The sequence below is a fragment of the Ursus arctos genome, unplaced genomic scaffold (genome assembly GCF_023065955.2).
Source record: "Ursus arctos isolate Adak ecotype North America unplaced genomic scaffold, UrsArc2.0 scaffold_23, whole genome shotgun sequence".
In the NCBI taxonomy this organism is placed as follows: domain Eukaryota; kingdom Metazoa; phylum Chordata; class Mammalia; order Carnivora; family Ursidae; genus Ursus; species Ursus arctos.
In genome coordinates, this window is record NW_026622908.1 from 43,543,832 (window position 1) to 43,647,517 (window position 103,686).

Here is a 103,686-nt window from a genome sequence, read left to right on the forward strand (position 1 = left end):
ACCACGGTCCTCCCTAGCCCCACCTCCAGGCCCCATGCGGCGTCTTTGCAGGTCGGCAAAGAGCCCCCATCGCAGCCCCACCCAGGGCTCCCACAGCGCGGGACTTGCCAGCCCATGCCCACCTCCCACGCGCTCCCCAGTGTCAGCTTGGCATCTGCAGGTGAGAGCTCTGGCGGGGCGATGGGAGGCTGAGCTAGTGGTGGCTACTGGACTCCAGTGGGAAGACCCCGCGGCAGGTCCAGAGCCCTCCTGCTGGGTCTGGGCTGCAGGGAGTGCACGAAGTTCTTGCCTTGTAAGAGCTGAGGCTCCCAGCACTGACTATCACCCTGGTTGGGAACCCTTCGGAAGCTTTTTAAAATATACAGTTCCCAGGTCAGACTCTTCAACAAGTGGTGCCGGGAAACCTGAATAACCACACTCAGAAAAATGAAATTGGACCCCCATCTTATACCCTCACAAAATTTAATTTGAAACGGATCAAAGGCTTAAACGTGAGACCTGATCCGGTAAAACTAGAAGAAAACAGGGAAGAAGCTCCTTAGCATTGGTCTTGGAAAGATCCTTTGAATATGACACCAAAAGCACGGACAACACACACACACACAAAATCAGCAGGTGGGACGACATCAAACTTAAAAGCTTCTGCACTGGCAAAGAAACCGTCAAAATAAAAGGCAGTCTACAGAATGGGAGAGAATATTTGTAAACCACGTATCAGGTAAGGGGTTCCAAAATCGATAAAGAATTCATACAACTCAACAACAAAAAAACAAGCACTCTGATTTTAAAACGGGCAGAAGAACTAACTAGACATTTTTTTCCCCAAAGAAGACATCCCAGTGGCCAACCGATCCATGAAGGGGTGCATAGCATCACTAATCAGAGACAAGCAAATAAAAACCACACCTGGAAAAGTGGCTATGAATCCAGAACACAACCGATAACAGGTGTTGGCGAGGATGTGGAGAAAAAGGGACCCCGTGCACTCTTGGTGAGATGATAAACTGGGCCGGCCATTTTGGAGACTAGTCTGGGGCTTCCTCAGAAAACTCACAGTAGAGCTGCCATATGATCTGGCAGTCCCACTTCTGACTCTTCCCCTCCTGGTTTGCTGTGATTGAGTGGTCTCTTCCCCCACCCTACCCCACCCCACCCTACCCCACCCCATCCCTGGCAGATGCTCACCACGTACCCCTCACGCAGAAGACTGTGCCAGCACTTAGTGAATGGGTGGGTAAGTGAGTGAATGGGTGACATACACCCGCCTCAAAAGGGTTGCTGGGAAGGCAGGGGGCTGGGGGTGTGGAGGGCGTGGATCTGCAGAGGCTTCCGGCTGCTGTTTTCTCCAGACCACGCCCAGGTGCAGATGTGGGGCTAGCAGACAGGTGGAATGGTGCCCGAGGTGCCCAGAAGTAGGAGCTACAAAAGCTGCGGGAGGGAGGGGGGCCCGAGGTCTAGGGGCAGGAAGAGACAGGACAGCAGGGAGGCAGTGGATGCCGGGAGGCTGGGAGGCCAGGAGGCCAGGAGGCTGTGGTCAGAGAATGGACGCTGGGGTTCATTACCTTGGGGGATGATCAAGTCCCAGGTGTGCTGGTGGCGCAGGGTGGGAAGGGATGAAGAGGTCCAGGAGGTCATGGGGCTGGTTGGGGGGGGCCTTTGATGCCCCCAGGAGGATGCAGTCCTGCAGAATTCGGTGGCTGAGCAGGAGACGTGGCCGGGAGGAGGGAAGATGGCTGCATGAGGTGGGCGGTATGGCCTCAGGGAGTGAGCTCAGTGGAGCAGGGAATAGGAGGCGGGGGTCCCGAGGCTCTGCAGGAGAGTAAGGAGGATGCCAAGAATGAGCCCTTTCCCCTTCTAAAACCATCTTGCGTCTGGGTAGACACTAGCATCTGTGGTCTATAAAACCCTTTTTCCCTTGAGGCCCTCTAAGCCAAGTGCACTGGGCTGGCAGCCACGTCTCCTCCAGCACCCGTGACCAAGAACCCAGGACAAGCCAGGGAGAAAGAGGTTGGGGAAGGGCCCTCTCTCCCTGGAGCAGCATCCCCAGGGCATCCCCCCAGCTGGGTATCCGGTCTTCTCTGGCATTAGTGTGGGAAACCCCAGCACCTCGCCTTGCACAGACCCTGCTACTCCCCACGTACAAAACAGCAGTAAGCGGAAAAGGACTTCCACTGGCTAAAAACGGGGCGGTGGGGGCCGGAGGAACGGAAGCCTCGTGGATGCCGGAGCACACCTTTGGGGCGCGAGAGAGGAGGTACCCCAGGCCAGACGGTTGTTATGGAGAGAGATAAGACGGGAAGTGTTCAGCTGTCCCTACATCAGGAAGAGGGCAGGCCCACAAAAGTCTTATGAACGGAGAGAGGGAAGGTGGGTGACTTCGGAAGGGACCAGGAAGCTCTGAGATGCGGCCTCTTGAAACTGGGGCCCAAGAGCCCACGTCTGTCATGGGCCCGTGAGGCAGGGGGAGCAGCTCACAGACAGTGTGAGGCATTTCCACGCCCTGAGTGGGTGTGTGTGGTCCAAAGGTAAAGGTCCCTAAGGTGGGCTTCTCCGCTCAGGGGGAGAGGGGCAAGGTTCACTGAATAGCCAATGTCTCAGGCCAACTCAGAACTCTCTGGGTTTCTTTCTTTCTTTTTTTTTTTTTAATCTCCCACCAGAAGGTCCCCAAGAGGAAATCAAGCAGTGTGTTTTAAGAAACAACCAGAAAGCAAAGAGAAGGTAACAGGGGAGCAGACACGTTGTTCCAGGAAGCCCATGGTCTGCGCTCCATAAGGAAAATACCAGCACCCATCTGTCCCAGAACCTTCCATGGTGTGACACGTGGTCTTGCCCAGCAGCTCTGTGGCCGCTTCTTAGATTCTGACTTCCATGAGAGTGCAGGCTTTCTCTGGGTCACAGTTCAGACCTATAGAGGAGGTTACTGTACAGTTTAGGGGCCCAGAATTATTTAATTAAATTCCTTGTCAGGACGCCTGGGTAGCTCAGTCAGTTAAGGGTCTGACTCTTGATTTAGGCTCAGGTCATGATCTCGAGGTCGTGAGATCGAGCCCTGCATGGGGTGCCAAGCTGGGTGTGGGGTCTGCTTGAGATCCTCTCTCTCTCTCTGCCCCTCCCCGCGCCCCACCCCCTCTACTTGCACTCACACATGCGCTCTCTCTCGTAAAAAAAAAAAAAAGTCCTTGTTACACATGGACTCCTTCTGTGGTCTGGGTGACTTTTAATTTACTTTTATTATTTTTTAAAGATGTATTTATTTGAGAGAGAGAAAGAGCACGAGCAGGAGGGGCAGAGGGAGAGGGAGAGAGGATCCCAAGCAGACTCCGCACTGAGTGGAGAGCCCGATGCGGGGCTCACGACCTCAAGACCAAGACCCAAGCTGAAACCAAGAGTCGGATGCTCAACCGACTGAGCCACCCGGGCGCCCTGGTGACTTTTAACTTTAAATTGCTTTACTAAGATCAATTCATTTCAGAACATTTTTAGGGGGAGGTCCTGGTAGCTTGGTTTAAAACCTGATATTATGGCGCCCAGTGCTTAATGATACTATTCTAACCTTATTAAAAGCAAAAAGGAAATATATTTACATTTAAATGAGAAAAAAATATCATTTCCTTTAAAAAAAAAAAATAAAGACACGAAAAACACACGTACAAATGTCCCAAGTTGAGTAATGAGTAACTCTGGTCTTGTTAGCATTCCCGCATGGGGACGCCAGAGGAAGTGGTTAGCAGGCCCTTGGGGCACCAGGGCTCCCCAAATCTGCTCATGCCCAGACACTAGCAGCAAAACCACGTCTGGCTCAGCAGACTGGGCAAACTGCTCCTGGACACAAGAGCTTTCAACTACTGGAGCCAGAGGCTCCCTGCTTAGATTCGGGTGCTGGCAGAGGATTGGGGGGTGGAGAGAAGGAGGCACGCGGGCAGCAGCTTGGCTCTGCCAGGATCCCAGAGCCCCGATCGTGGGCCAGCATTTCCTGGGTCCCTCTGACCCTCTGGGGGCTGATGACACCACTTCCTCCCTTCGACCCTCAGGCCTGGGACTGCCTCCAAGGCGGGCATGGGGGGACCCGGATGAACGCCACCACCATGGCCTACAGGACCGAGAACTGAGTGAGGGCAGCACACCCCTCCCACCCCCATCCAGGCCTCACGGCACTCACTCACTGTCGAGTCCCCAGGGAGGAGTAGCCATATCCCCCCACCCCCCGCAACAGTTTTCGAATTATTTTCTCTCTAATAGGTTTGATTTTTTGTTCTCATGATGATATACTAGGATGTTCTTTACAGAAAAGCAATCAGGAGAAAGAAATATTGCTCCCAATTTGGATGCCGCGAATCATCTCCAGGGGTGTGTGGGGCAACCGAAGCGCGACTCCACACTGCGTCCCAGAGAGGGCCTCCCTGGGCCACTCATTCACCTGACGCCGCTTCCCCGGCATGGAGTTGACTCTTTGCCATTTTTTAAACTAAAAGCCTTGGGGATGACACTCACCACAGGCTGTTGGGAGGTCCCCAAGCGGAGTTGTGCCAAGAACCCGGCCGGTGCCTGGCAGAGCAAATGCCCAAGAAACAGTGCCTGCTGCTTTCAGCCGAGTGATGAGGCTCCCGGGAGTGAGGGTGACCCCGTGGGCTCCTAAGCCAGGGCTCAGGGTGCCCCGGAAACACTGTGGGCCTGGCTGGGCTAGAATCCCCCTCTGTCACTCTTCCTGTGTGTGCCTGCCCCGGTCACTGCGCGTCTCTGAGCTGTTGTCTCTCCCGCGAGCTGGGACCGCAGTGTCTGAGACTTCCATGAGGATCTGTGTGGAGCGCCTGGCGCGGTGCTTAGCACACCCTGGGTGCTTAGTCGAGGTGCGCTGAGTACGTGCCGGCCGTGCCCCGAGTGCCAGCGGCCTCGAACTGTGTGCCTACGGTGGGTCCTGCTGGTCTCTGAGGGGAGACTGGAGGCGGTGAGGGGGAGAAGAGCTGGGTGGGCTCGCCTCTTAGGCAAGAGACAAGGAAGAAAGCTGGGGGCAGGGCCTCGGGGACAAGGCCAGGGTGGCCACTCCCTCGGGAGGGCAGGAAAAGGGCAGAAAGGCATACATGCCTATTGAGCACCTACTGTATACCGGATGATTCCAAATGCACTCCTATTTCTCCTTTGCGGCAGCCTGTGAGAAGGCAGAGTCAGCCCCGTTTCACAAGGGGGGAAGTGAAGAAGACCAGGAGAGGGGCCACGACCTGCTCAAGGCCTCTTGGCAGGTGGGCGGAGGGGCCTGGTTTGAGGCTCTGTCAGCAGGCAAGGTGGTGAGATGGTCCTGGCAGGTCTGAGGCCCCGTGAGCCAGGCTCACCAGCTATCTGAGGGAGGGAAGAAATGAACGAATGAGTGAATTAATGAGCCTGCCTGATGCCATAACCCATGACCAGCCCACCCTCCCCCACCTCTCTACCCTGGAGAAGGAGGCAGAAGGTGACGGTAATGGTCAGTTCATCCCAACTTCCAAACTAAAACCCGGAGGACTTGCCAAAGCACAGGGCTGAGGCAAATGTGGGGGAGCGAGGCCTCTGTGTCCCCTCTTTTAACCTCTGTGCTCCCCCAAAGTGCACCCCACCTGGCCGACCTGGGTCCTTGGCAGAACCCGTCACCCATCAGTGCCGGCTCTAAGTGTGCCTCCCGGTGGTACCCCACACAGACCTCTCCCCACTTATCTTGAGCTCTCTACAACAGGGACATGAGTTCCAGACCACACTGAGCCCCTGGACCTTCGAGGATCAATAGAGGCCTCCAACCCGGAGAGGGGGAGAGTAACTATTCCTCCCCAAGGGGCAATGCCCCCTCAGGCTGGGGGAGCTTCACTGCCAGGCCAGGTTAGGACCCCTTTGCCAGGAGGCCAGGCCTCCTTGGAGATGTCCCAGGCTGTTCCCGAATTCATGACAAGTTCCCGGGTGGTCCTGCAAGGTGATTCTTGGCCAGGAAGGGTCCCTTCAGGATCTCGAAACACCCATCTCACCCACCACTACCTCCCCAGGTGGGTCCCTGATTTGCTGTGTAGCCTTAGACCAGCGGCTGCCCCTCTCTGGGCCTGGTTCCTGATTAAGGGCTGTCAGACTCAGCCCCAGCCCAGCCCCGCCTGGTGCCGGCTCTGCCACTGCCGTTGCCTGGCTCAGCTCCAGACAGCAGGGCAGGGCTGTCACATGCTGAGCCACGTGACAGGCAGCGGCTGGGGGCTCCATCCCACGCAGAGGACGGGGGCCTCTGCAGCCCCTTCCCCTGTCCCAGCTGGCTGAAGCCTCCAGGGCAACCAGAGCCGGTGTGGGCCCGGAGACCTCTCCTGCCCCCCAGGTAGGCAGGGGGAGCCAGGCGGGCCGGGGCGGTGAGAAGCATCTTCCAGGTGCCGGGTCGGCCCAGAGGCCCCAGGCCAGGATACCAGGCAGACACCCAGGGCACCAAGACAGAAGGGCAGTGGCGGGCCCAGGGTGGCAGGTGCGGGGCGATGGTACAAAGGATGCTCCTGCCCCCACACCTGTAACCTAATCACCCGCCTGTCTGACACCAGCAGCTGCGCGGGAACCATCCCCCTTTGTGCTGGCTCTGACAGGTGTGCCTGGGGTGGGGGCGGCGGGAGGACAGAGGACAGGCCCCCTTGGCACAGCTCAGACACCGGAGGAGTAAGACCATAGGAACCGCCATGGTGACACTTGTGACAGCTGTCCTAGAGGGCAGAGGGTGGGGCGCTGCCCTGGGAGGTGGGAGGGACCTCTGGGGATGGACATGGCCCCTCCGCTCCTGAGCGACAATCTTCCAGTGTGGGTCCCAGCCCTGCCGTTCATGCCCTGTGTGGCCAAGTCCGGTCCGCTCTCTGGGGCTGTTTTCTCGTTGGGAGATGTCAGGTTCCAGGGTGACATGTTCTGAGAGGGGTGCTGGATGAGGTGGCACTGGACACGGATGCGGGGAGAGCTAGGGAACGGGGTCGGTGCGCGTGGGCCCTGACGCTGTCCTTCTGCTGTCTTTGGATCTGATCCCTTCATTTTGTGTCTGGAAAACCAAGGCTCACGGGGGCGGGAGGGGTGCGGTGGGATGGGGACAGGGCTTTCCCCGCTATTCCAGGCTACCTGAACCCACCCTCACCTTAGTTCCCAGGACCACTGCCGCGGGCTCTCCTCCTCCTCCAGCTGCGCCTGGGTCTGGTGAGACCTTGGGCTGGACCCCTCCGCTCAGAGCTCCCTGAAGACCTGCTGTGTGGCCCTGGACTCGTGCTGGCCTTCTCTGGGCCCGGGCTCCTTCTCTGTGGTCCAGGAGAAGATCCAGAGGCCCCTGAGAGAGGTACTGAAGTCTCCGCCTGCAGCTTCCAGCCGGCCCAGCGCCGAGGTCAGGCGCCCGGCCAGGGCAGCCCCGCCCCAGGGGCCCGCCCAGCCTTGGACGTTTCATAACGACTCCTACCGCGACAGGGCAGCAGGGCAGAGCAGGGACCGCCAGCAGGAAGGGCAGCTTGGCAGGGCCTCAGGTACGCTGTCCCGGGGAGGCGGGGATACAGCAGACAGCAGTCAGGGCCCGGGACCTGGCTGGTGGGCTTGCTCGGGGACACCAGGCTGAGGGCTGCCTGGCCGCTGGTGGCCGCTCACACAGGCTGGCTTTGTCTTTGCGGAGCTCCTCTGCCTGCTGGGGAGAAAAGGGAAGGAGGAAGGCGCTTCCCTCTGCCCGGACCTAAGAGCCGGAGAGGGAGGGGCTGAGAGGCTCTGGGGCTCCTGAGGCTGGTGGCCGGCAGCCACCCTCATTTTGTCTGAGCTGGGCCGCCGTCTTCCTCTCACTGGGGTTACAGCACATCTTTTCGGGGACTGAGGGCCCCAGCTCTGGACCCGGCTGCCCCAGGAGGGAATGCACCCCCATCCCTGGCGGGGGCTGGGGGGTGGGGCAAGCATCCATCTGGCAAGGCATAGTTTCTGGGCACTGCTGGGCGAGCCCGGTGCTGGGACCGGGGTACCCATGACTCTGGGACGTCCCATTCTTGGGAGCAGGCTCTGCCAGGGTCCGGGAAGGAGGGACTAGCCAGACTGCCCTGCCTGGAGGAGGCACTGATCGTCAGAGGGACTCAGCATTGGGGGACTCTCTGTGGGGTGGGGCCGGTGTTGGCTCAGCCCACAGTCCAAGGGTTGATCCCCAGTTCCCCAGCCCCCATTGTAGGGAGGGGACTCTGCCAGAGCTTCTGGAGAGCCCCTGAAAAGCCAGGTTCAGGTTCCAGGGGGAGAACAGATTGGAGACCCTGGGGTATCAGGACCTGTGGGGTCATCAAGGCCGGCCCTGTGCCCTCCACCCCTGACAGCCTGATTGAGGTCCCCCAGACCCTCAGAGCCCCATGTTTGTCTCGTCACCCTGGCCAGCTCCATATCCCTGCCCCCACGTGGGTCTCGGGCTGATGTCCTTGCCTCCCTGGTGCCCACGCTGGGCTCTACCCCAGGGTCTCCTCCCTGAAGCCCCCTTGGCGCAGCTGTCTTTTGCGGTCTGTCTGAATAATGCTCCTTCAGGGCCATCGTCACCAAGCACTCACAGGGCTCAGGCCGTAAGGGCTCAGGCCGCACACAGCCCTGCGCACCTGACTTCTCCCAGCAGCGCCCTGCGGCAGCCACAGGCACCATCCCCACTTCCCAGATGGGGAAGGGGAGCCACAGGGGAGCTGAGCAACCCGCCCAAGGACTCCTAGCTCACAAACAGGGCTGCCGGGATTCGCCCCCAGATCACTGGGCCCTGACACTGTAGCAAAAGGGGGCTTTTAGGGAGGTGCCTGGGGGACTCAGTTAAGCATCCAATTCTTGATCTCAGCGCGGGTCCTGATCTCAGGGTTGTGAGTTCAAGCCCCACGCTGGGCTCCACGCTGGATATGGAGCCTACTTTTAAAAAAGGTGGCGGGGGGGGTTCTCTTAGGAAGCGTCCGGGACAGCTCAGGAAGCCGAGACGGAGAGAAGGACAGAGTGTGCGGAGGCTGGGTGGGGAGAAGGGCAGGGCCTGTGGCCCGGAGAGCTCATCAGCAGGACTGGCCCCCGTGCAAGGCTGGGGTCAGGGTAGCAGATTCCCAGTGATGCTCTGGAGCCAGCCGACCTGCGTGCCCAGCTGACTCACCCCTCCCTGACGCCATGCGGCCTGTCTGGGCCTCGGCTGCCCCCAGGGGCGCCGTGCGGACACCCACGCTGGCCACGTCAGGTGCCTGCGGGCACATGCGGCCAGCACCTGCTCGTTATGATGATTCGAGTCCCCAGGGCCAGGCCTTGAGGGGATGTGGCCTGTCCTCCCCTGGCCTCCAAGCCAAGGGAAAGAGGCCTGTCCCTTGTCTTCTTCTGCTGACTTAGCAACTCCCCCAAGTGCAGCAGGTGGTTGAAGCTGGGGCCCCCTAAGCAGGCGGGGGACCCCTGGGCCCGCCAGCCCCTGGGACCTCAGCACTCAGCCCGAGGAGGGCACGAGGGGAAGCAGGGTGGAATAGTGAGGAGACAGAGGCAGAGAGCAGGGTACAACCAGCAAGGGCACCGCCCGAGTCCAGCCACGCGCCCCGGCCCACAGGCCCTGTGTCTGCAGCTCGGGCCAGCCCCAGAGGTGTCCTCTCTCCCCAGGGGTCAGGCTGCCACATAGGGGGATGAAGAGTGGGGGGTGGGCAGCCCTCTGTTCCTCCGGATTCCTCTGCATCCCGATTTCCAATGTAGAGAAGCTGGGTGGTCTGGGGCCACCTCCTTGCCCTCTCTGTGCCGAGGTGTCCCTCTCCTTTCGGGGACAAGACGGTGCCCTCGGCAGGCTGTCATGGTGGTCAAACGAGTCACGCAGGCACAGGAAGTGTCACTCCACATCCTTACGGGCTTCCACAGTATCACACATAGGTCGGGGGTGCGGGGTCGGGGGGTGGAGGTGGGCTCAAAGACCCCAGCCCAGGCCGATCCAGGAAGCCCCTCATCTGTGTGTCCTTTGTGAGGTCACAGGCCCAGGCTTCCCCAGATCCCAGGCAGGAGGTGGCCTGGGCTCCTGGGCTCCTGGGCACACCTGGGCGGTGCCCAGCTTCCCATCCCCTAACGGGCACCCCTTGTCCCTCAGTGACCAACCTGGGGGGGGCAATATTGGGTGAGTTGGCCTCAGTGTTGCCAGGAGAGGCTGCTGGAATGTTCCGTCCAGACCTGCACCCCCACAGACCTCCCTGTTCCCCTCGCCCAGAGGTGTGCCATTCCAGTTACGTGCCTTACATATTTGTGGGTTCTGCACACATAGCTTATGAAAGGGCAGAGAACCCTGGGGAGGCAGGTGAGGTGGGTGTGCTTTGCTCTCAGCGTCCGTCGGCAGGGGTCCGGAGGTGCCGGGAAGACAGAACAAGGAGTGGCAGCGGGTGGAGAGAAAGAAAGACTTGTTAGGTCCTCAGTGATCGTAACCGCAGCTGACCTTTCTCGGGCCCGTGGCATGTGCACAGCGGCCAACACTTTAGGGGGCCTTACGTCATTTACTTTTCAGGACCATGGCAAGCGCTATTATCATCCCCACATTACAGACAAGGAAATTGAGGCAGAGAGATGAGTGGCCTGCCCAAGGTCATAAGACCAGTAGGAAGCCGAGCTGGGAGACAAGCCCAGATGGCAGCTCTGGGGGCCAGTAGGGCTCTCGGCTCCGAGCTCTCCACTGGCCAGCGCCCCTTCCTCCAAGAAGGAGGGTGGGGTCTGGGGGCAAGGCTGGGGCCGAGAGGGGCTCTGAGAATGTCCCCTTTCTGCTACACTGGCACCCTCTCTGGAGGCCCCCAGGCAAGTGCTCAGTTTCTCCTGACCAGAGCAGGAGGCCTGTGGGGTCAGCCTGGCCCCCATCATGCCCAGGAATCCAGCCAGGCCCTCAGCACAGAGTGCCCTTCTGGCCAGACCATCCTATTGGCAGAAGCAGGCTCAGCTCTCAGGGCCATGGATCACTCCAGAAATCTGAGGGCCGTGGGGTAGCCACTTAACAACAGCTGGTAGCCTTGGCCGCGCTGATGCCCGGCCCTGGGCTCAGAACTGGACAGCATGGTCTCATCTTTGAAAAACAGCCTGTCAGCTGGTGGGCGCTATCTTACCCCCCTGACAGATAAGGGGATTGAGCCACTGAGACCGAACTCAAGTAGGTAGGCAAAGAGGGGCCAGTAGGAGAGAGGATGAAACCTGCTCCCCGTGTGAGGGAATAATCAGGGTGGGCTGCCTAGGGGAGGCGTTCACCAAGTTGAGGCCTGAAGGGAAGGGAGTCAGAGAGGGCAGGAGGAAAGGGTCCCCACGGGTCCTTGGCACCAGGCCAAGAAGCAAGTACGTCACACTGCTCCTCTGATGAGCTTCAAGTAAACAGGCGGGGGCCCGGGGGAATGTGGGGGCCCCACCCGGATCTCCTGCCCTGCCCCCCACTGTTCCCTGCTCCTCCAACACTGGGGCTGGTGACAGCGACGTAGACAGCGGAGGCCACCGCCCAGGTCACCCAGCTCCCTGAGCCGCCACCAGCCAGCCCGGCTTCCCCAGGCCGTGCCCCCGGGACAGGGGCAGGAGGCACAGTGTATTCTGTGTCTGGATTGTCCCCGGGGGGGCCACGGTGGCCGTTGGAGGACTGTCCTCTACTAATCAAACTCTTCCTGGGTACTCCACGCAGGCCTGGCAGGGAGGAGGGCTGCCCCATCTCCAGGAGGAGCACCCTAGTGGGACGGGCGCCATGGCTTGGGGCTAATTTCTGTGTGGTAGGAAGAAGCGAGGTCCCCTGGCTGCCTGCCTACCCTTAGGGGCTGCGGGGTAGCTGTTCCCGAGCCCGTGCCCTGTCTTGCGCCCCCTTCAAGGTCCAGGGCTCTCCTGCCCACCGGCCAAGGGGAAGGGGCTGTGGGTCCGTGTGGGGAGGGGGGAGGGGGCAGCCCCGGCCCTCTGGGGTTACCGTGAGTCCTTGTAGGAGCGTCGGGGAGCCCATGGAGGTACAGCCAGGGGCGCGGGGAGACTGCCCGTGAAGGTGGGGAGCCCCAGCCCACACCGCCCCCTCCCTGCAGGATGGACCCCTTCTCGGACACCCTGCGGCGGCTGCGGGAGGCCTTCAGCTCGGGGCGGACCAGACCTGCCGAGTTCCGGGCCATGCAGCTCAAGGGCCTGAGGCGCTTCCTGCAGGAGAACAAGCAGCTTCTGCAGGAGGCGCTGGCGCAGGACTTGCACAAGGTGGGCGGGGGGGGGGGGGGGGGGGCTGGGGGGGCTGGGGAAGCGGGGCGGGGCGCGGGGGGGGGGTGGACCCCACGCAGGATGGGGACTGCAGCATCCTCCCTGAGGGGGGACGAAGCACCCAGCAAACCCCACCCCTTCCCTGTGCCCTGACCGCCTCCTGGGCACACGTCCATCCACGCCCTTCTCATCCGCTCCGCAGCATTTTACTGAGCACCTGCCATGTGCCGGGTCTACTGTTCTAGGCTCTGGGGATACGACAGAAAGTAAAACAAAGTCCCTGTGCCCAGGGAGCTGCCTTCTGGAGAGAGGCATGCCACAACAATAAAGAGCTAATTGTATAACACGCTGAATGGTTTCAAGGGCCACGGAGAGACACTTCCAGTGTGAAAGGGGCAAGAGGGAGGACCAGGTGCAGGTTTTGTATGTGGTAGGCAGGGGCGGTTTCTCTGAGGAGATGGCATTTGAGCAGAGACCTGCAGGAGGGAGAACATTGGAGGAAATGGCAGGGGGCACAGCATGTGCAAAGGCCCTGAGGCAAGCGGCCTTTGTGCTTGAGGAGCAGCAGAGAGGCCAGCATACCTGCAGGGGAGTGAGAGACGCAGAGATATACACAAGATGAGGTCCAGGGAGGCAGGTCACGCCATGTAGCGCCTCGTAGGCCATGGATGAATTCAGTTTCACTAAGAAAAGTTTTCGTCGTCATTGGCCTCTCTCCAAGCCCACAGGCCTGAGGGCTCGGCTCCTCCCAATTCCAGCAGCAGCCACGGCAATGCATTTGCTTACAGGCAGCCTCCCACCCCCTCAGCCGACAGGGCCCCACTGCTTGGCTGCTCCTGCCCCAGGACAGCTGTCCAGGGGGTTCTTCTCTGGACAAAATGTCCTCTGCACTTGCCACCAAGGCCACAGTGTCCAGACCCACCCCCTGTGTTCCACCGGCCCCTGAACACCTGAAACTCCTCAGGGCCAGGCCTATGGCTCTTTGCCAACTGGTGAGGTCTCGCCCTTCCAAGGGGCCTGCTGGCCCCACCCACGTCACGATAGACACCCTGGTGCCAGCTAGGGGTCCCTCAGTAGCTTCCTTGGGACCCTCCTGTCTCACAGGCACCCCGCCAAGTGTCTGCCCTGTCCCCAGAGCAGCCAAGGACTTTGAGACCAGTGCCTCACGGCATCCAGGGTCATCCCTTGGGGACAGCAAATTATGGCCACAAGAACTTATCTTGAGGGTGTAGCTTCCCGGTGATGCCTGCGCCATCTCTCGGTGTCCCCAGACCTGCTCTTAACCATGATGCCCCGGGACTGTAGACAGGTGAGGCCCAGGCTTCCTCATCAGCTGTTTCTGGAATCATCTGTTTTCGCCCTTATGAAACCAGAGTGCTCTGCTCGACAGTCCTCACCCATGCTGCCTGCTGCCATCACCTTACCCGCTCTGCTCCTTGCTAACCAGGAACACAGCAAGCCTGCACCCACCTCAGAGCCTTTGCACACACTATGCCCTTTGCCTGGAATATTCTGCCTCCAGGTATCCATGGGCTCCCTTCCTCCTGATCCTTGCTGCTCAGAAGTCACCTCATCCCAAAGGCCGCCACTGATAATCTTGTATAAAGCAAAGCAAACACACACACGCATACACAGGCGCACACACTCATGCATTCATGCACGCACACACACGCATGCACACACATGTGCGCACGCACACACTCCAGCAGTCTCTGTCTCCCTCCCCCTGTGTCACTCTGGTGACTGTCCCCCCACGACGTCAGCTCTGCGGGGCAGGCTCTCCGTGCTCTCGGTCACGGCTGCATTCCCGGCACAGGAAGGGCTCCTGAGCACTGGAAGCACTCACTGAACAAGGAGTGAATGAATGAAGGAGCAACTAAGATGTCACATGCCCCCCGGGGCCCCCCAGCCCGAACCCTGCCCCTGTCTCCCCCCTGCAGTCGACCTTCGAGGCGGAGGTGTCTGAGATCAGAATCAGCCAGAACGAGATTGACTTGGCCCTCAGGAACCTGAGGTCCTGGATGAAGGATGAGAAAGTGCCCAAGAACCTGGTGAGCAGGCCCCGGGGGAGGGTGGGGGGGTGAGGGCGCGCGGGCGCCCCGCCAGGTGCGAGTGGCGCGGAGGGGCTGGGAGTCTCGAGGCCCCACCACTCACCACCACGCTGGCCCCGGGCCCAGGCCACACAGCTGGACTCAGCCTTCATCCGGAAGGAGCCCTTCGGCCTGGTGCTCATCATCGCCCCCTGGAACTACCCCCTGAACCTGACCCTGGTGCCCCTAGTGGGCGCCCTTGCTGCAGGTGAGAGCGGTTCCCACCCACCCGCTGCCCGCTGCCCCCGCTCGGGCCTCCTGGTGGCCCACAGAGCCAGTGAGCCGGGAGCTGGCAACGGGTGGCTAAGAAAAGCTGGTTCCCCCGCCTGGCCCACCATCTCTGGTCCACCATCCCTGGCCCACCATCCCTGGGCGGTGGGGCCCTGGGCCTGTCAGTCACCTCTCTGAGACAGATTTTCACCTGGGAGAAGAGTGAGGATGGCACCTGCCCTGCAGGTGTAAGGACTGAATGGAGATGGGAGGGGACACCCCTCTCCCAAAGCTCCCCCTGCCCTGCCCCGCCCTGCCATGCCCTGCAGGGAACTGCGTGGTGCTGAAGCCCTCGGAGTTCAGCAGGAGCACGGAAAAGATCCTGGCCGAGGTGCTGCCCCGATACCTGGACCAGGTGAGCAGGGCATGGAGTGGGCCGAGCTGAGCAGGGTCCCCTCGGGAGGGACCCGAGTTCCAACCTCAATCCTGCCTCCTCTGGGTTGTGTGGTCATGGCCAGGTCACTGCCCCCTCCGCCTCCTTCCCTCTGAGTGAAACAGAGGGGCGGTGATCACAGCTGTGCTCTGAGGAGCGTGTCCCCGGGGACTCCCATCTGCCTTCTGGTCAGCCCTGACCACGCTGGCCTCCACTCCCCCCAACCCCAGCCCTTTGGGCTGCTTCTGCTGGGGATCCTGGGCAGCTCCCTGCTCCCCCCTTGTTCCCATCTGGCCCATCTAGAGCCCTGGAAACTGTGGGTCAGGCCAGGCAAGGGGGGGGGCAGTCCCACACACGCAGGCAGCCCTGTGAGTTCCCCAGGCTGGGGTCCCAGAGGGTGCCGTCTGCCACTCCGCCTTGCAGAGCTGCTTTGCCGTGGTGCTGGGAGGGCCCCAGGAGACCGGGCAGCTGCTGGAGCACAAGTTCGACTACATCTTCTTCACGGGTGAGGCTGGGGTGCCTGCTGTGGGCGGGGCTTGCAGGGCTCAGCATGGGGGCTGGTCGAGCCCAGCCACCCCCTCAGGGGTCTTGTCCCCAACCCTGAGAGAGGCCGCAGGGACCCAGGCACACAGACAGCCAGGAAGGAGCCAGACTGGCTCCAGGACAAGCTTGCTCTGTGCTCCTAGAGCCGGTCAGCAACCCTGACCCCTAGGACCCTCTGGTGGCCCCTTCACTGGTCACAGTCTCATGGATGACAGCATCTGCCCGTGCCAAGTTCCCATGGTGCCAGGTGCCCCTGGGACCTTATGTGCCACCCACTGGCCTCGGGACCTTATACATGACCCCACTGACCCAGGGGCCTTGTGGAGAGCTGGACAGATGAGGGATTGGAGGCCAAGGTAACAACAGAGCCGTGGCACCCAGCCAGGGTCACTCCAGGGACCAGGATTGGGGAAGGCTGGATTTTCCTCCCAGGCCCTCAGTTAGAATTGTTCTCCGAGGTCATCTGCCATCTCTCTGGCATGTGCCCATGAGGCCCAGACACCTGGCTTCAAGTGACCAGAGGGCGTTTCTGTAAGGGCGAAGGAGCAGGGAGGCCGGGAGCCGTGGTACCTGGCCGAGGTTCTGGAGGACAGAGAAAGCAGACGGGGCAGACAGCAGCTTCTGAGCCTTCCTGCTCCCTGGCCTCGTGCCTTGCGCACCTTGTCCGCGTCAGAGCAGGGGCAGTGCTGTCTCTGCCTTTCCTGCCCAGAGCCTCCACGAGCCCGGGACAGGGCCCACGGGCCCCCACCTTGGCCGACAGGGAGCCCGCTCTAGAAGCAGGTGGGCAGAGTCCTCAGCTGGTCCTGCAGGTTCCTGGTGGCTGGAGGAGCATAAGCGGACCCAGGGAGGGGGCGGCCCACCTTCCACCATCCCACCCGGCAGCTCAGTGGGCTTTGGGCCTTGGACCCCCGTGACTGGAGCCAGGAACCTGGGCAGCCTGCGCAGAGGTCGGCAGACTGACCGGAACCTACTCTCCCACTAGCTCCTGACTTCTCCAGGCCTCTCCTTATCTGACGACAGTCACAGGTCTGTCTTGAGGGCATGTGAGCTCGTGGAAGCCTTTGTCACAGCACCTGGCCTGGGGAAGCATCCCTTCACTTGCTCACTGTTTTCTGAGAGAACACGCCCTGTCCAGACACCATCCAAGCCTTGGGATAAAGCGAGGGCTAAGGAGACAAAGTCTCCCACCCTGGAGGAGCTCACATTATAATGAGGGGACAGGGGACAGAGAGTGGAGAATAGCACGGGAATGGTGGGGCCCTTGGAAGGGACTCTGGCAGGGAGGCATGGCAGGCTTCAACAGACAAGGAGGGCTCGCAGGAAGGCCTCACAGACAAGGAGATGTTCTGAAAGACAGGAGGACCTGAGGGAGGAATGGACAGGTGAGGAGACGTGGGTGGGCCTGGAGTGGGGTGGGGTGGGGGGAAGGGCAGGGAAGCTGGAGGAGGCGAGAGCAGGGACATCAGGCTCCCAGGCTGTGGTGGCCAGAGAGGGCCATCCCAGCAGAAATGGCAGTGCGGGACCCTGGGCCAGGCATGGGCAGGAACATCTTAAGATACGGGGGACTTTAGGTGGGGGGAAGAGGGATGGAGGGGACTGTGAGACCCTGGAGATCAACCTAGAGCAGAGGTGGAGACAAGCAGGTGGCCCCTTGAGCCAAGGGTCAGGAGCAGAGGGAAGGGTAGGTGGAGAGGGCGGCAGGGCTGCTAGGTTAGGTCAGAGAGACCCAAATGGCAGCCCCTGGAGCTGGACTCTGGCCTTGGACCAGAGCAGTTTCAGCTGATTCTGGAGAAGACTGGAGAGGTGGGGAGGGGTGCAGAGTGGCATGCCAGCAGGAGTCATGGGCAGGGGGAGGCTGGGATCAGAAGCAGGGCAAGGGGTTCCTGGATTTCTAACGAGGCAGGTCAGGAGAGGGAGCCAGGGGCCTGGCTTGCTGCTGAGTGCAGACCACTACATAGCCAGGTGCAGACCCTTACATAGACCCCGCATTGTTGGGGCTGGTCTGGTGGAGGCCGTGAGCAAGGTCCTGGGGCAGAGACTGGCAGGGGAGGGCCAGGGGAGGGCTAGCACCCTCCAACTCCACCACCTCTCTAGAGAGGACAGGCCAGAGAGTGAAAACCCCTCGAGGGGTCCCAGCACCCAGGCTGAGGCCATCCCACCTGGCTGAGGTGACTGAGGGTCACCCCCTGGTTTCTTTTCACGACCAGGGAACCCCCGAGTGGGCAGGATCGTCATGGCTGCCGCTGCCAAGCACCTGACACCCGTCACGCTGGAGCTGGGGGGCAAGAACCCCTGCTACGTGGACGACGACTGCGACCCCCAGACCGTGGCCAACCGCGTGGCCTGGTTCCGCTACTTCAACAGCGGCCAGACCTGCGTGGCCCCCGACTACGTGCTGTGCAGCCCGGACACGCAGGAGCGGCTGCTGCCCGCCCTGCAGAGCGCCATCACCCGCTTCTACGGCGAAGACCCCCAGAGCTCCCCGAGCCTGGGCCGCATCATCAGCGAGAAGCACTTCCAGCGGCTGCGGGGCCTGCTGGGCTGTGGCCGCGTGGCCATCGGCGGCCAGAGCGACGAGAGCGAGCGCTACATCGGTGAGTCGGCCCTGCCGCTGCCGCCGCCGCCGCCACCGGGGCCTCCCGGGCCGCCCTGCGAAGGCCCTTCCAGGACGTGGGCCCGGCCCGCCTGGTCCGCGAGCCTGGGCCTCGAGCCTGGGCCGCGAGCCTGGGCCCAGCACCCGGCGCCTCCTCGCCCCGCCCCTGGGACCTCGCCGCCCCGCCCCGCCCCGCCCCGCGGCTCCCTGAGCGGCACCACCCAGCTCAGCCTGGGCCCCCGCCTCCCTGACCTCTGCTCCACCTCAGCCCACATCGGGGCTGGAGAACCCCTCACCGTCCTTCCTAGGGGGCCGCGGGGCCGCTCTCTTCCCCAGAAGGCCCCTGAGCCCTGCCCGAGCCCCCGTCCCAGGGCTGAGCCGTCCCCTGTGCCCGCAGCCCCCACTGTGCTGGTGGACGTGCGGGAGACGGAGCTGGTGATGCAGGAGGAGATCTTCGGCCCCATCCTGCCCATCGTGAACGTGAGGAGCCTGGACGAGGCCATCGACTTCATCAACCGTCGGGAGAAGCCCCTGGCCCTGTATGCCTTCTCCAACAGCAACCAGGTGGGGGGGCTGGGGCAGGGCTGAGTGGGGGCTGGACAGAGGTGGGGGCAGGGGCCAGCAGTGGATGGTGGAGTAGTGACAGCAGAAGGGGAGGTGGCTCCAGGACTGGTGTAGACCAAGGGGCCTGGAGAGAGGGTTGGGGGTCCTGCTTCTCTGGACTAGTCACAGGAATTCTGGGATGGGGGCACTCTTGGTTCTGTCACTGTCCTTTCTCCCTGAAGCAGCCGGGCCTCCTCTGTCCTCCAACCTAAGCCACAGTCTCCAGGGTTCATGTCCCTGCTCCAGCAGCAGCCCCCTCCCCCATCTTCGTCACCATCTCGGCTGGTGGTCAAATGTCCCCTTCCGGTGCCTGGCTCGTAGAAGGCACACACAGAACAGAGTGGAATGACCAGGGGAGAATAAAGGGCCAGAACACGCAGGAGGGACAATGAATCCCAGCCCCCTGCCCTGCTCAGGCCCTGGGGCATCCTGGGAGCCTCAAGGGCACAGGGCAGGCAGCGACAGCGCAGGGCACACCTTCCTCTCCCACCCAGCTCTCATGAGATCCCTCGCAGATTGGAAAAAGTGTGGGTTTGTTTTTAAGATTTTATGTATTTATTTGAAGAGACAGAGAGCATGAGCAAGGGGGAGGGGCAGAGAGAGAGGGAGAGGCAGACTCCCCGCTGAGCAGGGAGTACGATGCGGGACTCAATCCCAGGACCCTGGGATCATGACCTGAGCCGAAGGCAGACGCTTCACCGACTGAGCCACCCAGGCATCCAGGCAGTATGTTTTTAAGAAACTTTTTATTTTGGAATAATTTTAGCTTTACAGAAGACAAAGATAGTCCAGGGAGTCCCAATATACCCCGATACCAGCTTCCCCCATTCAAGGGCCCTTTTGTCCCTCAAAACTAAGAAACAGTGGTTGGTCCATTACTGTTAACGACGACACTCCACATTTGAGTTGGATTTTGCATTTTTCTTTCAGCCCCAGGAGCCCAGCTAGGGCCCCAAATTGCATTTAGCTGTCATGGCTCCTCTGGGCTGTGACCACCTCTCAGCTTGGGGGTGCTGACAGGGTCCCTTGCAGAATGTCCCCAACCTCAGTGGTCTGCTATTTGTCTCGTGAAAGAATACCACGGAGGCGAGGGCTGGCCTCGACCTCCTCTCAGCGATGGAGATCCACACATCACTGCTGAGGCCGAGGCCCTGCCTGCCAGGGGTGTCACCGCAAGACCTTCCTCTTCTATGGGAGCAAGTCGCTAAGTCCAGCCCACCTTCCGTGGAAGGGGCGTGACTGAGCGCCACCTGCCGAAGAAGGGGGACACCTACTTAGGTCCCCTGGAATCTGTAAGAAAGATTTGGCTCTTGAGTCAGTTCTATCAGCACGGACCCGAGTGCATCTGCTTGCTTCTCCGGGTTACAACGCAGCAGCGCCTTGTGTCCTTGCTCAGGTTGTCGCTCTTTGGGCGCTGGGGGCTGCTGTGTCCCTCGGCAGCCCCCCCATCCTTTTGTTTTCCAAACCACTTCTTTCCTTTCAGGGTTCACGAGATGCTTCGGCTCATCCCGTGTTTCCCTGGCCCAGCCCGAGTCAGCCGTTCCTCCAGGGAACCTTGTTCTATCTGGATAATATTAACTTCAGAAACTTTGCAACCTGGGTTTTTTGGAAGGGGGTCATCTGGCATTGTGACTTCCAAGCTTTTCTGAATGCCCAGCACTGACTGGCCCGGGGACACACAAAGTCACACCTATGACACATGGCCACCCCCGAGAAACACGGTGACACTCCTGCTCCCTCTTCTGTCACTGTTATTACCGGCCTCCATGTGACTTCTGAGCCCCCTGACGGGCGGTTCCCTCTACCCACGTGCAGACAGGCCCGTTAGCTCAGGATCACATGTCGTACCCAAATATAGCGGAGGTTTCTGGCAATGACTACCGAGTGTTTACTCATCTTTCCCCCTCTCATTCTTCCAATAAACCTGTAGGTTAAAGAGAAAAGGTCTTCTTTAAGTCAAGCAAGGGCCACATTCATGTTTCTAAAATACAAATCTGGCTGCATCACCCCATCTAAATGCCGTCCCTGGGCCACACACCTGGGTCTCTGCACGTGCCCTTCACTCTGCCTGGGGGGCCCCCTTCCCCTGAGAGGCGGCAGGCACATCACATCCCTCCCCTGGGTCGCTTCCCTGACTACCTGGCATTTCACCCTGAACTCTTCAGGTCCCCAGGCGACCGCTGGGCTTCCTGCGTCCCTCTTGGCCCTGAGTCTGTGTCCCCAGCACCCCGCACGGGCCACGCTCGAGCAGCTGCTCGGGAAACACCAGGAAAGACGTCCGGAGTTGGGGGATCAGTGGCAGGCTGCTACACCACACCCCCCACCTGTGACACCAGTCCTGCAGCTCCCAGGGCGGCTGGACTCTTCCTGGGGCCCCGCGGGCTGGCTGGCTGGCCTCCTGCTGCCCGGCCACAAGGCCTCATGGCTGCTCTCTCCCCTGCCAAACAGGTGGTCAAGCGAGTGCTGGCCCAGACCAGCAGCGGGGGCTTCTGCGGGAACGACGGTTTCATGCACATGACCCTTGCCAGCCTGCCTTTCGGAGGAGTGGGTAGGTGCCGGCAGAACCCTGCCTTGTCTCGCTGTTACTGGCCTGAGGGCACCCCAACACCTCCATCCCGCAGAAACCTTCCAGACCTGTCCCTGCGTGTGCACGTGGAGGTGGACCCACAGGGATGCCATTTGGGGTTTTTGGCACCACTGTGGTCCCTGTCCCTGGGCGGCCACTGCTTTTCTCACCAAAGGCACGGCCTCGAGTCTGCCCACCAGCGCACACGGGGCGGCCTCACGTGCTCCCTTTACTCCAGGGGGAGGCTACGAACTGCCCCTGGAACCCTTCCTGTGTCCCCTCAGTCCAGCACTTGGTGTGTGACCCCCCCACCCCCAGGAGACAGGGGCTGTTCCCGGCCCAAGGGAAGCCAGGGGAGTGGAGATTTCTGGCCCCAGCAGCCTCCATGACCACTGCCGAGTCCTGGCCTCCGAGGCAGGAAACCTCAGGGCTGGTCCCCGTGAGCCCAATGGCTGTGTGATCTGGGGTAGCCACGTCCCTCTCTGATCCCGCCTCCTCCTCAGTGGCATGGGAGAGTCAGAGACTGGCGCATGTCCACACTAGGCACCTGGGCCACTGTCCAGCAGGGCCTGGCAAATTGTCCGGGTGGGTCTGGATACTCCCTGGGGGCAGCTGATGCCACAGGAGCACATGGCACGCTGAGAGTGGACATTCAGGCTCTGTGGGCCCCCAGGACTGGGCCCCACTGCTGGCCTCTTACTGGAGCCCCAACCTAGCCCACCTGACTGCCTGTCTCCAGTCCCGGCTCCGCTTCTCCAGGGAAGTGCGGCAGTCTGTCTGGGGGCAAATCCCATCCTGCTACTCCCCACAGGACTGAGCAAGGCCCTGACTCACCACTTCCTGAGACCCGGCCCTTCCTGGTCTGGCCATGGTGTCCTGCTCCCACCTCCTCTCCCTGCTCCCCTGCAGGGCACCCACCTCCAAGGCTCTCTGAGTTGTCCCCTAAGCCTGGGTCCCCCTTGCCCCCACCCACCCTCGTCCTCTGGTCAACTCTACATCCCTTGGGCCTCACTCCCTCCAGGAAGCCCTCCCTCATTACCCTCAATTCCACCCATCATGGATCCCCTGGACTTGCAGTGCCAAAGCCTGGTCTTCGACGGCCTCCCTACCTAGACACTTTGGACTCAACACAGCACATACTGTGTCCATGGGTCTGAACACCCACCCAAAGCCCACAGCTCTAGGATTGTCGTCCGATGTCACAGAGAAGACCATGGTGAAGTCAACTGCTAAGGTCACAGATCTAATTCAGGGCTGGGATTCAACTCTGAGCAGTCATTCCAGAATCCACACTCTTGACCTGTCTTGCCCCAGCACCTGGCGTCTCCAACAATTACCGAGTTGTTGCTGGTGCAGACTCGGGGCTAAGCCCTTTACCCACACTGCCTCATGATTAGCCCATTTTACAGATGGGGAAACTGAGGTCCTACTGTGTGTGACCGGCAGAGCCCAGGTCTGTCCGACACCCTCCTGGCTGGCCACCGCGGGGCTGACTGCCGTGTGCCACGCTGTCATACAGGTGCCAGCGGCATGGGCAGCTACCACGGCAAGTTCTCCTTCGACACCTTCTCCCACCACCGTGCCTGCCTGCTGCGCCGCCCCGGGCTGGAGAAGATCTACTCCATCCGCTACCCGCCCTACTCGCCTCGCAACCTGAGGCTGCTGCTGGTGGCCATGGAGGCCCGAAGCTGCAGCTGCACCCTGCTCTGAGCCCGGCGCACGCCCGTGAGTCTGCTGGCCCTGCCGCCTGCAGCTAGTGCCGATGTGGCATGGGGCTCACGCACGAGGAGGAAAAGACCACAGCCCAGACCAGTGCCTGCCCTCCTCCCTCCTGGGTCTTCTCTCTGTGAGCCCTCAGCCTCCTCACTCAGCTGCCCCCCCAATTAGGACAGGGCAAGGTGAGGGAGCATGGGAGGCAACGCGGTACCCTGGCAGAGGCCGGCAGATGTGGACACCTCTGAGCCATCCCCCTTCCCATGGAGGATGCAGAAGGGGCCCTGGCATCCGGTCCAGGTCACGCCGTAGACCTGCAGTGGCCTAGGCCCTGGGCAGAAATCCCTGCCCTCCCTGAGCTTGTTTCCCTATCTGTACAGCGGAGGCGGTCACAATCAGCACCTCCAGGGATCACTGCGACGATTACATTCTGGAGTTTAATAATAAATAGATTGTTGATCCCAAGCTCCAGGCACCCTGTCTCCTCCTTTGGGTGGGGTCAGTCTGTCCCCCCTCAGGCCTCTCAGGAGGTCCCTCATCCACTCAGCCACCAGATTAAACCCCTAGGGCCCCTGGCTCAACATCCCCTTCTCACCTCCCAAGTCCCGTCTTTGGGCAAGTCCTGATGGTCCTGTAAGGCTGCAGAACATGCAATCCACACACTGGTCACCATGCCCAGGGCCATCTGTCACCTCCCCTTTCCGCACAGGCCTAACGTCAGTGCACCCACTGATCTTCCCAAAGCTACTGCACCGTGCCACCCCTCAGCCTGAGCCTGAGTGGCTCCCTGTGGCTAGCAAGTCAGGACCCACAGAGTTCTTTGGGGTGGGGGGGGCTCTGCCACGATCCTGTGTCCCCACACTTGGCCAGTCGTCCTTCTCAAGAGGACCTCTAAACACATGCTAGACATGTCTGCCCTTGACCTGCCCTACGCCTCCTCGAAGTCAGCTTGGACATCACATCATCCATGACGCCTTGCAAGAGCACCTCCCACTTCCCCGCCCACCACCAACATACAGCTGGCCCCAAGGGCCTTCTCCGTGCCTGCAACCTCCGGGGTCCCTCTGCCGCACAATCAATCCACTGGGAGGAAACAGTTTGGTGGCTGTTGAGGGACAGGGATCCCGAGTCACACACATCGAGGTGGGACTCGGGCGGCCGCACTTTTCAGCTCTAACGCTTGGGCAAAGTTCCTAAACAAATCCGTGCCTCAGTTTCCCCATCAGGAAAGCGAGAATAATCCTCCACACAGGGCTTCTGGGTAAAGTTTTAGCACCGAGCAGGCACGGCTCCCGCGGAATCACCGCCGGCCGCAATTCTCAGACCCGTTGACACAAACACCCCGCAGCGACCCACCAGCTCTTCTCCAACCCAGGGCGCCAGGTCTGACCCGGAGCCCCTTCCTAAGCCACGCCCCGGACGTCCCTCCTGAAGTGGTGCGGGAGTCGTCGCTTATTGGCCTCTTCAATCCAACATGGCGGCGCCCAGCGCAACTTCAAGAGTCGGCTCTCCTCTAGCCAATCAAAGGAAAGATGCTTCTGGATCCCCGCCTCTTTCCGCGGCGCCACTGGCCAATCAGGACACACCGTAAAAGATGAGCGCGGAAAAGGTGAAACTAGCCGGCCCAATGGTAGCGTCTCAGAGTGTAGGCTCCGCCTCTCGGCGGACAGGCCGTTCGGCAAGGGAAGGAGCGACAGCGCTTCAAGGTAGGTGTTCGGGTTCAGCTGTTAAAAGGCCTGGACGGTGTGGCGTCGGGGGCGAGTGTTGTGCTCTCGTCGGCCCCGCCGGCTCTGCGGCCGGGCTTCATCTCGGCCTGCTCAGGGCCGGCGGTCCAGGTGTCCTTCAGCGCGCAGCGGGCGGACCCGGGAACCGGCATCGCCAAGGCGCATGCCCCGCCCGCGTCCGTGGGGTCGGAGGTCATGGGGAAGGTCGGGGACGGTGTCAGGCTGGCGGGCTCCTGGCGCTGGAGTCAGCGGTCAGAGGGGATGGGCCCGCGGGAAGACACAGGTCACGGAGGGTCACTTTTGACCTTCGGCTAGCTGCCAGGCTCTGGACTTGTACAACCCCCTTCGTTCTCATGACCCCCATTTCACGGATGAGAAAACGTGCCAGATGACCTCACCCACCCAAGGTCACTTGGCAGGCTGGGAGACCGTTCCAGAAGGACCTTCATGGTGGGAAAAGGAATTTGATCTCGAGGGTTATTTAAGCCTTTAAAGGATTTCCAATGAGGGTGGACTGTGGATGTAAAGGGAGAAGTCTGGCCTGGGTTCACGCACTGGTCCCATCCCCCCACCCCCCCAGTGTGTGACTTTGGGCAAGTCACTTAACGTGGCCGAGCTTCAGCTTCTCATCTGTGCCTCCTGTGGGGTCCTTGGAAGGACCAAGTGACAGTGTGTGTGACCCGTAGCACAGTGCCTGACACAGTGAGCTTTCAATCCTGGTGGCTGGTGGCAATGTTATTTGGGTCAGATCTGGGGAGGATGAACAGGGGAGGGGAGAGAGAGGAGACAGGAGCACTGGTCCAGGGAGAGAGGAGGGATGGCTTTTAAAGATTTCTTCGAAGGTGAGATCGATAGGACGTGGGGTCCACAGACACTCCCTACCTCTTAACCCAGCCGAGCTGGGTCAGGTTTGAAAGACTGGGAGGTGCCACACCTGGGAGCAGGGAGGCCTTTTGTGCCTCTGTCGGGAATGGGGGTAAATCGGAGACCAGGTGACACAGTGGCACTGAGGACGGGCTCCTGCAGTACCAGAGTTCCTATGGGGACAGGTCTGGGACCCACCTGCGCCTGCCTCCCATTTCACGCCTGCAGATGCGCTGCCTGACTACGTCTACACTGCTTCGGGCCCTGGCCCAGGCTGCACGTGCAGGTAGGACCGAGGGAGCCTTTCCCAGGGTGTGGGGGAGCCCAGTCTCCCGACGCGAGGCTGCAGCCGCGTACCGTAATCCCTCTCGTTCCAGGGCATCCCACCGGCCGGAGCCTCCACAGCAGCACAGTTGCAGCGACCTACAGTGAGTCCTGGGGCACCTTAAGCCTCGGGCTTTCCTGATCATGAACCTGCCAGAGGCAGGGGTGGAGGCCTAGGTTCTAGTCCCAGCTTTGCCTGACGTTCCCCCTCTCTGAGCCTCTGTTTCTACTCTGTAAGGATGATCAAGACTGAATATGATTCATGGGGGCAGGGTCTGTCAGTGAGGGGGTGGGGAGCCTTCCCTGTGGCCACATGCTGAGCTCGGAGCTCCCCTGCGTGGGACAGGGAGGGAGCTGGCAGGTGTGAGGCTCGGCTGGCCGTCCTCTTCGCCAGGACCTCACCGCCCAAGCCCTTTCCCAACCTCCTCAACTCCTGGGCACGGACGGCTGACCAGACCCAGGGAGAAGTGGGCAAGGACTGCCCAGAGCCAGAGACAGGCCTTGCAGGGTGCTTGCTGAGGCTGGAAGGTTTGACGAACCAACAAGCCCTTGGGGGGGGGGGGGGAGCAGCTGGAAGGAAGATGAGGCCTTATCTCCCTGAGTTGGATTCCTAGGGGACATGGGCACATGAGAAGCCCTGCCACGGCCCCCTCTGCCCACCTCCCCTGCAGAGTTCGTGAACATGCGGGAACCTACGATGGACATGAAGTCGGTGACCGACCGGGCTGCTCAGACCCTGCTGTGGACTGAGCTCATCCGAGGTGGGCCCTGGGGGAAGGGGCCAGGCAGGATGGGGGTGGGCCAAGTTGGTTAGGGAGGAGGGGCCCCCACCCATTGTGCACCTGCTGCCCCCAGGCCTGGGCATGACCCTAAGCTACCTGTTCCGGGAGCCTGCCACCATCAACTACCCATTCGAGAAGGGCCCACTGAGCCCTCGCTTTCGGGGAGAGCATGCGCTGCGTCGCTATCCATCAGGAGAGGAGCGCTGCATTGCCTGTAAGCTTTGTGAGGCCGTCTGCCCCGCTCAGGTGAGCCCCTGCTGACCGCCCCCCCGGCTCCTGCTGTTCAAGGGCGAGGCTGCAGCCTTGGACCCGAACTCTGGTCCCCCTGCTGGGTATGTGTCCCCAGGAAAGCCCCTTTCCCTCTCTGAGCTTTGTTGCCAGGCCAGTTCCTCAGTGAGTCCTCAGAGGAAGGCTTGAAGCCCTGAGCAGGCCACAGGACACCTGTGGGTCCTGCCCTCGGGGATCTGGTCAGGGGCGTGAAACCTGGGCTTGTGAGCCGCAGAGCGGTCCCTGGAAGTCTCCACTTTTGCCTGAATGCAGCAGCGGGTTTAGGATCTCTGCGTGTGTGCCTGTCACCAGACCCAAGGACACACATACCGCAGCTGAGGCCCTCACTGCTCCCGGTTGCTGGTCCTTTGAGCCCCCAGCATTAGTTCTGTCGGAGGGCCCTACACGGACCACCCGGAGTCCAGGCTGGTTAGTGTGGAAACCGGGTGCCTGTGTGCCACAGTCGGTTAAGTGTGTCCGACTCTTGGTTTCGGCTCAGGTCGTGATCTCAGGGTCGTGAGATCGAGTCCCACATTGGGCTCAGCGCTGAGTATGGAGTCTGCTTGGATTCTCTCTTTCCCTCTGCCCCTTCCCCCTGCCCCCTGCACGCGCTCCATCTCTCTCTCAAATAAGTAAATAAATCTTTAAAAAAAAAAAAAAAAAAAGAAAGATCCAGGTGAGGCTCTTGGACAGAGCCTCGGGTGTCCCCAGCAGGAGCCCCAGTTGGCACTGTGGTCACTCACCGTCCACACAGTGACCGCCCCCTCCCAGCGGCTGCTCCAGGCCATGAGCTGTGGCCTTGATGTCTCTGACTCTGGAGCACAAGAAGAGGTAATGGCCTCCAGGCCGTGAGCACCGTGGACGGACCAGGCGCTGTTCCAGCTCATGACTGATTTCTGCAACAACTCTAGGACCCAGAGGTTATTACCCCATTTTTATAGATGAGGAAACTGAGGCACAAAGAAACAAGGCTACCAGCCTCAGGCCCCACCGAATGGTGAGCATTACACTCCAGGGGACACACGAGGGCCTTTGGCAAACCTCCTTTGAACGTCCTTCCAGCCGAGGGAGGCTCCAGGCCTTCTTGCTGCTGGCAGAAGGCCATACCCGGAAACAGCGTTAAGGACCTACCTCCGAGACTGGGCTTTGCCCCTCGCTTGCTGTGTGGCTTTGGGAAGCCTCTCAATTTCTCTGAGCCTCAATTTTCTCATCCACGAAAGGGGGATAATGAGCGAAATGGGAAGGTTGTTCAGTATACAACCACCAGCCGTCGAGCAAGTCCTGGGAACCCCCCCCCGCCGGGCCACAGGTGCTGCAGTGAACATAGCAGGCTACGGCCCTCCCCTTGTGAGACCTAGTCTCCCAGGCGGGAGATGCCGGCGGTTAGCAAAAATGTCAGCTAGGGCAGCGGGACAGGGGCCTTTCGGCAGAGCCATCGAGAAGGGCACGTGAGGCTGAGAGTGGGTGGCAGGTCCGCTCTGCGGTCCCAGAGTGAGCCCCCAGGAGGGGGCAGACATGAGCAGTCGGGCGCCCGGTACCCCTCTCCAGGCCATCACCATCGAGGCCGAGCCGCGGGCCGATGGCAGCCGCCGGACCACCCGCTATGACATCGACATGACCAAGTGCATCTACTGCGGCTTCTGCCAGGAGGCCTGCCCCGTGGACGCCATTGTCGAGGTGAGCGGGCCTGGGGTGCGGAGGGGCGGCGGGCAGAGGCTGTCCGGACGGGCCTAACCCGGCCGCACCTGCACCCGCCCACAGGGCCCCAACTTCGAGTTCTCCACCGAGACGCACGAGGAGCTCCTGTACAACAAGGAGAAGCTGCTCAGCAACGGGGACAAGTGGGAGGCGGAGATCGCCGCCAACATCCAGGCCGACTACCTGTACCGCTGACGCCCCCCCCCCCCCCCGGCAGGCCCGCAGCCCCTGCCGCCCAATAAAACGGCTCTGCCTCCCGCACCGCCTCTGTCGTGACTCCGGCGGGCCGGGCTGGGCGGGCCCTTCAGGGGAGCTAGTGGAGGTGACTCGGCCTCCCCGTGGGACCCTGGGGGCCATGGCTGGGCCCCGGTGCACAGCAGCCCTGCCGCACACACCTCACCCTGGGCATATTCCTCAGGGCTTCGTCTCAGGCCTGCTGTTGCCATGATCCTGGATGTCCAAAGGGTGGGGCCTGGGCCCGCCCTCCGGAGGGCCACGCAGCGCCACGGCCCTAAGGACGTCGAGTCTGCCGAGGCCTCAGGTGAAGTCCATTGGAGTGGCAGAACCTCAGAAGGGCCGGGGTGGCCTTGTTGGGGGCAGGGAGAGGCCTGCTCTAGGGCAAGTCACGAGGAGGTGACACAGGCCCTGCTGCCCCTGAGCTGGCCTTGCCTCATCTCTAGCCACATCCCGTTTCTGCCCCAAGTTCCCCAGACCAGGCTGCGGGCTTGGCTGCTGCCGCCCAGAACTTCCAGCTTCGTAATCCCGGCAGCGGTGGGGTTGCCTGCGGGGCCACGTCCTTGCCCAGGATGGGACGGCCAAAACCAGCCCCCTTGGACTCGGTGCCCGGCACCGGGAAGGGCTTTATCCTATCCCCAGCTGTGGGTACGCTCGCTCAGAGAAGGGAAGGGACTTGCTCGGAATCACACAGCATGAGTCGGATGAAAACACAAGCTCAGGTCAGAGATCTGGGCCCCGCCCTCCTCTTCCATCATTTTCAAAAGTACTCTTCACAAAACACTAACCTCCCATATTGCTTTGTCGAAGGGAAAGAGAGGAGGGTGGTGTGGACCAGTCAGTGTGGGAAATGTGCCAAATGCCCTCTTTCCTCTGGGATAGGCACTGCATGTGAGCACATTCAAGGCTCTGAGAAGGCCTGTAGCAAAGAACCTCGCCTTCCCCCACCTCATTCCCTTTGTTCATGACTGCTGACACCTGGGCCATCTCCTGGTGCTGAAGTGGTCCAGGCCCTTCCTGGGCCCCCACGGCCTAAGGAACAAGGCGCAGAAGCGAGACGTGAGTGCAGGACCCGAAGGGAAGAGCAGAGCCTAGGAAGTGTCCATGTGTCCAGCCCCTTGCAGGCCTAGTGGGAGGCAGGAGCCCTGCAGTAATGAGACAGGCTTGCAAATCCTAAATCACCCGTCATTGCACTTTTCCCAGGTAGAACCAGTAGTAGATAATTGTCATGGAGCGTGCATTTGTCACGGATAAATACAACATGTTTGTTGAAGATGGGTCAGACTATCCAGCTCCTGACTTCTTACCCTTTCTGACTTGCCCCAAACTGTGTGTGTGTTTCAGGAGCACACCTCTAATGCCATTTTGTAGCAGTGGGGTTCCAGTTTCCCCCACACCAGGAAGTATTGACCTGAGGTCCCTACTGGTGCTCAGTTCTGCTGTGTTGAGGGCCCCCCCCCCCCCGGGAAACAGACCTATGATGCCCCAGAACTGGGTCCCCCCCACACACACCTTTTCTGAGGATGTTGACCTAGGCTGTCACTGTCCACCCCTGCTCTGGGGCTCCGTTTGCCTACAGCTCCCTTACCCCTCAGAGGACCTTGCTATGTGAGGTTCAAGGATCACCAGAGCTGAGAGGCCCCTTGTCCCTCCTGTCCCCGGTGGGTATGGTCCTGGCTTGTCCAAAGTGCAGGCAGCTGGACATCCGTGAGCCTCGGTTCAGGGTGCTGGGACATGACCAACCGAGGGGAGCTAATTAGCAAAGTCACTGGGACACCCCCAGCCACGGGCAGACAACAACTACCACTGTGTGCCCGGCCCCGAGTGGAACATCACAACCATGGCCCAGCCCTCAGTGTCCTGCTGCTGTTGAGGAAAAAGGCTCAGAGAGGGGCAGCACCCACCCAAGGGCACGGAGCACTGGGCCTGGAGCCTAGGCCCCTATCCTGGGGGGTCAGAGGGAGGGTGTAAGGACCGGGTACAAATGCGGCCTCAGGAAAGGGGTCCCAGAGGTGGGGGAGCGGGCTGGGGACACGCGGCTTTTGGATCCCAAGCCTCAGTGTTTTGAGGTTCCATCAGCCATAGGCCCAGTGAGGCCTCTAGGTGCTGGGGGGTCCAAACCCCGTGCCCCGGACGCCTCCCCGCATCTGCATGCCGGCCACGTAGGCGTGCGCGGTGGGCGCTGCTCCGTGTCTCCGCTCGGGTCTCCCGGCGGCCCCGCCCCCCGTCCCCAGGGGTCCCCAGCCTCCCTCGAGGAAGCGAGGGCGGTGCCGGCCGCTCGCCGCACTCCGGTGCCCCTCCCCACCAAGCCCGGACGGGACGGGGCGGGGCTTCCGTGGTCCCGCCCCTTGCGGCCCCGCCCGCCGGGGAAAGTGAGTTGCGTGGGCGCCGCGGCCCGGAGCGCAGAGCCGGGAGCCAGAGCTGAGCAGCGCCGCGTGCGGCAGACCCGGGGGTGAGTGTGCCCCAGCCGGGGTCTGCAGAGCCCCCCCGCCCCCTGGCTCCGTCTGCCACCCTCCCTTCGCCCTGCCCCAGGAAGGGGGTCCTGGAACCCCCACCCAGCTGGGTCAGTGGATGCGACCCAGTCTGCCGGCCCGGCCCGCCGGGTATCGGGCCTTGGTGGGGGCCACAGTGGGGACGACGAGGAGGAGGAGGTGGGGAAAGGGAAGAGGAAGAGGAGGACAGAGAGTTAACAGCTGCTAACTACTGGGCCCAACTCTGCCCGTCCTGGAGGTGCTCTGGTGGCGCTCAGGGCTTTCTCTGTGGCATCTTCCTCGGAGGGAGGGACCCATTCTACAGATGAGCAAATTGAGGCCCACCCAGCTAGGAAGAGGCAGAGCTAGAGGCAGGTGGGGTGACTCCAACTCCAGAGCCTACCAGTCTGGAATAGGGGAAGCAGCAGGCCCTCTCCTCCAGCTCAGCGCTATCATGTGGGTCAGGGGCTCGGGGGAGAGATCTGGGGGGTTCCTGAAGGAGTTGCCTTATCCTCAGCCCCTGAGGGACCAGGAGGAGATGGGAATAGAGTTAGGAGGGGGCTGCAGTCTGGACCCTGAAGGCCACAGGACCGAGGAACCTTCATTTGCTCCATTAAAAGGAGTGCGGTGGCCCCTGGCTTGCATCGCGGCCAGGGAGGATGGGGGGTAAGGGGTGAGCCAGTGCAGTCCTCAAATGTGGGGGAGGGGTCTGACCAGGTCCCTGTGCACCCCACCCACCCAACCCAAGGGAATTCCCGCCCAAGGGACTTGCCCAGGCCGAGGCCCTGTGAGTGAGAGGTGCCAGGCTGGATTTGGCACAGCCTGGGGCGGTGGCACCCCCTGGGTCCCCAGACCTGGTTCCCAGAACCGGCTCATCTGTGCAGCCCAGCCTTTCAGGGTGCCCTGGGCAGAGAACTGCCCTCCCCTGAGCCCATATTATGCACTGACTGGGACTTCCAGACCCGCAGCTCCAGCGCCTGGCTCCGGCCTGACTTAGCCACCTGCTGACCACCTGATCCCAGACCTCACTCTCCAAGTGCACTGACCCGTCCGCGAAGCTCTAAAACAAGGTTATAGGGTCCTCTTCCCCCAGGATTGCTGATAGGGTTCAGCGAGGTAGTGTGGGTGTAGGGGACATGGAGGCTCTGTTTTTGTCATCTCTCCACTCAGGGCCTGTCTCTCCTGGGGGTGGCCAACTCCCATTTACCCAAAGAGGAAGTGGAAGCCCAGAGAAGGTGAGAGACTCCCCCAAGGACACACAGCCAGTGACAGCTAGAGCCACGCTCTGGAGCCTGGTCCCTGGCCCTTGGGGATGGAACCTAGCCCCTCCTGCCCACCGCGGGGCCCAGGGCTGCTATAGTCTCAGGCTGCCTCCCGGCCTTCTCTCCTCTTCCAGGCTGGGGCCGGGGCTGCATTCCCTATTTAGACTGAAGGAAACCAGGCCCAGGGGAGGAAGTGACCAGCTGGGCAGGCCCCCGCTGGCCCAGACAGCAGGCGGGGCACTTTGGCGCCAAGTGTTCACCCTCAGCTGGGACCTCACCCGTGCCTGTCCCCTTCCCTGACACTTTGAGAGCTAAGGAAACTGAGTCCCACAGGGGGGAAGTAGCTGGCCCTGGGCCCCGAGAGCAGTGGTCGTGGAGTCCTGGCTCATGGCTGGGGCATCTGCAGGGCCTCCCCCACGGCGTCTGGGCAGGGCCCCGCCAGGCTGTCCTGCCCATGTCAGCTTCCACAGTTTCGCTTTCGAGGGTTTCGACACCTGGAAGGCTGTTTCCGCCCCTATTTGGACATCGGCCACCAAGCGGTCCAAGCCTCTGGGGAAGGTCCCCCGCCCTCAGGCCTCTTTGCCCTCAGTGAGGGCACCAGGGGACCCGGTGGGGGCTCCCACCCCCTCAGCACACACAGACACCCCAGGGAGGGAGGGGGGGCTTCAGCTGCCAGGGGGTTGTGGGGGGGTGGACAGCCCCAACCTCAGCCCTGGCTCTCTTGTCACGGAGGCTCCTTGGTGTAGAAGGACAAGGGTTCGTGGCCAGCCGAGGGCTGTGGCAGTTAGGAGGCTGGCTGGAGGTGACCCTTGGCCTGGGGCCCCAAGGATGAGTAGGATCTAGGGTGAGGGCAGGTCACAGAGGAGGGACGGTGGGAGCAGAGGGCATGTGTGAGAAGAGCCAGTGCCACCAGGGCTCGGGGTGGGTGCCTGGGACAGGGCAGAGCCAGCTGGGAAAGAGCTTGGGGGGGGGGGCGGTGGGTCAGGCCGTGAGGTCAGCCAGGGCGGGGTCTGCTCCCAGTTGCACCGCTTACTTCCTGTGCGACCTCGGCACCCCTTTGAGGCTTCCCGGGCCTCAGTTTCCCCATCTGTCGCACGGGGTTGGTAGCAAGACCTTCCATGGATTATGTGAGCTGAGGTGGACAGAATTCCTGCTCGATGGGGAGCCATCTGGCCCGCCCGACTGAGCCTTCCCCCGGCCCGGCCCGCAGGACCATGGGCTCCATGTTCCGGAGCGAGGAGGTGGCGCTGGTGCAGCTCTTCCTGCCCACGTCTGCCGCCTACACCTGTGTGAGCCAGCTGGGCGAGCTGGGTCTCGTGGAGTTCAGAGACGTGAGTGGGGCCGGACAGGCGTGGGAGGGGGCCTCGTCCTCACCCCGAGATGGTATGCTGCCTCCCCCCAGAATGGCCCCTGCTTGAATCCTGGCTGCTCTCTGAAAGGCCAGCCTTATGGCTGAGGCCACCTTGCCTCCTGGCCCCGTCACACCCTCCCCAGAGCACGCAAAGCCTGGTCTCTGTCCAGCTGGGCATCTGGAGGGTCATGGGGTGTTCGGCATCTTTCTCTGGGGAGGCAGCTATGGCCTGCAGAGAGCCAAGCCTGGACCCTGGGTGGGACCTCCCTGCCCCCGCCCAGAAGTCTGACCCCTCTGTGCGGCAACCACAGCTCAATGCCTCGGTGAGCGCCTTCCAGAGACGCTTCGTGGGGGACGTTCGGCGCTGCGAAGAGCTGGAGAAAACCTTCAGTGAGTTGGCCTCAGGCCCACATCCCAGGCAGGCTTCCTGGAGGAGGTGCCAGCCTGAGAGGAGGAGTCTTGGTCCCCCAGGTGGAAGACAGAGAAGGGAGGTCCAAGCCAGGCCCTGCAGAGCCAGGACAGGGCAGCTGGGGATGCTCTTGAGAATGGGGCTCACTTGGAAGAGGCCTCAAATATTGCATGAAGACTTAGGAATTCATCCAGTGGACACTGGGAGGCACTGTGGTTTCTAAGCAGGGGAGAGGCATGCACAGAGCTTTCTCTGCTACAGATGGCCTGCGGTGGGCAGAGGCCGGTGTACAGGGTCAGTGCCCCAAGGAGCCGCTTCTTCGACCCAGGCAAGAGGGACCCTGGCCCTGGACTCTGGCAGCCCCTCCCAGGAGGAGCCTATGAGAGGGGAGAACAGAGCACATTCGTTTAATGGTGTGTTAGCTTGACGGATAGCTTTTAAGGCATCGCGCTCTTGTCCCAGGCCCCCCAGGGCTTGGGCCAACCTGCCTGGACACCACTGTGGGACCCAGGGCCCGGGCAGGGCAGTGGCCAAGGGAGAGCGGGGGGGGGGGAAAGCTCAAGAGGAGAGCAGACCTTTGGGGATATAGGTTTGGCCTGGGGTTTTTCCAGGGGTCTTGGACTCAGTGAATCAATTAGCTGGTGGTCAGTTGAGTTTGGGGCAGCGTTTGGGACCCCCTAGACCTTAGGCGGCCCTTGGCTAACAGAGGCCATGAGCTGGCGTGGGCCCCCCGCATGGCTTCCCCTGACGCCCATCGCTCTGCCCCCAGCATTCCTGCAGGAGGAGGTGCGGCGGGCTGGGCTGGCGCTGCACCCACCCGAGGGGAGGCTGCTGGCACCCCCACCCCGTGACCTGCTGCGCATCCAGGAGGAGACAGATCGCCTGGCCCGGGAGCTCCGGGATGTGCGGGGCAACCAGCAGTCCCTGCGGGCCCAGCTGCACCAGCTGCAGCTGCACTCGGCCGTTCTGGGCCGGGGCCACCGCCTCCCGGTCAGCGCCAGTCCCGGGCAGGGGGGAGGGGGGAGGCGGGGGGCGCCAGGCCCTATGTGGGCGCGGGGCTCACGGTGCCTCTTGGCCCCCAGTTGGCAGCCACCCCCACAGATGGGCTCTTGGAAAGAACCCCCCTGCTCCAGCCCCCGGGGGGGCCCCACCAGGACCTGAGAGTCAAGTAAGTAAGGGGCGCATCCGGCTCTTTCCTGACAGCCGGAGGCCCTGACAACCTCCTCGTTCAGGGCTCGCCTCCTCCACCCTCAGACTGCCCGCAGCCTCCTCCTTCAGGCCCAGAATTTCCGGGGCTCGCGGGGGTTTCTCCTCCTCTGGGCCGGCCTCGAGCTCCGGCCCCTCCCCGGGAGCAGGCCGCGTGCCTGCTGGACGGTCCTGAGCCGCCCGGCCTGGCAGCTTCGTGGCAGGTGCCGTGGAGCCCGCCAAGGCCGCCGCCCTGGAACGCCTGCTCTGGAGGGCCTGCCGCGGCTTCCTTATCGCCAGCTTCAGGGAGACGGAGCAGCCGCTGGAGGACCCCGTGACGGTGGGGGCTGGGGGGGCCCAAGGGGGGTGTGGCGTCCCGGGCTGGGGGGGCCGGGACTCCAGGTAAAGCGGGCCCCTCTCCTTCAGGGTGAGCCTGCCACGTGGATGATCTTCCTCATCTCCTACTGGGGCGAGCAGATAGGGCAGAAGATCCGGAAGATCACGGACTGGTGAGCTCCGTGGGGCTGCCCCCACGTGTCACTGCCCCGTCCCCCGCCCTGCCCCGGAAGCTCCCTTTCGACTCAGCCTCTGTCCAGCCAGAGCTCCCCCCGCCCAGGCCGCTCCCCTCACGCCACCCCTCCTGCCTGCCAGCTTCCACTGCCACGTCTTCCCGTTCGTGGAGCAGGAGGACGGCCGCCTGGGGACCCTGCAGCAGCTGCAGCAGCAGAGCCAGGAGCTGCAGGAGGTGGGCGCTCGCACAGCCCCAATGCCCTGCCGCCCCCGCCCCGTCGGCCCGGCCGCCTCCCTCACCGCCTGCTCTGGCCTCAGGTCCTGGGGGAGACGGAGCGCTTCCTGAGCCAGGTGCTGGGCCGGGTGCAGCGGCTGCTGCCGCCCTGGCGGGTGCAGATCCACAAGATGAAGGCCGTGTACCTGGTCCTCAACCAGTGCAGCGTGAGCGCCACGCACAAGTGCCTCATTGCCGAGGGCTGGTGCGCCGCGAGTGACCTGCCCGCCCTGCAGCAGGTGCTGCAGGACAGCTCGGTGAGTGGGGCTGGGGTGGGGGGTCTCCTGCCCTCCACTTCTCCCAGGCAGGTGCCAGCTCCCACCTCCCAACACACTTCCTGTTCCCAATACCGGGCCTTGGCCAGGGCTCCCCCTGCTTAGGGGAGTCTGCCCCGAGGTCCCTGGCCCAGGCGCTCCCCGTCCTGATGTCGGAAGCCCAGGGAGGGGCCAGAGCACCCGGGAGGCTGGCTCAGCAGGCACTGGCCCCCTCGAGGGAGCCTCGGGCTACTCATCTGTGAAATGGGTGTGATGACCCACCGGGGTCCCTGTAGCTGCTGGTGCCTAGTAGGTGCTCACAGGTGGCAGCGGGGCTCCCTCTCCTGGGCCACCTAGATAAGCAGCAGGCTCCGATTTCCCAAGCGATTTCTGGTCCAGCTGATCTCGGGCTCTCCCTAAATCACCCCGAATTGGGGCAGGTGGGATGGTGGTCCTATTTCACAGAGAGGGGAGGGGCTATCCTAGATGTCCCGGGCTCCTGCCCGGTGAGCCCCACATCTCCGGCTGGGCCTGGCTTGGGGGGTGTCAAAGGGTCTCTGAAGGCCCCCCTGCCATCAGTGTCATCTGTCTGTCTGCCCCTCGGGTGCCCCAGAGCGAGGCCGGTGTGAGCGCCGTGGTTCACCGCATCCCCTGCCGGGACATGCCCCCCACACTCATCCGCACCAACCGCTTCACAGCCAGCTTCCAAGGCATCGTGGACGCCTATGGCGTGGGCCGCTACCAGGAGGTCAACCCCGGTGAGAGCCGTGGAGCCCCCAGCCCAGGAGGGCGGCATCTGCGCACTGGGCCTGTCCTGCCCCGTTAAGATGAGAAGCGCACTCCCACCATGCTGGGGGGCGGGGGAGGCAGTGTGCAAGCTTTGTGTTTACCCCCAGCAGCATCCCCCTTCCCAGTTAGGCTCACAGGGGATCCAGCATGGGGTCGTGCAAAGAACAGTAGGAATGGCTCAGGTCTGAGGTCTGACTTGCTCACCCCGGCCCATTTCTTAGTTTCCCTGAGCCTCCGTTTCCACATCTGTTCGATGGGAATAAGAGTGGGGCCCTCAGAGCAGGCCGGGGAGGTGGGCAGATGCGGATCGGCAGTGCACAAGGCCAGAGTCAGCCTGCTGAGCTCTTCGGCGGCCGCACTGTGTTTTTAAGAAGTTTGACTTGGGTGCTGTTGGGTTTTCCCAGAAGCGGACCCGGGGGGCTAGTGGGGGGGGCGCTCTGGCACAAGTGGCCTGTGAAGAGAGGTGCTGCTGTGAGAAACCAGTCAGGGAAGCAGCTGAGGGGTGGGGAGTTGGGGAGCAGGCAGGGCGCTGCTGTCACCTGCCCGGTTCTGCTCCCTCCAGACGTGGCTCTCCGTGTGGCAGGCGGCACCAGGTGGTCCGTGGCCCAGAGCCTGCCCCCCGCATGTCACTGGGTGGGGACCACAGTGGGTCTCAGCCCAAAGAATGGGTGTGGGAGATGAGCCGTGCTGGGGCATTTTTTGGAGGGGACACGGTCACAGGCCAGGGAGGGTCTGGCCTCAGCCGGTGGGCTAGAGCGCGGGGCAGGCAGGACACAAGTCTGGCACGTGAGGCGGAGTGAACGATGACCAGGGTCCCGTGCAGTCCTTTGGGGCTGCCATGCCTGCCGGGTCAGCATGCAGCGCTTGACCCGGGGCCCCCATCCCTTTCACATGCTCGTGGTTCCTCTGTGCTGGCAGAGGCCGGTGCAGTTAGGACAGACAGACCTGGTCACCAGACAGCTGCGGTCGACGACCAGCTCCCAGCCCTCGGAGCGTTACCTTGGGGCGGGTAGACGCGGCCGCGGCTTCTGTAACGAAGCACCACAGATGGGGGCGCTTCCCCGGAGTTTCTCGGCTCCTGGGCTGGAGGCCGGAAGTCCGAGGGGAGGGACGACTCAGCTCGGAACAGGGGCGTGCCCTGAAGTCCTGTAACACCCATTAGGGATTCATCAGGAGGTGAAGTGACCGACTCGGCCTCCTGGAACTTGCCCGGTGCCAGTCAGGACGGCCGCGGGCTGTCTGTGCTTTCTGAGCTTCTGCTCACAGCTCTTGTAATCACCCTGGCGGGAAATGGTTTACCGTCTACCGCCAGTACCGCCCCTGGATAGACTCATTGATAGGAGCCCTACGAAGTGTGGTCTTGCGGTCTCCAGTTTACAGGTGGGGAAACAGAGGGTCAGAGAGGCTAAGTCACCAGCCCGTGGTCACACAGCCAGGAAGCGGCGGGCCCTGGAATGCAGACACACGGTCGGGTGGCCGCTGGTGCACAGAGGCCCACGTGCCCCTGGGGGCCCTGGCTCACCGCCGGGCCCCTCTGCCCGCAGCTCCCTACACCATCATCACCTTCCCCTTCCTCTTTGCCGTGATGTTCGGCGACGTGGGCCACGGGCTGCTCATGTTCCTCTTCGCCCTGGCCATGGTGCTCGCGGAGAACCGGCCGGCCGTGAAGACGGCGCAGAACGAGGTGAGGGCGGGTGAGGGGTCGTCGGGGGGGGGGGGGGGGCCAGGCCACGCCTCACGACGCCCCCGTCCCCAGATCTGGCGGACCTTCTTCGGTGGCCGCTACCTGCTGCTACTCATGGGGCTGTTCTCCGTCTACACCGGCTTCATCTACAACGAGTGCTTCAGCCGCGCCACGACCATCTTCCCCTCGGGCTGGAGCGTGGCGGCCATGGCCACCCAGTCCGGCTGGAGGTGAGGCCCGGCCTTGGCCCCGCGGGCCCCGCCCCCGGTAGCCCCTGACCACCCGCCCTTGTTGCCACAGCGATGCGTTCCTGGCGGAGCACCCGCTGCTCACCCTGGACCCCGCAGTCAGCGGTGTCTTCCTGGGACCCTACCCCTTCGGCATTGACCCCGTGAGTCCCGGCCACCTGCTGTGGAGGGTGTGGGCAGGTGGGCGGACTGGGCCGGGGCTCCTGCACTAACCCTGCCCTGACCTTGACCCTGACGTTAACCCTCGCCCTCGCCCCTCCTTCCACCACATTCACCGAGCCCCTCCCGAGGGCCCGGCCTGGTGCCGGGTGCAGGAGGTGCGGGGTTCCGGAAGGACGAGGGGCCCACCTGCTGGGCCCACACAGCGGCCACTTCAAAGAGGAGAGAAGCGTGTGGCAGCGAGGGCAGCACTGGCTTGCTCGGAGCCGGCCATGCCGGGCACCGTTCTGCGCTTTCCGCGCGACGCGACGTGGTATACAGTCCTCGCGACAGTCCCGTGAGGTCCGCGTCAGCACTGCTCCCGTTTCACCGATGAGGACACAGAGGCACAGGAGAGCACGCGGGCAGTGTCCCCCTCGCTGGGAAGAGCTGGGGTTTGGGCCCGGGCTGGCGTGCCTGGCCGTGCGCCGCACCCTTCCCTCTGCTGCCCCGCCGTGGGCCGACGGGTGGCAGACCGTCTGGGGGCAGAGGGGCTGCCGAGAGTGACCTGGGCAGGGAGGCCCCTGCGTGACGCCCCTGCCTCCTGCCACCCCAGGTCTGGAGCCTGGCCGTCAACCACCTGAGCTTCCTCAACTCCTTCAAGATGAAGATGTCCGTCATCCTTGGGGTCACCCACATGACCTTCGGGGTGGTCCTGGGAGTCTTCAACCACGTGTGAGGGCCCGGGCTCCGGCGGGGGGGGGGGGGGCACCGGGACAGGCAGGGCCAGGGGGCGGCTGGTGCGTGGTCCGATGACCCCGGCCTTCCCCCCCCACAGGCACTTCGGCCAGTGGCACCGGCTGCTCCTGGAGACCCTGCCCGAGCTGACCTTCCTCCTGGGGCTGTTCGGCTACCTCGTCTTCCTGGTCGTCTACAAGTGGCTGTTCATCGCCGCCGCCGCGCCGGCGCCCAGCATCCTCATCCACTTCATCAACATGTTCCTCTTCTCCCGCAGCCCCACCAACCCGCTGCTCTTCCCCGGGCAGGTAGGCGGGGGCCGCGGGGGCACCTCGCCGCTCTGTGCGGCGGGGGCAGGCCTGGGGCTGTGAGCCGGGGAGGTCGAGGGACGCTGGTGCTGCGGGTGCCGGCAGCTGCTTCTCCCCAGGATTCCTGACAGCGCGGCGTCCCTGCTTAGCGGGGGGCCCTGGGGTGGAGTGGGCTGCAGGCTCTGGGCCCCCGAGCTGGGCGCGTGGCTCGCCGAGGGCACCCTGACTCAGGCTCCCTTGCCCCCTTCCGCAGGAGGTGGTGCAGTCCGCACTGGTGGTCGTGGCCCTGGCCGCGGTGCCCGTCCTGCTGCTCGGCACGCCCTTGTTCCTACGCTGGCAGCACCGCCGCCGCTCGCCGAGGCCCGCTGGCCGCCAGCTGGTAGAGACTCGGGGGGCGGGGGGGCATGAGGGCTGAGGGGGGGTTTGACCCCACCCTTGCTGCCTCTCGGCCTCCTGCGTGGCGGGGGCCTGCTGATGCTGCCTGCTCCCCACCCCCAGGATGAGGACAAGTCCGGGATTCTGGACTCCTCCGACGCCTCCGTGGCTGGCTGGGGCTCTGATGAGGAGAAAGCAGGGTGCCCGGGGGACCAAGAGGAGGCCGAGGTGGGTGTGGTCTTCCCGAGGGTGTGAGTGGGCGATGGTGGCTGCCAGCCCGGCTGGTCCCTCACTGCCCCGCATCCCCCAGTTTGTCCTGTCCGAGGTGCTCATGCACCAGGCCATCCACACCATTGAGTTCTGCCTGGGCTGCATCTCCAACACGGCCTCCTACCTGCGCCTCTGGGCCCTGAGCTTGGCCCACGCCCGTGAGTGACCTGGGCCCAGGGGGCGGGCTGGCCATGGGTCAGGTCCTGGTTACTTCGGACGCTCGCAGCTGCTGGCTGCGTGGCCTGGGCAGGTCCTTCCCTGGGCCTCAACGTCCCCTCTGCAGAGTGAGGCTGTCGGAGGAGGTTCCCCCACAGGAAGGGGGGCTTCGGGCTGCCACAGGGGCTGCTGGCCGGACACCCCCTCGGCCCTGGGCTCCACTGCTGTCTCCCTGACCCCCAGAGCTGTCGGAGGTCCTGTGGGCCATGGTGATGCGTGAGGGCCTGCGCATGGGCCGTGAGCTGGGCGTGGCGGCCGTGGTGCTGGTCCCCATCTTCGCCGCCTTTGCCGTGCTGACCGTGGCCATCCTATTGGTGATGGAGGGGCTCTCGGCCTTCCTGCACGCACTGCGGTTGCACTGGTGAGCGGCCCGCCTGGCTGGCCCCGGGCAGCATGAGGGGCGGGGGGCCTGCCCCTCACCAGCTCTCCCCTTGTCGCCCCCAGGGTGGAGTTCCAGAACAAGTTCTACTTGGGCAGCGGCTATAAGCTGAGCCCCTTCACCTTCGCTGAGGAGGAGGACTAGCGCCCACCTGTGGCCATACTCCGGTCCCTGCCCTTACCTACGGAGACGAGAAATAAAGATGGACTAGGAATTGTGTCTTGGTCCTGTCTGCAGTGCCAGGGGCTGGAGAGCCTGGGTGGCAGGGCCTGGGCTCTGGGCATGGACTGGTCCCACCCCACGAGACTCTAGGTGTCACGGACTCCGTGCCTGGCTATATTATGCTCTCTTATCTGTCCATGCAGCTGAGTTTGGTGTAGGGTGCAGTGGGATGGGAGGCCCTGGTCTAGGACTTGGGGCCTTGAGAAGTTGGGGAGAGGCCCCATGAGCACACCTGCAGTAATCCCAGAGTCTTGGCCTGAAGTGGGGACAGAACTAGGACCAAGGAGGGATGTTTCTAGCACATTCTAGCTCGGAATGAGCGTCTTCCCAGGCTGAGCTGAGGGAGGGGTGGTGGTGGTGGTGGTGGTGAGCGCCCCATCCTTGGGGATGTACAAACTGGTCTGACTCTGGGTCACCAGAGACGCACACACACTACCACTCTCCACCCCACCCTCCGCACAGAGAAGGGCAGAGGCTGTCCAGGCAGCCCGAGCATTGTCTGGGGCCCGGAGGGTCAGGAAAAGGGCTGCGCTGGACTCCAGGTCCTGCTGCGCCTTCAGTGGGGGCTGCTGTCTCCCATCCCTCCCTTGGTGACCAGTGCTGCGCCCCCGAGGCCATCCTCCGGCTGCTGGACAGTGGCATTGTGCGTGTCTTTCTGGCCTGGGTCCCACCACTGGCTGGGAGGTGGTGCCAACACTTCTCAGAGGCCTTCCTTTCTTGGGCTCAGGAGCTGCAAAGTGGCTCTTCCGGCAGGAGGCCCCAGGAACAAAGGCCGCTTTGAGGCCAGAGATGCCCTGGGCATGGCGAGCCGGGTGGCCTGGCTCTCTCGCCGTGGCTCTCATCTGGCCAGCTGCTGGGAGAAGCCCATCCCCCGGGGCCAGGGCTGCCCTGCTCAGGGCCTCCAGACGCCGCAGGGAGTGGGGGGAGTGGGGGGCGTGGGGGGAGCATCGCTCTGGGTGAGACCTTACACAGGAATGCAGTGTCATTTACTGCTCAGTTTTATTGCTTGGATACCAAAACACATTCACCTGGCTAAACTTCTAAATGTCTGGAAGGGTGAATAGTGGAAAATCTCTCTCCTGCCTTGACCAAGCCAGCCGTCCGGTTTCCTCCAGCACATCCCACTGCTCCTAGTTTCTTCCACATCAGGTCTCTGGGAGGCGGCGGGGTGGGGGTGGAGAGTTGAGACGACTGGCCGGGAGCCCTCCATAGGCACAACCAGGTAACAGGAGCCCTGCCTGACAGGACACAACCGAGGATGACAGTGAGGATGCGTTTTGTATGTTTTTATTGTTTGTATAGTACGATCTCTGGTAGCAGAAATGTATGCACAAAAAGCAATTCAAATAAGAGTTCAGAGTAAAAAAAACTATCCCAAAGGACATTTCATATATATGGGCGTCCCAGCTCTAATGTATTCATGCCCCCACATTCCACATACAGGCCATTCTTTCCCACCAGAAGGACCCCGTCAGGGATACCGGGAGCCCACGGGGCACACCAGGGCCCCAGCGGCTGGCGGGTCAGCAGGACGACGCCCGGGACGGCCAGCCCTGTCCCAGAACCCGCAACCCGGGGCTGAGTGGAGGTGGAGGAAAGGCTGCGGAGAGCAGGGCAAAGCCTGCTTTTTGTGGGGAGGGCAGGTGGCAGGCGGGCGTGTCCGCAGGGGCCCACGCTGCTCCTTGGCCAGCGGTCGGCCCCCCGTGGCCACAGCCCCCTGCCCACCCGAGGCTGGGGTTAGTAAAGCACGTTCAGTTGAGGAGGGGGCGGGGCAGAGGCCGCAGACAAGTCAGGGCGAGATGCGTCTGCATGACGAAATCCGTACAACAGGTCCGGAACAGCAACATTCATCGTACAGAGACGACAGCCCACCCCCCCACAGGCGCCGCTGCCTCGGGCACCCGCCGTGTGGACGGGAAGGGTGGGGGGTAAGCAGCTTCCTCGCACTCACGCTGGTTCAGGCCGCTGAGCAGTCACAGTCTGTCCCTGCTCGTTCGCCGCCCTCGGGAGCCAGCGGTGTCTACGCACTCTGTCACCTTCCGGGGGCCTGGTCACAGCGTTCCCCAGCACGTGAATTCAAATCCTTGAAAAATCAACATTAACCAAAAAAAGTACCCGCAGAAACACTGTTTACTCGTGCTGTCTGCCATATCTGACTGCGAACTTCAGGCCCCAAACAGAAAACGCCTTCCCTAGCCTCAAAGGATTCTGAGATATTGCACTACTGCGCTATCGTACTGTTCCTGCTTCCCGATCTCATCGCAGAGTCCTAGTGAAATCGTAAACAACAGAGGATATAAATGTTACTCAATTTTAATACAGTCTTTCGTATCATACACATCTGTGTTCGGCAGCGAGCCATCCAAGCCTTGCCGCGGGGACAGTCGTCGGAGTGCGGAGGGCCCCGCTGACTCGGCCGCCCCCACGCAGTCCAGGGATGAAGTGGATGGCGCCTCCCACACTCACACCCCGAGCTTCCTCTTCTGGTCGAAATAGGCATCGAACCTTGCTTGGGCATAGTCCTAGGAGACAAGAAAGAGCAGCCTCACTAAGGACTCCCGCCCAAGGCCGCCCGTGTCCCATCCAGGCCTGCCTCCGACACAGGCTCCCCTCTCAGGGCCCTTCAACCGCAGCAGGTTCCCGGGGCTGAGTCAGCAAGTTGAGAGCAGAGGTGCGAGGAAGAAGGTACCCCAGTTTTCTGGGATCACCCACAGCAGGATAACCGCACAGGACACGAGAGGGACGGCAGAAACCCTGGTCCTGAGTTCTGTCTACTCGAGAACCGTCAAGCCACTGTCAAGCCAGCCCAATCTCTGAAGCGCCCACTCCAAACTGAGAAGTCTGCGATGCCGACCGCCGGGAAAATTACAGCATCACTGCTGCGAGCTTAGTGTCGGGGTGTAGCTTACGTACCACAGAAACGAACTCCTTCACGCACACAGTTGAACAAATGCGTCCATCTAGCTCCGCACCCGCACCACAGTCCTGCCGGAGGACATTCCAGCACGCTCATTTCCACGGGCCCCGCCCCGACGCCTGGCCACAGGCAGCCTCTGAACCGATTTCCATCACCACGGATGGCCGTCGAAAGCTTTTCCATAAATGGAGCCATCCCGTGTGTACCCCTTCCCGTCTGGCCTGTTTCACTCAGCGTAACGTTTCTGGGATTCCTCCACGCTGCTGTGAGCCTCTGCGGTTCCATCCTGTTTCCGGCGGAGTCCTTGTCGGTTACGTGGCTCCAACATGGTACAAATACCCACTCACGTGACCAGCGGGCAGGTGGTTTCCAGTTCGGGGCTATTACACCCACTCTGAGCACCTGAGTGCGGTCGTGGTGTGGAAACAGGCTTCGTTTCTTTTGGATCAATACCAAAGTAGGAGGTTCCCGGGCTGTCTGCTCCGTGTACTGTCAAACCGCTTTCCAGGCCGGTCAGACCTCCCACCTTCCCCCTCGGCAGCGTATGCGGGTGCAGCCGCCCCGTGTGCTCGCGAACATTTGGTACTGTCGGCGTCTGAAGTTTCAGCCATCATCGGGTGTGCAGCGGGTCTCGCTCGGGATTTAACTTGCATTGCGTGTATGACTAATTACATTAAGCAGACGGACGTTTACTGGCCATTTCTTTATCTTCTGTGACGTGTCCGAATCTCTTACTGGTTTATAAAGTAGCTCGTTTGGTTTCTTGCTAAGTTGCGAGCTCTTCATATATTCCAAATACAAGTCCTTCTCAGACAGACAGTGGCAACATTTTCTCCAAGTCTGTGCTTGCCTTTTTATTTTCTTAATTTTCTCTTTGTCATTCAAAGAGCAAAAGTTTTTCGTTCTGATTAAGCCCAACTTACCATATCTTTTTTCTTTTACAGTCAGTGCTTCACGTAACCCAAGAAATCCCTGCCGTGGTCACAAAGCTTTTCTCCTTTGTTTTCCAGATGCTTTTACGCCTAGGTCTGTTACCTATGTCAAGTTAATCTGTGTGTATGGCAGGAGGTCAAGGTTCATTCTTTTTCCCATATGGCTATTTAGTTGTTCCCGCAAAGGTTTTCAAAATCTAATCCCTTCCCCAATGAATTACTGTGGCCTTTCTGTTGATTATTAGTTGACTGTACGTTGAGTGTGTTTCTGGGCACTCGGCTCCGCTCCATTGGACGGATGTCTATCTTTACACCAATATCACACTGTCTCGATCCATCTTGAAATCAGGCAGAATCAGTCTTCCAACTCTGTTAGTTTTAGTTTCACATGTATTTTAGAACTTACCAGTTTCTGCCAAAAAGCCTGTGGAGATTCTGACTGGGATCGCCGAGACTCTGGAAATCAGTTTGGGGAGAACAGACTCTTAATACGCAGTCTTCTGAAGCCGCACACATGGTCTTGCTGTCCCTTTATTTCGGTGTTTTTCGCCATGTTTGACAGCTTTCAGTGTGAAGATCACGTACATATTTAAAAAATCTCATCCCTAAGTATTTCGTGTTCTTCTACCACTGTAGACACGATGAAATTTCACTTGGCAGAGTTTCTACTGTAGAACACAGCTGGTCTCCGTGCACTGCCCTTGCATCCTGACACCCCCGTAAACTCACTCCCCAGCTTCAACAGCCTTTCCGTGGATTCTTTCATGTTTTCTCATGCACTTGGATCGCGTCACCTATAATATAAAGGCAGTTTTTCTTCTTCCTTTCCAGTATTTTTGCATTTCCTCTCTTTTCCCGGCCCTACCATGCTGGCTAGGTGCTCTGGTGCCCTGCGGGGGACGGTGCGGGCGAGGGCAGCGAGCCCGTCTCGCTCGCTCTCTGGGGCTCCGCCGGGTTTCACCAGTAATTGTGACGCCAGCTACAGGTTTTCATGCGTGCCCTGTGCTTGGTTGAGGAAGGAGAAGATTCCTACTCTGCTGAGGCTTTGTTATTGTTTTAAATCCCGATCATAAACGGGGACTGGATTTTGTCAAGTGCTTTTCCGGCATTCACTAAGAAGATACTATGGTTTTTCTCCCTCATCCTGTTGATATGCTGAATTACACTAACTGGTTTTTAAAATGTTAAAATTAACCTTGCATTCCAGAGATAAATGCCACTTGATCATATTATCTTGTAGACGTCCGATTTAATTTCTGCTAATATTTTGATAATGTTTTTCCTGTCCTGTTCACAAAGAGCACTGATCTGAAGTTTTCTTGAAATGTCTCTGTCTCCTTTCGGCATCAGGGCAATGCTTCATCAAATGAGTTGAGAAATGTCCCCTCCTCCCTTTATTCTCTACAACTTTGCGCACAACTGGTATTACTTCTTCCTGAAATGTCTGATGATATTCGCCAGGACCCGCAGTTTATTCTACAGGGAGGTTTTCTGAGTATGAATTCGATTTACTCAATAACTATATGACCATTTGTTACGCTAGCTTTTGTTATTTGTGTCTTTCAAGAAATGTGCACATTTCATGCACGCTGTCAAATCTGTTGGCGTAAAATTATTCATAATATTCTCTTACCCTTTCAACATACGCAGGATCCAGAGTGATGTCTTCTTGTACCGACACTGGTTATGTGTGTCGTCTCTTTCCTTCTTGCTCAGTATGGCCAAAAGTTTGTAAGTTGTATTGAGCTCGCCAAAGAAGCAACTTTTGGTTTCATTCATTTTCTTTTTTTTCCATCCATTTTCTATTTCAAGGATTTCTGCTCTTAGTTTATTTAGTTCTTTTTTTTTTTAGTAGGCTCCATGCCCAACATGGGGCTTGAACTCACGACCCTGAGATCAAGAGTCATGTGTTTTATCTAGTTCTAATGACTTTGGCTTAGGTTGGTTTTTCTCTTTCTAGCTTCTTAAGGTAGACGCTTCAGTCACTGATTTGAGAACTTTCTTATCTAATACAAATGTATAACCTTCAAAGCCCACAAGTTTTTAAACCCTGCTTTAATTGTATCCCACAAATTCTGATATATTGTGTTTTCATTATAATTTGTTCAAAATAGTTTCTAGTTGTCTATTTCGTTTCTTCTTTGATCTAGGGTTTACTGAAGTGTACTATTTAATTCCTAAATAATTAGGAATTTTCAAGATTTTCTTGCTGTTGATTTCCTATTAAATTCCACCGTGGTCAGAGAATATACTCTGTATTTCAGTTCTTTTCAGCTTGAGACCTGTTTCCTAAAGCCCAGCATATGGTCTATCTTGACGAACATGCCATATTCACTGGGCAAGGATGCACATTCGGCAGCCGGGCACTCAACAGTGTCAGGCTGGGCAAGAGTGCGGGCCCCTCCTCCGTCCCTCCTGCTGCTGTTTCTGGCTCTGCCCCTCTGCTCTGTGGGTCTGCCTCTCTCTCTGCTCAGTTTTCTCAGGTTTTGCTTTATGTCTTTTGAAGCAAGACAGGTGCGTACACATTTTAGGATTTTTTTATGTCTTCTGGATTAATTGATCCCTTTATTATTATGAAATTATTCCTTACTTTGGTAATATTTTTTGATGTGCACTTTGTCTTAACAATATCATTGGACCATGGCTCTAAATCTGCTTTAAAATTCCTTATTCCCCCTTCTTTTGCCTAACAGCACCTGTGAGTTACCCAACCTTCCACCTGGAAGCAGAAATCACCCTAATGCAGGACTAGAAGGATAAAACGAACTCGTCATTCCCTCCACCTTCCTAAAGCAAGGCGCTCACTACAGACTCTGTGCACCCCCTGCCCTGGGACACACCACCAACACTCATTATGGGGCAGCGGAGGGCTGGACTCACGGTTAAAACTTTCTATGTCCTAAGGCTGGAAGAAAATGGCAGCCTGGCTTGTTGAACTGTCCTGCAACAAACAGGGCGGCTCATTCACTCAGTACCCGCCGCCCACGCGAAGTGGGGCGCTGCAGGAATGGAGAACGGAGCCACGACAGCAGAAGGAAACGCTTCCTTCATCCGAGGTCCCTTGTGTCAGAAGGGACTAAGGTCAAGGGCTGGAGTGCTGGGCTCTGAGCTCTACATCCCCCATCAGAGCCACAGGCCATACAGCACCTCTCTGAAGCAGGAAGGCGGGCCTGCTGCCTGCGAGTGAGGCCACCTCCAAAGGCAAATGCGGAGCCAAAGTGGGTTCACTGTGCAGCGACACAAGGAGCCCTCTGTGAAGAACGCACATTTCCCACCAAGCACTCACAAACATGGTGAACAATCTTCTTTTTGGGAATAGAAGAGAAAACCACCCCCAGAACATACCATGTATCCAAATTCAATGGATGAAATCTTGGCCTGCACAATGGACCAAAGTCCCCAGAAGAAATGGGACGCAAGGGCAAACCTGTAATTACAAAAGCAGGAGATGCATGTGAGATGTGTGGCGCGGGCCACAGGCCCAGGGATGGGATTTCCTGCTGGCGGGCCCTGGAACTCATCCGGGTGCAAAGCTGGTCAGCCTTGGCCCACTCAACAGGATTCTATTTCACGGGGACCCAGAACAGGGTGCAGGCACCGCAGCTGTCCTCTCCCACCTCTGGCTGGGGGCAGGTGGACTTGCAGTATGGACACGCCCAGCTGCCATTCCTGGCTCACAGCTACGGTTCCGGGACTCACACGGAGGCCTCGGGAGCCATGCACGTGATGCACGGGCTACACTGGGGAAGAAACTCTCTGCCTCGCATGTGAGCACAGCGCATCAGCAACTCTTAGCAGGCGTTATGCAGCGAGAGGAGGAACATGCAGGCCTCTGGATGACTCGCTGGCTTTCCCAGGAGGTAGGATACTGCCTCGCCCTCATCCCTGCCCTTGCACAGCAGTGAAACAAAGCAGAGAGCGCGCTGCCCATCTCTACGCCACGCCATGGCCCACGTCACCGCCGAACCCAAGCTCCCCTCACAACAGTGCCTGTGGGCTTCACTGAATGCTTCAGTGTCCTCCTCAAACCCGACTGTTTTTCTTGTGGTCCCTGACCCATTACACATCCCTTGGGACTACCCTTTCTGTCGGGCCCCCCTCATTTTTCTATTTCCATCCATTCTAAAACCAGAGAGGGAAGATCTATGCGGTAGGGGGAGCCCTGGGACAGCGAAGGTGGCCACATGCCCAGCAACAGGGGTGTGGACACTTCAGGAAGAGGGGGCATCTGTGGTAAGTGGGCTGGAGAGGACAAGGTGGGCCAAAGTCACTTAAACATTTTTACCAAAGAATCTTCTAAGAGAGCCCAAAGAATAGGAGTAACTCAAGTCTCTGGACTAGAGAGATGTGTATGATAAACAGGGGTCCAGACTTTCACAAAATCTAGAAGTTTCTCAGCCCTGCTTTGAGAGCTATTGAAAAAAGAGTTTAAAAGCAAGACTCAGAACGAACACTCACAATTTGTAATTAGTTTTTAGAAGAAACCCATTATTAGATGGTGCCCACCACTCCACGAGCATCAGGTGACAAGAGCGTGCAGGCCCCAGGTGTGGCTTACTGTGCCAAACGCCATCATCGTGCCGTGGCCCCGCACACCACACCTGCTGTGTGCTGAACTCTGGAGAGGCACCAAGTGCTCAGCTAAGTACAAGTCCCAGAAATGTATGGGTATAAAGAAGCTCCTAAAATACTCAGGACTGCAAGTAGGCACCCCAATTATATTCTACAAACGGACAGCTATTTTATAAATTAACAACAACAAAAAAGTTACCTATTGACTTCAAGCAACATCTCTTCTTCTATAATGGACTTTTCTTCATTACTGAGGTTTTCAAATTCATTATGGAATGCAGCCAAGTAATTGGAAATAAAGTGGAGCTTTAAAAAAAAGTAATCACATTAGAGTCAGCAGCTGTCAGGAAGCACGACACATCCAGTGGACACCCGCACGGCCGGCGGAGCCCGGAGCAGCTCTGTGCCACGCGGGAGCGCAGAAGCTCGCCGGTGTGGCAGTGATCTCCGGCTTCCTGGCAGAGCTCTACCGGACTCACGGCCACTCTGTTGGCAAGACGAGCATAGGGAACCACTACCACTTCTGGACAAAATCACTGAGGTGGAATGGACTCCATACCCACGTTTCCCACAGCCCGGTTGCAAAGCAGGGTAAGCCTACGTCGCGCATCTCCGCAGATGGGCACTAGGGAGCCCGAGGTCACTGGCAGAGGCTCGGGCAGAGTGGGCGCTGACCAGACCACGCGGAGGAGCCTTCCACCTCTGCGGTGCTGAGAGGACACATTCCTGTCTGTAGAGTGGCAAGGTCTGATTCTGGTTTAGAGAAGAGGCTCTACCAGGTCCCCCGTGTAGTCTGCACGTGAATCAGGATTTAGGAGACCCCGTTCTTCAGCACCTCACACTATACCAAACGGCACCAGAACGCAGCAAACCACCACTCACTTTCTTTTATAAATGAGGAAAAAGTGGGCAGTTGCTTTACCTAGAAGAACATCATTAACGGATCATCTAGTTGGAATGCCAACACCGCCTCTCCACCACCCTGCCCATCTGCCTTCTCCCAGGCTGCTTTCACAGGGAGCACCCCCAACCACCAGAAAGCAGCGTTCCAGTTCGCGCGCTGTCCTAGCAGGGCGTTCCGGAAGGAGTAAGCCTGGCACAGGCAAGGGGATGGCTCGTGCCTATTGAACTCCACGTGGCAGGCACCGTCCTGAGCCTTTGTTTCTGCACATGAGGAAATGGAAGCACACAGAGTCCGCAGGTGACAGTGAACAGTGGCAGATCTGGGATTCAAATCCAGGCACGGTTTTTAAAACCCATGCTTCAACTGCCAGAGATGGGTTAATTTCTGGGAGATACTAAATGCTCTAATTGGCCAATGAAGACACAAAATTTGAATAGATCAATACCGTAAGAGATAGTAACTAATGACCTTCCCTCGCCAAAAGTTCTAGGACCACACTTTCTTACAAAGTCTACCAAATTTTCAAAGAACATCATCTCATAAATTTGTTCCAGAAAATTACAAAGGGACACTAATTTTATTAGACTAGCATAATTTTTATTCCAAAAACAGATATGAATAATCATTTTTAAAATGACCATTAAAAGCCTGTTTCACATGTGTGCATAGATGTAAAACTCCTAAATAAGAGACTAACTGGACCTGACAGAGCACTCCGAAACCACACACCTCATTCAAAATGGTGTATTTTAGGGATTCTAAGACGGTTTAACATTTTAACACATCTCATTAGTGGACTAAAGAGAGAAAAGCATGAGGTTACCTACTAGGTGCAGAAAGCTAATGAAGACCAACACCTCTATGTGACTCTTAAAACGGCTCAGAAAAACTGGAACTGCCTTCATTGCCGTGGCTGTGCGGTCCGATCACGTACACAGCTCTGCCTCCATCGCAGCGGAACCTGTCTTCTCAGCGGCAGAAACCCCCCTCCTCCTGGCTGGAGAGTTCACACCTCTGGGGCTGCCCAGTTTTTACAAAGGTCGGGCTTCCCTTCAGTACGGCAGAAACTGGAATCCCTAACCTCCTTCTCACACAGCATGACCTCAAGGCCCAGAACCGGTCTGGCACTTTGCTTGGGACACACTCAAGCCCGTCATTGTCGGCCTTACAGTGCGGCGGGAAGAGGGCAACGCGGTTTTGGTCCCACAGCAAGTCAACACTTGAACGGCTGCCCCTAGTATGTGGGCCATCTGCTGAAGACACAGCCACTGTGCCTGGCACAGGTGAGAGCTCAAGAGACATCTGAGCAGCAACCGACTGCATCCCTGTCCTCACGCCGCTCTGACCTCCCTGAAATGCTGCTGAGCAGGCAGGGGTGCCAGGGGAAGGGCTGTCCCATAACAGGGTTCTGTAGGGGGGTGGGCTGCTGCCCTGCACAGGCTCGGGGTACCCTCTCCCCAGCCCAGCTTGCTTCCACACCGCTACCCACTCACTCTCAACCCACAGCTCCAACGGTGGGCTCAGGAATGGAGTAGGGGCTCCCAAGGAGGAACTTCCCACAGGGTGATTCTTTCTTTTTCTTTTCTTTTCTTTTTTTTTTAAGATTTTGTTTATTTGAGAGAGAGAACAAGCAGGGTGAGGAGGAGCAGAGGGAGAGGGAGAAGCAGGCTCCCTGTGGCTCGCAGGATCCTGGCATCATGATCTGAGCCAAAGGCAGACACCTAACCAACTGAGCCACCCAGGCGCCCCCCACGGGGTGATTCTTCATGCAGCCCCTCCCCCCATACTCAGGACAGGAAAGAGAACTGTAACAGCACAGCAGCTACTAAGTCATGGTGCCCAAAAGACTACTTCTGTCTGCACAGAGTGAAACACACATGGGAATCACCGTGATCCCCACAAAGAAGGCCAGGAGGCAGATCAGAGGCTAGGCTTTTTGGAAAAAACTAGAAGGAGCTATAAAAGAGACTGTGCTCTCCAAATGAATGAATACAGGTTATCTCCAGCACAGGGATTAAAATGTCAAGTTTTTGTCCTGACACAAAATAACATTTTAGAGCAAAAGGGTTTGCTTAACCATTCTGTGATTTAAAAAGGGTGTCCTTTAGAAAGGGTGTCCTATGGGGCGCCTGCGTGGCTCAGTCGGCTGAGCGTCTGCTTTTGGCTCAGGTCATGATCCCAGGGCTCTGGGATCAAGTCCCACATCGGGCTCCCTGCTCAGTGGGGAGCCTGCTTCTCCCTCTCTCCCCGGTTTGTGTTCTCTCTCGCTCTCTCTCTCTCAAATAAATAAAATCTTTAAAAAGGGGGGGGTGTCATTAAAAACAAAAACAAAGATGCAATCGAGTCTAACTGTATAAAACGGACTCAGGCAGTTCACCTACTATCAAGCCTACACACAGCCGTCCCCTACCTGTTGTCTCTTGGTGGGGTACTTCAGGGTGTTTGCTCTGAAGAAAGGGTACTTTTCGTAGTTATAGTCATACATCCATTCACAGAAATGATTCCCAATGTCGAATCCCCTAAAAAAGAGGTAAGAGCTGCAGAGAAGGGGGCAAACTGCCATGCCCCGAGGCTCCCTGGTTAGAGAAGGAAGGGAAAAGGCCGAGTCACGAGCATCCCTCCCAGCAACAACTGTCCTTCCTGAGGTCCCCCAAGGACGACTGCCTCAGGGACAGGGAGAGCCAACAGGGCAGTTACCAGAACCAGAGCCCTCTGAGGCTACAAAAGCGCCACCCGACCCACCAGGCAGGAGCCGTTGTTCAAGAGCATTTCCCTGCACTCAGTGCTCTGATCTCGGAAGCCAACAAAACACCACACTCTACGCTCGGATCGCTCACACCGCTGCCCCCCACTACCTGTGGAGAACGGGCCCGGGCTGCTTCCGGCGCTGCCGCAGGCCGCTGGGACAGAGTGTGCTGGCTCCCAGGGTACCGTGGCATGGCTGCCTACTGCCTCCTGTAGCAGTTTCATACCTGTAATTATAACTGCTGTATTCGAAGTCGATGAGCATCAGTCTCTGCTTTTCAGAATTCTCTCTGCCCTCCAGCATCAAGATATTACCTGCAAAAAGGTTTAGATGACGTGCCATTTACCGGGGGCGTGTTGCACAGCTGAAGGCATAAGTCCTTGAACAGAAGGGCCAAGAGTGGTTCTGATCCTGTGAGGGAACCCCAACCACACGGTGAGCGAGCGCCGGGAGCAGCACCGCCCCCCGAGGCCCGGCCCCCCGCAGAAGGCCTTTGGTCACACTGACACAAGGGCCCCTGTTCACGGCAGCCCGAGAGTAACATGGCTCCACGCTCACCCGGTAACAAGAATGTTTCTCCCTCAGCTTGGGGCAGCACCCCCCGGACTTTTCACACAGGGCCACGACGGAAAATGCTTGACTGGCCTGCTGCAGTTCTGGCCGACCTGACCTCCCCAACAGCTAGGAAGCTGTGTCCTGCTGTCCTCCCTGATGAGGATGCTACAGCGAGCTCAGCCACCGCAGGGCCCTGCTGCTCTCCCTCGCTTGGTTCTCAAGGAGACCACAGGCAGCATTCCTTCCACCATATTTCCTGTACGGCTGAATTCTGGACCCGAAGTGAACTGGCGGCCAGAACGGCTCTTCAGGCATCTGTTCCAAGCCCCCACCCCCCACGTGACACGGTATCCAGCATCTGTCACTGCCGGGCTGGCAGGTGGGCACCGGTGAGCCAGGCTTTGCTAGTTTTTTGGCTACGCTCTCTCCAGGGTTTCTGCAGGAGGAGCTCTTTCTAAGTTTTTCGGCACACACCTTGCATTTCCAGGGGCCCTTAAAAGGAAATGCCCAGAACAGCAGACTAAGTAAATGTACAACCCCCACTTCCTCCAGCCTCTCACTGGCCAGCACACGTCCCTCAGGCCCCACTGGTGACATCTGTACAGATGACTATCGCCTGCTAACACACGTCTACACCCTGCTCGACTTGGCCAACAATGATCAGCTAATTAATAAACTAAACTATCACACTAATGTCTGATTGATGACTGGTCTTCAACAGGGACTTGTGGTCAAAATTAAAAACACACTGCTGAGCCTGGCAAAGGGCCCAAGGGTGGACGTGAGCCGGCGCTGATGCAGAGGACAGAGAGAGCAAGGCAAAGCCTCACCAAAGCCCAGCACCACAGCAGCACCGGGGGGAGCTGCCCAGCTCGATGGAGGCTCCGTCGTACTTTATGGAAGGCAGAGAAACTCAAGGACATGGCAGAGTGAACTGATCCCAGGACAGCAGGTGGCCTCGACTACCTGCAAGGTGTGGCCAGGGCAAGGCCCCCAAAACTGAGCAGGGGCGGTCACCTCTTACTGCATTCTCAGATTATCAAAGTTGTGTGTTCACCAGAGTTAAACACTGAACAAACATGTGACTTAGGAAGCTTCAGTCCTTTATCCAAGCTCCCAGTTTAGCGAATGTTTGCATTTTTTCTTCTATGAATGTATTTTTTACAAAAATGGGAGGACACCCCACGTGTTTTTCTAAAACTTGCTTTTTTTCTCTTAATATATCCTGGAGCTTTTCTGTTGATCTGCATAAAAACTTGACCTCAGGGGCGCCTGGGTGGCACAGCGGTTAAGCGTCTGCCTTCGGCTCAGGGAGTGATCCCGGAGTTCTGGGATCGAGCCCCACATCGGGCTCCTCCGCTATGAGCCTGCTTCTTCCTCTCCCACTCCCCCTGCTTGTGTTCCCTTTCTCGCTGGCTGTCTCTCTCTCTGTCAAATAAATAAATAAAATATTAAAAAAAAAAAAAAAAAACTTGACCTCATTCTTTTTCAGGGTTATAAATACTGCACTTGGAGCTGGGCCACTATTTCACGCAGGTACGCCCTCTGCGCGGACACCTGGCATGCGTCACACACGCTGGAGGCCGCTTTCTAAGGAGACACACACACCTGGCCTCACGTAACAGGCAGCAATTCTTACCTTCCTGACAGTCGTTATGACAAAACACAACTGGAGAAGGGGTGGATTCAAGCAGCGACCTGGAAAGGGAATCACACCGTAGGTCAGATGCCTCCGCACGCCGGGTACTGGACTGGTGCTCAGCATCGCCACGCAGCCTCCCTGCAGTGCTGTCCCCATGCGCTCCGAGAGCACTGCCATCACACGGCCCCAGCTCAACCCGGAGCTCCACGCCGGCCCCCCGCGCACACCCAGCTCTCCCCTGGGCGGGCCCCCTCCTCAGTCGGCTCCGGCCCTGGTTTCCGTCACACCTCTCATCACAATATGACATTAGGGGACACGTTTGCTTGTCTCTGTCTCTCCTAATAAGACACAAGTGCCTCGAACGCCATCCTGGTCTCCACGTCCTCAGTGCCACTGTCACCATGAGTGCCTCCTTGCGCTCGGGGTGAGTGCGCCCCAGAGACCGCGTGGCGCCTCTACTCGCAGGCCAAGCTTCCTGCCCCCCCTTCTCCCAGAGCTCAGGCTGAACGGTCCCCCCACCAGCCCCCACGGCTTCTGTTTCAGAAACCCCCGCTGCCCTGGCCTCGGGCTCCTCACCGCAGGCACTCCAGCTCCAGGGGCAGATTGAGGCGCAGGAGCCGATGGAGCTGCTTGACCCGGGGCTCCCCAGCAAACTTAATCCGCAGCACCTGATTCAGGTATCTGCAGGAAAGGAGAACAAAATCACTGCTCGGCTCGCTGCGGCTTATGGGGGGCTCCTGTCAAGTACAATCACGCAGTGGCAGCGGGAAGCCCCCATCCCCGGGACAGAGCCTGGGGCTCCAGGCTCTCTAGAAAGCTCCTCTCCTGCCCACCCTTCAGCCCGGCGGACCAGAGGAAGCCCTCTGACCACCGTGGCAAGCGAGTACTCACTCTGGAACCTCTGGCAGCCGCTAATAGATAACTTAGAGCCAAGCGGTTTGACCACTTACTTTTCCATTGTTCCAAAAAGCCATTTTGGTTCCTTATTGAATGGCATTTTCATACCATGAAATGTGGCCATTTTCTCGGCTATTTCTGCAGAAATATCTGGCAAACTTAATTCTTCAGTGTCTAAGCGCCGGCTCTGGAATGAACAAGGGAGTCAGAAAACAGCGTTTCTCGGGGGAGCCTGGAGGGGTGCGATCACACCAGGCAAAGACCTGGCAGCCGGCTGTGCAGGGTGTCTCAGCTGCGCACGAAACTCCCTGAGGAACGCGCCCCGCCGACGGTGACTCAGGGACCGCCGTGGCATTTCGCAGAAAGCAGGGGGCTACCTCCACAGGCCAATTTTATTTTGAACCCTTTTAACTGTGAGAAGGCCCTTCTCACATACAAGCATTTAGGCGGACTCCGCCCTCCCTTCTCTCTTCCCTCACTACAGCGTGCCCTCCTCCCTGCTAAAAGCTCCGGGCTCAGGGTTGTTGCATGAGCCCGTGTCCAACTCCTTCAGTGGCTCGGACACCCCGGCCTGACCCATCGCAGCCAAGATGTGGTGCTCAGCACGGGTCCTCCTGAGAGGCCCGGCCAGGAGTTCAGGGTGAGCCATGCCCCCCTCAGCCACAGTGGCATCTGCAGCACGGCACAGGCTCTCGGAGCACACAGCTGAATGAAGAAACAGAGGGTCCCAGCCCCCACCAGTGCGCTTACCCAGCTCCTCCTGAGGAAATCACAATCAACTAAGACCTGTCTGTCTTGTCCACATGCACTGTTCCCCAGAGAACCCCAAAGAGGCATTCCTCTGAAAATCCAGAGCACCCAGCCACAGTGGTGAAGGATGTGTCTCCAAGTTAGACAACACCCAGCTCCAATTCTGGCTTGAATCCTCATTTCAAAGTCACATGGCAAAGGCCCGCTACTCAGACTTCTGCGTCTGACTTTCTGATTTCTATAACATGAGAAGCATGACACGGAGTCCCTGCCGGGGCTGCTCTGACCTAGAACAGACAAGGCAGGCAAGGGCTCTGGGCCGGCCCCCAGCCAGGGAGGTCTTGACAAGTGGCGGGAGCCTGATGATGAGAGCTCAGAGCTCACGGAGAGCAGCAGGTTTGGGGCGCCTGGGTGGCACAGCGGGTAAGCATCTGCCTTCGGCTCAGGGCGTGATCCTGGCGTTATGGGATCGAGCCCCACATCAGGCTCCTCCGCTATGAGCCTGCTTCTTCCTCTCCCACTCCCCCTGCTTGTGTCCCCTCTCTCGCTGGCTGTCTCTATCTCTGTCGAATAAATAAATAAAATCTTTAAAAAAAAAAAAAAAAAGGAAGCAGCAGGTTTAACCGTGTCTTCCTCCACTCGGGAATCCTCCAAGTTATCAAGTGATCGGGCCAAGGTTAAGGACAGGGAACTCAGCTCCTAGGGGAGGGAACTCAGCTTTCACATGGCTCTGTTAAAAAATGCCAGTACTTTGGCATCGTGGAAGTCTAAGGCTAACTGTGCTCAAAGATGAACCTATTTCAGAGTTCCAAGCTCCTTTCCCAGCACAGGAGAGATCAATAGGAGACTGACCAGGGTCCTCAGAGGTCACTACTCTCCTGGGCCTTCTGGAAAATGGCTCTGGGAACCAGACAAGGTGGAATGCATCCCACCCCATGCAGTTCTCAAGAGTTAACCCGGAAATAACACAGGCTAGCAGGCTGAGCCAAATGAAATCACCATTTCTGGGGTCAAATCAGTTGATGACTGGTAGTTACACATAGCTCAACCTAGCACTTTAGCAGAACTGTAAAGAATCTTCACTATATACAACATTCTATACAATTTCAGAACTAGAATAGTATCAATCCCACAGATGCTACAACCCAGGATCCTGGTCCAGGACGGGACAGCCCCATTATTCTGGGCTGTGCTCACTGGTCCTTTACCTTCCCTAAAAAGAGAAGTTTTACCACACATGTATATTTTAAACAGTTTTTAGTTTGCTTTCAGTGGGCTTTATTAAAATGGTAGACTATCTGTAGCATTCCACAATCTGGTTTTAACACTCAGTATTGTGTTAAGATGCTGCCACTTCTAACCATAGGAAGTGTTTCAGATTTTCCATGCTTTCAGATACTTTATTCTCTCATTTGATTCTCATGCCAGTCGGATGCTATGGTCTTCATTGGGACAGTTATAAATGAAAACCCCGCCAGGTGGCCAGCCAGGTGCCAGGGCAGAGACTGAAGGCGTGTAGTGAGGGCACAGCCGTTGGTTTCGGCTCACCCGGGGGCTGGCAGCTGCAGAAAGCGCAACCGCATCAACCAGCAGAGGGCGCCCTCCTGGGAGACAGGTCACAAGAAGGCTCCTACCCCTGGGCAGTGGGGATTAGACAATTAGCACCCCTTCCTCCAGCATCCTGCTGAACACGGGCTGAGTCCTGGCAAGCAGAGCATCCCCTCAGCCAGGTGTCTGGTGCTTAATCACCTGCCCGACTGTACAGGGCAACCCTGCACACACAGGTGGCCATGGGAGGCAGGGCACAAGAAGGCCGCCCTTCGTGACCCTGGTCCTTGAGGAGCTCACACAGGTGAAGGTGTTACGGCAGCATTGGAAATGCCTCAGGACAGCAAGAAAATGCAAACAGTCCCGACTCCTGGAAACAGGATTTGAGCTGGGCTTTGAAACATCAGAGGAAGCTGACTGGCACATGGGAGCTGGGGAGACTCAGAGGGAGTGAGCTGGGAGACAAAGCAGAGACCCGGGTGTGGCTTGGTGTGGCCAGGGCCACGGGGCTCTGCAGCGAGTTCTAAAGGCAGTCTAGAAATTGCGAGGAACAAGGGGCAAGGGGAAAGGTTCAGGGCAAACAGCTGCAGGGGACAATGGGACGTAAGGGTTCATATACATTCTTCATTTAGGTGAACAACTTTGCAGGAAAGACAGAGGTTCTAACGTAAATTCAACAGAAATCTGTTTTTTCTTTACTTCTGATACAGTTTCATCATGTTAAGTCCCATTTACTATGTCAGCCCACGACATCTCAGGCCCCTGCAGCACCAAGACAAAGAATCCGTCTTCTGCCTGCGGCACCTGTCAACTGACCAGTCGAGAACACGACTTACCGGGATGAACTGCTCCAGGCGGCCTTGGGGAAAGATGCCGTACAGCTTTGGCCCAAGAGACCTCTCTGCAAGAATGGCAAACATAACGCTCTCCAGAACCATGGCCTCGGCCCCCTAAAACAGACAACACACCGGACGTTTACTGAGTGCAGGCACAAGGGCTTCCACGGGAGTGGTGGTATCTAACCCCGGCAACCCTACCTCCGGGCGCTACCAGTGCCACCCCCACTTTAAGTACGAAGGAACAGAGGCCACCATTTTGTAATCCGCAGGATCCTCGTTTGCAACCATCACACTCTACTGATGAGACTGAAAATTCAAGTTTAACCCAGTCACTGATTTCAAAAATAGAACAGTGTCTATTGGTATTTTCTTACTTGCATTTATTTTAAACCTTCTCTGAGCTCCACCCATGGCATCTTCCCAAAGGCCACCACAATGCCATCCATTCTGGTCGTGCTAGCCTGCTTTCCAGCCCGGAGCGTGGAGCAGGAGTGCACCAGCCACAGGGGTCTTCTGCCCCCAAACCCAACCTTAAGGACAACTGACAGATCTGGGCCTGTTTTTGGGTCCAAAGAGCACCCTGGCATGGAGCATTCACGGGGTCTATGCTCGGCTCTTCCCCCTAATCTACTCCCTGCTGCCATTTTAACGTTTGTCTCTTGTCAAAACCCAATGACGCTCAGATGCGATCTTAGTCCTAATAGCCCATGTGGAATCTAGAATCATCCTGCCTTCAAAAACTATCTTTTGGTTTCAGTTCAAATTCACTCCTTAGTCCTTTGCCATTAAACAGCAAGTGAGCCTCTAGGCCGCTGTGTCTGAGGAGAGGCTGGCAAGTGTGGCTAGAAAATGCTTTCCAGTGATCCTTACTCACCCCCAGTTAAGAAATGCCCCCTGGAGACTACAATCCCGCAGAAACACTGCCGAAAGTGAAACAGCTCTTTAAACTCAGCTTATAAAAACAGACACTCAACAGGACCTACTCAGGCAATCACAGGGTGCTAAAGTTATAGAGAAGAAACCAGAAAACAGAGAAGTTATTTTTCCAAAGGACACGGAACCACATTAGAGGAAAAAGTAATTTGGTCACTTCCACACTTGGGGGAGCAAACAGACTTGCTGGTCGGTGACCCCCCCACAATTATAGTTTAGCCACTGTCTTGTGTCAGCCACAATTGGGGTCTGACTACCTTGTGAGGCCTCATCTTTATTTACTCATCTGCAGTTTTGTGTCTAGGACTGCTATGAGCTAAACTGTGTCCTCCCCAAATTCACGCACTGAAGCCCTAAGCCCCAGTGCGGAGGTGCCTGGAGATGGGCCTTTGGAGGTGGTTAGGTATTGATGAGGTCACAAGTGTGGGGCCCCCATGCGATCAGTGTCCTTATACGAAGGGTCCCAGAGAGCCTGCTGTCCCTCCTCCGTCCCTCTGCCACGTGAGGACACAGGGAGGAGGCAGCACCCGCAGGCCAGGAACCTAACTGGGCCAGCACCCTGACCTCAGACCTCTAGCCTCCAGCCCAGTGAGAAATGAACATCTGCTGTTAGCAGCCACGCCGTGTCTGCTATGGCAGCCCGAGCAGACTAAGACACGGGCAATACCAATGCAGCATTCATCTGTTAGGTCCACGGAGTTCAGAGCAGGGTGTGAGAGGAGAACCTCCTGGAAGAGGTACGGTCACTGCTGGCCCCTCGTCCAGCGCCAGAGATGCCCGCAGGAGAGCGTGCACGGTCTGCAAGGCGTCTCTCGAACTCTCCACCTGGAACCCGCACGGAGCGAAATGCCGCGGTGAAGGCAGGCCGGGAGCTGGTGGCTCCAGGGTGTGGCAGCAGGCAGGCTGCCGCTGGGGGCCCTGCACAGCCCTCAGCCATCTGCACCCCCCACCCCGAATTTCAGAGTTCTGTCAGGATTTCTCCTGTCTAGGCATCCAGGTTTCATCAGAATTAAAATTTGTTTTTTGGTTTCCCTCCATGTAAAGTGAGTAAGCTCAAGGGCGTCGAGGTGGGCTCCATATAAAACACACGCTCGTGCCCCATCCTTAACAGGCCTTCGAGTTTGAAGTTGCGAACTTTATACAGAGGTTAAGCCCCACCGCGTTCCTTCAGGAGGCCTAGCACGTGTGCAGCACGTCCGCTCAGCACAAAGGCCACCGGGAACGCATTCCACAGGCCGCACGGTCACTGGGCTGAACACACACTGCCCAGAGTCCTCCGGAGCCACGTCAGCCTGTCGCTGGGACGGTGGAGAGAAGATAGACGGAGACTCAAGCACTCTGTGATTCTCTCTGGGACTGAACACTGTAAACAAGAGATCTCTTTGTTCACATGTAATACTACAATTCAGTATTTATTGCCGGTAGGGAGAAAGGGGAGCTGCGTGTGGAGGAAAGAATCTGGAGGAAGAAACGAAGGAAAACACTTAAGACATACGGACAGGTTAAGAAGCACGAAAAATGCATAGGTTAAGAAGGACAGCATGTAATCTTCGAATGAGCGCATCAACCACTGGAAGCCCTTTTGTAACTACTAGGTCTCCAAACACCTTCCTGCTTGCTGCTTCAGGAAAGGAGCACAGGAGAGAGGAGGGCGGGACCCGCACCCCCCAGCCCACTGCCTCAGCTCGCCCGGGTGCGGCCACCGGCCACCCACCTACAGCTGGTCCGACTTTCTCGGGACAGAAGGTCCTATGTCCACTTGAAACTATTTACTTTGGCTTCCGAAACATTCATATTATTCAGCCCCAAAATACTTACTGGATGTCCACTACGTGCCTGGCACTGTGCTAAGCCCTGAGGAAACACGAACAAGACACGAGCGCTGCCTGCAGGGACCGCCTTCCAGTGTGAGAAGCGGACAAGAATGTGCAAGGCCAGCGCAGCCGGGGGAAACTGTGGGGACAGGGCGGGGACAGGGCGGGGCGGCTGCTTCGAAGGAGATGGTGACACGGACACCTGAGCGGTGAGAGGCAAGCGCATTCATGGAACTGGGAGTGGAGCACAGCAGTCAGGGAAGAAGAGGACAAGATGAGCTCAGAGAAGCTGGGAGGTCTGGGCCAGCCATGAAGTCCTCAGCGCATCGACAGCGTCTAAGGCCAACGCACGGCCGACACAGAGCCTGAGCACTGCCCGTGACCGTCCCCACAGGAAGGAGCATGTTTTACACAGCAAGCTATCCAACACACCCAACCCCTAAAACAAACTTACACGCTCACCACCGTGCAAGACCTTCCAGTATTTTCTAGCCTACTTCATTTTAAAAAGCAACAAAAATACTGACATTTCACAAGCCCGTCAAGGTTTTACTACAATCCACCACGTGATGCCCTGACTCCGATGGGGGCAGGAGAGGCGTTCTGAGCCGGCTGCCCAGGGGAAACACGGGGGAAGGGCAAGGAGGACACTGGACCGGGCAACGTGGAAGTCCTTGGTGACGAGAACAAGAATGGTGCCAGAGGAGCAAGGGGGCAGGGGACAGGGGGGCGGGGGGAACGGCCAATGGAAGAGGAAGGGGGACAGCTGGGGGGTGGAGGTGTGCAGACTGACGACTCAGTTCACCTACACTGTTGTATTTTAAAAAAATTAAAATCCTGTAATAAGAATATCGAGATTATGAACTGTTGGAGAAGACAGAATAGCATTTCTGTGGTATTCTTGCTAAAAATGCATAACCTCATTCCAGTCATGAGAAAAGGTGAGACGGAGAACCTACACTGAGGGAACGTTCTATGAAATAACTGATCCGCGTGCTTCACGAGCCTCGGGACTGTGAGTAACACGGAGGAAGAGGGACAGACGAGGGAGGAACAGCGAGCAAATGCAGTGTGGGGTCCGGGCCTCACCGTGGACCAGGACAAGAAAGCATCCGTGGGAAAACCTGGGCAATTCAAGGAAGGCCTGTAGCTTAGTTGTTGTTACTGTGCCAGTGCTGGTCTCCAGGGCTTTGCTACGTGTTAACGTCAGGGGAGCTGGGGAAGGGGTGTAGGGGAGCTCTCTGTACTAGTTCTGCAAACTTCCTGTAAGTCTACAATTAGTTTGAAATAAAAAGTTAAAAATAAACGTATACAAAAAAAGACTGAAATCAAGCAATATGACAAAATCAATTACTAATTCTGTGCAGCGGGGTAAGGGTGTTTATTATGTTATTCTGTGCTGTCCCAAATGCTCAACACTTTTTTCCAAGAAAAAAAGAAATCCTGCTACAGAGATGGAACAGATGCGGGCAAGGCTGGCAAGCTCTGTCCCCTGTGAGGGACAGCAGCGACACGCCCGTGGACAGGGAGAGAGGACAGCTGGAGTTGGGAGCACAAGGGAAGGGCGGGTACAAATGTAGACGGCTCCCGGGCTGGAAGTGGGAAGATGAGGGCTGAGAACATACCAGCCAGGGGCAGGGAGGGGCCAGGTCAGGAGGGCAAGCCTCCCAGACAGGCCAGGGTCCTCCCAGCTGCTCGGGTGCAGCCCCAGAGAGGGCAAGGTGGCCGGGTCCACAGACCAAGCCAGACGGGGAAATCTTCACTGAACCAGGACAGCTCTCAGGAGAGTCTTCAACAGAAGAGAAATGGTTTGGAAGCAGGAACGAGCAAAAAGCAAGAAGACACCCCCCTCACCCCCCACCGTACCAGGATGTGATGGGAAAACATCCTCCCGCAGGGAGCTGCAGGGGAGGGGTCTCTGGGACAGTGAGGCTGTAGAGAGGCCAGTTAGTGCAGGAAACATTCAGATGAGAGGAGTCAAAGACTGCAGACAAAGGCCAGCCATCCAAAGGGGCTCAAATAACATCTTGGACTGAGAAGAGGAAGAGACGAGGAGTGTGTGCACCAGCAGGTGAGGGGCAGAATGTTCCAGAGCTGTGCATGGGCTCCGGCTGCAGCCAGCATTCGATAATCCTATCTGCATCCCACTGGATAGTGGGCATGACAGCCACCGCGAGGCAGCAAGAGGCGGTGAGGTCCTGCCCTGAGTCTAGACCCTCACGAGAATAGGAGGCAGACACAAATCGCATCATGCTGCAAACTTACAGCCAGAGGAAGTGCAGAGAGAGGCAGATGGTGCTCGCGGTGAGGGCACGAAACAGAGACACACCTAGTCTAGAGAGCAGGAGGGCTCCGTGGGGAAGCAACCCTTGAGTGAGGTCCTAATTACAAGCAGAAGCAGGGGTGAGAAATGGGTAAAGTCGGGAACACTCCAACTGGAAGGGAACAGTATCTGCGAAGAAAACCACACAGTTGAGGACAACGTGGCTGGAGAGCAAGAATGGGGAAGGACACTGAAAAGAATGGACAGCTCAGCAGTCAGGCCACGGGGAAGCTGACCTGGGGCACAGCGAGGGCCGAAGGGTGTCAGGCCAGAGGCTGACCTGATCAGAGGAGCGACCGGAGCAGGAATGGAAGCACAGCCCCCAGAGGAGACGGGGGCAGCCTGGACCAGGGAGGTGCGCGGCGCTGAAGGAGATGTGTGCACAGGCCCAGGGTAGAGTTCGCGGGAAAACAACAGACTCGTGCTTCAGATACGGGGTGAGGGAGAAAAGCGTCTCGGAGGGGCCTCCTGGCTTTCTGTCTGCAGAGAAAGGAGAAACACGTTCCTCGGAGGGAGTGGGGCGGAGACCCTGTGTTCAGCCTCGGACCTGGTGAGACGGCCTAGGGGAGGCAGGCAGTGGGTGGTGCTGAGGGGCAGCAGGGGAAGAGGGCCTCGGGCAAGTCGTGGGGCACTTCAGACAACACGAGATCAGGCCCAGAAAGGAGCCAAGGAGGGGAAGAAAACATTTCAGAAAGGGCAGGTGCTGCCAGGTGCCGCTGAGAAGCCAAGTTAACCAGAACTGGGAACGCACTGTGGGTCTGGCATCGCGGAGGCCCCCACGGCCCAGCCTTGTCGGCCACCGGGACACACACAGGCCTATACACTGAGGACTCAGGCTGGCGGAAAACTCCATGTCCATCGCTCCCCGCCCAGTGGCGTCTCACTCAGCGTCACCCAGAGCACACGTTCTAGATCCACTAGACCGGGGTCTCCAGAGCAGGGCGTACCCGGAACAATCCACCGCCACATGAGGAGGAAACATCAGTACGTTCATTCCTTTATAATCTCACCTCTTCTTAATTCCTATTTCTCAACGATTGCAATAACTAGTCTACAGCGAGTAAAACCAGTGCACTTACGTCTGTGCTGTGGGGGCGTGCGTACTTCTGTGCAAACCTGCATGTGCTCGAAGGTGTTCGCCCCCTGGCCTGTGGACACCACTGCTCTGAGCTCCCCCACTTCTGAGCTTTGCAGAGGGACCAGGTCGACACCTCAGCACTCTCGACCTCAAGCTCTTCTGAACATAAGCATTTTGGGCGGGGGGGGGGGGCATTCTAACTGGGAAGAGGCCCTTCTGACCAGGGTACTGCCCACGGGAAAGGCCTCCTGCTCACCCGGGGACGTGCCTGCTTCCGTGTTGCGCGGACGGAAGGAGGGGGGTCAGAGGCACAGCACACGAGCCGGGCTGCCTCCGCGTCCTGTCACGCACAAGCGTCTCCCCAAACCGCCTTCTCTCGGCACCCCAGATGCTGTTTAGATTGCCCTAAGGACACCGCACGTCCGCTGCCTGTCCTCAGGAGGAACTAAAAATACCCGGGGCACGCTCGTGCTTACTGAGGTGGCTCCCCGCGCGGCAAGAGCCCATCCTCTGAGACACGGCCGCGGCCCTCTGGGGGCGGCGAGCGGGCAGGTACCACGAACACCGCTTACACCTCAGACAGACGCAGAACGGACTGAATTACTTACTTGAAATTCATTTTCTTTCTGAGGTTGTTCGGATCCCTCTTTATTACAGGACCTCTATGAATGAGAAAAAGCAAACACTTCTGGTAAGATGGGGAACACCAAACAGACACTAACTTTGCAACCGCCAGAACAGTCGGGGTTTACAAAACGTCACAGACCTTTACTGAGTGCTTCTCAACCCACGGAAGTCACCAGCGGCAGACAAATGCAGCACCAGTGCCCAGCACTAGGACCAACACCCGAGGAATCGCTTCGTTTCTTTACAGGAAAAGGAATGTGCTGTTGACCCCAAACAGCCGTGTACCTTTTCACAATTTCACTGTCTGAGGATGTCAATAGGGGGCGCTCTTCCAATCAGGCCTTCCCAAGACAAATGGTCAAGTGGTCTCCCCAATTTAGCTAGGTGGTTCCTTCAAGGCAACACTCTCCTGAGGAAGCTTCCTTCCTGCAAGAACAGGGAGTGTGCACGCACCCGTGGCAAGTCGCCACGGTCAGCACAGAGCAGGGACAGAGAAGAAAGCCCTGTGCAGGCAGGAGCCCTGGCACAGAACCCGTGCGACGAGCCTGCCAACCTGCCACTTTCACAGACTAGCCCTGCTCGCTCAGCCTGTCACTGGCTCAATCTGAATTCTTCCTCCACCAAAAAGAGGGTCATGCGAATTTAATGAAGTCCTTACACTTAATATATGTTAATATATTAAGGGATATTTTTATAGCACTTCCCTCAATGAAACTGCGAGTTACTGGAAACCAGGGATCTGGCAATAACAACCAGACCCTTAACTACCTTAAGCAACTCTCTGGCTACATTCTTTCTTCATAGCACAGCTCGTATCTTTTAAAAGCAACCCCCCACCCCAAGTGCTTTAAAAATCTTCATACTATCTTTAATAAGGGGATGGAGAAAAGCAAGTCAGAAACTTAAGCATCATGTCAAAATTTTACACTCAAATATTGCCTCTAGAAATGTTATTTGTTGAAAATGAACAAAGCCGGCTTCAGCCAGACACAGAAGGAAGCCCATAAAGGGAACTTTTTAAAAATGTTAAGGTAAAAGATTCTTGAACACCCCATGAAAAACATACCTTTCCATTCCACAGCTTTATCAAAAACACCTGTACCAAGGGTGGAAAGTATGGACAGGGGAAAAAAAAATGCCACGTTAAGCAACACCAGCTACGCCAGCGCCACTCAAAGACCCCAGCGCGTCAGAGCCGCGCTCCCGTCCACCCTGCACGGACACGCGCCCCGGGCGCTGTCACGCGCTCTGCACAAACAGTGCCCGCGGCAGCTTCCTCCGCAGAGGCAAACCACAGTCCACGTTCACGAAGCTCTCTGCAAAAGACTTGCACTTACACATATTCAGTAACATCCTGAACGTCCTGTGAACTTCATTTTGTACAAAGTACAGGAAGCACAAATGCGGGTATATACTTTCATTTGTGTCATCTGCGTTTCTCTGATGCAAAGATGTTACAGGGTAAATCCCGTTACAATGAAAGCTACGAAAATGAAAATACTGCTGACCACACGGCTTGGGCCTGTGACGTGGTAAACTCCGGGGAGGAGCAACTGGATACCACGAAAGCGCGGCTCCTTCCTTCCCTCCAGACCACCCCCTCGGCCGCGCTGCTACCTCGGACTCGGACTTCAGGTGTCCCTCTCTCCCCTGCCGCCTACCGGGTCCTCACAAATCGGGGCTCCATCTTTCACTTACGGTGAGTCTTCCCCCAAAGCACCAGCAATCCCGCTGCTCACTACACTGCTTGCCGGCACGAATAAAGGACCGGCCACGTTGTGAAGCTCAAGGCACGGCCTCCGCGACGGAGCCAGCCGGCTTCGGGCAAACTCGCGTCCGTGGTCCGAGCTGGGAAACTGGCTGTGGTGTTCATCTGGTTACTGAATGGGGCCAAAATGCCCCCAGAACGTTAAATCCTGTGCTTGTTCTCCCTAAGGAAAGTTAAGAACCAAAAAAGTTCTGTAATATGATATACTGTCTATTGATACTTTGTCAGAAAAGACAAATATGGAATTTGGATATCCTACTGAAGTTTGTTGTAACGGGATTTGACCTGTACGAAATTCTAAGTGACTGTGGTTATTCCTATGCTGTTATTATTCGAACTGTATCTTCTTAGGGAGATACAGTTAAGGGGTTATTCAGCCAACAGAAGTCCCTTTCCCCTGCCCAATGGTGCTCTCAAAAGCAAGTCACTTCATCCAAAGTTACAAACTGCCTTAGTTCCCAAGGCCATTCCTTTTTAATACTCACACCAGTGGAAATAAATTCTGTTAAGGATTCCCCCACCCCTCCCCACCCCATCCCACCCCCAGATGAGTGCATTACTTATACCATGAGAGCACCGTCATGAAGGCAAGATGGACTTCTGCCACATTCAACCCTCTGTTCTGTTTCCTCAGTACAGAATGTTCAGGCTCCCTCAACCCTGTAAACAAGAGAGCAAGACCAAGAAATCTCAAACCAGTGAAGACTTTCATGAAAAGAGAGAGAAGAGGCCTCATCCCGATAAGCCAACCAGAGACAGACTCATACTGCCAAAAAAGAGGTCAGAGAACTTTTTTGTGCGGGAAGATGGGAAGTAAAATGTATCTCGGAATCTGTGGGATTTTACTTCAGAGGCACAAGTTTATTTGAAGCAGATATTAAAAATATATTGTATAAATATTTAACAGGACTCCAAATTTTTTGCCACCTTTTCATGTTAATAAAGACTAGCTGTCATATATAAACTAAAACTACAATTTTTTGTATTAGGAATTTGAATACTGGTTAATATCAAATAATTACTAAAATCTTTTGATGTAAACAATATGGTCATTTTTTTTTAATCATCTTATATAGATATAGATGGAAACCTTCATGGAAACACTAGTGTGATATCTGGAATATGCTTCAGAATAAGCCCAGAGAATGAACAAGGGCGAGGATGAAGGGCTGGTCAGAGGGAAAGACGGATATTGGGGTACTTGGGGCTCATTACACTCTTCTGCTCCACTTTTGTGTGTATCTGAAATTCCCCACAATATGAAGTCTTTTTAAAAATTGGGGCGCCTGGGTGGCACAGCGGTTAAGCATCTGCCTTCGGCTCAGGGCGTGATCCCGGCGTTATGGGATCGAGCCCCACATCAGGCTCTTCCTCTATGAGCCTGCTTCTTCCTCTCCCACTCCCCCGGCTTGTGTTCCCTCTCTCGCTGGCTGTCTCTATCTCTGTTAAATAAATAAATAAAATCTTTAAAAAAAAAAAAATAAACACAGACGGGGCGCCTGAGTGGCTCGGTCGGTAGAGCGTCTGACTTCAGCTCAGGTCATGATCTCAGGGTCCTGGGATCGAGTCCCGCATCGGGCTCCCTGCTCAGCGGGGAGCCTGCTTCTCCCTCTCCCCCTCCTCCCACCCATGCTCTCTTGCTCTCTCTCTCAAATAAGTAAAATCTTAAAAAAATAAAAATAAAAAAGAAATAAACACAGAAATTTCAAGACCTAAGAAGTAGTAGGAATGCATCAAATATGTTTAAGACTCTAAAACCACTGAATTGTACACCCTAGACGGGTGAACTGTAAGACAAAGAGACTACAAAAACAAAAAACAGAAGGACACCCAGTGATAATTAAAAATATACTGCCACTGGCTTCCTCTCATCTTCCTCGTTCTTTTCTTCTTATTTTGGTCTTGGTTTTTAAGAGAATCTGAAAGTCTTCATTATAATCCACAAATTCATTAGACTGTGATGTAGGAAACAAAACTGGCTAAAGTGGTAGCAGTAGTAACAGGAGTATGGTTTATATTTTATTTTAGACTTATACAAGATTTTGAAAGCTGAAGCAGATTTTTGATGGACCAAAAACTTTTAAATTTAAAACCTAAATTCCTAAAAGCCTGAATTTTATTAGTAAGGGATGAGAAAGTAGAGGACTTTCACTTTTTATTTTACATACTTGTATTGTTGCAAAAAAGTTTAAAAGTATACGTTACTTTTATAATAAATACATTTGATGTAAGGTTTCAAATGTTACTTTTCTGACAAAACTCCATGTAAAGCCTCTTGCACTTTAAAGACTATGAAAAAGGGGCGTCTGGGTGGCTCAGTCGGTGAAGCGTCTGCCTTCAGCTCAGGTCATGATCCTGGGGTCCTGGGATTGAGCCCCACGCTGGGCTCCCTGCTCAGTGGGAAGCCGGCTTCTCCCTCTGTTTCTGCCACTTCCCCCACTTGTGTTCTCTCTCTCTCACTCACTCTCTCTCAAACAAATAAATAAAATCTTTAAAAAAATAAAGACTACAGTAAAAAGTACCCTTCATATTCCAGGTAATCAGTTTTAAAATGTTTTATTTCATGCTCTGAAAAAAAAAATGAAAATCAAATAGTAAGACAACTTTAGGGGCTAAGATGAACAAATATCACTTGACTAAATTTATCTTATATGATTTTCAGATCAAAAAATGTTCTATTTAAAGTTACCCAATATTCCAAAATACAACAATTTATTTCTTTAAATGTGTCCAAGCTATTCGGCAGAATAAACTCTTACCATCTGGCCAGTTCTTAATGACAGATTCCTCTAACGATGAGGGAGCTAGTTTTACAACTGAACTACTCTAATAAAGCCCCATTTGTGCGCTAAGACAAAGCACACCTCACTTTCCCTACAGTCCGTGTATGTGTGGCTGTGCATGTAAATAAATCAGCCAAAGTGGCATAAAGACAGTGGCACAAAGTGGCATCCAGCTATTTAAATGTTATTTGTAATACTGAAACATCTGTCTTCCAAGTACCTTTAAAAGCCCACCAGTGAATGAGCTAGCTACTGGTGGGACAGGCTGGGAAAAGTGTCGAATCAGCTACAAACGATGACATGTCACCAACTGTGTAATACACTGGAGATGCTGTTTAGGAAATCAAACCGTCAACTACAGATACTGTTATAAGGAGGAAGTAATCACTATGCTAAATGTCATGGTGGCCACAGAAATAAAAAGATACAAAAAAGAGTGTCTGATACAAACACGGAGGACAGCCCTTCCCACTAGCCCTTCCTTCTCCACCAAAAGCAGAAGCACAAAAAAGTACACAGAGCAATCAGCTGGCTTATTTATCTACTTTAAGTAGACTGCACGCCCAACGCGGGGGTTTCATGGCTCTGAGATCAAAAGTCGAGAGCTCTACCAAGTGAAGCAGCCAGGCGCCCCTCACCTGGCTCCTTTAAAAGTTCTGTACAAAAGAGCAAGTTGGTTATGGCCTTTTAAAAACACTCTGGGACCCTACAATGCAAGATAAAGAATAATCCAAATGTTAGCTAGACTCAACTTCTAGGACATGTCACAATCTGGCCTAGGAAAATCTGGGATCATCCTCATGAGCTGAGTCCCAAGCAGCTCCCAGACCGTCGGTATTTACCCCCAAAGCAGGAGGTGTTGCACTACTCGGCATGTTCAGTCACTGTGATGCTCATCTGGTCCTGCCGTGGCGCGGGCTCTTTACTGTGTGGCCTGTGGCTCTGCGGATCCACCCTGAGATCTGAGCACACTTGACTCTCTAGGGGTTGACACAGGGGCCTTGTGCCATGCCTCAGGTGAGCTGGGGCGAGGACAGTATGAGAACTGTGGCTCCGGAGAATGCACGGTAGTCATGTGGCTCCTTCCATAACCTTCTGCAGTACATTTTCTTCTCACTGTTACCATAGATCCTAACCTTCCTTCTCCCTGATTTCTACAAACACATTCTATATTTGTTTTCATGGTCTCTTACAGCATTTTCTGAAAAAAATATTTTACAGAACACATTAAAATGTGAGACCACAATGTAATGATTTAAAGTATAGCTGGGGGCGCTGAGCTGGCTCAGTTGGTGAAACGTGCAACTGATCTTGGGGTCTCAAGTTCGAGCTCCATGTTGGGCGTAGAGATTACTTAAAAATAAAATATGTGATTCTCTAATGAGCACATGTGACTTACAAGAACTTAAGCAGACAAATGATTCTTAACATTTTATGGTCTTCTCTAGAGCATCTTCAATTACCTTGAAGAACATTCTAGAACAATCTGATCCTCTGAACTTTGCAAAATGCGATGACTGGGTCCATCAACAGGAGACCAGAAGTTCTAAGAGGCTCTAGGAAGACATAAACCAGAAGACAGGCTCCTTCCAGAACCTTCTCAAAATTATGTCTGATCCAGGGTAACCTGCCGCCCCAAGACCTCCAAGACTTCAGGCACATTAGTCATAAGCACCCCGAGGGCTGACCTGCAAGCAACACGTTTGCAGGAAGAGAGGCCTGGCTTCTCTAGCCTGTGCGTGCCTTCATGCTGGACCAGCACTGCTGACCCTCGTACAGCTACAGGGTACGGGGAGGATACGGACTGACAGGCGCAAGGAAGAGAGTTTGTTTCTAACTCTGACCAGAATATCAAGACAACATGGTATTTCCTTAAAGCTGAAAGTAGAATGAAGAAAGAAGCAACTACATACCTCAAATGAATTTTGAGGCCCATAAATTTCTAAAATTACCAAATCATTTTCTACTGAGGAAACAGAAGAAAGGGATTGGATTTGCCTCGGACCAAAAAGAAAAAAACAAACAAAAAAACCCCCCAAAACAAAGGAAACCCCAAAACCAAAAAGGGATATATTCGTTACGTAACATTCCGAAATCTTAATCGCTGTACTTCGTGAGCACAGCACAGGCTGTAGCTGGTGCTACTTAACAAAAGCATTTCCATTTTCTTTTTAAAAAGCATTTCTTGAAACCAAGGACTAAAAGAAAGAAATTAAAGCTGTAGAGAATGCTCCAACTTCAGAGGACTCATACTATACCGTGAATCGTGTCTGTCACCTGGAAACCAGAGTGCTCCAGGCACGATCGCATGGACAGCCTGCGGCAGAGAACACATGCACAGACAGCTAAAGTGGTACATTACCCCCAAGTGCCCTTCACGCCACCCAACACAAAGCCATTCCTTCCCCAGCCGGGCGGGCTGCAGTCACACCATCGTTCCAGGGACCAGAAATCTGTATTGGCTTCATGCTATAAATCCCAAACATTTAAGACCAGCAAGACAAAGACACTTGGCATATGTCAAAATTAGACACAGTAGTCTGCGATTTATTTAGTTATCAAATGAAGGCACCAAAGCAGGTATAGAAGGGCCGCAGATAGTGACTTGGCAACTGTCTCTTGAGTATTAACTGAAAAAACACTAGGTTAGATCAAGTGGGAACACACAATACTAAAAAATGTGTTACTTCTGGGGGGGGGCTGGACTACCTTAGGGATACATGTAATTACACCACACTCAAAGTCCAAGGGGGTTTTTTAACGCAGAGTAAACAAAACAACTTAAGCTCATGAGGATCCTAACATGAGAAAAAAATGCACAGAGTTCACAGTACTCAGTTACCAGGGACATGTGCTCTCCCCAGTCTCTGGGACAAAGCCGGGCTCCTCGTGAGGCAGCACGAGTCCGACGGTCTCTTCAATGTTTGTAAGCAGTCGACTTCTCAGTTGCTGATAGTTTAGGATGAACTATCCATGGGCTGTTCCCATACTGTTTCCCATATTTTAGGGTGGTTTAATTTCTACTTAAACTGGCATTAAGAGAAAACAGGGAAGATGACATTTTGCTTTCTGGATTTAAAACAGAACATGTCCCAGACTGTACCCTTTTGAGTCATGAATACATATCTGCGTTGTGCCTTGATGCCTTTAATTTTATTATGGTTAGTACTCAAACAAGCACTAATATTAGCCTTCTATTGCTCAAAGAACACACAAAAACATTTTCCCAGACAACACTCGAGAGATCTTTGATGTGGATTATGGACGTTCATGCCCGTGAGACTGTTCAAAACGGTGAGGTCAAATCTCTCCATTCATGCACAGAAGGAACTGGCTCAACACAGAGTCACTGTTCTGACAGAGGAAGGGACAAAGCAATCCTCTGAGACTTCCGCCAACTGGCACAGGTTACATTGAATGAACAATACGTACTGACATTTGTGTCTTCCACAATTCATGATAAATAAGCAAACGGGTTATTTGTAATCAGCCAAACTTGCTGCTTTGAAAAGGCTGCTACTGGACGTTGCGGAGCTCATGTTCCTTCCCAGTATCAGAAAGGAAAAAAACCAAGTTACATTTATAGCTTGCGTTATCGTTTCAAGCTCTCTTCTAGCAGTTACAACTCTTTCCACATGGTAAAGGCTGAACGAGTACTTCTCATGTTCTGTTAAACTACACTACTGTGCTTCGGGGTGATTCGACAGCGGAATTCCGTGTCCGTCATCTGTGCAACCAGAGAAACTAACCCTCCTCGTTAAAATGAAAGCCAGACCGTGTGAAACAGACCTGGAACTGTACTGGCAGGTACTGCTTTAAGATCAGACGGATATTTTGATGTTTCTAGTGTATACATTACAGAAACTGGCTGGGAGAGAACGACATTTGGGGACAGGAGCTGCCGGCTTTCTGCCCCTCAGCCCGCAGTGAAGAGCACCGAGGATTAGGACCTCACTGCCACGGTCTCAGCCGTCTGACACACCACGGTGAAGAAAAAGGAAAAAGCTGAGCAATATCTCATTATCTTCAACGCGGTCATTGTGAAGGATTGTAAATGTAAACCAAAGAAACATTTCTCCTTAATATTTGATTCTCAGAGGTAAAAAACTCAAAAGTGTCAAATGAGAAGGAGAAAGCGAAGGAAGGGACATAACTCATGCTCTAATGTGTCCTTAAGCAAAACAGCAAGACCGTCTGAGAAAATACACAGGTCTATCTTTACCTATAGTTGTCAGTTAACATTTTTTAAGGAAGGAGCTTACTCTAACCCATTCTGAAGCCTGCTGCAGCTGCATTTATACAGCCCATTTCGGGGATCCCAGTTTACCTGGACAGTGCACATACAGGCATAGGGACGTGTGTGCTTTCCCCACAGGGAGAGTACAGACAGGGAAAGCATAACATTTGAGTTGTATTATGTTTCTGTCTTTAACCCGTTCATGTATGACAATAACGGGTTTATTATTCGTGCAGGCTCTAGATTTGCTCGGCCACATCTCTTAATGAATGCGAATCCTAACAATCACTATCAATTCTGGCGACATTTTTTTGTTGTGGTGGGAACAGAAGCCTCACGGCAGACTCTGTCTGTCCGTCCCTCTGCTGTAGGCCAGATTCATTCCAAAGAGCTGGTCAGCAAGCTGAGTGAACTCACACCCCCGCAACAAAAATTATAGATCCTTTAAATCGGAGTTGAAAATACTTGAAGAGGCACTGAAGTGTGCGGTGGGATCCCCGGTGCAGCGCTGGGAGAGCCCAGCTTTGCCGGCACCTGCTGGCAGCGGCCACCTGGCTCGTGCCTCCCGGGCTCAGCGTCTGCCTCTGCCATCTTCTCTCTCCCGCAGCCTTTTCTCAGAGCCCTCCAGTCTGGTTCCCCTCCTCCTGCTGTCAAGGTATTCAAATGACCCACAGTTTACAATGGCCATTTGTGTCTAAAATTCCACCTGGCAACCAGTGTCCCTGCCGAACCCTAAAGAACAAAAACCTCTCCAAATCATGTCCATTTGGGGCTGCAGGTTTCATACTTTTACTAAGTTGACACTGAACAAAGAAAGTGTCCTTGAACTAAGGACTCGGCCCAAGTATTTACACTGAAAGCAGATTCCCTCCTCTACAGCAAAGAAACAGCTTTTTTCCAGCAAGAATGAGACTTCTGTCCAGTAAATCAATTGTGAGCCTGGAGACACCCGCAGACTGTCCAGTTAGCTGCTCGTCTCCCGGCACAGTTTCCGCCCCGCACAGCGGAGGCAGCTTTGGGAATGGCAAGTGACATTTGCCTAACAAAAACATAATTAAGGAGCTAAATGGAGAGTGCCCTCCTATAAATTAGAACTATATGTAAAACATACTCCATTCTAATAGTTTGGCAAGAATTAATTCCACTTTAAGTGCCTTTATTCTGTTTATTTTTGAGTTACCAAAACATAAATAGGGACATAGAAATGCTAAAACAAATTCTGTTTCCAGACATTTCTATTGCAGGTATTCGGGGAAGAGTCACCGGCTCAGGGCCAGGCTGTGCTGCCGACGGCTTCGCTACGTTGCCCACCCGGTAACACAGCACGCCCTGGAGCTGTGCTGTCCATCGCGGCGCCACCAGTACACGTGACCATTGCAATTTAAGTTAATTCAAAGTAATTAAAACTTAAAAATTCCCATCCTCGGTCACACTCACCACATTTCAAATGCTTGATAGCCCCCTGTGGCTGGTGACCCGCAACCCAAACAGCACAGACCCAGAGCAGAGCCTGGCACCGAGGGGCACAGAGTGCACGTTTAAAACGCCCCTAAAGTTATAAATACAAACGAAAGCCTCATAAATCAGATTTAAACAATAGTCTGTATCATGTGTAATTCCAGCAGCTGGTTATTAGAGTATTTTAAAAGTGTTGCCCACATGAAAGCACAGAAATGAGCAGAAATAGGACTAATTGTTAGAGGATGTCCTCAAAGATAAAATGGCTCAAGACCGATTTCACTGAAGTACCAAAAGGACATTAACTGGGTTTTTCAAAAACTGTGCTTTGAATGTGCAACTCGATTAAACGAAAAACCCAACTGTGTGGTCAACACAAGAACCCTGTCACTTGTGTACCCTCGGTAAGGAGTCAGGGTCAGCTGTGTGCTCCTCGCCACAAAGTGGCCTCAGGTGTCCAGGGCAAAGGGCACATGGCTTCCAACACTCAGATCCTGAGCACTGCGCGGCCTGACAAGGCCAAGGAAAACGATCCAACGAAAGGCTCGGTCACATTACGACACAGAGCACCGGCTCTCACTCTGATGCTCTGAACATTAGAATCGGATCATCGTAGACCCAGGCATAATCTGCCCCTCAGACTGAGCTGAGACTTGTCTCTTAAAATATTAAGTCGGAAAACTATTCTCCATTTCATGAAGATCAAAATGGGCCCTTCCGAAGAAGATTTAAACGGATATTAAAATTCTACCACAGAAATATATCAAATAAATATTTGTATGTGTAGTCAGTAAAATGGCAAATTCATGGTATAAACAGAAAAAGAATCCAGACATTTGGGATCTCCTACAATTGGTTAAGACAATTCAATAAATAAGGCACTTTAATTGAAAATTAGATTCAATTAATATAAAAATTTAGAAAGACTATGAGTCTAGCCAATTCAATGTTTTAAAGAAATCTCAAAGGGAGATAGTTAATAAATTCAGCTCCACTGAGATCATACTTAGTCCACAGGGCTCCCCTATGCCCTGTAAAACCTTTATGTTCATGTTATTAAAAACAATACCTTTTCCACATTAGAATTTTACAACCTAGATCTGAGCTAAAAATTCAATGTGTGGAAAATCCAAGCATCATAACCACTACTAAAGATCTAACCAACATCCTACTTTTCTCTGGATGTAAAGCTGAGAATATTTGTACTAGCTTACTAATAAATTATGAGCAAAAACAGGAATTCAGAACATAACAGGATATAAGCAAAAAACCCAGTTGTGCAGCCCAATTAAAATAAAAGCAATATGTAAAAATAGCTTTAATAATACCACTAAAGTATTTAAAATCTCTTCCCAGGTAATTGAGGAGAGAGGATGAAAACTGCTCACAGGGCCCTCCCGTCCCCACGCAGCCTACGAACTCACCATCTTTAAAATCGCCCCGTAGAGCCGCAGGAGCACTTTCCGAGGCTCGTCACCAATGGTGGCCACGGTGTCGGGTAAGGAGCACTGGAACAGCATGTTACTGAGGCCACCTCTGTTGGAAATAAGAGGACAGTAAGCATCAGTATCTTGAAGGTCAGCTAAACTGCCCTTCTTGGACAACTACGGATGAGACGTCAGGGTCCCGCAGGAACTGCCCCCATCGGAGTCTTGATCGACCCTCGGGTACTTGCGATATACACCATGAGCTGCACAGCGTTTGGATCAAACACTACAAACAGGCACATCCCCTATCTGTTCTTCTTAGCTTAACGCTGGACGTGAGCTCTGTCTAAACTGCACGCGTGCACCTGTACATGGCGTGCGCCTCTAGAGAACGAGCAGGACTGAAGAGGACCTTGCGCAACACTGGGGGCGGGGGGATCCCAGATGCATTCCTTCAGGCTCATGTGCTTCTAGGATCCCAAATCTCCACTGTACTCCCATAATGACCAGGTTAAAATCCTGGGGCAATACTTAATCCACTTTCCCGAGGACCTTCCACTTGAAGTATACAGTAGAGCTCCGAGTTATTAAAAACGTCCCAACTGATTTTGACTAAGAGCCTTTTCAAAAAACTTGCAACATTAACTGGTTCTTGGAGCGCTCAGAGGAAACGATCAGAGATCTCAGTACCCTGAACCTTCCACTCTGATGACGAGAGACAAGAAACAAATTACAGGGGTCACTTAAACAGGAGAGTAACTGCCTTTGGGACCAACCACCCGTGTGGGTTGGACGTGACTAGGTAGAGAGGAAGGCCAGTTAATGGAGGAACTGGAGCGAAATGAAGGAATACAAAATCCTGTACAGTCAGGAGTTCCAGACAAGAAGCACGTCATCAGCAGCCGACTTCGGACTCCCGAAATGCTCATCTTATCTAGCCAGCACGTCTTAAGGAACGACTGTCTAGCAAAGCACTGTGCCGGAAGCTAGCAGGAAACAAAACCGAACCGTGCTCTGGCCCTTGTCCTCAAGAAACAGCCTCTCTAATGAAGACAAACCAGACATGGAACTGTCAGAATTCAAAATCACAGGGCAGTGTCTGAGGCTACACGCTCCAGCGAACCGAGCCCACACCTGCCTGTCGGAGGCTTCTGCATCACGTGGCAGGAGACGCGCTGCTCGGGGAGAGAAAGTGGCCAGGAGATCGAACCGCAGCTTTCTAGAAGGACATCCCCCGGTCGCAGGAGCCGCCAGCTTTTTCCCTGCTGCATCCATAATCAGTCCAGTCTAGTCAAGCTATGCTCCCCAAAGTGAGACTAAAATACGCACCTAATTTACACCATTAGGTACAGAATTACACAGGGATTACGAGCATACGCTGACAAGCATTGCCAAGAGCTACAAAATACAGACCAAGAGATTGTGTGGGGAGAAGAGAGAACAGGGAGAAATTTTTACCGGGAGGTTTGTTAACGTTGGCATATTAACATGAGTGAACAATTCTGAAAAGTCTGCTTCTGTGGCAGACATTCTCTTCCCTTCCAGGTTCTATTCAGGCAGCAACGCGCCAAGACTATTTACCAGTTCCTTCACGGGTAGGTGTGCCCACGGGACCAGGTGCTGAGAAACAGAATGTAAAAGGCAGTGTCTGTGTGACACCCTCATGGGCTTTGTCCCTTTCTTCCTGTCCTCTATCCTGATGTCTGAAACAAGGAGAGGGCAGTATGTCAATCGCGAAGCTCTTGTCTCCGAGCTCCAAGTCCACACTTCAGTTCTCGGTTGTGATCCTGGGCTGGGGGCTCCACCCGTTACAAATCTCCTTTGCCAGCTGCTCCCAGTTAGGGTCTGCCAGTGGGGGCACTGGAGGGAGGCTGGAAGGCTGGAGGAAGGAGACAGGTCGGCTTGTTGTTCTTGTCTGAGTGCTGGAGTAGCAACAGGGGAACCCCCACTTCTTTCACCAACCCCAGAACCAGCCTCACAGCACCTTCTCCGGGATACCAGCTCAGAGGTCTGGGCCTCAGCTCCAGGGGGTGCTCCTTAAGTCCTCAGATGCCAGTACAGCCAAGCAGTGCCCTATCCACAGGGACGGGGGCGCCCAGCTGCAGGGTCTGATAACCCCCACCTCGTCCCTTGGTCCTTCAGCCCAAGGAAGGGGCTGCTTCCTGCAGTTCTGTGCGCCACTGGCTCCCATTTTTGTTTTGGTTCTCTAAAGCCTGTTCACCTAATTCCCTATACTAAATTCTCTATGTTGAAACGTCTAGTGTTGTTTCTTTCTTGCCAGCATCTTGACTGGCACAGATGGCCAGAGCTTTAGCAGCTTCTTAGATCATTAGAACGAGAGCCACAGAACAGCAGGGCCGTTAGCCAAAAGGAGCCCGCATCTCCATCGAGCCCATGGAGCTGCCATACCTGCCCAGCCGGTCTACTTCCGGGCCTCTTTAACACAAGAGGGAGATAAACTTCTGGGTTGTTGAAGCCACTGTTACTCTGGGGTTTCTGTTACAAGCAACAAGATCTAATGCTAACGCTACAGCTTGTCACAATGCCCTTCCTCGTGTTCTCCCAATCTGCAAATCCTCCTTACCTTTTCTGCTACCTAAAAACTACCTACAGTTTAAGACCAAGCTCAAAGTCCAAGCATCTCATGAAGCTTTCGCGACCTTCCCTGCTAGCTCCTTGAAGGCAGGGGTAACGTCTCGCTACAATTCTCAAGGCCTAGGCACTGCAAATGGTGAGCGCTCAGTAAAGCTTTTCTGAAGATGGCAGCAAGCAGCAGCAGTGTTGTCTCTCTTCTCCAAACTCCCTCCTGTTACATTTGTCTTACTAGCTCTGGCGGGTTAGGCTTGGCTCCCTCATTAATTAGACCGTAAGCTCCCTAAGAGATAGTCGGGAGGAAGGCACCATGCTACTTGAAAGACCACTGGCTTCAGAGCCAGGGATTCAAATTCCAGTACTGCCACTGACTAGCTGTGTGATCTTCGGCATATCACTAAACCTCCCTGAGCCTCAAATTCACCCCTCTGTAAAAGAGTAGCACTTTCTTTGGTCATTTTATTTTTCTTGAGTGGGGGGAGGGGCAGAGAGAGAGGGAATCCTTGTTTGTTTGTTTTTTTTTTTTTTGAGAGGGGAGGGAGAGAGAGAATTCCAAGCAGGCTCCACGCCCTGTGTGGAGCCCGTCACAGAGCTCCATCCTACGACCCTGACACTGTGACCTGAGCTGAAATCAAGATCAGACTTAATCGACTGAGCCACCCAGGCACCCATCTTTTAGCCATTTTAAGAGCTCCCTGGGCTGCAGTGTTCAACAGGTTAGCTCAGTTCCCCCTCCCCACAATCCTGCAGGGCGGATGCTGATACTGCCTCTTGTCTAAGATGAGGAGACGAGGCAGGGAGGGATAGCACTGTGTCATGCTAAGCACACAGTAGGTGCTGTGGGAGCCACACGATCACAAGAGCCTTACATCAGGACCAGTCTGTACAAAGGTGCGAAAAACGGATGTCATTGTTTCCTGGGGCTGCTGTAACATATAACCACAAATGTCATGGCTTAAACCAACATGAACGTATCTTGCAGTTCTGGAGTTGAGACACTTCGGTCTTCTGGGGCTAAAATCAAGATGTCGGCAGAGCTATGCGTCCAAAGGCTATACCACATTCCAGTAAACACACACGAAATGACAAAAACAGATTCTGATTGAGCTAATGATGTCAAGGGACAGTGCTTACTGGGGGGAGAGGAACTGGTGTTTCACGGGGACAGAGTTTCAGACCAGGAAGATGGAAGCGTTCATGAGATGGATGGTGGTGATGGTTGCACAACAGTGTGAAATCCTTAACCCACTTAAAAATGGTTAAAAACAGTAAGCTTCATGCTGTGTACGTTTTACCACTATCTTTTAAAAAAAGGAAAGAAGTACGGACATGCGCTAAAACATTACGCTCAGTGAAAGGAACCAGTCACGTATTCTACGATTCCGTTCATGTGAAATGTCCAGAACAAGGAAATCTATAGGCAGAAAGCAGATCAGTGAGTGCCTAAGGCTGGGCGGGACAGGGCTGGGGGCCAGGGTTTCCTTCTGAGATGAGAAGAATGTTCTAAAACTGATTGTGGGATGACGGCTGCCCGTACTTGTGAATATACTAAAACCCACCAGATAAACACACTTTAAATGGGTGAATTGTATGGTATGCGAACCGTATCTCAATAAAGCACTTTTTAAAAAAGAAAAATGGCTTTTTTCCATATGTAACGATTTTTTCTTAGCCGATTAAAAACTTGAATGTGCTTCTACAGAAACTATGTTTCCCAGACGTAAATAAAAGTCATATTTAAGAATTTTTTCAATAGCTTACTTAAAAGCAATCATGAGTACCTGGGAATCTTCACGAGAGAAAAGACCTCTTTTCCCAAAAGGCAAATCAGCTGTCTCTCCCAGTGAGGGAGGAACAGAAAGATCAGGGAACCCAAGGCTCTGGTTTTCCCCCACGTGAGCCTCCTCGAGGCACAAGGACGGAGTGGAGGGAGGAGAATGAGAGCAGCCTTGACCTTTCTTCTCAACTCAGGGCAACGCCTCCGGTGCGTGGCTTATCAGAAGCACCCTGCCGCGCAGGCTCCTGGCTACCAGGCGACAGGACAGGCATCCCATCAGTTAAAAGCCCTCGTTTTCCTTCCTGTCACACACTCTTGAGAGTTCGGTCAACAGTGGGAGCAAACAGATGAGCTACTGTTCTGAGTTGTGTAACTCCATTCAAAGTTTAATCCCGCGCTCCTAGAGAAGCCAGGCGGGCCAGCTCGGCCAGAGCCCAGCTCCCAACCCGCAAACCCTTCGTCTCTTGAATTATCTGTGGCCCCTGGTGTTCAATAGGCTGTAGCGGGAGGAAGTAAACCGCCGGTTATTTTTTAGTGACAAGCAAGATAAATGAAACAAGGTCATTATCCCGGATGCCCCAAGCTGTGAGAAACCACCTAGAAAAACGCCAGTTACCAATGAGCCAAACAACATGACTGGGAAAAAGAAGATACGTTGGGAAGATACGCCCCAGACGTGGAAGCAAAACCACAAGGGCCCAATTTACCATAACAATTTGTCAAGATATCCTCCCAAGTAAAAACCCCGGGAACCCTCAAGGATTTCAAACAAGCCGCAGAACAGCTGTATAAGAAACATCCATGTCCTAGTTGAACTTAGACACAAGACACTCAAGGAAGCAAAATATCCAATAAAATGAAGCAAACACGAGTGTTTCACACTCAGCACATGTCAGCAGCCCACAGCGGGTGCCCAGCCGGCCCACGGGCCCCAGGCACAGAGCCAGCGGACTCCTGGGCCCAATCAAGAGTTTCTAGCACACCCGTCGTTAATCAGATATCAAAATAATCCTTTCAGTTTCTCTGGATATCCAGAGAAAACCATGCAATACAGAGCAAAGAACCACCCCGAAGCCTAGGGCTAACGGGTTTCTACGCGGAAGAAAGTAGTTTTAGTGCAAACAAAGCCACGTGGCAGCGCCCGGGAGCACTGTGCTGCTTTCATCATATTCGCCATATTCGTGTTCATATTCACCACAAGCAGGAAAGAGCTCAGCTGACCCGGGCGTGCTTTTAAGGACTCAGCTAAGTTTCCGCAGTTTTACTGGAGCAACTAACGTAGGCTGTTTGTAACGTGTAGTAAATTATTTGCCTTTCAGATTTTAGAATTCATGTCCCAAAAAATCATGTTAATATGGATCTTAAAGATCCCAAAATAAAAAATATAACAAGTTACCCAAATTCTATCGTTTGAACATAATCACTTTTGAACATTCTGGGTGGTTTGTTTTTTTTGTTTTTTTTTTTAAGTAGGCTCCACACCCAAGGTGGGGCTTGAACTCATGGCCCTGAGATCAAGCGGACTTTCTGGGTTTTTTTAGTTGTCATTTTTCTAAGCTCCTCTTTTCCTACTTCTTTCTTGTTACTAAAATTGGGATCATACTGAATGTATTACTCCATAACGTTCCTCTTGCATTTATATTACACAAGCATTTTCCATCAATTCAGCATTAAAAACACAATTTTTAATCACGCACACAATTTCCTCTTGAAGACTAAGCATGGTTTAGCCAATGGCCCACTGCTGGAGATAGTGGGCCTTTCCATAACTTTTTACTTCTATCCATAACTCTACGGTATGGACACCTGTACATCAACCTTTATGCACAATCTGATGAGACCCTTTAGTCACAGTTGGTTTTTCTGGGTCAAAGAGCACTAACATTTTTAAATTTTTGCTACCCATTGCTGAAGTGTCCTACAAACAAGCCACACCACTCACTCCTTGCCTGTCAGCACATCAGAACTCCCCTCTCATGATCTTATATTTAAGATTTATATATTAGAGAGAGTGAGAGAATGCAGGTGGTGGGGGCAGAGGAAGAGGGAATCTCAAGCAGACTCCCCACCAATGGAGGAGCCCGACATGGGGCTTGATATCACAACCCTGAGATCATGACCCGAGCTAAAACCAAGAGTCAGACATTTAACCGACTGAGCCATCCAGGCACCCCCATCTCATATTCTTGACTGACTCTTTTAATGAAAACTTGATAGATCAAAATATAATTTTTAAAAACATCAAACTGCAGGGTACAAGGGTGGGTCAGTCCGTTGGGCATCTGACTCTGGGTTTCAGCTTGGGTCGTGGTCTTGGGACGTGGGATGGAGCCCTGCATCAGGCTCCCCGCTCAGCAGGGAGTCTGCTTTCCCCTCCCCGCCTCGTGCACACACATTCTCTCTCTAAAATGAATAAATAAATCTTTAAAAATTAATAAATAAAACATCAAATTGCTAGTGAAGATAACTAAAATTTTTTAAGTCTATGACAAACACGAAGTTATTAACAAAGGCCATGAAATATTTTCAGTTAGAAAATTGTTGCATTGGAAATATTGATAGGTACATCAATACAGAAAAAATACATTTATTAAAATAAATTACAAAACACGCTGAGAGTTAGCTTTATTTAAATGACTTCTTGTGGGCGGCACCTTAGGTGGCTCAGTCAGTGAAGTGTCTGCCTTCAGCTCAGGTCATGATCCCAGGGTCCTGGGATTAAGCCCCACATCAGGCTCCCTGCTCGGCAGGGAGTCTGCTTCTCCCTCTGCCTCTCCCCCTGCTCGCACACATGTGCTCGCTCTCTCTCTCTCAAATGAATAAAATCTTTAAAAAAAAAATTACTTCTTGGTGACATGCATCAGTGACTCCATGCAGGGTAACTTCGAAACTGATAAATGTCAATCCATCACCCTCCTCATAAAGCCATATAATTAACTGCACTAACCACTGAGAAGATCAAATTGGAAAATGTAAAATAGCAGATAATCTAAAATTTTAGTTGACCCAGAAATGGGTCAAAGATACTGTGTCACAGTAGGCAACATATCGACTGATCAACATTATTAAAAAGAACCTTGGGAAATTCCATAAAATCATTTCAAAACAAAAACCACTCCATGTAACACTAAGATCTGGTATTTGACGCTACTTCCTCTTTAAAGTTCCTTATGGCAAGACGTATGGATCATGCCTTCTTACCGGGCAGGGCCTTCCTCAAACAGAAGCCTAACTGACAACAGGTCCCATATGGTCGAATATGAACCACCATGTTCCAAAACATACAGGATTATTAATTCTCTTATATGTCAACTATTCTATTACAAGTACACCTATCATAAAAAAGACTCTAATGCTTCAGCACTTAAACCAAATACACAGATCATAAAAGATTTCAAGATCAGAATCTTATTTCAGAATGACACAAACAGAATTTTAATACCAATTCAGAACGCTGATTATCTCTGGGGAAAGGAAGGGAACCTGAGGCCAATTTAGCAGAATGTGCCAACTGATAAAGCTATTTTACATTTTTTACTCTTTCCTACTTTATATATGTAATTAAAAAAAATTTAGAGACACTTGGGTGGCTCAGTTGGTTAAGCATCTGCCTTTGTCTCAGGTCATGATCCAAGGGTCCTGGGATCAAGTCCCATGTCAGGCTCTCTGCTCAGTGGGAGCCCGCTTCTCCCTTTCCCTTTGCCCCTCCCCCCTGCTCATGCTGTCACTCTCACTCTGCACTCTCTCTCTCTAATAAATAAAAGATTTTATATATTTGAGAGAGAGAGACAGAATGCATACTCTCATGTGCTCATGGGGGGTGTAGGGGCAGAGAGAGAGGGAGAGAGAGAATCCCAAGCAGACTCCCAGCCAAGTGGCTCAATCTCATGACCCATGAGATCACAACCTGAGCTGAAATCATAAGTCGGACACTCAACCGACTGAGCCACCCAGGCACCCCTAAATGTTTGTAATTTTTAATAAAGAGCTTATTTCACGTAAAACTTTACGGCATCTAATACACAATCAACAGCATACACGATAACGAACCCTTCTCAAAAAATCAGTTGGCAAGGGGCGCCTGGGTGGCTCAGTCAGTTGAGCAGCTGACTCTGGGTTTCAGCTTCAGGTCATGATCTCAGGGTCCTGGGATCAAGGCCCACGTAGGGCTCCATGCTCAGCAGGGAGTCTGCTTGAGGATTCTCTCTTCCTCTCCCTCTGCTTCTGCCCCTCCCCCCACTCACATGCTCTCACTCTCTCTTCCTCTAAAATAAATAAATAAATCTTTAAGAAAAATATCAGCTGGCAATGTAGGGTCTGTATAAAACCAAGATCACTGGCAGCAAGGAAAACATGGTGCTGATAAAGATCGCAGTGGGTCAAAGCAATGACAGCCTTGTCCAGTATCTTCTCAGTCACAATGGGGAATACTTGCTGGGGTCCACGGAGATTCTCTTTGACAGAGGCTTCAAAAGATTACTGACATCTTCAAAAGGTTAAACATCAAGTTACCACAAGACCCAGCAGTTCCACTCCTAGACATACACCCAAGAGAACTGAAGACATGTCCTCACAAAAAACCGTACACAAATGTCCATAATAGCCAAATAATGGAAAAGCTCAAATGTCCATCACCTGACGAACAAATTGTGGTATATCATGCAATGGAATATTATTCAACCATAAAAAGGAACAAAGTACCATATGTGCTATGACATGAATAAACCTTGAAAACATACTAAGTGAAAGAAAATGGTCATAAAAATCCACACATATTGGGTGATTCTTCCTACATGAAATGTCCAGAAGATATCAGGTGAATTTGTGATTGTCAGGAGCTAAGGAGGGAAGCGTGGGGAGAGACTGCTAATGGTAAAGGATTGATTTCTTCGGTGATGAAAATGTTCTGAAAAGATAGCAGTGATTACTGTAGAACCCTATAAAAATACTAAAAATCACTGAACTGAATTTAAAAGGGTGAACTTTACGGTATCTCAATAAAGCTGTTATTTTTCTTTTTGAACCAGCGATAACCACTTTGCCTTAGTTAACTACAGATTGAACATTTCATTGGATTTATCTAAACCACCCTCTTAATATTAAACCTGTGTCTTGTCCACGGCGATCATCATTTGACTAAAATCTGCTCCCAACCATGGAACACTTCCAAGGGAACTGCTAGCTCCTAAGAGCAATCAAGCCCACAAAAAAAGACTCCTCTGATTTTTGGATCTGGAAAAAGAAACATTACTAAGAGCTTTGGAATGAGAAAAGTTACCCAGTTTCAGGAAACCTCTCCACGGCTGCACTAGGAGTTCCCAGCTTCGCACACCCTTCCTTATTCCATTCAGACCCTGCGCTTCCCCCCCCCCCCCCCCCACTGCTACCAGGGGTCCTTTCCTCTGTTCCTGACCAGGCACTTCTTTACTTCCCTTCCCACATCTCTTTTTGCCACTTTTCCTTCCATCCCTTCAAGTTTGAGGCCAGTAAGAGAAGGCTCTCCCACACAAAACCCACCACCTTCTCTTCTCCTCCCACCCGTCTCACTGCCTGGGTTCCACAGTCCTGGCACCCAAAGCATTGTAAAAACCGTCAAGAGAAACATTCTAGAATAAAGTCCAGAGAGGGGAGGTTTGCTAACACGTGTCTCTCTTGCCCTCTGCCCTCCTCCTATAGACTCATTTCCATGCTGTTCATACTCTCTTGGCTTTTCAAAGTCTTTAACTTAAGCTTTAGTGGTTGTGGCCATCTCTGCACGGAGGGGCTTTCACATGCTTTTTTTTCCTTAAGATTTTATTTATTTATTTGAGAGAGAACGAGCAAGAGAGAGAGCATTAACAGGGGCAGAGGGAGAGGGAGAAGCAGACTCCCCGCTGAGCAGGGAGCCCGACATAGGGCTCGATCCTGGGACCCTGGGACCATGACCTGAGCCGAAGGCAAATGTTTAATTGACTGAGCCACCCAGGTGCCCCTGCACAGTGCTCTTTAATGCAGCACCCTAAATTCCACCACTGAGCCAACAGGCCAAACGCAAAGGCAGGAAAATTAAGAGAATCAGACAGGAAAACTCAGAAGAGTTGGCATTTGGGTAGGAGAGATGTAGTCAGAGTACGGCCATAACTTCAGGCACGAATTGCCTGCCCACTGATAATACACACACCTTACCGAATCCTCAGCTTCTTTATTCACAATCCACAATGGACAAAGGGCAACTCATACAGCAGATCTGTTTGCAGTTCTCATTAGTCACACGGGGTCCCTGAAAAGGTCAGAGACACCTGGAGGATTCTCAGCCCCCTCCATGTGACCCTGCCCTCGACGCACACGAATGTCACCGGGCCCTGGACGATGACAGGATGTATGTCTGCTTAGGTTTGTTGGCTTCTTTCTTTCTTTCTTCCTTTTTAAAGATTTATTTTGGAGAGAGAGAAAGAGAGAGGACAAGTGGGAAGGGCAGAGGGAGAGGGAGAATCTCAAGCCGACCACGCTGAGCGCGGAGCCTGGCGCAGGGCTCAATCTCACGACCCTGAGATCATGACCCGTGCCAAGACCAAGAGTCAGACACTCAACCGACTGAGGCAGGCAGGTGCCCCTCAAAAAAATTTTAAACAAAATGAACAAAAATAACCTTTGTTTTTTCCAACCGTCTTCTGTAATCACCTCACAAATAACAGGAACGCTCAGGGAGGGAGTTAGCCCACTTGATTCAATTTCCTGGGTAATCATCCAGCAGCTATGAAGCATCAGCTTAACTAACTACAAGAAAATTAGAGATTAACAAATAAAATATTCGTGTCGAAAATCTAAACTCAAAATTTCATATATCTATCCAGGCAGTGTTTTCTCTTCTCCATAATATACCAGTTTTCTGTTTTAATAAACACAACTGGTAAATACAAACTACTCTCTGAACCCGTCAATACAATTAGCTTTCCGGGCAGATTTATAAGATTGCACTGTGGCTTCAGTATGGGTGTTCTAGTTTGATAAGCACAAATCTAACCCTTTACTTGATTTTATGGACGAGGCAGTGGTTTAAAAAAAAAAAAAAAAGAATAAGGAAAATTTTCAGTAAGTTGGGCCCCAACTGATTGAGCCTTTACTGCAAATTTCCTGCCTCAAGTCACATAACAGATAATATTCTGGATACTTTAAAGGACTGTTATGCCCAGACCTCCTTTTCAGCCTTGCATTTCCTAATCTAGCCTTTAAAACAGCCAAAATGTTTCTTATCCATTGTCAATCTAAAATAATAAGGGCTAACTTGCTTCTTGGTGAATTTTCCAACCAAACTTCTACTTCAGAGAAAGTGCCAGATTTTCTTCTCTCCCAACTTGCCCTTCTCTACATCAGCTCCATTGTCACAGAGCCTGCAGCACCACCCCTTCCCACAGAAGTCTATTGGTTGAGGCAGCAAAGCAGCTCAGGGAAATTTATGTGTTACCAACACCCCGGGTAAATCCACAAAAATCCCCAAACCTGCAAAGTGCAAAGTTCCTCTCCGTTTGCGACTAGGTCATCACCATTTGAACAGGTGACTCTGACATGCAGCCATTAAGTACAATTAGTTTCCAGACTTCACAGCAATGTGGAGATTTTCAAGGAAGGAGAAGGACAAAGGGCATTTCCCCACTACGAGCCAAATGAGACAATGCCACTGACTTCAGAGGCAGGTCAGTCACCGTTTAGGGCACAGCTGTACTTTGCCTGGAAGGCCAGAGGTTCATTGAAATACCAAAAACAAGTCATTTGAAGTGACCCGACCAGAAAGAGAGGAAGCGAAGCTGGAAAAGCCTCGGCTTCCTACCATCCAGCCTGTCAGGTGGGAGCGGACAGCGCTGCCCGTATACTCCGCACCCCTTCTCCAGCCGTCAAGCCGCAGGAGCAAGCTGTCCTCTTGCTTCCATAGCACATACAGAGGAAACAAGGGCCCCTTCACAAGCCCTTCCAGACTTTCCACCCACCTTACCAAAAACACTGAACACAACAGCTGATGAGCTGTTGGCCATGAAAACTGTCATTCAATTCTGGTTGCTCCGAAAAGTTCACATAGCTTGTAAATACCCTCCATGTGTAAAAGGAAGCCAAATCGGAGCTGATGAGGTCATCAAAACCTTCTCAGTCCCAGGAAGAAAGCTGAATAGTCCAGTAGATGTGACCCGCCTGAAGACACCGGCATCAGGAAGCTGGCATACACAGCAGAGACCTGGGGCACTCGTGAATGTCACATCCTGACATTCACGTACTTGGTTCACGGTTCAGAAGTTGGTGATTTGGCTGAAGAACAAGGTTTTTTTTTTGTGTTTTTTTTTTGTAAGATTTATTTATTTATTTATTTGACAGAGAGAGAGAGAGAGAGAGAGAGAGAGACAGCCAGCGAGAGAGGGAACACAAGCAGGGGGAGTGGGAGAGGAAGAAGCAGGCTCCTAGCAGAGGAGCCTGATGTGGGGCTCGATCCCAGAACACCGGGATCACGCCCTGAGCCGAAGGCAGACGCTTAACGACTGAGCCACCCAGACGCCCCATGAAGAACAAGTTTTAACTACAAGTTATAAAGCAAACATACAGGAGAGAGCTTCTGAGCTAGTCTCTGCATCTGCATCCAGGAGTGGCTTCAATGTTTTCAAGTCTTTATCCTACAGAAAATAGATTTTTTTAAAAGTTTTGGAGTACCATCACTTTGCTAGACAGGGTTTACTGTATAATAATAGCTTTTATTTTTGTAACACATTTTTGAATTGCTTTTAAAATGGCTTGCATCCTTTTTTTGTAGACTTAGCAGGTCTCAAAGAGATTACTTAATTTCTATTTTATTCCACAGCATTCTAAGCAGGAAAAATCCATGCTATAGTGATACAATTTAGTGGAATGCCCAGTCTTGAAATAGGACCTTCCTAACGTCAAACATCTACGTATATATTTTTTTCCAGTTTTTCAAAAGCTTTTTTTTTTAGTTTTTTGTTTGTTTGTTTGTTTTCAGTAATCTCTACACCCAATGTGGGGCTCAAACTCAGGACCTCAAGACCAAGTGTCTCATATTCCACAGACTGAGCCAGCCAGGCGTCCCTGTTTCTAGTTTTTAAATTGTGGTGAAATACATATAACATACAATTTACCATCTTAACCTTTTTTTTTTTTTTAAGATTTTTATCTATTTATTTGACACAAAGAGGTGAGAGAGCACAAGCAGGTGGAGCGGCAGGCAGAGGGAGAGGGAGAAGCAGACTGCCGTCTGAGCAGGGAGCCTAATGCGGGGCTTGATCCCAGGACCCTGGGATCATGACTTGAGCCAAAGGCAGACACGCCACGCACTGAGCCACCCAGGCGCCCTGCCATCTCAGCCATGTTTAAGAGTACAATTCAGTGCCATTAAGTACATTCACACTGTTTTGCAACCATCACCACCATCCATCTCCAGAAGCCTTTTTATCTTGTGAAACTGAAACTGTGCCCACTAAGCACGAACTCTCCACTCTCCCCCCAGCCCCTGGCCACCCCCAGTCTACTTTGTCTCTATGAATCTGACTGCACTAGAGATCTCACAGCAGTCAAATCAGACAGTGTACATCTTTTTGTGACTTGCAACTATTTCACTTAGCATTAGTCCTCAAGGTTCATCCATGCTGCAGCAGGTGTCAGAACCTCCTTTTTTAAGGTTAAATAATAGTCCATGTAAAATTTTGCTTATCCATTCATCCAATAAAACATCTACATATTTTTAATCATTTGGAGAAGGATCCACGTCTAGATGCATCAGCTCCATGCTCAGAGAATGATAAACCCGAGAACTTGCCTGCGCCAGAGAAAACTTTAACAAAAATCCTCATCTGCTAAATTAAGATGGGAGGTTATCTGGTCCGCGCCTAGCCAGCTGTATTTTGCTGAAAAGCAAAGAAGCCACTGACACCTCTGCAAACTGTCCACAAGTTACACGGCATCAAATCCAGCACGTGCGGGACTCAGTCTCCCTGAGGCTTACAGCCTGGCCCCCCCAAAATTTCACTTTTTCTAAAAGTCAAATGACTAGGGCGAAAAAAAATTCAAACATAACCAGTACCTCGGCAGGAAAACGATCCACAAGTCCAAGGACTGGATACATGGAAAACGGAACAGTGAACATAGCAAAACAGCCAATGAATTTGGAGCACAAATGAAATAAGGGGGAAAAAAACCCAGATTTTTGCAAAACTTCTTTTCACCATCTAAAACAATTTGAAACAACCATGGCTCGGGTGGGAAAAAACAAACGACTTCAGTGAAATGACAGCATCAGTGTGCGGTAACAGGGCTTAACCCCAAGCCTGGAGGCAGGGTTAAGGGAACAGCTTTTGACCTGGTGAACTGTGGCTCCCACAGACAGTTGTGTGGCCTGGGGCAAGTTACTCGATGCCTTTTAAGCCTGTCTTCTCACCATAAATAAAGTAGCAGCATCTAACCGGGGATTCTGTGATGATCATTTAAGGTCACGTCAGCCGCTCCTCGGCAGCAACGGTAAAGCAGCTCGGCTGTCCGAGTCCGCCAGACGGACGGAAGAGGGACGCTGGTCTTCGGTCCTCTATTCCAAGGGCTGCTCCAGCTCGGCACTGCCGACACGTGGGGCCCGAGAATTTTGTTGGAGGAAGAGGAGGGGCTGTCCTTTGTACCGCGGGACGGATAGCAGTATCCCTTCCCTCCACCCACTAGATGCCAGCAGTGCCGCCACCGCCGCCACCACCCAATCGTGACAATCCAAACTACGTCCGGGCATTTCCAAGTGTCCCTCAGAAAGGGTTCCTAAAATCCCGATCTCAAGTCACTCTTCTTAGCATCCTGGGAAGGCAGCAGGCCTCTGCCTGCTCTCTCGCCCGAGAGGTTCTTCCGTCTTTCAAAGTTCAGGGCTGCTGCCACTTTCTCCACAAAGTGCTCCACACGCCCCTAGCTCACACGGACCTCCCAGGCCTTACTTTTTTTTAGTGGTTCATCATAAGTCCCTGGGCTGCTGGGACACTCAGCAGAAAACAGTACTGGCCACAGTGAGATGTATAAATATGGAATGAAAGACATGGAGGGGCACCTGGCAGGCTCACCTGGTAGAGAATGCAACTCTTTTTTTTTAAGATTTTATTTATTTATTTTACTTTAAAGAGAGAGTGCACGTGCACAAGGGGAGGGCCAGAGGGAGAGAATCCCAAGCAGACCCTGCACTGAGCACAGAGCCCAATGCGGGGCTTGATCCCATGACCCCAAGATCATGACCTGAGCCAAAACCAAGAGTTGGACACTTAACGAACTGAGCCACCCAGGTGCCCCGAGCATGCAACTCTTGATCTCAGGGTTGTGAGTTCAAGCCCCACATTGGGTGTAGAGCTTGACTACATACATAATATGAAAGACATGGAGTACGATCTCATTGTAGATGCAAAACAGACTCATGAAAAGCTAAAGACAAGGGCTGTGCAAGGGCAGGACAAGATTCTCTGCCAGCTGACAGAGGATGGTAAGACTGGGGGGGGGGGGGGTCTGCAGCAGGGAAAAACCCAGAAGGAGAACATGGGCATCAGTAGCTGGACAAGCCAGGACACTAGACTGAAAATAAAATCCTGGAACTAGTAAGAATTATAGCAAGGTTACAGGATACAAAAGTCATATAAAAAAGTTAACATATAAAGTCAATCACTGGGGCACTTGGGTGGCTCAGTCAGTTAAGAGTCTGACTCTTGATTTTGGCTCAGGTCATGATATCTGGGTTGTGAGATTAAGTCCTACGTAGGGCTCCACACTGGGCATGGAGTCTGCTTAAGATTTCTCTCTCCCTCTTCCTCTGCCACTCCCCACTCTCTCTTAAAAAAAAAAAAACAACAAACAAAAAAAGTCAATCACTTTCATGTTCCCATATACCAGCAATGAACAAGTAGAAAATAAAATTAAAAACACATTACCATGTACATCAGCAACCAAAAAAATGAAACATTTAGCTATAAATAACAAAATATGTACAAGATCTATAGAAGGAAAAAGACAAAATTCTTATGAAAGACATCAAACAATAACTAAATAAAATGGAGAGATATTCCATGTCCATGGATAGGAAGACTCGGTATATTGCCAAGATGCTAGTTCTTCCCTACTTGATGTATAGATCCAACACAATCCCAACCAAAATCCCAGCAAGTTGTTTTATCAATATTGACAAACTGACTCTCGAGTTTATACAGAGAAGCAAAACACCCAGAACAGCCAACTCAGTATTTAAGGAGAAGAACAAAGTCAGAGGACTGACACTACAGGACTTCAAGACTTACTATAAAGCTACAGTAATCAGGACAGTGTGGCGTTGGCCAAAAGAATGGAAAACAGGGGGTGCCTGGGTGGTTCAGTTGGTTAAGCAACTGCCTTCAGCTCAGATCATGATGCCGGGGTCCTAGGATCAAGCCCCACGTGGGGCCCCCCCTGCTCTATGGGGAGCCTAATTCTCCCTCTCCACTGCCTGCCACACTCCCTGCTGGTGTGAGCGCACACTCTCTGTCAAATAAATAAATGAAACCTTTAAAGGAAGAAAAAAAAAAAGAATGGGCAAACAGATCGATGGAACAGAGTGCAGAGCCCAGAAATAGATCCACATAAATTCAGTCCACTGATCCTGACAAAGAGCAAAGGCAGTTCAATAGAGAAAGGACAGTCTTAACAAATGGTGCTGGAACAACTAGACATTCACAGTTAAAGAATGAGCTCTAGGGGCATCTGGGTGGCTCAGTCAGTTAAGCATCTGACTTTGGATTGAAGCTCAGGTCTTGACCTCAGGGTTGTCAGTTCAAGCCCTGTACTGGGCTTCACACGGCATGGAGCCTACTTTTAAAAAAGGAAGAAAGAAATCTAGACGCAGACCTTATATCCTTCGCAAAAGTTAACACAAAATGGATTCTAGACCCAAGTGTAAAACACAAAACTACAAACCAGACTATAACAGGAAATCATCTAAACAACCTTGCTTATGGCCACTACATTTTAGATACAACACCTAAGGCACAGTTTATGAAAGAAATGACTGAGAAGCTAGAATTCATTAAAATTTAAAACTTCTCCGCAAAGACACTATTCAAGAAAATAAGGCGACAATCATAAACTGGAAGAAAATATCTGCAAAAGACACACTGGGTAAAGGACTATTAGCCAAAAGATACAAATAACTCTTACACAAAAAACTCTTAAAACTCAACATTAAGTAAACAGACAACTTGATTTTAAAAATGGGCAAAAGACCTAAACACACACCTCACCAAAGAAGATATACAGAAGGCATGTAAGCATGTAAAACGATTCTCCACATCACATGTCGTTAGGGAATTGCAAATTAAAACGAGATACCAGCGCACACCTATCAGAGCGGCGACGTCTAGAATGCTGACGCCAAACGCTGGCGAGGATGCGGAGCACCGCGAACTCTTGCTCACTGCTGGCAGGAATGCAAGATGGCGCCACCACTCTGGAAGACAGACTGGCCGTTTCTTACAGAACAGAACAGGCTCTTATCATATAATCCAGCAACTGCACGCTTTCATATTTACTCAAAGAGTTGAAAACTTACATCCACACAAAAAGCTGCGCGTGGATATTTACGGCAGCTTTATTCATAATGGCCTGGAAGTGACCAAGATGTCCTTCAGTGGGTAAGTGGAAAAACCGTGGTCCACCTGAACGATGAAATATTATTCAGTACTAAAGTGAAATATACAATCATGACATGGTAAGCCATGAAAAGACACAAAGGGAACTTTTAAATGCTTACTGTTAAGGGAAGAAGCCAATCTGAAAAGACTACATATTTTATGCTTCCAATCATAGGACCTTTGAGAAAAGGGGTTGCGAGGAGAGAGGGACAGACAGAGGACCTTTAGGGCCGTGAAGCTACTCTGCAGGATGCTACAACAGTGGGTACATGACATACATTTGTCCAATCCCACTGAATGTACAACACTGAGAGTGAGCCTCAGTGTAAATTAGGGACTGTGAGTGATAACGATGTTAGTGTAGTTCATGAACTGTAACCAATGTACCACTCTGGTGTGCGTGTTGGGCGTAGGATGGGGTATATGGGAACTCTCTGTACTTTCTGCTTCGCTTGGCTGTGAACCTAAAACTGCTCTAAAAAAATTAAGTTTATTAATTTTTTCTAAGTAAGCTCTATGACTAACGTGGAGCTGGAACTCACCACCCTGAAATCAAGAGTCACATGCTCCGTCAACTGAGCCAGCAAGGCGCCCCAAGTTTATTAATTTTTTTTTAAAGTGAGATCACTTGGGGCGCCTGGGTGGCTCAGTCAGTTAAGCATCTGCCTAGGACTCAGGTCATGATCCCAGGGGTCCTGGGATTGAGCCCTGTGTTCACTGGGCTCCCTGCTCAGCAGGGAGTCTGCTTCTCCCTTTCCCTCTGCCCCTCCTGTTAGTGCTCTCACTCCCTCTCTCAAATAAATAAATAAATAAATAAATAAATAAATAAATAAAATCTTTTAAAAAAATAAAAATAATAAAAAGGAAAAACTTTTTTAAAAGATTTGTTTATTTGACAGAGAGAGAGAGACAGCAAGAGAGGGAACACAAGCAGGGGGAGTGGGAGAGGAAGAAGCAGGCTGCCAACAGAGGAGCCTGATGTGGGGCTCGATCCCAGAACGCCGGGATCACGCCCTGAGCTGAAGGCAGACACTTAACGACTGAACCACCCAGACGCCCCAATAAAAAGGAAATTAAGCAGGGAATTTTGGCATAATTTTATCAAAAAACTTAATGATGATACCATAAACCACAACTCACTCCCTATTTGACTTTTACTGCATCATTGTGCAAATATATCTAAGGACTTGGCCAGTCTTTTCAACGACTTCTCTTGTTTTTTTGATATCTAAATGATTCTACTTGGGAAAGTTCAGGGTATCACCTTCCCCAACAATTTTCAACTGCTGGTGGTCTGTGGGACGTAATGTGTCAACAGATACGCGTGGAACTTTAACAGCTCTCAAACATCTCTTCCGTCAAACTTCATGAAATCTTGCAAAGATGTGCAATTTCATTTCACAACTGATTGTGACTTTTACCAATCAGCAACGAGTGATAATAACAAACCCTTGATTTGACAGGCCTGGACAGAAGCTAGTGATCGGCTGTGATGGCTAGGCATGGACAGTAATTTTTTTGTTTGAGAGAGAGACAGTGAGTGTGGCGGGGGTGGGGCCAGGGGGGGGGATGGTGGGGAAACTTAAGCAGAGTCCACGCCCAGCTTAGAGCCCCATGAGGGGCTCTATCTCACGACCCTGAGGTCATGACCTGAGCCAAAATCAAGAGCTGGGCACTTCACTGAGGAGCCACCCAGGCGCCCCAATGTTACAAAAATTCTTATCTTTCCCTACACCACTCCTAGCCAGAGGGTCAGGCAAACAACAGTCCGATTAGAGAGACCCCTGTCATCACAGTAAGAGGAGAGTGAAGAGGTCAATTTAAGCTAAAATCCAGTGCCTACCACAAGTCGGGCACCATTCCATTGCTGGAGATACAAGATGAACAAGAAACGCCCTCTAGGAATTCAATCTAACAAGAGGCAAAGAATAAACACACAAATGTGGTAGGTGCTGTTGCTCTGAAGGTGTGCGTGTATATGAAGTGCTATGGAAAAGACACACATAAAGAAGAATTTAATTCTGTTTCTCTCTAAGCTAGGCCTTGAAGAAGGAAGTTTAAAAGCAGACACCAGGCTGCCAAGCAGAGTGTAAGAGCAAAGAAAGGCCTAGAGATTGAAAGCACAAAGCTCATTCAGGAAATACAGGGTCCAGTGTAAGGAGCTCGCTGCTCCTCACTGCTGGTAAGAGGAGAGGAGCGATTTTTAAACAATAGCAACAAAAAGGAACCACTCTAGAAAGGGAGGCTGGGGCCCACGTTTAAAGCAGGCAAATAAGTCTGGATTTTATTCTCCAGCTACAGGAAGCCACGTAAACTTTAAAACAAAGAGCAACAATATTTGAGAATACCTGGCAACAGGACAAAGAACGATTCAGAGGAGGGAACCCAAAGCGCAAGGACATCCATGGGCGCCTCCTGTTACAGGATCTACGCAAGGACACGGACCTGGACTCCTGGCCTCAGAAACAGCACAGGGAATAGACAGGAGGTGTGGATGCAAAAGCAGCTCACCAGGTCTCAGCTGCCACTGCAGGCCGAGGAAGTGCTTCTGGGGGAGGGCAAAGGTGGCAGTGGTCCTGGGGCTCTGGTCAGCTGCTGTTACCAACTGCAAAAGCATATTCCAGAGTGGGAAGTAGGAAAAGGATGAAATGTGGGACAGTCTAGACGGACTGAGTTGAGGCGGTGAGGTCTGATAAACCACTGGGGATGGACCAGCACTCAGCCAAAAGCTGAAAGATCGTGAACTGTCAGTAACACCTAATAGCCACGCAACTGCCTGTGGAGGTCACTAGATTTCAACCAAGGGGAACCCTTTTTCCCACTCTGAACTGCCTCTTTTGCTTTTTAAAAGCTAGGCATCACCCTAAATCATGTCCTAAATCACCTCTTTTCTCTCTATTCAACGGATTCTATAATCACAAACAGAACTAAGAGGCAATGTATACCATATGTTGTTTTAAAAAGGTCCTCCAAACCAAAAGGAAAGCTTCCAAGACCATTTTTTTTTTAAGATTTGTTTATTTATTTATTTATTTATTTATTTATTTAACAGAGATAGAGACAGCCAGCGAGAGAGGGAACACAAGCAGGGGGAGTGGGAGAGGAAGAAGCAGGCTCATGGTGGAGGAGCCAGATGTGGGGCTCGATCCCATAACGCCGGGATCACGCCCTGAGCCGAAGGCAGACGCCCAACCGCTGTGCCACCCAGGCGCCCCTGTGCCACCCAGGCGCCCCCCAAGACCATTTCTAAGACTACTAATTCTTGGAGAAAAGAAACAAAACACATCCTCAATGCTCTTACAATGAGTTTTGAGCAAAATACAAAGGTTTAACTGACCAGTGACACTCCCCAAAAGGGGCCACAAAAAACGTCTTAAGGTGTCCAAACATCTTCACAGGCAACAGCCAAGAGTAATGGATCAGGAGAGGGGTACCAGAGACCTACTAGTTCAGCAAACAGCCACTGACCTCCAGCCCCTCTAGGTTTTTCATTTTACAAACTGATGACACGGCCTACGATGAGTTCTATCACCCTTTTCACTGAGAATCTTCAGGCCTAACTAAATATGATAGTTTTGGAGAGTTTCATGAAAAAAAAATTCATTAGGCAATTGCGAGATTATCTAAACACCTCTGGTTTTGATTCCTACCTTCTGACTCTCACTGCTCATAAGCAAATCTGTAAGACAGGCCAGAGGCACAACAAGGAAGTGAAGCTCAGTAATTCTGCCGCATTTGCAGCTCTGCTGAAAGACTGGGCACAGAAGAGCAATCAAATGACTACAATTGGATTTGGGGATTATCAGTGGCAGCCAGCCAGTTTCTAGATGTGACACTCAACCTGGTCAACCAGTTAAAAGAAAAGCAGGAGAGAAAGAAACCCTTTTCTAAAGGTCTAAATAGAAGAACACACACTAACTGTTAAATGGTTATCTCGTGGGAGCAAAGAGGCAACAGAAATCAAGGGAGTCTTCTGTTCAGTCGGATACATATATTTTTTGTCATACATGTATATTTTTTGTCATTTACATATATTTTATGTATGTGAATACACATATTTTTGTCATTTAAATCTATGACTACATATTTTTAGCTTTAAAAAAGGGGAAGGAAAAAAGGGGGAAAATCTTTCTCCCTTGCTCGTAATTTTTGAAGCCAAGCCTCCTAAGCTTTGACCACTGATACACCCCTATGACTGAACAGTGTTAGCCAGGATGAGCAAATGTCACCCCTCGGATACTAACAAATGACTCTTTCAGAGCGAGGAGAAAAGCAAACCATGGACTCGAGGAACTAGAAGAAAAGTTATCAGGTGACTTTTTTTTTTTTAAAGCCAATCACGACACCCCTCCGCATTCAAGGCCCTAAAACCGCAGAGGGACGTCCCAGACAAATTTTTAAGCTTCTGGACAAAACGCACTTTGTGACTCAACGGCATTGTTCTGCCTACAGGGGACCTGTTTTCCCATGAAACCGGTATTTTTTTTTTAAAGGCCTGTCTTCTGGAAGGTCCTGGGAGACCGCGGGGCCCGTGCCGCGGAATCCGGCTGGGATTTCACGCGGTTCGGGAGGGGGGTCTCCGGCCACCGCAGTGTCCGCAGGCCCCGCCCCCGCCCGGCCAGCGTCACCTGACCCGGTAGCGGCTCCAGGCGTCTGCCCCGTGCGCCCACCCCGGCGGGGCACCGCCACCGACCTGATGACACTGATGTGGAACTGGTCCTCACGAAGGCCCCGCCAGGCACCGGGCAGGAACTCCTTGCACCATAGATAGGCCCTGCGCCGCGTCCGAGGTTCGGGCTGCTCTTCGGCCGGCGGCGGCGGCGGGGGCAGCGGCAGCGGCGGCGGCGGCGGCAGCGCGAGCGGCGGCTGCGGGCCGCCCAGCTGCTTGGGCTCGCGGTCGCTGGCGGCGTCGCGCTGCTGCCCCACGCTGGGCGCCGGGGCCGCGCTGCCGCCGCCGCAGCTCAGCAGCAGCCCGAGCGGCGAGGGTTCCGCCTCGCCCCCGTTGCAGAACTTGGTCTTCATGCCGGGCAAGCGGCCGAGGAGGCGCGGGCGGCCGCAGCGCGAGAGAGCGAGGCTCAGGGTCCGGCCGGGCGCCCCCCTCACGGAGGCCGGGCGCGGAGGCGGCTCACCGGCTCGCCGACGGGCCGGCCGGGAGCGGGCGCGTCTGTTGGGGGAGCGCCGGGCGGACGCGGGGCGGCGGCGCGGAGGGAGCGGGCGGCGGGCAGCGGCGGCAGCGGCGGCGGCGCTCGGCTGGCCCTGTTCGCCGCGGCGCTCTCTCCTATACCGCCGCCGCACGAGGAGCGCCGCTCGCGTCACAGCCCGCCCTCGAGCTCGCCGCGGATTGGCCGCCGCCCGCCGGCCCGGCGCATCACAACCGCCGCCGCCCTCGCCACGCCACCTCCCTATTGGCTGCGGCGCCGCCCCCCGCCCCGGGCGCTGCCGGCGCGGGGGGCGGGGCCGGCGCAGGGGGCGGGGCGTCGGGCCGGCGCCGGGGGTCGCTGGGTTGGAGGGCAGCAAGTGAGGCGCGGGGGCGCCCCTACAGCGTTGCGGGGGCCGGGCGGGGGAGGCCCCTGAGCCTCGAGGATCTGGGGCTTGGCTTTGCGAGCCGGAAGTTTGCTTGGACCCCCGGGGACCCCAGGACATCAGAGGCCGGGGCCTGGCAGGGGGCAGGCAGGAAGCTGGTGCCTGGAAGCTGGCTTCTCTTTCCGCATGACCTTGGGGCAAGGCACCTCCTGCAGCTCCGTGGCTGTATTTTTATAACATTTCCCAGCGGCGGCTCAGCTCCTCGCGAGGCGCGAGCACGCTCCGTCCAACCCGGAGCCGGAGGAGTTACTATCCCCGGGTCAGAAATCGAAGTCCGAAAGAGGGCGGAGGCGATGGGTTCGAGGCCGCACAGGTGACCCCGCCCTCTGAGGCCTCCGGCGGCCTCAGTTTCCCTGTCCTTGGTGCTGAGGACGCCGGGGCCTAGAAGCTCCGGGCGGGCGGGGCTGCATCCCGCGGCGAGGCCACCACCGCCGCGCGGAACCCTGACCAAAGGTGAATGACACTGGGCTGCTGGCTTTGTGGGCGCGCCCCGCCCGCCCCCGCGCAGGAGGCAGCCCCGTGACCGTGACTAACGCACCTTTGCCCGCGGAGGGGGACGAGGGCCCTGCTCCCGTTGGCCACACAGTCCGGTGTCACTCATCCTTTCACCCCGCCGTCCCGATCCTTTCTGGAAGTGGGTTACAGATAAGTATAAAAATTACAGGTCCTATTTTATGGGACATGAGCTGGGACAAGAGGTTCCCCGACTACTTAGGAAATTAAGCGCCTGGATTACAGAAAATGGCTTCCGTGTGGGATTTCCGTCTGCCAGCAGCAAAAATCTCTTTTTAGACAGTGTGTACTTGGCTGAACTTGCTCCGAGAAAAAAAAAAGGGAGGGGGCCTTATTGAACAAAAGCGTTATAATGAAAGGGGGCTTTTGACAAGACAGTTGTAGAGGTGGGGCTTGTACTGGATTAGCCCAGACGTTTAGGAGGAAGGCAAGGTGGGAGTCCCATTGCAGGTTTGAAAAGCTGAGAAGTCAAGGTCTCCAGTCAGGCCATTTAGATAAGGTATCCAAGGACTTTGTCTAAAAATAACACTGGTAGAGAGGTGGGGCCATGTCCACGGCCTGCCCAGGTGACAGACCTTTTGTCCCACTGTCCCCTTACAGCCGCCTAGTAATCTCAGGAATGCCAGAAACCTGGCGGGGAGGAAAGGACACTAGAAGAAAGAGTTGGGTCTCTGTCGCTTGAAATAACTCTGGCATCTCCTGGTTTGGGCTGTTAGAACCCCCAGGCGCCTTTATGGGATGGCAGTTCCCTGCGGGAGGAAAAGGACGCCTTATTAAAGGTGTTGGGAAAGTTTTATGTATTATTGCTTCCATTTATAGATGCGAAGACTGAGTCCTGCAGAAGCTGAATGCCTCAGCTGAGGTCCCTCGGCTAAGATGAGAGGCAAGGGCAGGTGTCCTGGCTCCTTTGTGTGAGGAGTATGACTTCCAAGAGGATAGAAAACTTCCCTCCCT

General features: G+C 54.4%; 4 protein-coding genes and 1 long non-coding RNA gene across 14 annotated transcripts; 3 read left to right on the forward strand and 2 right to left on the reverse strand.

Annotated features, from left to right (window-relative positions):
• The first annotated feature begins 7,379 nt into the window (after positions 1–7,379).
• ALDH3B1 (aldehyde dehydrogenase 3 family member B1) lies at positions 7,380–23,360 on the forward strand. Of its 2 annotated transcripts, XM_026483029.4 has the most exons (10): positions 7,381–7,481; positions 11,982–12,144; positions 14,085–14,195; positions 14,322–14,442; positions 14,774–14,859; positions 15,301–15,382; positions 17,628–18,014; positions 18,411–18,577; positions 21,065–21,164; positions 22,702–23,360. In XM_026483029.4, exons 2-10 carry the CDS (start codon positions 11,983–11,985, stop codon positions 22,890–22,892), a joined length of 1,407 nt encoding a protein of 468 aa, XP_026338814.1. In that variant the 5' UTR covers positions 7,381–7,481; position 11,982; the 3' UTR covers positions 22,893–23,360. The 2 variants fall into 2 exon arrangements, with proteins under 2 accessions (XP_044234335.1, XP_026338814.1); XM_044378400.3 differs by lacking the exons at positions 21,065–21,164; positions 22,702–23,360 and adding an exon at positions 20,100–20,559 and having other exon boundaries at positions 7,380–7,481.
• On the reverse strand, positions 19,348–24,300 carry LOC130544662 (uncharacterized). Its single transcript, XR_008961115.1, has 2 exons — positions 22,348–24,300; positions 19,348–20,540 (listed from the first exon to the last, which is right to left on the reverse strand). It is a non-coding gene; the product is annotated as an uncharacterized LOC130544662 (long non-coding RNA).
• Positions 24,301–24,518: 218 nt separating this feature from the next.
• NDUFS8 (NADH:ubiquinone oxidoreductase core subunit S8) lies at positions 24,519–28,815 on the forward strand. 5 transcript variants are annotated; one of them, XM_026483032.4, is made up of 7 exons: positions 24,519–24,601; positions 25,712–25,769; positions 25,861–25,911; positions 26,479–26,568; positions 26,663–26,835; positions 28,405–28,533; positions 28,618–28,815. In XM_026483032.4, exons 2-7 carry the CDS (start codon positions 25,712–25,714, stop codon positions 28,747–28,749), a joined length of 633 nt encoding a protein of 210 aa, XP_026338817.1. In that variant the 5' UTR covers positions 24,519–24,601; the 3' UTR covers positions 28,750–28,815. The 5 variants fall into 5 exon arrangements, with proteins under 5 accessions (XP_026338817.1, XP_026338816.1, XP_044234337.1 ...); XM_026483031.4 differs by having other exon boundaries at positions 24,526–24,601; positions 25,669–25,769; XM_044378402.3 differs by having other exon boundaries at positions 24,564–24,601; positions 25,646–25,769.
• Positions 28,816–31,131: 2,316 nt separating this feature from the next.
• On the forward strand, positions 31,132–41,863 carry TCIRG1 (T cell immune regulator 1, ATPase H+ transporting V0 subunit a3). Of its 2 annotated transcripts, XM_026483024.4 has the most exons (21): positions 31,136–31,240; positions 32,430–32,494; positions 33,732–33,852; positions 34,184–34,262; positions 35,051–35,271; positions 35,364–35,449; positions 35,680–35,806; positions 35,893–35,975; positions 36,118–36,211; positions 36,295–36,507; positions 37,118–37,262; positions 38,838–38,977; positions 39,050–39,207; positions 39,278–39,368; positions 39,980–40,098; positions 40,202–40,409; positions 40,663–40,788; positions 40,908–41,012; positions 41,095–41,212; positions 41,454–41,631; positions 41,715–41,863. In XM_026483024.4, exons 3-21 carry the CDS (start codon positions 33,736–33,738, stop codon positions 41,791–41,793), a joined length of 2,487 nt encoding a protein of 828 aa, XP_026338809.2. In that variant the 5' UTR covers positions 31,136–31,240; positions 32,430–32,494; positions 33,732–33,735; the 3' UTR covers positions 41,794–41,863. The 2 variants fall into 2 exon arrangements, with proteins under 2 accessions (XP_026338810.2, XP_026338809.2); XM_026483025.4 differs by lacking the exon at positions 32,430–32,494 and having other exon boundaries at positions 31,132–31,240.
• Positions 41,864–43,142: 1,279 nt separating this feature from the next.
• Positions 43,143–101,859, reverse strand: CHKA (choline kinase alpha). Of its 4 annotated transcripts, XM_026483026.4 has the most exons (12): positions 101,330–101,847; positions 78,619–78,730; positions 66,930–66,983; positions 60,171–60,284; positions 57,090–57,223; positions 56,716–56,820; positions 56,137–56,195; positions 54,169–54,256; positions 53,607–53,715; positions 50,492–50,598; positions 49,066–49,147; positions 43,143–44,393 (listed from the first exon to the last, which is right to left on the reverse strand). In XM_026483026.4, the coding sequence occupies exons 1-12, from the start codon at positions 101,656–101,658 to the stop codon at positions 44,334–44,336; spliced, it is 1,353 nt and encodes a 450-aa protein (XP_026338811.2). In that variant the 5' UTR covers positions 101,659–101,847; the 3' UTR covers positions 43,143–44,333. The 4 variants fall into 4 exon arrangements, with proteins under 4 accessions (XP_026338811.2, XP_026338813.2, XP_057173432.1 ...); XM_026483028.4 differs by lacking the exon at positions 66,930–66,983 and having other exon boundaries at positions 101,330–101,848; XM_057317449.1 differs by lacking the exon at positions 43,143–44,393 and having other exon boundaries at positions 45,684–49,147; positions 101,330–101,858.
• Positions 101,860–103,686: the final 1,827 nt, after the last annotated feature.

Coding starts and splice junctions, on each gene's coding strand:
- ALDH3B1 (XM_026483029.4), top strand. CDS start 11,983: ATGGACCCCTTCTCGGACACCCTGCGGCGGCTGCGGGAGGCCTTCAGC. Junction 12,145..14,084: donor TGGCGCAGGACTTGCACAAG/GTGGGCGGGGGG, acceptor TCCCCCCTGCAG/TCGACCTTCGAGGCGGAGGT. Junction 18,015..18,410: donor CGAGAGCGAGCGCTACATCG/GTGAGTCGGCCC, acceptor CTGTGCCCGCAG/CCCCCACTGTGCTGGTGGAC.
- TCIRG1 (XM_026483025.4), top strand. CDS start 33,736: ATGGGCTCCATGTTCCGGAGCGAGGAGGTGGCGCTGGTGCAGCTCTTC. Junction 35,807..35,892: donor CGCTGGAGGACCCCGTGACG/GTGGGGGCTGGG, acceptor CCTCTCCTTCAG/GGTGAGCCTGCCACGTGGAT. Junction 40,410..40,662: donor CGCTGCTCTTCCCCGGGCAG/GTAGGCGGGGGC, acceptor CCCCTTCCGCAG/GAGGTGGTGCAGTCCGCACT.
- CHKA (XM_057317449.1), bottom strand. CDS start 101,658: ATGAAGACCAAGTTCTGCAACGGGGGCGAGGCGGAACCCTCGCCGCTC. Junction 60,285..66,929: donor AGAAAGAAAATGAATTTCAA/GTAAGTAATTCA, acceptor TGTCTGTTTTAG/GGGGCCGAGGCCATGGTTCT. Junction 56,196..56,715: donor CTGGAGCTGGAGTGCCTGCG/GTGAGGAGCCCG, acceptor TTCCCTTTCCAG/GTCGCTGCTTGAATCCACCC.
- NDUFS8 (XM_026483030.4), top strand. Junction 25,770..25,860: donor GGCCCAGGCTGCACGTGCAG/GTAGGACCGAGG, acceptor CTCTCGTTCCAG/GGCATCCCACCGGCCGGAGC. Junction 28,534..28,617: donor CCGTGGACGCCATTGTCGAG/GTGAGCGGGCCT, acceptor ACCCGCCCACAG/GGCCCCAACTTCGAGTTCTC.